Source organism: Pectinophora gossypiella, chromosome 17, assembly GCF_024362695.1.
Source record: "Pectinophora gossypiella chromosome 17, ilPecGoss1.1, whole genome shotgun sequence".
NCBI lineage: Eukaryota > Metazoa > Arthropoda > Insecta > Lepidoptera > Gelechiidae > Pectinophora > Pectinophora gossypiella.
This window is the reverse complement of record NC_065420.1, coordinates 8,872,252-8,980,590: the sequence shown is the minus strand read 5'-3', so window position 1 is coordinate 8,980,590 and position 108,339 is coordinate 8,872,252. Positions and strand designations below refer to the sequence as shown.

The 108,339-nt window shown below is 37.0% G+C and overlaps 7 protein-coding genes, 1 long non-coding RNA gene and 1 other non-coding gene across 11 annotated transcripts; 3 read left to right on the top strand and 6 right to left on the bottom strand.

The window, feature by feature from the left end:
- Positions 1-28,422: 28,422 nt before the first annotated feature.
- On the bottom strand, positions 28,423-45,313 carry LOC126374581 (growth arrest-specific protein 1-like). Of its 2 annotated transcripts, none has more exons than XM_050021271.1 (3): positions 45,023-45,313; positions 34,414-34,644; positions 28,423-31,598 (listed from the first exon to the last, which is right to left on the bottom strand). In XM_050021271.1, the coding sequence occupies exons 2-3, from the start codon at positions 34,639-34,641 to the stop codon at positions 31,107-31,109; spliced, it is 720 nt and encodes a 239-aa protein (XP_049877228.1). In that variant the 5' UTR covers positions 34,642-34,644; positions 45,023-45,313; the 3' UTR covers positions 28,423-31,106. The 2 variants fall into 2 exon arrangements, with proteins under 2 accessions (XP_049877228.1, XP_049877229.1); XM_050021272.1 differs by lacking the exon at positions 45,023-45,313 and adding an exon at positions 39,705-39,813.
- Positions 45,314-47,623: 2,310 nt separating this feature from the next.
- On the bottom strand, positions 47,624-57,305 carry LOC126374557 (peroxisomal multifunctional enzyme type 2). The gene is made up of 14 exons (XM_050021221.1): positions 56,808-57,305; positions 56,220-56,365; positions 55,361-55,512; positions 54,682-54,853; positions 53,904-54,010; positions 52,987-53,116; positions 52,270-52,366; positions 51,063-51,223; positions 50,667-50,793; positions 50,130-50,313; positions 49,433-49,555; positions 48,968-49,125; positions 48,359-48,565; positions 47,624-48,119 (listed from the first exon to the last, which is right to left on the bottom strand). Exons 1-14 carry the CDS (start codon positions 56,995-56,997, stop codon positions 47,905-47,907), a joined length of 2,169 nt encoding a protein of 722 aa, XP_049877178.1. The 5' UTR covers positions 56,998-57,305; the 3' UTR covers positions 47,624-47,904.
- A 172-nt stretch (positions 57,306-57,477) lies between these two features.
- LOC126374558 (uncharacterized) lies at positions 57,478-59,966 on the top strand. Of its 2 annotated transcripts, none has more exons than XM_050021223.1 (5): positions 57,478-57,688; positions 57,770-57,978; positions 58,076-58,285; positions 58,531-58,685; positions 59,092-59,966. In XM_050021223.1, the coding sequence occupies exons 1-5, from the start codon at positions 57,607-57,609 to the stop codon at positions 59,345-59,347; spliced, it is 912 nt and encodes a 303-aa protein (XP_049877180.1). In that variant the 5' UTR covers positions 57,478-57,606; the 3' UTR covers positions 59,348-59,966. The 2 variants fall into 2 exon arrangements, with proteins under 2 accessions (XP_049877180.1, XP_049877181.1); XM_050021224.1 differs by having other exon boundaries at positions 57,484-57,590.
- Positions 59,586-67,351, bottom strand: LOC126374559 (ras-related protein Rab-2A). The gene is made up of 6 exons (XM_050021225.1): positions 67,142-67,351; positions 66,545-66,704; positions 63,498-63,653; positions 62,179-62,359; positions 61,546-61,689; positions 59,586-61,159 (listed from the first exon to the last, which is right to left on the bottom strand). Exons 1-5 carry the CDS (start codon positions 67,185-67,187, stop codon positions 61,591-61,593), a joined length of 642 nt encoding a protein of 213 aa, XP_049877182.1. The 5' UTR covers positions 67,188-67,351; the 3' UTR covers positions 59,586-61,159; positions 61,546-61,590.
- Positions 67,352-67,638: 287 nt separating this feature from the next.
- On the top strand, positions 67,639-75,378 carry LOC126374582 (uncharacterized). The gene is made up of 7 exons (XM_050021273.1): positions 67,639-69,066; positions 69,298-69,467; positions 70,528-70,716; positions 71,804-71,889; positions 72,081-72,238; positions 73,006-73,284; positions 73,719-75,378. The coding sequence occupies exons 1-7, from the start codon at positions 67,842-67,844 to the stop codon at positions 73,895-73,897; spliced, it is 2,286 nt and encodes a 761-aa protein (XP_049877230.1). The 5' UTR covers positions 67,639-67,841; the 3' UTR covers positions 73,898-75,378.
- On the bottom strand, positions 70,359-72,277 carry LOC126374583 (uncharacterized). The gene is made up of 2 exons (XR_007567466.1): positions 72,187-72,277; positions 70,359-70,696 (listed from the first exon to the last, which is right to left on the bottom strand). It is a non-coding gene; the product is annotated as an uncharacterized LOC126374583 (long non-coding RNA).
- LOC126374753 (U6 spliceosomal RNA) lies at positions 72,512-72,618 on the top strand. Its single transcript, XR_007567486.1, has one exon. It is a non-coding gene; the product is annotated as a U6 spliceosomal RNA (small nuclear RNA).
- Positions 75,379-75,518: 140 nt separating the features above from the next.
- Positions 75,519-77,113, bottom strand: LOC126374625 (farnesyl pyrophosphate synthase-like). Its single transcript, XM_050021315.1, has 5 exons — positions 76,877-77,113; positions 76,546-76,686; positions 76,308-76,481; positions 75,939-76,172; positions 75,519-75,866 (listed from the first exon to the last, which is right to left on the bottom strand). The coding sequence occupies exons 1-5, from the start codon at positions 77,033-77,035 to the stop codon at positions 75,519-75,521; spliced, it is 1,056 nt and encodes a 351-aa protein (XP_049877272.1). The 5' UTR covers positions 77,036-77,113.
- A 749-nt stretch (positions 77,114-77,862) lies between these two features.
- LOC126374264 (uncharacterized) lies at positions 77,863-94,700 on the bottom strand. The gene is made up of 11 exons (XM_050020783.1): positions 94,356-94,700; positions 92,965-93,133; positions 89,509-89,649; positions 87,361-87,564; positions 84,808-85,047; positions 84,239-84,541; positions 82,220-82,357; positions 81,830-81,970; positions 81,036-81,239; positions 80,236-80,475; positions 77,863-79,993 (listed from the first exon to the last, which is right to left on the bottom strand). The coding sequence occupies exons 1-11, from the start codon at positions 94,547-94,549 to the stop codon at positions 79,655-79,657; spliced, it is 2,313 nt and encodes a 770-aa protein (XP_049876740.1). The 5' UTR covers positions 94,550-94,700; the 3' UTR covers positions 77,863-79,654.
- Positions 94,701-108,339: the final 13,639 nt, after the last annotated feature.

Below are 108,339 nucleotides of genomic sequence, written 5' to 3'. Positions count from 1 at the left end.
TGTCACTCTATACATGTTAACGTTTTACAGGTAATGTAATTCTTTCAAAATTTTACTTTTGACGAAAATGCTTGAGTTGTAGGTAACGTAAAAACGTGAACCGGTACAAAAGAGCATTAAATATGGTACATGTACCATATATTTGATGATACGTGTAGATTAAATATGAAATTTTGACATAATAGATATGAAATAATATTCCCTCTATATAGAAGAGAGATTGGTCCGTTTTATTCAAGTCAGAATAACACTATGCTGGCTGTGTTCCACTCAGACCGTAGTAGCAGCATCTGTAGACGTCTTGATATAGCTTGCGCTGGTGGACAACAATTGGTTCAACTTCTTTGTATAGATACTTACCTACATGTTTGCCTGCCGTTTCAGTCTAGAAAGTTAGTGTCCCTTCTGTAAACACGCGCCATTTTAAGCCACGTCATTACATTACTCAGAGATTGTAGTCAAAGGCGAATATAGTATAAGTAAGTAAGTACATCTCTTAAAGCAAGTCGATAACGTATCTTGCAGTGCATAGAAAAAGTCGTCGACGCGATTAAACTGATTAATTAACTGTTCAGCTTGTTTAATTATTTATATTTAAATCAACCTGTAAATAAGTCAATGTCAATAACTTGAAAGACTTGAAAGATGCTGCTACCAGCAGATAGGCACCTACTAATTTTATTTTAAGTTAAACCTGTCACTTTCTTATCCTTAACACTTAAAATAAAATTAGGAGGCGTGTCTTGGAATCACCTATATCTTAAATTTGACATAAAAATAAAACGAATTTTTTATCATTATTATAAACAAGTAAATGTCTACGCTCCCCTGTCTCTGATCCTCTCGCATCCAGCTGCGATATCTTCATTTGGCGGCCGGCAGGTGTCACGTGGTACCATATCTTGCGTGCCTTTCTTACCCATAAGAATCCCTATCTCTGTCCCTCTCCCTTTTGTGCTCCGCTCTGTAGGATGGCTTAGCAGGGCTTACTTTTATTTTTTTAACTTGAAGGCTTTATTTATTTCTTTCGAGTTCGTGCGGTGTACAAATAAATATGTTTATAAAGTTGGCTAGAGGGTTAAACCTTGAGTAGGTGTAGGTACTTCGGAGCAAATAACAAGTTCTCGTTATGTAGTTCACTTTCAAAGGAATTTCTCTTGAACTTTAACGGTTTTGATCTTTTAAGTTGTAACTTTGTGTTTGGAACGAATTTTGTGATAATAGAAGTAACGGCTTTTTACTCCATTTTCAGTAACGCGAAGATAAAATGTTTCAATAATTGTTTGTTTATAATAATCTCACGTTTTAACCGTCTAAAAGAAAAACCTTCTGAAATAAATGTATTAATAAGCACATTTTATTCAACATAGAACGTAAATGGGAACATCAGCAGTCGGGAATCGAACCCCAAACCGCAGCGCGTGCGGCTGTCGGACATGACAGCCACTTTCATGCGCCGATGAACAAACTAACGTAATAACTCCGACGGTGACGGCTTAATGAGATATCACCGTCAGGATACCAATAATGTTTCAAACTGCTTGTTAAAGAGAGATATGTTGCTCTAAGGTTGTGTAGTGACTGACTGTTATGAAGATATATCTACTTAGGAAAGAAAACATTAAGTACTCTTCAAATATACTAAACCAGAAATTTAAGTATCCTTTGGCGGCTCAACAATAACCCTGACACTAGGGTTGATGAGGTTGGTCATACACCTCACAACCCACACGATAGAAGATATTTATATATTTTTTCACCTTCTAATGAAATAAATAAATCAACTAACATTATCCGTAATTGTAGTTAAGTTTCGTCTGAAAAAGAAAACAATAGTTATTATTCGTTTACCACATAGAAAACTAAAAAAACCCTAATAATACACAATTTCATACTGTCAGTATAAGTACAAATGTACAAAAATAATCTAAAAAGAAAAAAGTCCTTCCAACCTACCATACAAAAGACATCAACGCGCTCTGTTATTTAAATGAAATTATTTTTATTATAACAACTGTTTGTATCACTACTATTATATAAACAAACCACCATAAAATAATGACAAAACATTACGCCTATGTTCTCAAAGGGGTAGCCAGAGGTATATAGTATATACTCGCAGCCCTCGTCAGCTATGTAAAAAATAAAAATATGTAAATTAATGTTAGTGTTGTAGGAAAGCTAGAAGGAAAGAGAGGAAGGGGAAGACCAAGAAGAGCTTACATGGAACAGATTAAAGAAAAGGTTAACGTCGTGTCTTTTAGGGAAGTTAAGGAATTGGCCTTTGATAGACTGGAATGGAAAATGCTACACCGGCAAGAGCGTGGCTCTTAAATTGATGATGATGATGATGAAATAAATGTTACATTTTCTATAGTAAAAAGCTTATTTTACTGTCACTGTTGCTCTGTACACATAGCGACAGTTATGTTAGCACTTTAAAAACCTTTACGATCTTAAATTTTGCTGAGTCATTAAAAGCGTTTAAAATATTGCTGACTTGACTTGACGAAGAAAAAATAGGGAAGATAAAATGGATTGATAATTTACTTAACAAAGAGGTTTTATGTGAGGGTCGTAAAACTTTTGGCAGACGTTTATTGCCAGAAGGTATTGGAACAGTTAATTGGGTTCTGTGGTCTGTGCTGTATACCTACATAAGTGAGTTATGTTAGTCAGTTAGGTATGTAAAAGACTTTTGTACTGTCACCAATGCAATATAACATAAGCTAGTCAGAGGTGCACACATCACAAGATAAATTGAGTACCTACTCATGCTTCCTGAGCTCTCTGTTAGACTAACGTAATAGGTAGTGAGCCGTATTGACTGTGTAATATTTATTTATTTAACAATCGCTAGTACTCTCGCTTTAACAACCGCTAGGCGTGGTTTTATGTACGTATGTGTATGTACGTAATAATATATTAGTCTTTTAAAGCTTTATGAATTATTTTTATAATCTGTCATTAAATAATTAAAAAAGTCTGGATTAATAAAATGAAATTGCTGTTTAATACTATTAATATAAACTATATAATATATAAAGTAGTTTGTTTTAATTTATAATCAAAGTAATACTGTAAATGTTTAAAAAAATATGCACACACATTATATATATGTATTGTATGTGAATAAACTTACAACTGGCATTTGTATCTTCAAATTGTATAGAATTAAAAGTAAATTGTGTAAAATAAACTACTTAATAAGGACTAAGCAATATTTTTCTATACGGCACCGTTCGTGGAATCTAGAGGCAATTTATTCAGAGGCGACTAACAAGCTTCTATGGCCGTATCATAAATGGTGATTGCGTGCTTTATGTAGCACGTTGGCAGCTTAAAACTTCACAGCAGCTTATTATAAATAACTAAAAAAAAAGTTAATGTAGCATGGACAATGCTACACCGATCGTGGCTCTTAAATTAGTGATGTGATTATAAATAACTATAATAATTGGAATAAATAATAATAATAATAATAATAAAACACTTTATTGCACACAAATAATAATAGTTCTTGGTAAAGTCGACATTTTATTACAGCTATTAGAATGGTCAGAGCTTTAAAGTAAGTAAAGATAATTTTGTTTTAGTGTCTTAGAAATATACACTAAAGAAATAATGCAACACAAAACACTTTATTGAACATAAACACAACATATAAAGGACAATTAGAATAATACGAGTAGTAGTAAATACGTAGGTAATGTTAATTTCTGCATATGTCATTTATGGCATACAGTACTGGTGGCCAACTGGCTTATATAGTAGGTATAAAAATAGGCAGAAAAATAGTACGGATAATATGCTTAAAATAAATGTACCATTATGTAGTGTAGATACAGAAAATATGTACTTATAAGCTTTGAGCGTTTAATGTTTTTTTTTGCTCTGGCAACCCTACGGTTAAGTTGTAAACAAATTAGCTCTCGTAGTTTTTAATTATTTAAATTAATTTATCGTATATAAATTCATAAAAAACCAATTTCGTCATAATATTCTTATCATATTTTAACAATATTGTATAAATTTGTGTGGTAATAGGTGCTATAAGGCGTTTAAATTGTGATAAGTGTCTTTGTGTCAGTTAAACCGTTACAAACTCAAAAGTGCGTAATCTTTTCGGAATCTATAGTGCATTTTAAATACTTATTAAAGAATAACGATTATCAAAATTGTAAGTAACTACCACTCTTTCTTTGGTGGCTTCTCACTGACACGTTTTCTTTTCTTTTTGTTGCCTCTAAAACACTATGAGTACTATGTCTTCTATGACTACTCGCAGTGTGGCAGCTCGTAAGCTAGAAGATCAATTAAAGCTGACTTTACTAGAACTTAAGAATTCTAAAGCGTTATGTGAGCAGCTACTATCAGAGAGAGAGGATAGCGAGAAGGAGGTATTAGTCATACTAGAACAAAATAAACAATTAAAGAGTGAGATGGCGGCTTTACATCAGCGTTTAAATGATGTGGAAGACCAAAATGACCAGCTACAAAGAACGGTGCATGTGTTTGACCGGAGCTGCGATGAGTTTGAGACCGCCCTCAAGCGCACCGTTGTTCTGGAACGCGAGCTGCGCGACGCGCATAAACAAATATCGGACTTTGAACTCGCGGACAGTACTTCTAAAACGTCTCGGACACAATCGCTGTTTGACGAGCTGATCACAGACTCACCTGACTTGGTCCCTGCCGCCACCCCATCTCACGAGGTGTTGTGTTCAAAGAGTAACCTCACTTGTGACTCACCACAAGCATCAACTTCACACCACCACTTGTTTAATACGGGGCAACATCTATTGAACGAAATTAATACTTGTACCGTAACGTTAGAAAACCAAACAAAAAAATATGAGTGTGAAATTGATCAGCTCCAGGCACAGATAAAAAAACTGACAAAATCCTTAGAAAATATGACACTGGACTACGAAGTAGCTCAGAAAACTATTCGAAAGCACGAGCTGGCCGCTGATAAGTTAGTGAATTTGAGTTTTCACAACGCGGAACGCTTCGATTCACTAATTAATCGTCAGTATAGTTGCAATCATTCATCCTCGCAGACTGAGCGGCCTGCTCGTGTTTCCGAGTCCTCCCCGCTGTCCGCGCCCGCGCCGGCCCATCAGCTGGTACCGGCGGCGCAGGACTTGCTCCTCACACCAATTGTTAATGACAATAATACGTCCTTCTCGTCGGCGACCGGGCAGGCGGCGCCCGCGCCGGTAAACAAAGCGCAAAATATTATTATGTTTAGTGACGAAATTGGCAAAACAATGGGTTTACAACTTAGCCATTTCTTGAGGCGGGCAGTAATTAATAATTGTATGCCGGGTGCCTCCTATTTAGACATTTTAAAAAGAATAATTTCTTATAATTTCTCGAAAAATAGTACAATCATAATCTTGGCCGGTAGGAGAGGTAACGCGAACAAAGAACTACTTTCCCATTATATTTCCTTACTTAACAGCCTACCGAATGTAGAACAAGTGATTTTGTTTGCATTGCCTTTCAGCCAAAGTCAGCTTAATTCCGAAAATAAGTTTAGGCATGATCTAAACCTGACATTGCATACTTTAGTATGCGATTATTATAATAAATTTCAGTTCATTGATACGAATTCCTATGTTAGGAATTTTTATTTGACCAAAGGTAGATATTACTATCTATCTAACTTTTACAAAAGACAAATAGCGAAGTCGCTATCCTTTTTTTTTACAATAGAATCAGCCAATTCGTTGGCTTTTAACGCGTCTGCTCCTATTGAGCAGCCTATTTTTATTTCTGACATTTGTAATTTAAATTAAATTTAATGACAACAGAGAAGAACTTTGGCTGTAGTAAGTTAAATGAGGACATATTAAATATAAAATGCAATAAGAAAAATACAAATGTAATCAACCTGGTACACCAAAACATACAAGGAATATTGGGCAAGGAACTTGAAATTGAACTTTTTTTAAACAGTAATTGTGTTGATATTATGTGCGTAACTGAACATTGGCTAAAAAAACATGAGTTCGTTTGCTTCAATAATCACCAGGTTGCCAGCTCGTACAGCAGGGAGACGGCTATCCGTGGCGGTTCATTAATATTAGTACGTAATTGTTTAAAATATAAGGAACGAACGGATATTGTAAGTCTCTCAGTTGAGCGAACTGTTGAGCTAGCCTGTATTGAACTCAGCCTGTAAAGAACATACAATCATAGCGTAGCTTTTCACGACTATGTAAAACAGTATTCAAAAGTTTTCAAACGTGTTTGCGTTACCGCGAAGGCAATGTTTGTTAGCAGTAAAATTAAAGGTAGCTCAGATATTATTAAAATGACTTGGAAAGTTATTAATAGCGAAACTGGGAAAGTCAAAGCACGCGATCTCGAGTATCAATTACAAATTGACGGTAAACTACTCACAAATGATAAGCAAGTTGCTGAAGCTTTTGAAAAATTCTTTACTGACATTCCATTTTCGACTACCAAGGACTTGAAGTCATCTCCTGCACTCGCTCAATCACTTGTAAGGGAGCACATAGATACGTCCAAAGTAGATAAACTAACATTTACACACGTGAGTCCTAGGGACGTCTTAAGAGCTTTTAAATCTTTAGAAATCAAAAAGACTGCAGATCTTCATGGTCTCTCTGTTAAAGTCATTAACTCCGTGATTGATTGCATAGCTCCCTATCTATCATGTATATTTAATAAATGTGTAGACAATGGTGTGTTTCCAGATTTAATGAAGCACAGTAAAGTCATTCCATTGTTTAAAGCTGGTAGTACTTCTGACCCTACTAATTTTAGACCAATATCTATACTACCCACGCTTAGTAAAATATTTGAAAAAATTTTATTACTGCAATTACTTCAACATTTCAATTTAAACAATTTAATGTCTAATAAACAATTTGGTTTCACAAAGGGTCGCTCAACAACCGATGCTGGTGTTGAGTTAATAAATCATGTTTTTCAGGCTTGGGAGGAGTCCAAAGATGCTATTGGTGTCTTTTGCGACCTTTCCAAAGCCTTCGATTGCGTTTGTCATGATATCTTGATCGCGAAACTTCGTCACTATGGAATAACTGATAATGCCATCTGTGCACGCAAACTATACTCATGGCTGAAATTTGAATCTGCCGCCTCGACTTACGCGAGCCGCGGCATTCCACGCTATTGGTCGAAACCAATATGGCGTCACTCTGTTCGCGCCGACCACGGGGTTCACCACGGATAATTTGTTTGCTGTGAATTTATTGTGAAGAAACTGTTTAATCTATCGGAAATTGTGTTATTAATGTTGGACAATACCTAATTCAACTCAGCTGAGTGTTAAGTTGGTGAATACAACAAGGAACTGTCGGCGGTATAGGTATCTCGGCCCCGTGGTTTGGAGCCCGGCGCAGCAGCAGTCAGGTTGGTGGCCTTCTTATTTCATGCTGTGATTATGTATAGATTTGTGTTGCACTGACCACCTTACCAGCCATGGATTTAGTCTCTAGCTCTGGTTATCGAAGGAATTAACGAACATATTTTGGTCCTTTGTCGCTCGGATGGTAGGTCACGTGACATTCGGTCGGTCGGTTTTATTTATCGGTATTTACCTATTAAAAACAGTTTTCTTAGTGTTTTTTCGGTTAAAATAGTAATATTTCGGGTTTATTTTAGCTTATTTTGGTTGTACTTATAGGTACATATACGTATTTTCGGCGTATTTCGGTTTTTTCGGTTTCGGTCACTGACCTCTGCTCGGTTCGGTTCTAAACAGTTTTCTCGGTGTTATTTCGGTTAAAATAACAATATTTTGGGTTTATTTTATCTTATTTCGGTTGTACTTATAGGTGCAGATTTGTATTTTCGGTGTATTTCGGTTTTTTCGGTTTCGGTCAATGACCTCTGCTCGGTTCGGTTCTAAACAGTTTTCTCGGTGTTATTTCGATTAAAATAACAATATTTCGGATTTATTTTATCTTATTTCGGTTGTACTTATAGGTACAGATTTGTATTTTCGGCGTATTTCGGTTTTTTTCGGTTGTGTATTTCGTTGTTGAATAAAATAGGTAATTCAACATGGCGAAAAAGTTTGAAGTAAAATTCAAAATAGAATGCGATTGGTTTTTAAATACAATTGATATGATTGATTCATCGGAGTTTAGCTCAAGTGTAAAATTAGCGCGGTTACGTAAGTTAACTTCTCATTTTGATAACTTAACGGAGGCCTATGAATGTTTATTGGAGGTTGTAACCGATTCGGAAGTAGTTGCAAAGTACGACGAACAATATAAATGCGCGACTTTACAATATGACAAGTTGGAAGCCAAGGCTACGGAGCATCCACACTCACAGGGTACTTACATACCTACCACTAGTGCGCCGTTTGCTCGCCTACCGCAAATTAATTTGCAAACGTTTGATGGTGACTTATTTACATGGTGCAGTTTTATAAGTTTGTATAATTCGCTAGTGTCGTCTCGTACAGACATTTCAAAAACCGAGAAGTTTCATTACCTGTTCTCTCATTTGCAAAAGGAACCAAGGTCAATGTTACAACACTTGCCAATGGTGGATTCATCTCTTGATACGGCTTTGGAGCTTCTGAAAGCACGGTATGACAACAAACGCTTGCTCGCGGACACGCATATATCGCGTATTTTGAATATTCCGGTATTGAAAAAGGTTAATACGTTGCGTACGAGTATTTTGAACCCGTTACTGGAGTCAACTCGGGCTTTGAAAGGATTAGGTCTACCTGTGGACAGCTGGTGTTATATGCTTGTGCATATCAGTTTGTCTAAATTGCCTATTGACATTAGGACTCGGTTCGAACAAAAGTACGGCGGATTAAGGTGTGATTTACCAACATTTGAAAATTTAACGACATTTTTACAAAATGAGTGTAGTTTGCTTGAAACAACGACTTCAGGTTGCAATAATTCTGAGGTTCCCAAAACAAAAAATATTAATTCGGTTTCGGTAGCTCCGTACAGCACGGACGCTAAACATAGGTGCGCGTTTTGCTCAATCGCGGGTCATGATATTGACATTTGTTATAAATTTAAAAACGGCTCTTCTGGTGAGCGTAGAATGTGGATACGCAATAATGGGCTTTGCTTCAAATGCTTCGGCCAACACTCGGCGTCTTCTTGTAACCGTCATGTTCCTTGCGGGCGGTGTGGTAACCTCGGTCACCATACATTAATATGTACGTTAGATATGCAGCCTAGTGCTCGGACGGCAAAAGGTGCACACGTTCAAAATAATAATTCATATAATAAAAACTTTAATCAGAGCACCCGTAACGAGCGTATGGTGCATACTGTGATGTCTGGCCACCCCGGTCAGGCGCACGACGTGAGGCCGGGCGGTTTCGCTTGTTGTTCGGACGCGGATAGCGCGGCAGTTGTCGGTCACGCGCTGCCGTCGGGTTATTCTGTTCAATCGGAATAGCAATTAGCGCAGAGTAATGTTTCTTCTATGCCTACTTTACAAGATAATGTTATTTTACCTACAGTTATTGTTAATGTTTTATCGGGTAATGGGGAGCTTGTTAAGGCAAGGGCATTATTAGATTTCGGTTCACAGGTTTCGGTTGTTCGTAGCGATTTTGTTAATTCACTCGGTTTGAAAAAACATTACTCTGTGACTCCTTTGTTGGGTGTAGGTGGCACTCACGCTTCGAATAGTAATTATATTGTTACTATTAATTTTCGGTCGGAAAGAAATAATATTTTTTTATCGGTTAATGCGGTTGTTTTGAAAACTCCTACCACTTATGTGGCTAGTCGGCTCGGTATTTCGGATAATTTACGTATTTCGGATGATGGTTTCGGACATTTATCGAAGGTCGATATTATTTTCGGTTGTGATATTCTCGGTGAAATTGTAGAAGGGAATAAGGTCACTTTACGGCCGGGTGGACCTTATGCCATTGATACAATATTTGATTTTGCTATTTTCGGGCCATTACGGGGCAATTATAATAATAATAATGTTGTTTGTCGGAATCGGAATATTGATGTTTTTTCGGGTGTCTCATTGGTGGACGCGGTTGAGCGGTTCTGGAAGTCGGAGGAGCCGCCCAGGGTTAAAATTAGGGATCCTTGCGATGTTGATTGTGAGCGGTTATTTTCGGGTTCGGTTATTCGGTGTTCGGATGGTAAATATATGGTTCGGTTGCCATTGATACCTAATCACGCGGAGTTGGGTGATTCCGCGCAGGTTGCTATTCGGCGGTTTATGGCTTTGGAAAGGCGAATGCGGGTTCAGCCTAAGTTCAAAGAAAAATATGTTCAATTTATTCGGGAATATATTCATTTAAAACATATGCAACTTTCGGAGTTTGATATTAATTCGGAACAGGAACATTACTTTTTAGCGCACCATGGTGTTTTTAAAACGTCTGGTGACACGGATAAGATTCGGGTTGTTTTCGACGGTAGTGTTAAGACAACTACTGGGGTTAGTCTTAATGATTGTTTGTATTCGGGAGAAAGGTTACAAAATGATATAACTAAAATTATTTTAAATTTCCGTTTACCTCGGGTGGTGTTTACCACTGATGTAAAGATGATGTTTCGGATGACCTGGATCCATCCCCAGGATCGTAGGTATCAATTGATTTTATGGCGGGAAAGTCCAGCTGATCCCATTCAGATTTTTGAACTTACTACAAATACTTACGGTCTTAAGTCGAGTCCCTTTGTAGCGATACGTTGCTTGCACCAGTTGGCTGCTGATGAGCAGGAACGTTTTCCCAGGGCTGCGAAGTTACTGATAAATAATTCTTATGTTGATGATCTTAATGGAGGCGCAGACACGGTTGAGGAAGCACAGGAAATTAGAGACGAGTTGATACAGCTGATGAAGACGGCAGGTTATGAGCTGCGAAAGTGGTCGTCGAATGAACCTCGGCTCCTCGCTGATTTTCCTGAGGATTTCTGCGAGACACCTCGTTGTTTTGAGGATAAAGACACTTGCGGTTTTATTAAGGTCTTAGGAATTCAGTGGAACCCTTCATCGGATGCGTTTACGTACAGGGTAAATAATTTACCTTCGGAACAGTCGCCAGTTACTCGGCGCAGCATACTTTCTTCCTTGGCTAGACTTTTTGATCCGTTGGGTTGGATATGTCCGGTGGTTTTTCGAGCCAAACTGTTATTACAAGAGCTGCTCAGTGACGGAGCTAAGAGTGTGGAGTGGGACGCTCCAGCCCCTGAACACTTGGTTAAGAAGTGGAATGATCTTGTTTCGGATCTACCGAATTTACAGAGAATTTCAATTCCACGGTGCTTGAAGTCTGCTAATGACGTCAGTTATTCCTTGCATGGTTTTTGCGATGGGTCGTCGTTGGGATACGCGGCTGCAGTTTACTTACGGTCGGAGAATATTCACGGAGAAGTTTCGGTTCGGTTAGTGATAGCTAAGTCTCGGGTTGCCCCCCTAAAAAGCAAAATGACTATACCACAGTTAGAACTCAGTGGCGCAGTACTTCTTGTTTCTCTCCTACATCACGTTTTCTCTGCGTTGAGTGAGCTTTCTATTGAATTTTCGGAAGTTATTGGTTGGTGTGATAGTACCATCGTGTTGGCGTGGTTAAAGACACCCCCACACAAATTAGAAGTTTTTCAAGGCAACAGAGTTTCTCAGATTAAAAATGCCAACTTACCAATTCAGTGGAGACATGTTTCAAGTGGGTTGAACTGTGCAGATATTGGATCTAGGGGAGCCTCCGCGGCTCAACTTGTGGAGCACCCTCTATGGTGGGGTTCGGAGTGGCTTTGTCAACCACGTGAGCTTTGGCCTAGTGATAAGACTGAAGTTCCTATGGATTTACCTGGACTACGTGCGAAACACGTTACCAATATCGTTGTCGGTAATGAAACTTTAGATTTGTTATTCGGTCGGTATAGCTCGTTCGACAAGTTAGTTAATGTCACGGCATATGTTTTTCGGTTTATTAAAAATTGTCGGCAAAGGTGTCGTCGTAATTTCGGTAAAAATATTTCGGTTTCGGAACGTCGTAGTGCGTTAAATTATTTAATTCGGTCGGTCCAAGATTCAGATTTTAATGAACATATCTCGGCATTAAGGTTAGGGAAACCTATACGAGATTCTTTAAGGAAATTAAACTTGTTTTTGGATAGTGACGGAGTGATTCGTGTTGGAGGGCGTATTCGACATTCGGGTTTACCCTATTCAGCTCGTCATCCTATTTTACTTTCAAGTAAACATAGATTTACTTTACTTTTGGTGGAATATTACCACAAAACTTATTGTCACGTCGGTTCCAACGCGTTATCGGCCATTTTATCTCGGACTTACTGGATACTTTCTGTTCGTCGGTTGACACGGACTGTCACGTTTCGGTGCGTGCAATGCTTTAAGGCTAAGCCTCGTTTAGACCAGCCTTTTATGGCGGACTTGCCTCCTGATCGTGTTAGGTGTTCTCGTGCATTTGAAGGTGTCGGTACTGATTTTGCCGGACCGTTTATGATAAAAAGCAGTTCTTTACGAAATGCTCGGTTATTAAAATGCTATCTCTGTATTTTTGTTTGCCTGAGCACTAAGGCAGTGCATTTAGAAGTGGTCTCGGAGTTGTCGGTTGAGGCATTTGTTGCGGCTTTTACTCGGTTTACATCGCGGAGAGGAATACCGTCTTTGATGCGATCCGATTGTGGAACAAACTACGTCGGGACAAATAAATATCTAAAAGATCTTTATGTATATTTAAAGGGTCATCATGCGGATTTAGAACGTGAGTTAGTAAAAAGTAATATTACTTGGCTTTTTAACCCACCAAGTAGTCCAAATATGGGTGGACTATTTGAAGCGGCAGTTAAGTCTGCAAAGACGCACATGAATAGAGTTCTAGGTGAGAGACGGCTCACTTTTGAAGAGTTAACCACATTTTTTACCAAGGTGGAAGCGGTTTTGAATTCTCGCCCGCTTTGCCCTTTGAGTGCGGATCCTTCGGATTTGGAAGTATTAACACCCGGACATTTTATTATCGGTCAACCTCTGGTAGCACTGCCTGAACGTCCGTTCGAGGAAGTAAATATTTGTCGGTTGTCACGGTTTCACCAAGTTCAAAAACTTACTCAGCATTTTTGGTCTAGGTGGCGTGATGAATACTTACATACGTTGCAACAACGTACAAAATGGACTTCGCATTCTGAAGCTCCTAAGGTCGGTGATTTAGTTTTGATTAAGGAGGACAACTATCCTCCTCTAAAGTGGAAACGCGCTCGTATTTTGCGTCTTTTACCTGGTTCGGATTCGGTTACGCGCGTAGCAGAAGTTAGGACAGGGAACGGAATTCTGCTTCGGCCCGTGTCGAAGCTTTGTAGGTTACCATAGGTTTGGTTGGTTGATAACCAAGGCAGGCCTTGGTTCGGGGGGGAGGATTATGTGCACGCAAACTATACTCATGGCTGAAATTTGAATCTGCCGCCTCGACTTACGCGAGCCGCGGCATTCCACGCTATTGGTCGAAACCAATATGGCGTCACTCTGTTCGCGCCGACCACGGGGTTCACCACGGATAATTTGTTTGCTGTGAATTTATTGTGAAGAAACTGTTTAATCTATCGGAAATTGTGTTATTAATGTTGGACAATACCTAATTCAACTCAGCTGAGTGTTAAGTTGGTGAATACAACAAGGAACTGTCGGCGGTATAGGTATCTCGGCCCCGTGGTTTGGAGCCCGGCGCAGCAGCAGTCAGGTTGGTGGCCTTCTTATTTCATGCTGTGATTATGTATAGATTTGTGTTGCACTGACCACCTTACCAGCCATGGATTTAGTCTCTAGCTCTGGTTATCGAAGGAATTAACGAACACCATCGCTCTTTTGGAGTCATACCTTAGTGGCCGCGTTCAGAGGGTTGATGTGCATGGCTCCAGATCGTGTGGATCTAACGTCACTATAGGCGTCCCGCAGGGCTCAATTCTAGGTCCATTTCTATTCCTAGTTTACATAAACGACCTACCTAGTCTTGTAAAACATGAGGTGGTGCTGTTTGCAGATGATACCTCCTTACTTTTTAAAGTAAAGAGACGACAAGATTCCTTTGACGATGTAAACAACGCCATTTCAGAGGTAGTGGATTGGTTTACTGTAAACAACCTGCTACTTAATGAAAATAAAACAAAATATGTTTATTTTACGTTATCGAATGTTAGTAGGCCCCTCGATTCTATTATTGTAAAAAATAAGGAATTGGACCTCACGGATACTGCTGTATTTTTGGGAATTACTTTGGACGCTAAGTTGCAATGGAGTCCTCATATTGATAAGTTGTCCAAAAGGCTCAGCTCAGCAGCATTCGCGGTCAAAAAAATTCGTTTAATAACCGATGTAGAAACCGCGCGATTAGTTTATTTTGCCTACTTCCACAGTCTAATGTCGTACGGCATCTTGCTGTGGGGTCATGCTGCAGATATGAACAGCATTTTTGTTCTGCAAAAGCGAGCCATTCGGGCGATTTACAAATTGGGACCCAAGATGTCACTTAGAAATAAATTTAAAGAAATTAATATTTTAACTTTGGCATCACAATATATCTTTGAAAACTTAATATATGTAAAAAAACATATAGGATTATTTGCAAAAAATAGCGATCGGCACATTGTTAATACCAGGAACAAAAATAAACTTGCTTTACAAGTCAGTCGATTACATAAGATTACTAAATCTTTTAAGGGGCAATGTATACGTTTTTACAATAAGATTCCCATTGACATTCAGAATTTGCCTTTCAACTGTTTTAAGACAGTAGTTAAACAAAAACTTTACAAAAAAGGTTATTATAAAGTTAGTGATTATTTAGAAGATATGAATGCATGGGATTAACTGTCTGAGAACTGATATTAGGCAGCTAAATTACTCAATTGTATATCAATATTTTATGTTTATTTTTATTTTTTTAAAGAACGTCTAGGGCCCTGTGCCGAGGTTTTTCTTGCAGCTTCTTTTCCCCGGCTATACAGGTTGTGAGAAGCTGCAGTAGTTTTAGGCGGATGAGACGTTCGTTATGTAAAATTGACGATTCAAAGTGTAACTATGTTACCTACTGAATAAAGATATTTTTGAATTTGAATTTGAATTTGAATGGTAAATCTCTCATACACCGGCCATCACGTTGGTCTAACAAAAAGCTCTGTGAGGTGTGGGTACCTAGTTTAACTTGTGATGGACGTATGTACCTTTGACTACCCCAATTACGATATAGTCGTGAACTTATGTGATGTGATATATAAATAAAATACGGCCTTTCGTCTCAAGTAATGGTACACAAGAATCAAGCACATACTTAATATCATACATTTTGTCATTTTCGTATAAGACTCAATATGTAGAGACCATTTTACTTCCGCCATTTTTTAAATACTGTATTGCAAAAACGTTCACATTCAACTTTTAATATATCTACTTGAACTTTGTCGAATATTTTCAACAGGTAAAAAAAAGAAAATACCTACTTACCTCTTTCTTTTGAACCGGTTTATCGAAAATTAATCGACTGCATCATTACACGAACATTATAGCGTTCGTGTTATTAAGTGCGCATATTTTCTGTGCAATTTTGAACACAAAACTACAATGTAGTGGCCAGGCAGTTGCTGTAAATTGTTGGATAGTTTATTTATTATTCTTTGTAGTCATTACTGCGGAAAGTGCCACAGATAATAATAATAAAGTATTTAATTTAAAACTTAACTACACTATCATGGAACATACTTACTACACATAATACACCACAACATAATGCCATGATATTGGACACAAACTAATCAACCGGACGCTATATATTGTAAGTCCAAAAAAGTAAAAGAAAGGCATAAATAATCTGAAATCGTATTCCAAATTGTACAAATTTCTGCAATCTTTATTCACTTTGCCAGATTATATTATATCCAGAAGCAAGCATGCATAAATCCACTTGTACTTTTGTCCTTACCGTCATCAACTTGACAAGCAGTTACAAGTTTATTTAAAAAATGTAACTTAATATAAACTTAATATTATTCTCAATAAAATGTTTTAAATTGCAGCCGTCACTGTACTTTAAAATTTGAGTAAAAGGAAGTTAGGTACTTTAAATACTTATCATTATTACAAATACAACTTAATAAAGCTCTTCATTCCTAATCTAATATTGTTTTATGACATCTGTTTTTTGCCGTGTTTGCCTGCAAATGAAAATATTTCATTTTATTACATTTCTTAAAAACGATTCGATATCAAGCGGTTCCGTTCGAAACTTTGCGATAAAGAGTTTTATTTGATAAAATATTTATTAAAATTGGATATTGTCACACCGAAGCGTTTTATTATCTAATTTTTTCTTTGATTTTTGTACAAACCGGCTAAGTGCGTATAATGGGGCGTCGTGTCTCCGGCCGGTTCGCACTCGTTAGCGAGATGAAGTTGTTCCACACACACCTTCGCGCCATTTTGTTGCCCCACCACCTTTTATTCACACCACCTTACTACATTATTGAGATTGCGTGTTGCTTCACATCTAAAGGAAGAAAAAAGGTATTTCAGAGGACATTTTAAGCTTGCACAAGTTGGCTCCTCATTATCTCGAACATTGTATCATTATGGAATATTGCTTGCTGACCGAGAAGTTTTTAATGATGTTCTATATATTAAAAGACTTCGGTCTTCCAATTCCGATGGAAGGACAGATACCAGACACAACCTTACAAGGTGCATAAGTTTATCGTATTAAATACCGGCCTTTTTCAACCTGTAAACTTAACAACTCACAACCTAGTGAGACCTTACGATAGTTCTATGAACATTATAAAGAAAAAGGCCTGTGTGAACTGTGTGTAAACTATAATATATAAACCTGGCATCGTGTGGGTCTCTAAGCCACAAATCCGTAGTTACTGGTATCTACATCCGGGCACGTGTAGGTTGTACTCCCACATACTGAGCCCTCGCGATTGTATTGTAATTACACTAAGGAACACTGTGTCATTTCCTCTCCTTTAATAAACGTATCCGCACTGGGTAAGGCTGTTGGTTTCATAGAGAAGAAATTAATACTACTTATGATTACTAATCTGAATTTTATAGAACATCTAAAACATCTAAAAAGGATTTGTGACGCAGGATTCAACTATGTAGCGCTGTGCAATCGACCTGTGGTGTACCTACACCTTGTGGTTTGCCAATATGCATCCGCATTCGAAGATTTCAAAGCTTTATTCCATGTAGGTTTGACTTTATCGCTAGCGATGTCATTCCCTTATTGATCGATAGAGCTTATCGCTTCCAAATGATGCTTTACAGAACCAGGAATATAAGGCTGTATTGAGACGAGTACTGCATACGTTATACATAGGATTGAACAGTACCTGGTCTACGTAATCAGCAGTAAACACTCCAAAAATGGTAACAACAGAATCAACCGGGCTTACTTAAGGACTTTCACGGAAGGAATCTAATTTACCCTTATTAGGTGCTAAGTAGTAGTTATAGCTAGCTGACTTTGTATTTACGACTTAGCTACTTAAGGTAAATAAATGAGAAAAGAACGTGCACAATTTTATGTGCACTCGTTCTTAGGATAAAAAAGAAATAAAATTTTGTTATACCTTCGGCGAAAGTTAATTAAAAAGAAACCTTTTTAATAGTTGCTTGTGCAGATAAGTAGATGTAGAAGATGTAAAACTTCTCCAAACGTATCATCAAAATAGTTCCACTAGAATTTCAGCAACGACAAGGACCTACAGTGAAACTTACGTACTTATAGATTTACTTATGAACATTTATGATTCAAATTCTAATCGACAAATCTTCACACAAAAATATAGGCTACAATTATCCTAATGATTTACGGCATCAAACATCAATGTAAGATGTAAAACAACTACACAACCACTTAGTTCAACACCCTGGTCGGCGTTCGTAGAGAGCGAGCGGAAACGTAAAAAAGTCAAGAAAAAGCAGTAAGAAAATGATTGTATAATATTATGGTTTGGTCGCGTCCTCCCCCGCGCGCCGCGCCGGCGCCCGCGCCGCTCTCGACGAGTTAATCAGCCATCGGGGCAGAGACGCTCAAACTTTATATTCTTGGATTTTATAATAAAGCTTTTATAACATTCATATAGATTTTATAACATAATATACGACTTTATTATCTCTGTTCAGTGACTTGTAATATAAGGTAAAGCATACCCAAAAGAAAGCTAATTGAAAACGATTTGAAAACTTGCTTACAGTTGCATTTTGATAAGTAGTGTCTGTCCTGGTCAAACTTCTCTGGTGTGAGTTTTGAGGTCAACGACCGACCTCATCAACCCTAGTGTCAGGGTTAAAATTGAGCCGCCAAATGCTCATTTGTGTATTGACTTATTAGTGTCAAATATAGTATATTAATGTCTTCTCATATCCTGTCTGTAGAAGCGTTAAGCTAAACACTACGCAAGATCTTCACTCTCAAACTTTGGGTAGCAGTGATCAATAATGGAACATAATGACTCTATCGTCGGGCGGCGGCGCGGCGGGCTTGCGGGGCCAGCCGGCACCTGCGCCCGCGCGGCCAAATCCTCACAATTTCCACGCAGGATTGCTTCATTATCCCCGCTTTAGTCTACAGGATACTAAACTTGAAACTGGAAATAATTATTACGATTATACTATTGCTTTAGTTTAGTTCGTAGAGGTTTACTTTTAAAAAGTAAGTAAGTATAATGCATGCAATACGATACCTACGTTTATGTAAAATATTAAGGAGTTTTTAATAAGTACATAATATGTTATGTTATATTTTCAGTGCCTAGATCTGTCGCGTTTCATACAGAGAAATCAAACGTATGAAAATAAAAGTAGATAGGTAGATTGGGACTAGGTTTATTTCTTCTTTACTTTGTCGTACCTAAACGGAACAAAAGGGGCAAATAGTTTTAAAAGGAAAAAGCACCTATAACCGTTATGTACTAAAGCTGCTGTTATTACGAGAAACAATTAAATGGAAACAATTCTAACCAATCATTCCATGTAGCGAATGACAGATCAAAGCTCGCTTTTTAATGAAGTCTTCATAGGCGCGCGCTGGCGGCACTACAAAGGCGCTTTACCTTTGATGTAGCCGCACCGCCGCCCGGTGACAGTGCGGAGGCGATGATGCCTTTATAAAAACTCAATGATTTATTCCAAGACCATTTCGGTTCGATCGTTTTACAAGTCTATCAGCGAGGTTACCATTATGTTGTGAAACCGCTCGAACCGTACATCTTCTCTGAAATATTTTAATGATACTTACCTACTTACTTAATTATTTCTGATGCCCTTTTTCTAATTATCTTCTATAGATACCTACCCTACTAAGTAAATTCTTTGATTCTACTTCCGATTGTTTGTGGTTCTGCCCACCCTAATAATTAATTACGGGCGTAAGTTTCTAAATAGTACATAAATCATTTGTATATGTGCTTAGATCACGTAAGATAATCAAATTATCTTGCTTTTGCGTGTTTACTTTCCTCCCTGCCTATTTCGGCAAAAGGGCCATGACTATTTACTACAACGTTACTATCAAGTATTCCTTAATACTTCCTGCCACTTCTTCTACGCGTATATTAGAGGCCATAAACGCGCTTGCCATCACCTGCGCTATAAATAATCCTTATAAGAAGCAGCTTACGGCGGCAACTTCGCAATTTACGAGCGAGCTTTTGAAAAAAAGCTTTTGTTCGACAGAACGGCGCGTTAAAGCTCACACTGCACACTGCAACTTTTGTGATAGAGTGGCGAAGGCTTCACGTTCGGTCAAAACGTCAGGTAGAGGTTGGTATAGAAGTTTATAGGTAGAAAATTGAGTTATAAATTAGGGTAGGGAACAGAATATTATGTCGGTTCCCATTTAAGCGGCTAAGTAGAGAATGCCGTCTAAGGCAAATCAACAATAGTTAGGTACGTCGAAAAAGATTTAGTAAACAGATAGGACATGCGACGAGAAAGGATAAGTACTCGTAAGTACTTATAGTTTATTTCGATAAAAGGAAAACGATAATGTGCCAAAGAACTTATAAAACAAGTACTTATTCTTGAAATCGTGCGTGAAGTGTATATTGTATTCAAATATTATAAATTTTGAATGACACGATTCAGTAAAAAACCTATGGAATCCTCAACATTTATGTTTTGTCGAACCATTGTTTGTTTTCTTTTGTTGTTTATGATTCTCAGAAGCCGAAGAGTGGTGGCACGGGTTGGAACTCGCAACATTGTAGACTAAAATACACTTCGAAAACATTTTTTGAAGGGGCTAACATTGCGCTTAATCTTGAAAAACACCGCAAGTAAAATATGTTATTAGCCGCCAAGAACGCTTAAAGCAGGAAATCTTACAATACTAAATAAGTATTAGTGACAATGAAGGTAACTACAGTAGCCGGATTAGAGGGAGAGAAAGGTAAAATGCTTGAGGTAGAATAAGTTTATGGGTAATTATAGGTTAGAGGTTTATAAAAAATATGTAAAAATAATCTCTTTGTCGGTTTAAAGATCATAGAACAAAATAAAGCTACATTATTTTGTTAATACAAGGAATAAGAAGGTATGTACACAAGCTCATGGTGTAAAAATTAACAGGGAACTATTATCTTAGTAATTATAATAGTACTTACAAATAGTACGATGTAGTCTAGTATCATAGCCTAGGGCGGTAGACGCTTTATGACACGTTCAGCTTAGGAACCGTCACAAACGTCACTGTGACCCCGGCTACATCCGCTTAGTGAGAAGGGCACATTGACCATTTTCAGTCGACCGACTCAAACCGTTACATACGTACTATATTTATATTTTTAGAATACTAGTCTGCTGTAGTGGGGTACAACCCGGACACTCCATGAAAAACAGTCTGCGTGCATTTCTTTACTCCTTAATGGCTTGCTAAACTACCCCCATTTTGGGCGTATTTATTTAAACCAAGCTTGCTTCAAGCTCGTATTATTGCGGAGCGGAGTGTCCCTTCTATATGTAGTAAGTATAGTTATTTACTCTATGACTGGAAAAGAAACAATATAGGAATGTTCGGCTGCTTATCATCTCGGATATCCCGTTTTCTTGAATAAATTACAGTAAGTAAATAATAGTTTTCATTTGGTCACTTAGTTTTTACATTGTGTTTTAAATTGATCCAGGTTACCTACTGCATGTACAGTGTTTACGAACCCACCTCATGGAGCTTGTAGCACTAGACGCTTCATCACTCTATACCGTTACGAATGTCGGCGCGTGATCGCCGGGAACCGGGAACACGGCTCGTGATAGCCGCCTGTGAGAGCCATGGACACTTTATGGCTATATTGAGTGAACTAGAACAAACTATAACAGTACACGACGTGCCTTCATAATTTAAATGCCACTTCACCTTAACAACTTAGGTGGGTACCTACCCTACTGTAAATTGAATCTGGATAAGCTTAAAATAAATTATCAATTAATTTTCCATGTTTTAAAATAAGCAGTTACCGAATATTTGTTAATTTAAGATTATATATTTTTATCAGGTATACTAGTTGTATGTACGTTTTTAAAGCTTTCGTTACAATTAATTTATTTAATTATTTAATGGATCGTTTAAAGCTTTGCACATTTCCTTGTATGCATAATTAAACTAAGTAAGTAAAAAAGTACTAATGTATAAGTCAATTACAAGTAACCACAACATTCATCATAAAAAACATCTAGTCTGTTGAGAATAACTTCTCAGCAGCTAGAATCTCACTATTAATAACAGTATTTATATCATAATATATAATTATTGCACAAGTTGCTTAAAAAAACAAAGAAACTCTACTAATAAAACGAATTTTAAATGGAGATAGCGTTTTGTCAGCTTGCTCTTGAGAATCCGCTGCGAAATATTAAAGATACTACAAGTATTTATAGGTTTTCGTAAAACATGATACCTATCAATTTAAAGTATTATTTCAAGATATTGTAAAAGTGGTTATGTGACACTTTTGAATGAGTGTCCGTATTTTTTATATTGTAACCGGAGATATGATAGTAGGTATGTGGTTATAATTCATAGCCGCAGCGTCTTACGCGTACCTACTGCGTGTCATAGCGTATGTATAAATCTCGGATTTCTTAAAATAAATGTGTAGGAGATATTATGCTCGCTGAGTAAATAAATCTCTTATTCTGAATGTCGTCAAATTTACGAAAATTTTCAATTTATTTTGGTAACATAATTTAGAAGATCATCAAGAAATACTATATTTAAAATGAAAATAGACACTTGCCTTCTCCGCAGTGGAGTTTATACATCTATTTAGAGTACTCAACTTATCCCAAGTATATAAACCATCATAGGACAACTAGCTACCTACCAGCACAATTTTACTTGCAAACGGTAGTTGTTTATTGCCCGCGTATAAAATATAGGACGTCGTTTGCTGACAAGATTAATTCGTAATAAACTGTACACAGCACCGGCCGAGATTAACAAACTGACAGACACAGCATGCGGCTATCACGTTATAGCCCTCGGTATTCACGCTACACGTTATAATAATTTAATACATTTGCCTACATGCTACAAACCAAAGAAAATATAATTCATAAAGAAAATATAATATAAATCGTAGTTTCTATAAACTACTTGCACACCAAGGAGTTTAACTAAGTAATACTAAAACAAAAAAGGTTTACTTAAATAAAAAATATAAAGCAAAGAGATTGTAATATTCCTTTCATTATTTTTCAGAAAATGACTGGCTGTCACGGGTAATAAAATAATTCGGTACTTAGCTATAAAATCGATAAAAAGAAAATGTGTTTTTTTCTTTAATGGTCTTCGTTAATATTTCTTCAAGGGAAACAGCCAGTGATAACGTTTTGATTGAGTTTAAAGTGTAATTAATAACATCTCTTTTTCTGAAAATATTTTTTGGACGTTGATTAGTTCATGCCTTATGTGAGTAACCTAGGTAAAAAATACGTAAATTATAGAATTCTAATTACAAAATAAAGACAACTAACAAAAAACATTATCTATTTAACTTAAAAGTATGAATTTTAATTTTAATGAAGAAATATTTCGACTTTCGAATAAAAGTACGACTTTTTATTAAAAGTATCTTAATGACGTCACAGTATGCTTTTCATACAAATTCTACAGTAATTTCGAGTTTTGAATTTCAGTAAAAAGTAATTAACTTAACTAGTTGGAAACTACCCTATTCTTCAATTACTTTAACAAATTAATTTAATAAAAATAAAGAAATGACTAAGAATCCAATACTTAATAATTTATTGTTGCTGGCAATGGATATTACATAATATCTACCTAAGTATGAAACATTCAATGTAATTATGTTACTTAATTTTTGTTGTATCGCTGGCTTTAGAAGCAAATCGCCGGCATATTTCGGCATATTACCGCCACACACGGTGCATCCAAGATGGCGCAACAATGATGAAACTATTTGGTTTTGAGGCGTAATTACCGAGAACATCACCGTCAGCGGTGGTGACGCGACCACCCACCACCACCTACCATCTACCGTCTACCATCCGCCTCTGTTAAAATGCAGCACTTACCTAATGTCCGATGGACTATTTCGTTCATTGCCCAAATTGCTCGCTTTGATGTCGATGAGATGGGGCAACGAAAAGTCTTATCGAATATGTTCAGAAGCCAAAAAGAAGTCGAGGCATTTGGAAATATTAAGTACTTATATTACGTATTATAGATCTTTATGTACGTATGTAAATCTGTTGTCTGTAAAAAAAGTGAACGGGACGGACATAAGTAGACTAAAGGCTCATCAAATACTTACGATAAAAATGCGATAGGCGATGAGTTAGTAACTTTGTCACTTTATCATACAGTTTCATTTAAGTCATTCGTATGGCTACCGAAATAAGTCTTTATAAAACGTCAGAAACAACTGTATCTTATTAAAATAATGTGAAAAAAGCTCACAAATAGGCATAAACCGAAATGTCCAAGGAAAGCTCTGTTCTATTATTATTTTATCTACTTATTTTAGTAATAAATTACGGTATTACATTACCAATAACCCACTAGCGTCGACCTACGCTGATGTACTCGTAAATAAGTTTTTACTGCCAAGAGGAGATAATATAGTCGCTATGGAACATTGATATTACGAAATATGCCATAAACAGCCTATACGCGTCCCACTAAGGGGTCATGTAACTCTTGCATCTCTTGTCACCCGAAGGAGTAAACCTTGATACAACATGCTTACTCCACTAGGTTACGTGCGAGTTTTGTGAATATGACTAATCCAGAATTGCAGAGCTTTAAGCTACTCGGAGGCATCTTACATTTACTTAGGTTATGAAATGGCACACAAATAGTTCGCAGGATCACAATAGAGAGCAATGCAAACTCAAAACCTCAAGCACATGTTTCCGAATTAAAATCTGGGTAAGTACTTAAATCTAAGATTTCCTGCATTTAGCTTGCGTTTGCGGTTTTGAGTTCGTTCAGCAACACGGAAGAGAGCAATGCAAACTCAAAACCTCAAGCATTGCTCTCTACCGTGCTCCTGAAAGTGTAGCAATACAAGACTCCATGCAAAGATTTAGCAATAGCAATCAAGATAGTCTTACGCATCACAGTCGTTAACACAGTATTCAAATGCCCATCAATCTCGAAAGAAGTGCGGTTTAGTATCTAGTTTACTGTATGACGTATAGCACAATTCAGTTCATGTCTTAATCTAGACTGTAGTGCAATAAACTCCACTCCCAAGCAACTAGTCGTTAGGTGTACCCGCCGGCGATTTACGAGCAAGTAAAGCTAAATACACATGTAAGTGGTACGGAGAGCTTGCCGTCCTGTGATACGTAAGTATAATATCAGACCCGCGGATTTCTATGTTAAAAGGTAGGCTCCAGTTCATACAAAGGTAGGTAGGTACTTACTGCATAAATTTTGTGACATTGTGTACCTACATTCTGCAACATAGCACATGAAAAACTCACGTTTCTGGTAGTGCCTCTTTGTGTCTTAAGCTTAAGGAACAGACTGTTCCCAAGTATTTGCAAGTATGGGAACCAGTAAAGTCGAAGAAAGAGTTCTTTGATGGCATAGGTGTTGCGGGAAAGTACTGGACAGGATTGACGTTATAATTATAGGAAATAACATAACAGTTCACGACCATATCCCAATTGGGGTAGTCGGGAGGTACATCCATCGCAAGATAGAGTGTACTTACTAAGCTTGTATTGTGTGTTTAACATTTTCATTGTATCGACATTGCATTATATCTTCTGACGAAAAATCAATTCACTATAAACATTATGTACTTATGACCAAAACAGGGTTTTGTAAAAATTTTTACTATTCACAATTAATTTATGTGCATGTGATGGTATTCCTAAACCATCGTCCGATATCGATAACTATACAACTAGTTCCTTATAATATCTACCGGTAAAACCTTAGTAAGTATAATATGATATTTCATTGCTGAGCATATTTTTTGCTAAACAAGATTATCACTGCAAAGTGGTACATATTAGGCACATACTATCTGTAGCTATGCATTCCTTATACGGCTCAGTGATAATTATGATTTAAATAAGCTAACTACGATTTGTTTAAAGATTTAAGAAAGCTGCGACAGAGCACTCGGAGCCTTAGGGAAAGTATTTCAACAGTTTCCTAAATAAAGCCATCTTCATAAAGGTTGCAGAGTAGCGACGTGCGCTCGCGCAGCGCATTATAGGCGTGTAGATCGTGCCTCCGCCGCGGCTGCGCGCTGGTGGTCTCCTCAAACATTAGCTGACGCTGGAGACGGAGAAACGAATAATCATCAGTAACGCATAATGCAACCACTCGTTTGTTATACACAAACTACTTACCGTTTCTGGGAGCCTGGTACTTCTGGGAATGAGGTAAGTAATGGCAATAGACCTCGACGAGAATGTCACTGTTAGATTTTCCTAGGTAACATCTCAAGGTAAGAAGATAGGTACTGAGGGCATGATTTACTTACAGGTGTTGTTATAGAATTCCTTGGCGCGAATGTGTGAAGCATACGATGGATGTTGGTATAATGAAGTGATAAAGAATCGCAACGCCTGCAGATTGGTAGTTTCCGCTTATCTCGCTTGAGAGGACTTGTGTAAGTACTATGTATGATCTAGTTATGATCTAGTCTTCTAGAGAACTATTCTAGATACTTTTGTACGTAAGTACATAAATAGGTCGCTTTTCATTGAAGTGACCCAAAAGATGTTGTTTAAAGATGTACACATCGTACTTAGATGAAGGATCCGATGATAATCGCATGAAAGGTTTTATGGTGTCCTTTAATCTGAATGTACCTACAGTGACGTAAGCACCACCATTATATTGTATAAATAAGCGAGTTCCGTGACTCATAAAAATTATTTCAAAGCAATTTAGGAATTCCGCTGTCCAAATCTTTGTTCCGTATCTAAGAACGCCTTTAATTTCGTTTGGTTTTTTGTCTATCGCTCACTCGTACCGGCTAATGGTCATCTTTACTTGAAGTGGTAATAATTAGGGTTACGTAAGATATACGAGAGACAGGCAACATGTAATTGGGACCACCCGCGGTGTACCATAGTACCCATCATGCGAATCCGGGCTATATTTTCGTAATCTGTATTCAATAATGTTAGAACTGGCAAAAACTTTAGTGAAGAAATCGTGCAAAAATAGATATAAGAATAGATATGTAGTAGATATACCTAGTCGCTTAGTTTGTATGTACTATTCTAAGTATATTTCCTACAATGTAATTTATTGCTGGTATGAATTAAAACTAAACTATTTTAGAAAACAGACAATTTATTACAGGAAAACGTTTCCTTACTTATATTTAATAGCATATTTAGCATTCATCGCACCATCCTCATTTGCAATTAGCTGCCAATACTATGAGCTGCATTTGCAATTACTGACATATGAACTGCTAATATTTCCACTGTAACTAATCGGTAACCAGATATGATAGCTTTGATTTTAGTTACTAACTAGCTGATTATTTTCCAATACAATAACAAAAGCGATTATTTATTGTATTATACATATAAGATGCTTTTTTGTTTACTTGACTTAATGTAGATTTGAATTTTGTCAAGAGCAAACAGTAAGAATGTACCTAATCCGAGACATAGCTTTTTCATTATCTAAAATTGGAAATAGGTACCTTGTAATGTTTGGTAGATAGTACCTACCTATAGTAGAGAACTAGATACGTACATAATATGTATAGACATTACAGTTTATAATTTGTATTTTTTTTGTAATGACAAATCTACCTACACTAAAAAAGTACAAAGCATCTCATGTAAATCCCCATAATGTTGCAATTTATTTCAACTTACCTCTCGACTCAGTCCTTCTCATCAGCAACTTTCTCACGATCAGGAAGCGTTCCCTCAGGATGTGCCCTATTGTATCCTCACGCCAAGTACTAAATTGAGCACCTCTCAACTCTAAGCATCCTTTAAAATCCTCTCGAAAAATCTAAAAACTAGAGGCTATTTAGCTCAGAGCATACTTTATTAGGCGAACGTGATTATTTTGGCAAAACTAGGCTTGGAGTGTCTGCGAACCTTGGGAACGGATGTGAAGACTTGTATCTCACACGGGGGGGTATTCTGGCAAAAAACTCTTTTAAATGTCGAGATCGTTTTTAAATGCCATTCTCTTTCTTACATTATGTACTTACTTAATATGCTGTATGTGTATAATGTTCTTTGTTACTCTTTTCGTAAGACGGAAAACTTTTCCGTGGGAATTAAATAAGGAAATGAAACTACTTCTTCGAAATGCTCTTAAAATTGTACGTAGGTACCTACTTGCTTTTTAAAATTTACTTTTTGTAGATGTGCCTCGGAATGCGTTCACTACTTGGCCTGACAAAAAGGGGAGCACTGATCACATCAGGAAACTTATCTATTAGCACTTATAATGGTATATTTATACCATAGCATATTGGAATTCTGTTCTAAATTCTGGTGTTTTAATCTGTATACTTACGACCCCGGAAATCGTATTTAATATGATTTATTGAAGGTATGCCTGCCCTTCTATCTTTATTATATTTTATCTGGTCCTTCATACGTAACAATAAGTTATAAAGTAACCCAATATCAATCAATATGTAAGTAAATAGCTCAGACGTAACAGTAGTGAATAAGTAGGTAGGTACACTTATTTTAAAATACTTGAAATGATTGCCATGATAAAGTACTCCTACGTTGTTTACTTTTCCAGTGTTGTTAAATCTTACTATCTTTATGACTCGCCCGATATATCGCTTTTTAAATACAGCGACATCGCCTTGACCAACTTTCTTTCAGATATAAAAGGGTTTTAAAAAGGTATGAATTAAAACTAAACTATTTTAGAAAACAGACAATTTATTACAATTTTGTATAATAAATACAACTAAAATTCCCTAAAATATTTATTTTACAAAAAACGAAACAAGTACAACAATGTTTACAAACTAAATCCGTAAATTATTTCAATAAATTATTAAATTTTAATTCTAAAATACTTTGTACGAATTTCCATATAAAATAAAGTAAGACATTAAACATACAAACTATAGAATTAAATTTTATTTACAATGTTCACTATTCTAATAATCTCACTTTGGTAAACTGTGGTTAAATGAGTTTCAATAACTTTTGTGTAGGTACTTATATTTACCTTATATATTACTTAATTTAGACTACTTTCTATAATCAAACTCAGACGCAATGAAAAATATATCTTAGTAAATTATCCGTTTTATAACTGTACTATGACAACACACACACACACACAGAGACACACACAATCTTACATACTGCATTTCAATATACCTAATTCTACACAGAATGACGATATAATAATTGTAAATGGGGAAAATTAAAACCTCACTGAAATGCAATGTTATAACTAATAAATAAATACACCTAAGTTGATTGTTAGAAAATATTAAGATATAAGTACTATTATAATTTATAATATTTATTCTCTTACAAGTTTGTATGCTATTTTTACTAGAAACTCAATTTCCTATTTTAAATTTTAAATATGTATCTACCAACCAACGATTTAACAAAATTGGCAGCATTGATTACATAGCACAAGGCCTCTATCAAAACACCATTGCATTTACAGATTACCATTCTTGTAATTTATTACAGTCTTGGTCAATTTTGTGAGCGTGCATTTTTTCTCAATAACAGTGGTTACTCAGACCCGTTCATTCATATTCCGCACATTATCGTGAGTATGAATAATGTATAGAGACATGATTCGGCGACGAAACATTAGTAAGCAATTGTCTGCGACGAGCATACCAAGCGATGCATTGCGGAGTAATATGATTTACTGACGCACGCCTACTTCTACTGACATAGGTTTGCATAGCTAACAGCAATGTTAGAATGGAACCAGTAAAGTCCTACATACTATTGTTGCTTCAATGCTTACAACAGACAAATAAAAAACTGGAAAAAGACGATAAAATATACTAAAGGACTATACTAAAGGATGATGATATGTAATTAGCCTGAATTCTGTGAAGTAAATGTTGTAAAGACAGGCACATAGCCTTAAAAGCCAAGCCTAGTACGGCTTTTTAATTCCGAAAATAGTCACATACTTACTGATTATAAACTCACATTCACATTGAAGCATCAAAAGGACATATCAACAATCATACCTGCCAAACAAACTAGTTTCCTTACATTTCATGTTCATAGCAAACAACACTCCTTGCTATTTACTTACCATTAGCAGTAAATAAAACTACAATATTACAGTTACTCGTACGTTTGCTTACAGAATGTGCTCTGGATCCGTCGGCAGTTTATGCAGGAACCGGTTTCTACTTCATTACGAGGTGCTTGTACCAAAACCGCAACCCGCCATTCACTGGCTTTGCCAACCAAACACTTATTACAGGAATATTGAGAGTAAAAGTTAATTAAACAGTCGTTTATGACACTTGCAAAGTCGTAAGAAATTGAGACGTTATGAAACCAATCGTACTTGAGAAATGGGTTAATGGTTATTGTAGAGACGTAAGATGAAACTGAATCGTTATTCATTTTCTGAATAACTTGCTTAATTATGTATTAAACAAATTCAAGAAACACTTAATGGTCCAGAAGTCGCACATTAATTTGCCTACAAAACATAAATCTCTCACGTACTCCGAAGTCCAATTAACAGCGCAACTTGGCAATGCGAGCTATTTGTTAATGAGTCTTCGGAAATACTTTTTAGTCCGATGTTTCAAACGGATGTAGGTGAGAAGGAATGAGTGAGTCGTCGGCGCGGCGCGAGTGACAGGAACAGGCAGGGTTGATGTTCCCGAGCCCTACATCAGCGGCGATTAGTGTCGCGCCACCAGAATTAGCCACGACTGTGTCATTAGAACATCCACTTCCTGAACCACTATGGCGCTATTAACTCTTCCGATACTCTTTTACGCGAGACAGCTATCGTATTTCGTGGCTATTAGTTTATGAACTCTAAGATTTATTAACCGTTTGGTCCCGATTTGTAATATTTATATGGAAATAGAACTAGTATAATAAAAAGTTTGTTTAAGAAGGAGTTTAACGAAAAGTTTCTGGAGATTCAAAAAGTGGAAAAAGCTCCAACTACCTAATATAAGGTAAAATAGGCCCCGTTCCCTGATTGTTAACGCAGACAAATTAGCCGTGGCATAAGCAAATTTGTCAGTGCATTGTTGCGATAGTGGGCAGTCGTTACATCAATCAGCGTGGCGCCACATCAGGAACGGACCAGCATTTGTCACCGGACCACCGGCGCCGCCGTATTTATAGCAACGCCTGCGCCGCGCTGCGCTGCGCCCGCGCACCCGTGCCGTGGGCGGCAAACTGTTCACTATTCGCTGTATCACGACAGCTTCGGAACTTGCATACATTTCAACACTCGTGTCTCTATAAACTAACATTAAACACACAACCATTTACCCTTGCATGCCCTCACTTATATTTACCTTAGAATACTGATCGTATTGTACATATTTACACAAAGTATTGTACTTCGCTGCTTATAGTAAACTTACAATATATCTGAGGTAGACCTCTTCAAACTCCTGTCACGAATTGAGCATTAAACTACGGAGTATACACGTCGTAACTATTAACGCAGATACGGAAACTATATTAGCCGCTGATGCGGTTTCTTGAACGGCAATTTTCTTTTCTTTCTCTTTGTGGTGTTTCCTGTCTTTGCCAGGATGAGTTTTCTTATGGAAACATAGTCGCTGAAGGTTTCTCTGCATACGAGGGCAGTCGAAGTCTTCGTTGCCGTCGCAGCGGCAGGCGGCGAGCGCGGCCGCTTTCTCTTGTTTCCTGAGGATGTCTATGGAGTTGAGGCACTTGTTGGAGCACTTCCTGCCTCGCCGGTACATGGAGCGACAGAGCTCGTCGTAGTAGCGTAGCGCGGTGGCGCACTGCGCGTCAGCGAGGCAGATAAGTTGCGACAACCGGCATGATGCCGTGGCGTTGGCGGCGCCCTGCAGCACCTGCGGCCGACACACCTCGATCCTCTCCTTAGCCTCCACGCAGTACTCGTCCTCACACTGACACTGCAACAAAAACACAACGCTCAAATCTAACCAGCCACCAATTCATATCTCACAACTTTCATGAAAAATCATAAATTCTCTAGCATCGCAACACATAATAAATGACGTTGGTTCGTAAAACTTTTTTACGATACCAGAAACATTCCTGCCGCTATCAAAACACGTCGTGATTTCTGAAATCTCAATAAATACTTACTACACGGGTATAAACATTCGGATACATTTCATTCAGCTAGACGGTCGTTTGGAGAACGATAAATTGGTGCTCATCCATACATTATTAACTTAAACTTTGATTATTGGGATTTGCATAAGCGAATAGCAGATTAACGCAGTAAGATATTTAAATTTACATTCCGGTATGTGAATTTATAGCGATCGTGGGACTAATTTATTCTAATAAGTGGTATTAAGCAAAAGTTAAGCACAATTTACGGGTCATCGGGCTCAATACACGTAAATGAAGACACAGCAGCCGTCTTACGCTTGTTTTTTGTGTGAGCGCAACACCTGCGCGAGCCCGCGGCCGCGCGGCGCGGCGCTGCGGTAGGTCCCGATCAAGACGTCAAATCTCAAGGCTGAACGCGGCCGCTCCTTTGCCTTGCCTTTCGATACACATTGCCCAACGATCGTACGACATAATTAAAGGGTTTGACCGGTTTAAAACTAAAATAATGGCTTATCTATGCGCGGCGAATAGCTTACGTTGAACTTGTGCTTGTTTACGAATTTGTATGTACTTAAGTAGAGTCATCGATACAGCTGTACGTAATTTTATTTATGCAAATATTTTATAGGAAATTAATGGATATATAATCGATTGTAAATTTCTTGGAATTTGGCATGGGTTACCACATGTAAGCGGGTTTAAATGCGAAGTAAGTAAATAAGGTGGTTTCTGTAATTTAGCGCGGAAAGCAGCTGCGCCCGCGTCGGGGAGGTCCGTGTCATGCAGGGCTCCGGTTTTTGTTGATACAAATGCAATTGTCTTTCATATAGGTTAGGATATGTTAAGTACGTAGTAGTGAACTATCATAGAAAGGAACTTATGAAACACTACGTCATTTTTATTTCCTTATCCGGCTCGAAGGACAAAAAGTGGGTACCCTTAATTGCCATAATCTAGTCTTCACAACATAAATCCGCATGACAGATTCGGCAAACGTAAATCGTATTTATAATTTGTATCATTAGTTTACTTAAAACGCGTTCACCGTCGTTAAAAGTTCTAAAGGTCTTTGCTAAAACTAAAATTTGCTGCAGCTTCAAAGTGATAGCAGTTAAATAAAGCTAGTCTTAACTGAAGAAAATGCGTTCTGTCTAGTTATAAGTAACTAGATCTCATTAAAACATGCAACAGGTTGTTTAGCTTTTTTTCCAAATACACACACACCTCAATCACATGAATGTATTATCTAAAGTGTTTGTATCAGCAAATAGAATCTCTGTAAGTATTTAATGTATCCTTTCTTGTGCACAACATTGTAATTTCACCCATATCCGTGTAGTTGTCAACGTGACGAGAGGTCGTCAACCGCAACCCTCGTGCAGCCGCAGCATGTCCGACAAATCTGCCGTCGATGTCTAAATTAGATTTTATTGCGGGGCGTCTGCGTACGCACACCTCTTCGCTATACCAACTCAGCCAGACCTCCCTTATTGACCATTTTAGGAACAAAAGCTACAGATAATAAGAGCAATGAGGGGCCACATTACCTTGGTGTTGAATCTCAATTGAAACGGACATAAACAACTCTCGCGATGAGAAGTAATTTTGACAAGCTTGATCTTTGCTCGGTCGCTGTGTGTTCACTTCGCAAATGTGAATGAAACGCGTTTATTAACATGTGATTACTAGTTATTGACTACTACGCGACCTCAGATAAAGCTTGTAACCTTCAATTCAACACTGACGTGATCTCTGACCGTAACATCGATTTGCGTTTATTGCAAGAAGATTTCTACTTCTTTATTCAGGTATACAAAATTTATATTTTCATATATTAAACTCTTTTATGTAAGTATGAATAAGTTAGCGTTATTTAAAATTATTTATAATCTAAAAGACATGGAAGTCAAATATATGGCCTTATGTATGAATCTTATGTACTTAATAATAACGTTCCTAAATTTGTATAAGCCACCACTGTTAGAATTCTCATTTTTTATGAGATTACGCCATGACGACATAAACTTTTTACGATGCATTTTATATGGACACGTGGCCTACACACGGATTTTAGATACACACAAATATCGTACCACCGTTTTCGTAGGGTATTATGAAAATATAATTATCATCTAGTCTTTTTTAATTAAATCCATATATCGGAGAGAAATTGACTAACTTTGTGTATTTACCCGTTGACTTCCTTAACCTTGTACTAAATATGTGCGTAAGTTTTGTATTGCGATAGCGTAGGTATGACTACCAGAATCAAGTATCAACTATTCTATGTAGTACAAGTCCTACAACTTGGCACAGGCACGTGACTCTACCTACATTAGTAGGGAAGGAGTGTATTCCACCGTAGTCTACAACAATTTTTGACATAATTAGGTACATAATTAAGATCTGTATAAATATTTTCCACTAAGTAACTACATAACATTTAACACGCTACGTGACTGACACCACGTATCATTAACCTTTCGTTCATAATAGTTATGACTTTTGGACAGTTAGTATAGGCATATTGGTATATTAATAAAAAAAATCTATCCTATTTTGTCAAAATCTGCGTTTTTCTTTTCTCGTCTTAATCTCATATGGACTTTGTGTTCCGAAACGTGTTAAGAACGTCCAGATACTCACGTTCATAAGCTCCTTCCCCTCTTCAGTAGATGTTAAAGCTATCAAGGCATGTTCACAGGCTTTAGGACAGTTGGTGGTGGGTTCCGCCAGGACATCGTTGCATAGCAACATGTAGTTATTGAGTGCGGCGCCGCAGCCCGTGCGGTATGCACAGCGTATGCGCGCCTTTTCGCATGGCGTCGCCGCCGCCGCCGCCACCGCTGCCACTATGGCTGCTAGTACCCACATTACCTGACGAAGAAAAAATAACATATTATTAGAAATTGAAAACATCATTTGGTAGCGGCATTTTGATGACAAGGATCAAAGAAATCGAGGCGTCACCATAGAGAGTTATCAGTGGATTACAAACAGACGAAGATGATGATGATGAGATTATACGTATACCTAGGTAAAAAAAAACTATCTCAAAAGAAAGTGAGACTTTTGAAAACCGAACATCCAAACAATTAAATTACTGATAATAATATGTAAAAACTTCTCCCAAAAAGGCTACGTATAAAACTACAATGGGATTTAAGTGTTTGGTGAAAGTTGTTAAAAATGAAGTATCATTGTCACTCGTAGGTATCTCGTGTATAAAAGATTACGACGAAATTCTCGTAATGTTTACATATTGTCCTGTAGTTACTCCCCGGCTATTACGAGTGGTACGACAATGAGGGCCAAATCTTCGAGATCGCTGCGCCCGCGCTCGGCTCTGTTCTCGGAAGGTTGCGCGCGCACGAAAACAAACAGAATCGCGGCACGTCACGTCGCTACTAACTTACACGTTTACCGTAACACTGAGCTAGGGGTGGCACCAGATCCCCAGATGCTAGGCCAGTCCTTTTGTATTAAATACCATGAAATCAATGCCTGCAAATGCAAATCTTTATGAGAAACAATATGCATGCACGCATAAAGAAAAACCATTAGTGCTGCTATGCTGTTCAAACGATAATTTATGACAATAATTATACTAACTACCTACTTATATAATAAAATATAGAGAAACTAAGCGCAAGAAAAAAATATTTCTTTGCATTATCGTCTAGAGAATACATACATACATACATTTATAAACAGAGCAGTAAGCAGAGACCATGGAATTCCTGTGCTTCGATCCTGACACACATATCTTGCTTCCTCCTCATTCATCAATCGTTTCATACTCGCACGCTGGTTCAACGTACTTAGATCGTATTGAACCATTTCTAAGGATATCTCCAATTTGATCAATGTACGAATGTGTCTAGAGAATATTTTTTTAATTCAACACAACATTTTTAATTGTTTAAATTAAACAGCCACGAAACCTCTACCATCTTTCTACAAATTAGAATATCCCACAAACGATTCCAAATAGGAACCTACCATACCTACAAAAAATATTTTCGTTTTTGAATAAGCAGCCCTAAAGAAATAGAGACACGAGCTAGGGTCGTCGCCCGTAGAAGAGTACCGCAAAAAGAAAACATAGTGACAAGTCAAGATGTCCACCACTCGAGTGTTACATTACAATAACAACAGCAGTGTGCAGCAGGGGCCTTTATTTGTATAACAATAAGGCTGACAAATCAGCAGGACCGAGGTTCGTTAATTAAATTACAATGAACATTGTGTGTAAATATTCTACTCGGATTTCTTAGAATACTGAAGATGGGTCTTGGATTAACAAAAATATTTTAATGATTGTAAAAGGCATCATAACATTTTCAAGTAAAAAACGTATTTGGACTTTAAGGTTTACTAAAAGTAGATGAAGGCACTGACCCGTGAATCGATAAAACAAGAAAAGTTACTCCATTTGTCATAATTCTTGTATGGCCACTTGTCAATATTCCTACCGGCATTTTGTATTTCCAAGCTGGTCTCAATGGGTATCGACCAAATCTGTTTTTGCCCAAAAAAATAAAGAATTAGACGTCAAATACCTCCTTTAGCCAACGACAAGTACAAATGGACGGCTCGTGTAAAGATAAAATCAAATGTCAATATTTCAGAGAAGCAAACGTGACCGACCACGAAAATGTTTAAGCCACGATTTTGTTTGACACCAAAAATGGAGTGCAAGTTGTCGTATATCTGTTAGAAATTGTGGTCCGAGAATTCCCTGCGACATTTCCCTCCATAATCCACCAGTTAGCGGGTCGGTGTCAAAAGCCTACGTAATTGCTCTCACAGAGTCAACAGTCCCTGACATAGAGCAAGGGACACGTTAGGCGCAGAGGTGACTACATTTTTATACCCCGAAAATTTTTAAAAACATGTAAGTAAATACAACTGTTGAATAGAAAGCTGCCAAACCAGTGTATAATTAATATCTTTATTAACATGTCTCTGGGAACGTAAAGGTGATTAATTAACACAAAGGTAGTAGCTCGCATCGTATCGTTTTTCTACAGGTTTTTGTAAACTATTGAGAAAGGGAAAGTGTTACTAAAATCTTGGTGTACAGATTTCCAAACACGAAAATTCGTTGCGCTAAATGAAAGTTATACAAGAAATGTTATAAATCATAATATAAAAATTCCATCGATGATGCTCTTCACTTCTGCGAAATAGATCTACATTTGAACCGAAGAAAAGGAAAAATATTTCGCTACGAATCCTACGTGGCTCGTAAGGTGCGCATGCGACTCTAACTAGTAAGACAAACATGGCGCGCTGCACACCTCATTATTACGTGTCGTTACGCGCCAACTGATTGGACAAACAGCTACTGTAAATGTGGATACTACAGTTGAGGAATCCCTGACTGAAGAGGAATTTGGAAAAGAAGTGCACTAAAGCGAGACGAAAGAATTTGAACGGTAACAGTAACTAGTCACCTGCACTACCTATTTAAAAAGCATTTACCTACTTTATAAAAGTCACTCAAGAAAGGTAATGAACATATTTTCTTTATTTAGAGTGTTAAAAACTAGAGAAAACTACAAATGCTTCAGAAACATCTTGTACTTAGTTCAAATGAAGGATCTCAAAATAAACATTTCGTGTAATATAGGTAATAGACGTCTTCGCATACCTATTCCCGCTATATTTTCACTCATCTGAAGTAGAACCAAGCCTACGAACTCCATCACACTATTCTATCTAATACTTATTCTAAACCTCAACTAAAAATTAGGTATCAATCACCCTTATAGTTACCGTATTTATTGTTTATGTACTCGTATTCTACAAATAAAAACTATTTTTACTTTTCCATAATAGAATAGTTTCAATCACTGTTTGATTTATAGTCAATGGCTAACAATCGCGGGGCTACTTGTTTAAATTGATCTACAGTCTTGCATGTAGAGCGGTGTCGGTCCCTCGAATATAAATGGTCTTATTAAACCACTTTCTAAAGTTATAGTGGATATAGGACATAGTTAAAACAAGGTTGCAAATACAAGGAATAACTAGAACTTTCATAGAATTGTACACACTGAGATTCTATGTGAAGCTTTCATAATATAAAATATGCAAACGACTAAATGTACCTACATAAAAGATAGACCTGTTGGGTTTCTTGGTGTAGGTAGGTACCTAAATTGAATTGTTATTTCTTTATGTTAAAAACTGCGTCTACATACCTACTTACATTATTTTTTTATCAATTCTTCACGCTACTTCTCGTGCAACATTGTACTAATCAGTTACGTGTCCTAAATAGAACTACAAATAAAAACCTAAGTAAGTATTACTGTCTACACTGATAAAACTAATTACTTCAAAGAACCATTTTTATTGACTTGGATAAGTACATTGTAATTATTACTAGAGTTTATAACTCAAATAATACATAGATAAATACTTCTACTCGTCAAAAAATCTTCAGACGAGTTGGCTACCATTCAAATACGTAATCAAAATTATATCCATGCCAAATAAATAAGCCTCATAAAAACGATCGTACATTATTGAAAGCTTGTGAAATCAAAAGTGTACCAAACACTTCACGATATAGTATGCAATAATATTTTTAATGTAAGTAGGTAATCAGTACGTACAGGGAAGTGTCGATCCTAATCAATATTTATTACTTAATATGTTCGATGTCAAGAATTAGGTCATTAGTCATTACCTTACACTGATAACTGTAAATATTTAAAGGTAGGTAATACTTTTTCAGCATATTTATACCTATTTGAAATGTTATATTATGGTAGTGGGCTCTATTTTCCGCAATAAGTTTCCCCACTTAATGTTCATGTTAGGTAGAAAACAAAAAATAGAAAAAAAAAATTGAAAACAATGCAAGATGTTCTACGCTTGTCAATCAATCTCCGAAACTCATAAATATGAAGAAAAGTAAAAACTGTAACCAATCATTGTTCGGTAGTAAATGTCCATGATTTACCTACTTGAGTACTTAGATTACCAGGATGTTAAATAAGCACATACGTATTCTTACGACACCAGTTCATAATTACATGAAAACAAGCGATTTAGATAACTCTTATCACACTCAGATACACCGCATTGCGCTTAATGAAAAAATATGAAATGTTATTACTTAAGTACTTAGGAAATATACTAGCCATAATAAAAAATGAAAATATACCGAGTGTTTTCACTAGCAAAGTTACTTTGTTTCATAATAGAATAACAGATAATGTTTATAAGATGGGCTCTTGGAGCTTTGGTAGCCATTTTTTTGCAATAAGTAGATCTTTCAATATTTTGATTGACTATTAAATAAGTTTTACCATAAGTTAAATTTATAAGTAAGTACCTAAATATATCTTAAGTAAGAATATTTTGGTTTACTTAAATAAAAAATATTGCTAAAAATAATAGGGAACACTACGAAATTTCTCCCTACAAGATCTATTTTCTGCATCAGAAGCATCATGATTTAATTTCAGTTTGGTTATCGTTTCGATGGCATTCAGATTTTCCAGCCCAGTATTTTACCACCTGGACAGCACCCGGAATTCATAAGCTCAATGCTCAATGGGGCGCACGATAGGAGCCTCCCCGAGAGACGTACTGATCCCTTCCTACGTCCGGTGCACCCTGGGAAATCCGGGAACAATTCCGCGCGAGTTGGCTAATCCTCTCACCAATTCAGACAATTCAGAATCACCCTGCACAGAGCAACACGGCCCTCACCCTGTCAGTCCCCTCTCGTGCATTATTTCGATTAACAAATACTTATTTATTAATTTTATCAAGACTGTAACTGTTATCTCACTGTAAAACCCAACCAAAGAAAATTTTGTAATTCAACCCGTCACATTTGACATTTCTCTTCAGCTTGCGTATCAAAAATGCGCCCTTGTTGACCTGCACAGTGCACACACAATTATGCGACTCACATGATCCACTAGCTGTCGTCAGTGTCATCTTCCTGCCCAAGTACGGAGTAAAGTAACAAGTTATACAGTAACGTTTGCAGTTAGGTTTGCGCGCGACGAGATTAGCCCGCGAAGTGTATGAATGTGTCTCGTAGTGCGCATGCCTAGGTTTTACTTGAATGTTGTAACGGTTTTTAATGAGGTTATCGTGCGACTTGTTTATCTTGCCTGATTAAGTCTATAGCCCTGCAAGGGCTGACCCAACGGTATTAACTGTGAGCACTTTTCTAAAAAAAGGTTAGGTATACTTACCTAATACCATATTATTGTACCTATTTTATCACTTGTTCATTACGCGTTGTAGTCGTGAACTGGTAACAGACAGTTCTACTTATAAACTGCCTATATACGTCCCACTGCTGGGCACAGGCCTCCCCTCAATCAACCGGAGGAGGTTCTACTTATTAAGCATCTGTTGTCTCCGTAGCTGACAGTTAAGCAACAGTAAAACTTCTTGATTTGCCTCCTAGAGTATTCTAAGAATACATAATAAAGCCCAAGGTATTGGGTTCTTCCACTTGTATTGTATGAGATGAGATAGATCTCAGGCATCTCAGTGCCTGATACGATAGTCTAATCTTCAGCCAAACTAAACATCACCGCATAGCATAAATAAATAAACTGTAAAAGCTATTTCCACGATCAGTAAGATGCCTAGGTATTTATATTTACATCTTAATAACTCTGTAGATCTCAGACGTGGTATCCTAGCCTAGCGTACCTACCTAGACTTTAAAATAAAGTGTCACCTGTTCATTTTATTTTTGAGTTCGCAAACATTTCATTCATTTGTATGATTGATGATTTTCATTTGAATGTTTCACAAACTTCCAGTCTCATTTACATAACTCACAAATATGTATGCCAATAATATTTTACGGAATAAAAACTAAATGTCTAAAATTAATCGTGATGAGGAGTAAGTACTTATAATTCCTCATGAAGCGACTAATGCACTGGGACAGAATCAAGATATTTTAATGTGTGCAAAAAGCAAAATGAAAGTTATAGCCAGCCCTAATACATTCCATTTCCGAGTACTACGGCGAGATAACATTCGTCCATGACACCTGAATGCGTTGTATCCGATTCAGGGAACCGCTGCATAGCAACAGGACACTTCGTGCTAACAGCACTTAGCACTGAAGACTGCAATGCATCGCTACTATACGTTTACTGCCTGTAAACAGATTCCGCGAGGAGACATGCAGATGAAGGCTATTATATTTAAATAGAATAAGTACCCAGAAATATAAAATGCAAGGACTTTACTCGGAATTGTAAGCGGATATCTGACTAGACTGACTTCTGTAAGCTAATTTAAACATGACATATGTTTTAAGTAGGTAGGTACTTACTTATTTATATTTAAAATAGAGCATTATACTTAGTATGTCTAGACAAATCGAGTATCACTGTGACAAATTCAAACAAGCAACAAGAAGAATGTTCATTATTTGGAATGGAATAGGTACCTAATATTATCTCGCGCAAAATTAGGTAAGTATTTTATTGTTAATAAAAAACCATTTTTATTACAAAATCTTGCTGAATAATGGTGGAGTGAATGAATAATGGCTGAGCAAATGGTGGAGTAACTTGGACGACAGTCGAGAGTACTTATGCACTTGAAGCGAAGGCGCATGCGGGTGTCTGTATATTCACACGAGGTTCATATTTCTCATAGTAACTATAATATGCTAGCTTTCATAACTAAGAACGGTAACCAAAACAATTCTATTAATGAAATGAATATAGCGCCTAGTTATGAGAAATATAATAAGCTTACATTTTGTGCCGTCATGATGTATTATCATCTAGAAGTATGAACTGTAGTACTTACATAATCGATATTCATAATTAGCATAGCTTACCTATCTACGTATCTATAATAGCATCAAACGCGTCGAAAATTTACCCTTAAGAAATATTGCTCTTATACCTAACGATAGCTTTCTTTACTATTACATTTTTACCATAATACTTAGTAAAATATGCATTAACTTCATAACAAGCATTGTAATGAATGAAAACATAACAGATTTATACTAAACGAGGAACATCCTGCGTCAAATGTTGTTAGTTCTCATTTAATTACATTTATCGAATTTATTCGTGAGTTTATAAAATAGTTTCAATCTTTATTTGATACTTATGACGAATCTCTTTGAACATCTGGATAATATTTGTGAAGCATTTTTTATCCGTTTCATCGCAGCTTCCTTGAATGTCAACTAGATTGCACAATACAAGAAGTACGTGTAAAAAAAAGAATCGCATATTACTTAAATGTTACTGACAATATGCAGGACAGCTTAATCTCTTCTGCAAACTTGAATAGTTGAGAGTTCAAAAAAATCATAGACTGAAAAAAAATGTTAGCAAAGGGCCGCAGGTAGCTACCGGGTGTAATTCTCCAGCAGAGCGTTCAAACGAGACACATTAACTGCTATTTAGAATCTTTAAACAAAGCAAAAACGTATTGTACCGACATAAGAAGTTTGAAAAAAGCTCAACCTTTTCCTTTTTAGCCAGTTGCAATCACAAATTACAAGTGGTAAAGATTACCAGCATACGGGTGTTTTTGAAAAGCAAAAAAGTTTACTTAATGTAGATTGTAGACGTCGTAAAATGCTGTCGGAGCTAAAAATATACTATTATTTTGCCATGGATCGTTGATATATGAACGCGTTTAGTACAATAGGTAGGATTGATTGCTATTGCTAACTCATGGCCTTTTCCTATTTGTCTGTATAATGACAACAAGATGTTGCCGTAATAATAAATCACCAGAAAAAGTTCATTTTTCTGAAGACTAATCTCGTGACATGTGGTGTGCAGCTGCAAGTCTACTCACCAAGCCAATTCATTATTTTTGACAACTAACAGCTTTATTAACATTTTCTGTGAACAAAAAACAAAACGGTCTGGCTTCTGAGAAATACGGTTTCTCACTAACCGAACTGGAGCAGGAAAGAAGTGGTCTGCACGCGTGACCAAAACAAAAACAAGGACCAAATATATCGCGATCAGTTTTGGTAGCACTCTCGATAAATCGGTCATAAAACGCAAAAAACCATATTGGCGTTACGGAGTGCGACACCTCGTAAAGAACGCCTTTTGATTGCACAGCCACTAGAGGAAATGTTCCTGCAACCTGAGCGCGGGGAAGAAAAAAATGTTAAGTACTTACTCCACTGGAGCCCGAGTGCACTTATACACTTTCAATAGGTCTACCTACCTACCTGCATACGTTATGTACGTTGTGTATTAAAGTACAATATCAATCTTGATATAAATATGTGCAATGTGCTTTCTTGGTCCTGTTTTTTTGTCAACCGCGTAAATCAAAGTTTAAATTAAACTCGTATTTCATTCCAACACATGTGCGCGCATGTCTCATGTCATATTATGACACTATCACATCACATGGAAGCTTTGAACAAACAACCTTATAAAGAGCAGTACGGTGCACTTATAATCCTGAAGATAATGCACGTCGTAACGTAATATCCTTGACTAGTCCACAGTTAATTATGTGAGTAAACAGAGATTAGGGACATCGGATGCTGCTCAAGTTATCCGATTTCTCCTAACGCTTCGTGCAAACAAACACCTAGCCCACGCAGCGCAGGCGACGCTCTATAAAATGATGAAAATAAAAATAGTGACTTGACCGCGCCTCGACTTAAGTGCAGTGAAGATTTCAATTGGGTAATAGTATACCTACATAGAGATTGCGCGTCGAATCGAGTGATGGCTTTAATTGCACGTAACGTACGACTTCAAGCAAAGATCGGCATGTAGCTGAATGGAGCTTAATTCTAACACGACAGCTGTCTGGAGTTTAAAATAGGCGATACCCAGACCTTGAGCAACAAAGCTAGTGTTTAAAATACGCCATACAACATCTGTCATCCTTTACCCTCGACAATGGAAATTAGCATAATTTTCCGCTCAACAGATTCTGCGAAGGTGTTTCAGCCATTAAAATAGCGTTACAACACTTACAACCGAGAATGGTTGCTCCGGTATCGGTATTGTTTTCTTAATTGGTTGTCGTCTGAAATTGGCATTTCAAATCTTGTTAAACTAAATGTTTGCTGCAAGGATGCTTAAGGTTGAAATTCTACAAGAATGAATCATGGAGCCACTTTGGTCCGTAGTTAGAGTATCTACATTTGCAAGCGATAGTCGGGTAAAGTGGTGAGCATCATTATTATGGGCAGTGCGGTATAATAAATCTTTCGGCGCCGATGACTGCTTCTTTATGGATAGAGCGTGCGCGTGAGTCTAGCCGCTTTAACAATTGCTCGGACATAACATAAACTACGCATGTAATGAATATTGTATGTTGTACTTACATATTAACGTGATCAATAAATAAGCATATGACAGTTCTATGGAACACATTTAATGAATATTGAAGTGTTGTCATTCGACTTCCAAGTTATGAATAAGTGTCTCTAGATTTAGACTAATACCTACTTAGGTACTTCCCATTTTACTTATTACTTGGTAGTGCTTCTATAACAACCAGATTTATAAAGTAGAACGTTAGTGTTTGTACTAAAATATGCAACTCCCTACATGTGCAACTGGAACTGTTGAAAATGTCTGGGATCGTGAATCTTGACAATTGTGTATGAAATAAACCGACCTATTTAAAATTCGCCATAAGTATGTTGTGCCGCTAATATATTACAAACAGTTATAAGAACATCTAATTATTTCTTAGCACGTCTGAGCAGACTAAGGACGCGGGACAGGTGAGGACAACAATATTCCAGCGAACTTCATCAATTGCGATATTTCAATGCTCTCGTCGTATGCAAATGTGTTTTACATTGCAACGCATCGTAAGTCCTTACTCGTATTAAACATTCGCAATCATTGTTATTTGCTTCTCCGTACGTCTAATGAATTATGTTTCCGTTGGCCTTAATATTTTCCTGGTAATATCTATCTCTGACTCTTCATTCATGATGTTTTGTTTTGCAGCGTCACCTTATCGGTATATGATTCAATCAGAATTACAATAAGCATCTATATTTATATGCAGTTGCAATAAGACAAAGTGATACCAAATGGTATAAAAGCGACTTAATTTCGCTAACACGAGAAGAATTGAAATTGCGGTTAGAGGTTTCGCAGAACTCAAATCTCTAAATGAATGTCGTGGACGTCTGAAACTGTACACTGCAAGTGGAATGCAATCGTGCACCCTTCCTCTATTATTAGCTAATACAATAAAGTTAAAATAAGATAAATGAACGTACAACTCTTTTACTTCGCCGGTCCCGTGGTCACATGGCTCGCGTTCATTGGAAAGTTTAGAACTCCTGTTTTTGTTAACTTTTACGATCTTCCACAAATATATCACTGTGTTCCAACGTCACAAAATGAATATCACTGTCTTTTGTCTTCAATGTTTTGTTCAGACATTTGGTTTTATGTCAGTGTTTATTCAAAAACAATGCACAAGGTGTTATTTTGTTATTGTTTTGGTGGCGGAGTGCAGTCGGTGCGTCCGCTCAGTCCGCGCGCGCGCCTTGGATTGAGTTGTGTTGTGTTCGCGTCGCTCCGCCCCAGATGACAGCTTCAATATCTTCTCCTTCCCTTCCCGTCCCACCTCGTGGTCAGGCACGTAGCCGCGGGGGGTCAACCTCGCGCGGTCGTGACTCTCGGACCCCCTCTGAATCCTTTCAAATTATCCACTTTTTACAGCAAAATTATAAGTTAAATCAGTGTACAACTTTTAGTAACAGAGTTTTTGGACCCCCTCGCCTGGTTTCTCGCCTGTAATAAGACATGCATAGTCCAACGGAATATGCGTGTTGTGGTTTTATTTTGTTTTATTAGATTTACCAACCGGTCGGAATGAACTGTCTTCGGCTACAGAACATGTTGGACGAAGATAAATTATGCTATCTGTTGAACTGATTCATGAGCTTCTGATTATGAATAATTACTTAAGTTTGCAGAGGGAATGGAGACTGTAGTCGTAGCAGTCACTGCGTATTTTGGAACACTTAATTTCATTTTTTCAATGTAAGTAGGTATCTATTTATTTATCTAGGTTTTTAATATTTACTTACCTGCCAAAAATATTTTTAAGTTTGTTACCACTTACACCACCTGTTTGTTAGGTACCTATTTCCCTCATAAAATTATTTTCCAACCTAATACCTAATACGGTATTTGAAGAAGTAAGTACATACCTAAAACGTCACTTTATCTCTTATTTTCCTAAGGAAGTATACCTATTACCTATCCAAGAAACAGCAGCGGTTGAAACATGTAGGTATTAAGTAGTTAAAGCGGGCCCGGTTCTCGAGAAAGTCATTATCGAGACCTTCGCTGGCGTATTTTTTGTTCGCCGCGACGGCCTGTGTTGTTTAAAAAAGGTTTATTTTAAAATTGCGTTGATTGAGTTGTTACGGATGGAGCGGGTAGCGAGTGCACGGAACGATTTCATGCTCGCGGCTAAGTTTGTAAACAGTAGGGCCGGGCGGTGGTACTGTTGCGACTATTTACTGCAAACTTAACTATGTTCGGCTACCTTCACCAAAACAATATAGATGGCGTTGTTCAGTTGAAACGTGATAATTACCTATTTTGTCATTACTCGGGTAAATACATAATTATTCCAAAATACTTACAATGTAATGGCAGCATATTATTATATAAAAATCATTGTTGCTTGATATTTGGATGACATTATGTAAAGAATTATGTTGCTATATTATGTACTTAAAGAATTATGTTGTATATTGCTTCTCTTTATTTTGATCAGAATAATAATGGGTGGAAGATGTAATTGTGCCTGGGTGTAATAAAAAGGGTCATCATTTATACCCAAAAGCAAAGATGAAAGATGCATATGTCTGGTATCCATGAATTGGAAAGTTAAAGGAAGAAAAAACTGCGCCATCTATGTTGATTTTGAGGAACGTACCCTGGAATGTATTTATAAAATCATAAATATAGGTATAATAAAATGTAGTTACCATATTTTTTTTGAAGACAAGAGGATAAAAACGACCCGCAGTATATATGTGATTATGCTAAGCCATCCTTTTACAAGAGCTATTTATTTACAAAAATGAGTCAAGGCTGTACGGAGAAATAGCCCTTTGCCACTTCCATTGAATGGAACCATCGAATGGCGAATGGAATCCATTCGCCATTCGATGGTTTTCAAACTGTCATATTGAGTTTGACGTATGTTGAAACTAGAACCGGTCAATCCTTAAATACATCTTATATTCTGTATAAAGTAAGTAATAAATTGAATTAAAAATGTCTTTTAACCCGCATAAATACTTGGTAAAAGATATACTGAATACTACGCCGCCGATTGACGTCTGGTTACAAGGAACTATTGAACAAACCGTTGGCACCGATATTCTCATAATTTCCGACACTTCTGGAAGAGCTAAAATAACAAAATGTGATTCAGCTGACGGTATCATTGACAAGAATTCTCTACGTAAAGGTAAGTCTTTTGCCAAAAGTTCAGATACCTTCGCGCAATTTTATAACCTCAAAACATTGCTACTTGTAAAGTTGCATACTTTTGTTATAGCTGAAAGCATTTAATTCTTATATTTCGCTTTGTAACAAGCTTACGCTTTGGACTAATTTTTCAATAAAAAAATGCAGTGTTCAGTAGAATATGAGATTTTTGTTTTTAGGGACCTACTGTTGTATCATAGGTACAGCGGTGAAAACAAAAGGTCTACCTGAAGTGCAGGCCTGTAAATTCTTGGATCTTAATTCAACACCACACATGAAAAACGCTTGGGAAAGTGAAGTAATGGAAGCCCATCTTCTAATGAATGGAAAAATTCTCCCTTTGATATAAAAAAAAACATAAGTTTAAAAAAGTGTTATATTTTCCTTCACCATTACAAAAATAACGGTTTAACCTTATATCTAATGGAATTGGTAACAATTATAAAATTTGAATATTGTAAATACAATTTTAAATACATAATTATGCATAAGATTGAAGAGCATTAATCTCTCAATACATAATAAATCATAATAATCAGTTCTAACAATGATATACAGCCTTAATCTTCTTTTACCTTTACTTCACAAATACTCGGGTCTTTATTGCTAAATATAACTTGAATCCCATAAACCCTATACATATTTACAACTTAGCTTCAGACTTGAGCAAAGGTCCTAGTTTCTGGGCGAGCATAATGTTGCCAGCAATCTTGAGTTTTCCCTTCAGATACGCAACTTGCGGGCTGAGCGTTCCCGCGGCGATTTCAATCATATCTCCGTCGGACACTGACAGGGTCGTATCAGCTTTGCCTGATTTCGGTGCGCCTTCGTAGACAGCTGGGGTCTTTAGGTCCAAGGCTAAAGAAGAGAAAGAAAAAACGAATTTAGCATAATATTTAAAAAAATATCAATTGTAACAAGAATTGACATTGAGAACAAGCTAACTAAAATGTTGGAGAAAATAAACTACCGATATTAACTACCCTGATTATCTCTTAATTTTGGCTGACTGATCCTCCAATTGGTTGACTTAACAAAAAATACTATCTAGGCATTCTTCACACACAATAAAAACAATTGTAAACTAAATAACTTACTCCACTGTTTGATAGTCTTTCCGTTCTCGGTGAGGTTGTAAAGGAAGATCCCTCCGACACTCTTGGCCATGGCTTGGTTCTTGTCGACCTCCTGCTTGATCTTGGCGAAAAGGCCGTCACTCTTCAGCGGGCCTGATGAGCTGGCAGACTGCGCAGGCGCGCTAGACGCACCGCCTGATACTACGTTCTTGAGGTCGATGTAAGCGCCTGAAACGGAAAACTTTCGGTTTAGTAAACTCTAGTATAAAGGGATTAAAGAGGTCATTAAAAGAACTAAACTTAGCTATGGATATTGTTCTTGTTCTAACTGGTCTTAAATTGCAATCCAGACAAACAGAAAAGTTCATGAAGATCTTCGAAGTGAATATACATTGTCATTTCAAATTTTAGGAGTGAGAACCAACTCTTTTATCTTCAGTTTCATCTTGATGCCATTTTAAGCATTTTATGTTTATTCTTTCGTCTTTTATTTTATTTAATTGTACGGGGTAGTTATTAGGTAATCAAAAAGGTAGGGGGTTCGCGATAAGATTTACATAATGTTGGTTGACTCTCTATTTTTTTTTATTCGATAAATGAACCTGGATTAATTTGAAAGCTAATCTTTACCTGCAATAACTACATTGCCAGTCTCCTTGGTCTTGGTCTGGAAGAAGACTCGTTTGCCTTCGAGCCACATCTCCGTGACGAGCGTCTGTCCGGGAACCACGGGCTTCACGAAGCGCGCCTTCAGAGCTTTAACGTTCGCAGGGTCGTTGCCACCATACCTATAGGCAGCAGGTTGTGGTATGAAGTTACATCACTATTGTCTTATCATTATCATTAAACAATTCAATGAACGGGGAAATTGAATAGTGGAAGATGAAATTACCTTTGGTGGTCTTTGCTTTTGCAGAGTACTTATCATTAATAATTTAATAATGAAATGAAGAATTAACTCAATCGCCAATAACATCGTAATTTCTCGTTTTAAACTACATTTTATTATCTTGTAACGTATAAGAGAACTTTGCATTGAACTCTAACAATTCAGCTTCATCTTTTCAAAAGCGTCACCAGAAACACACCACTTACTTAGCCAAAACGTGTCTTGCAGAGAATCCCAGAGAAGCAAGGCCGTGGAGGATGGGCTTAGAGTGACCGCTGATGGACGCTACATTCGGGTCGATGTGGAGAGGGTTCAGGTCGCCAGATAGCCTGCAACAATAATTGGTAATTACTAAATGTGTAGCGATGCGACGGTTTTGGACCCAGTAAGAAACTTTTATACCTATCTCCAAGTGTCTGTCCCCGCACTGTCTCTGACACCACTAATATGAGACTTGTCTAAAATATAGTTCTCTTCATTTGATACGAGTTGCAATCGAGATTTTTACAGACTCTTGGTAAATTTTCGCTTTCTGGATATATCGCATGAATTAATCATGATCGTATACAAATCGGTAGCCACTTGTAGCTGGCGCTTGCTATCTACGTAAACGCGACAAATACCGCGGGCTTCGACCAATAAACTAAACGCCGCGTCATGCCCCGAGAGCTTCAAGATTATTTCATTCAATTCATTACATTCGTCCGAATTATTAAAAACAGAAAATACAATAAAATATCAATTTCACTAACAATAATATGTATTACAACAGAGTTCATTTTAGTGAGTGACAAATAAACGCACTTTGTCGTAACAAAGATCCTTAGCACGCAAAGCACGCAAATGTCAAGAAATAACTATTCTCTCCGTTTCTCTCTCTTCTATATGCAAAAGACAAGTTACCTGTAAAGAGCGGCCTGGTCCTCAGCAGTGCGTTGTTCAGCAACAGCATCGGGCGCTCGCTTGGGCGCAGGCGCCACTTCCGTGGCCTTGGCAGAGTTGCGCGGTCCGCCGAACCCGCCCTGCCCCAACACGAAGATGTGCTGCTGCGTGCGATACAACAGCTCCTTGTTTTGGTAGATCTCGCCTGACGAAAAAAGTAGGCATTACACTTACAAAATTTCTCGAATGTTCCGTTCTGTAAAGAAGTATGCTCCTTACTTTATCCGGTTGGTTGAAGGGACGCCTGTGCCTAGCAGTGGCAGGTAAAAAGGTTTGTTATGTTACGTAAATGCAGAAATTGTTAGCACACCCCAGACACTCGGGGAGGTTAACGCACCTCGACGTTAGCATAGCGCATCTAACAATGGACAGTATAATATCGAATTTGGCAACTTTTAAGTTTGACATTTATACGAATAAACACTGTATTACTATTGATAAGGTGGTTAAGGTTGCGTGTGCCGTATATCCAATATCAGGGGCGTATCAATGACTTACTGTTGACGACGGCAACAGCACTGGACCCCTTGTCGAGCACATCGACGACGTAGGAGCGCGTCGTGAACTCTCCCTCAGTGCCGGGGAGGTCGCCCACGAACTCGATGTACTGTTCGCCGTGAAGGATCTTAAAGGGAAACGTTGAAATGATCATTAGGTATACCAATTCGTCAGACAAAAAGCATAATCTGATTCTTTTGTTTAGTAGATTTACCGTCCGTTTTGCCATACAAGGCTTCGTTAGCCAGTAATATTTTGTTATTATTTTTATATGATCAGATAAAGAATATGTTGCTATATGACTCCACTGAAGTGGACACGTAGTGATTGAGAGAAGGCCTTGCCTAGCAGGGCGATGCTGTTTATGACTTAAGTTTTTCAATAGCACCCTCTCACGTTAGTAAAGTCTGCGTGTTTCCCGGGCGGCATAGCTTGCCCGACGAGCGGCGATTCCATGGCCATGCCGGGCAGGATGAAGTACGTCGGCAGCGCCGCGAAGTTCTCGTGCGACTCGTACAGGAACTTCAGGTCGCTTTCGTTTGTTGTAGATGCGCCCACTGCAGAGTAAACATGTTTTATAACTTCTCTGTCGGACCAGATGTAAACATAAACAAACACAAGTGAAACCGGGAAATGCAGTATAATCTGAAGCAACAACGATTTTTTTTATCATAATTTTTGCTTATTGTAATTAATTTACACATAGCTGCTATATGAAGTCTACGTGCATTAATGTTTGAGAAATATTTTTTATCATGTTACGTGTTACATTCGCATCAAGTCATTTTATTTAATTAAGTTTTGAAGTACTGAAAATTATGTGGCTTTTATCTCTATAATACGACGATGATTGTGCGAGTACAGAACTATAAAGCGTAATTATTATTATCATAATTATCACTATACGAACAACAGTTATATCATAATAACCAGTATCGCAATAACAAATGTTTTGTTTAAATCAAATATCCGAAGATGTTTTGGGGTGGATGCTAATTGCCTCATAAAAAAAACTAGAGTTACTTTATATTTATACTTCTTTACTATTCGGCACAGATCTGATATGTATGAATGATGACATTCATTATACACTGTAATGGATTTGGGAAAAGATGAGAATATTTTACTCAAAACTTAAAAACTTGCAACCAAATGGAACTTTAAACATCACATCAATAAAACCGTGCTCATGAATGTTGTTGTCGATTTTATCGCGCCGCGCCGCCACAATATCAAATGTGCGATGACCCTTAGTACGTACGTACTATCGCATAGATTAGACGCATACAATACAAAGGTGAAAGATCATGTTCCATGTGAGCATAACAAACCAACGTCTTTATACATATCGTGGCATTTTTAGTTCTGATTGGACTTATTTACTTGACAGTTTAGATGATTATGATGATTAATCAATCTAGTAGTTACTATAGTATTTTTAGGTACTATTTTTCTCGTATGATTCATATTTGCTCCCGTTGATAAAAATATACGTATGTAACATTAAGATGATTGACATTGACTCAGGTCCGAAAGAACAATTAAATCTCGAATGCCTTCTAAACGAGACATAAAGTATATTAGAAAAAACTTATATAATTACCTCCAATAGCGTAGAGGGTGAGGTCTTTAGCGTTATAGCTGTAGTTGGACCAGTAGGATTCGCGGTCACCATCCAATTTGCTGCGTTCCTCGAAGTCCTATAGAACAATACATCATAGTTTGGAATCGCTGTATTTTTTTGACGTGACTTATTGTAGATTTGCATTAACTACTTGGCCGGGCAAATGGGCCGGGCTGAGGGCTCTCACCCGGTACAAAATTTAAGACTACAGGCCTGAGGGTGCCCAGTTGGGCGCGAACCTCGGCTCAGGGCGTCGTCTGAGAGGAAGAATATTTGAATGAATTAATCGACCCTAGTTGGTCGATAGCTATAAGCGCTGATTGAGGGAAATCGTCGACCACGCGCCGGAGGGGTCAGTATCGGGGTTCTGTAGTGTTTGGTGTCGCGAGCTGATTGGAATCGCTGTAAAGTCGCGACATATCTATGGAATAACATTACAATTTGTTGTAATACATTACTATTATTTAATTAATATGGCTAGATGTACTTTATTTCAGTGCTTACAATGATGTAGTCTATTAAAAGCCTTAGCCTAGGCTTCGGGTCGCATAGAAAAGGCTAGCGGGCCACATATTAAATATGACTGGTATAGTTCATCATATCAGGACATATTGTTAAAACAGGCTGCAAGTTGTGGTCGGGTACTTGTTCCTAGGTCGACCTCGTGTCACGTTTACCTACGTAATGATAACGTACCTGGAGTTTCTCAACCAAATCCAGAGTGACTTCAGATATCTGTTTGGTGTGTTTGGCATTCTTCATGTTGACTACCTTCGACCAGTTCTCCTTAACCGACTCGATGGTCACTGGGTCTGTAGGCTTCTTCCTGCAAGGTTAATGTTACAATGACAGACATGGCTGCATCAAATGCTTATTGTATGTTGTTCCTTTTCAAGTCATTTTTTTTTTCATTTGGATAGATGAGCATTTCATCATCATCACACTTGATGGCTAGTAAGGTGTGGTCTCAAGAAACGCTATCTTTTTGATACATAATCACTCTAGTCTTAAAAGACACTCAGTTAACTACGAAGTCAACAAACAAAGAACTGAATAACGATTTTATCTACCTATCTGTCGCGTTATTATAAAATTATAAGCATTATCCGATGGAAGTAACCACGAGCATTTTAAAGGTAATAAACAATCAAGTTTGCAGTTGCATGAAATTTTAGCATGTAAAATAATTATTCTCAGTCGCGATAAACGAAAGGCTTGGTTGCGTAACATTTATCGCCTACTTTACTTTCCAACAATAATTATCGAAACGAGTTGTTTAAAAAGTTGCCGCATGTAAAATTTTGGCCCAGTGTAGTTTGAAAAAGATAACGATCCCGAGGGTTGACAGACGAAAGATGACGTTTGACCACAGGGTTTGACCTTTTGCCTCCTGATTCAAAATGTAACTACTGAAAAGTTAACTTTGACTGATTCCCATTTATTTGTCGTTGGCAGTCTAAATTATGCGATACTAAGTCTGCCAAATCTTGGTCACGTCTAGTAGTAAAGTCAAGATTATTGAGATCTTACTTTAGATGTAAAGCAAAGACTAGACGTTTCATTCTCTCAAAGAAATATGATAAACACTGTACTGATTTCATGTCTAAACTTACCTAAGAGGAGCACCCTCGCTTCTGACGAAGTGTGCTTTGATACCAAAGCCAAGTGTAGAGTCAATGATGGCTCCCGTGTCGGGGAACGATTCGTGCACCATGTATGCCTGTAAATAAATACCTACTTAACATTTCTACTGGAAATAAATATCTAAACAAGTCAAACTCTCCTCATATAACATAACATAGCGTCAAACCTGTATCATCCATCGTATATGTTGTATTGATTTATCAGAAAAAAATAAGGTTTTTAAAATAACAAATTGTTCATGCATTTAAGTACAACATTATTGTATATCTATTTTTAGTAATATTACACGGAACAATATGTTTTAAACTTTAGCCGGCCACAATCGTAAAAGACTTCTTGAGGAACTTTTTAATAATGGTGTTTTAAAATTGCAATCTGAGCCTAAAAAAGGCGCCAAAAACGAGGATATTAAAACTTTAGAAGTATCTAGTTATTTACACTTATAATTGCTACTATTTCTTATAAAATACAGCTTGATTAGACTGATAGCCGTGAGAACAGTACTTTTCCTGATATGTCTCTTGCACACTAGGCTGTACGTATACTATATCTGTCATGCTATCATAGTAATTTACAACATAGGTGATATAAGCTCACAACAATATCCCAACTGAAGTAGTCAGAGGTACATCCATCGCAAGATGAACTAAGTACACTTCATTGAGCTTTCAGTTAAGACCAACGTGATAGTCACATTGTAATCTAGCTTATATTGAATGAAGAATTTATAAATCCAGTAATCCTTACAACAACAGGCGCGATGAGGTCGGGCTTCATGGCCTTGAACATGTCTGGGGGCAGGATGTCCTCGGTGAGGCGCGACGCGGCTGTGGGCACGATCGTGTTCACCTTAATGTCGTACTTGGCGCCCTCGATTGCCAGCGTGTTCGCTAGACCAATCAGACCCAGTTTCGCAGCACTATGGGAAAAAAATATTATTTACACTACAACCTATAAACGGCTACCTGTACGTACTTATACGGGGCGTAATTGACACCGTACCAAATACTGAGGGAGATGATTCTGAGTGAATATCAAGTGGAATTTTCTGTCGCAAAATTCATAAATTCAATTATTTTACTGTATATTGCAACTCTGGGCACATGTCTCCCTTGAAATGAAAGTACCCTAAAGGGAGTATGGAGCATATTACATTATACTGCTTCACTTAAAAGTCGATGGATGAGACAATACATAATTACTTGTCCTAGTCACGAGGAAATATGCAATACCTGAACAACAGGTAAATTGTGACTTAATAGATACTTTACCTACCTCAAATATAAATAAATATGTTGCATGCAATTACATATTCCATTCCTCCTCACACATTTATCAAATCAAATTTTATATTTTATTGGACAGAACTAAATAAATCAAGAACGAAATTATTCAAGGTGAATCCGAAAATTAAATGCATAACAACCTGTAGTTGGCCTGTCCAAAGTTGCCAAAGATGCCTGCATTGCTGGAGGTCATGATGATGCGGCCATACTTCTGCTTTCGGAAGATTTCCCACGCAGCTTGAGTGGTCTTGTAGGCGCCCTTCAAGTGCACTGCGTAGATCAAGTCCCAATCCTACAGAGCAATATTTATTTAATACGCAAAAATCCATGTTGGTAACACAGAATTATTTTAGTGTGCATGCTCAATATACACAGAAGAGGGTACTGGGGTAATAATGTTCGAGATTTTACTAACATATTAATCCATCCCCATTGACACATAAATCCGCAGCATAGTTTTGTGTAAACTACCGCTTCCCGCTCTGGAATGCTTACAGAACCGTGCATTACGCTGCATATCCTTACTTATTGCTATACAGTTGATATCTAAAAATGCCGTACACTGACAATGGTTGTAAGTGCTGATGTTTAATGATCTGTGGTTCTGTTGACCGCAAAACCTGGCAGCCACTAAGGGATACTATTTTAAAATATTAATGTACATGCAATGCAGTTATTTGTCCTTATCATCATAATAACACATATACCACACAGGGTGATAAAATAGGTTTGAATCCAATGACTTGCATTGATTGTGTCAAGTCATACATGGCTCATATGATCCTAGTATTTGTCACAAAGATTATTACTTATACCAAATCAGATATACCACTATGGATGATGTAATAAGATTAAAACTGGATATTACCAAATCATAATCAGTATGCAATAGATTGCAATTGTACTATTTATATATTATTATTATGTTAATTGTTTGAATGTTCCATCATAGAATGTGTATTAGTTCTGGAGCATTTACAATAAGGGAAAACAAAGTACCTGTTCAGTCATCTTCCCGAAGCTCTTATCTCGCAGAATACCAGCATTGTTGATGAGAATGTCCACTCGTCCAAAGTTATCCAAAGCTGTTTTGATAATTTTCTCACCCTCAACAACAGAGTTGTAATCGGCAACAGCTTGCCCACCTATGATATTAAATTACTATACATATTTTCTTTCACATAAAAGGTAAAGACAAAATACAAACTTTAAAATATCTTCAAATTGAAACAAATTGTAAAGTAGAATCAAGGTTTTTGCAAGAAGAATAAATAATACCTTTAACTTTATGCTAAAGATTTGATCACAAAAATGTTTGTCATACCTATTACTGTATGATTTTAATTTCAGAAGAATAAATTATTTACATCTAAAAACAATACAACTACCATCACGCTAACAAAAAATGTAATATTAATGAGACAAATATTTCCAAACCTAAAATAAATGTGCAGTTCAAGTTCAAAGTTTAGGATTCATTAAAATTATGTAGGTATATAATATATAACGTATTGTTTAACTTTTTGAATTTAAAAACTAATGGATATTCATATTCCTTTGCATGATAGGTATGTAAATGTAAGTTACCATTGTCTTTGATTTGCTTGACTACAGCGTCGGCGAAGGTAGATTTGCCGGAGCCGTCGCGGCCGCCGCCCAGGTCATTGACAACCACTTTAGCGCCCCTGGAGGCCAGCAGCAGAGCGTACTCCTTGCCTAGACCACCCCCGGCACCGGTCACCACCGCCACACGACCATCAAACCTAAGTTGATCCATTCTGCTCGACAGACGACACCGAAATGATTCGCCAACGGTACTCAGGGCAATAATTTATCGGAGTCAAAGTCCGACCTCACTTTCAATAAACAAGTTTTGAGATAACTACGAATTGGTTACTGGGACGAAAATACTCAAATTTTACGCGTACCTATAAAATATAAGCGGATTAATAAGATAGATAAGAATGTATTGTTATCAACACTATCACGTTGCAATTCTCTCTTTTTCTTTATTCGAATATAATTTATTAGAAATGTATGAAAAATTATCTATCACCCCACTTTGTATTTTTCGAATGAATGACGCACGAATGACGGACGTATTCATTCTTAAAATGTTTTACTTTACTAGCTTTGGAATATTGCTATTTTGAGCCAACCAACGCAGAACAAAATGAGGAACATGAATGGGCATCCTTTACACAAGTCTACCAACATTACCTTAATATTATTTATTTTAATATGGCAACATTTTTCAACCGTCATGAAGTTTTGATTTCGTTTCGTGGGTCTGTTTATTTATAAATAACAAAGATAAATAATAATTCAATATTTCTGAAGATTTTCCATTAGGGAAAGTATTTGTTATAGGTAAGAATTTTACATAATGGCTCACTTTCGTTCAGAACCTTCATGGCAGCGAGAACAGGGCACTAAAAACAATGTTATCGTCACTGATCCTCTTGCAAGTAAGTAGCTGATCAAATGATATTATTACAAATATTTTGTATACCTGAAAACGTTAATTTATCTTTTTATTTATCCCACAGTAATTTATAATGAAGGACAATGGAAAGTGAGCAAAGTTTCGCCTATGTACAACTTACAATACGACGCAGTGAGACTCAAGCAATATGCGTCGAAAATTCGTCAAACTATTGTCAGCACCATAGCGGCGAACTCTTCACTGAAGTATACAGTGAAATTGGAGTCAGAGCCGCATCTGAAGTATTCTGAAGACGATCCTCATGGTTTAACAGTGAGTATTATCTGTATGTTAAATATTTAACTTTTAAGGATATTCTGTTATATCTTATCTATCGTTAGAGCCAATTACACATTACACGCTTTCACAGATATCAGTGAATTCAACTCAAGACAACAACAATAAGACTAAACTTGCATACTCAGCAATCCTGTTGTCCTGGGGAGTGTGTACCAAGCTGAGTGATGCCACACACCTCCCATACTTGTTAGAGCGAGGGGAACAAAAAATTGGCACAGCTGTTAAATCTATTCTACAAACAATATTTGACTGCAGCATAAAACAGTTTAGTTTTACTCAGGTATGTTTTTTTTATTGAAGTAGGTACTAACTAAGCTATTGTAAAGATTGTTTTTCGTTTTCTTAAATAAATATAGGTAAATAGGCTATTATAGATAATCACTATGGCATCCCTTGCTTTTATCAACTGGAGAACATATGTTATGAAACTTACTTTTATCCACTGTATTAGGTAATCAAATTGCCAAATCTTTTAGACAAATAACTGAAAATATTGTTTTCTTATTATTTTCTGTTACTTTTCAGCATCAGCTGCTGCATTTTGGCTTTAATTTCCTGGAGCATGATACTTCTAAAGACACAGAACATTTTGTAATGATATACAAAACACCACAAGTCAATCTCAAAGACAAACTGACATTCTCCTTTGATATTGGAGATGTAAGAATTATTTGGAGTGGGTAAGTTAATAGTGTTGCAGTTAATATATTATTTTAGCTGTTGTTTCATGTTTCAAGTTAGTTATGTGGATGAAGCAAGAGTTACATGTCAGAATAAAAGAAAATGGAATTTCATAGTCTCTGCCTACCCCGGTTGGCAATAAGCATGAGTTTATGAATGTATGTATCAAATTAGTTTACAGTAAATTTCAAATGTCCTATTGTGGAGTATCTATTACATTAACTTTGGACTTGAATATGTTCAATAATATGATAAACAATGTTGAAGCAAGCTGGCAAGAAATGGATGTATATTATATTATACACCTCTGCATACTCCTTCAGGGATGCAGGTGTGATGCTAAGTTATGTTAAGGTGAAGCCAGTGTTGATAAACGTTTTCCTAAGTGAGCTTTATCATTTCCAGTTCCAAAGAAGAAGCATCCAAGCCATCAGAAGTGGTAAATATTGCTTACCAGATGATACAGAACCAAATCTTCTACATGGTAACGTTAGACATCACAGTATTTGACCTCTGTGAGGTTCTCTTACCCAAAGCTGAGGTGAAGAGCAGTGGCATAGTCAAGATGAAGACTCCAGAAATCATTAACTGTGTCTTCACACTACTAAATGAGATATGTGATGTTCACGCAGTAAAGGAAATAATGAACAGTTCTACTTAGTTGTAATAAATTAGATTAATTCTAGGAATTATGTTTCCATGAATGTCAAGTTATGAATTTTCAGGTACTAATTTTACTTGTACAATCAGCAACAAAAGTCTAAATATTCCATACATTACATAATATTTCAGTATGATTTAAATATTTTAAGCTGAGATTTAAGATCAATTCTTCACTACATATGTAGCTGGCTGCACAAGCATGGAGGAATGAAGTGGGTAGATTTAAAACGCGCAACTGTATTTTTCAACATTTACTCATCATGAATTACACCTTACAAATGTGTTTGCATATTGTAACCTTACAAAATATTTTCATCATATCATTACAATGTGCTAAACTTAAAAATAACCTATTTTGTAATCATGTCTTTCATTACCTTGCAAGCAGTCCTTTTTACAAGATCATCCTGAGACTGTCAGGATGGAAATTCACTGTTCTGGATTTTCTTGTGCAAACCTTATCTTACTAGGCCACCACCCCTAAAATTTGGATAATACCCATACAGGCAATCTAATTGTTTACATTAACGTGATTTAGTGGATGAACCCGACTGGTCTTACAAAATTATACAATGCAAGGTACAAAAGGTTACGAAATTAATCACAATTTGATTAGACGGTCATCAAAAAAGTATAAAATATACACATACTTGGCTAACACAAGATAAAATTTTCCGTTTTGTACAGAGATCTTTAATAAAATAATGAAATATAACAACATAAATAAAAATATAATTGTAATGCATCAAAAAATAGGTTTTAAGAAATTAATTGTAATAACTGATTACAGTTATTACAATTTAGAAATTACCTCTCAGGCCAGCCGATGATAGAAGCGGGCGCCCGCGCGTGTGATTGGTAATACCTATATGTTTGAAGTTGTATTGTATGTTTCAAGCGAGGACCAGTCAAATATGGTTCCATACAAAATCTTATAAAACAGTCCTGCATATGGGCGCCCGCATTATACAAGCGGCTGGATTTACAGTAGGCATGCAGTCAGATGTGAGTTATATCCGTCTCAAATTCAACTAAGTATCAATAGTCATACAGTTAATGAATAAATATATCCTCCTAACCCACATGTTCTATATTTTCACACAAAATAACCATATGAAAATTATACTACTTTACAACATACACGATTTAGGTTAGAATATTATGTAAAACATGTTTCATGAATAAATGCCAGATGAGAGATATTGTGGAACCATTACACTAACATATCGGCAAATTAAATTTACACAAATTTACATACACACAAAAGTACATAAAAGCTTCATTAACTTATGAAGGATCTAGTATAGTGCCTAATGTTGTCCTGTGTCTGGTCCTTCAGTAATCAATTTTGACGCTAAAAGACGTAGGTTAGAATCGAAAATGTACTATTTATACGCGTAGCATAATGCCTAAAATAGATGAGATTAGATAAACTTTACTGCCACTTCAAACAAAATATTTATTAAAATAGGTACACAAGAGGCTTTAGGTAAAATCGGAAAATAGAAAATAATTTTGGGTCAATACTGTCAATTGAATGATTTAATAATGGAAGCCAATAAACTTACTATATTGGTAAATAACTGTACGCTACAAAAATTAGCACCTCCGAAATTTTGTTTTTTATTTAATATTTTTTGATGGCAGATTGATTTATGAAGAAAATATGATACTTTGTGAACTGATTAGAAAATGCCTAGTGGCACTATAATATTGTTCAGACTCAAGCTATTCTGCAGCATATAAAATAATCTAATAATCCGGCATGCAGTAAGTTTCGTACCAAGGTTCGTTGCACACAGCTGCATCCCTGCAACAGATGAAAGATAGCCAATATAAGCATCAGCATGTAATAGTTGTATGATATAATTGAATCTGGCAAAATAGATGAATAATGAATAAACAGACGATCAGTACTAACCAATCAACAACATTATGCTACGTCAGTCGCGATCGAGTGGGGATAACTGTACAATAGCTTTCATTTCGACCTCCCTGATTTGGATAGCGTCAGTATCAGCTTGACATATTCCACTAAGGTTCAGTTGGCTTTCAAGCAAATGGGTTATCTGAACCTGAACACCACCAACCCACAATCCACAAAACAGGAGTGCAGTGGAATTTGCTCCATAACATTAATATAAACGTATCTTAGAATGACTGAGATGGTAGTTGTACAGCTAGTCCGCGACGCACCTCAGTTGCCCGCGGGCCCCGCGTTCAGTGTGTGCAGTGCAGCACCTAACAGCAGCCGCCGCCCGCCGCGCCGCCCGCGCCCGCGCCGCCGGCCCCCGCGCCGCCGCCCGCCGAGTGCTGCGGACCGATCTTGATGCCGTTCGCCTAACACAACACATTATCCTGATTAATGACACAACTTTACTCTTTTTTTAAGCTTGGTGAGGTGTGGTGCTTAGATCTCTTGCGATAGATGTTCGAACTCAAAAATATTACATGTCATCTGATCACCCACATACTTGTAAGTCGTTACTTGTAGTCCAGCAAAAAAGAAATATATTTCGTGTACAAATATTATTTTTTGACGTGATTTATTGACAGGATATGGCATGCACTGAAAACCCTCGGTACAAACTTTAATATAACAAGCCTGAAGGGGACGTAATCGGAGAGGATCATGTTTGAGAGAACTGGTCCATAGTAAGCCGATAGCGATATTCGGTAAAAGAAGAAAAACGTCGACCATGTCGTTGGTGTATGTCCACAATGACATTGTAGCTATCAAAGACTTCCCTCCACCTTCTCATGTCGTACTTGCAACCCATCCGACAGTTGAAGCTTCTAGAAGACCATCATTAATGGCATATTTTATACCTCATTGTTGATATCAAAGACTCCCTCCTGGATCTTCTCGTAGATCTCCTTGGCGGTGTTGATGAAAGCCTCCTCGACGTTGGCGGCTGTCTTGGCCGATGTCTCCATGAACACTAGTCCGTGTTCACGTGCGAACGCTTCACCCTCTTCCTTCTTCACCTCACGTCGGGACTCCAGGTCACTGTGCCGGATTGGAGTTGTTAGAAATACTGGTATGTTAATATCATTTAACAAGATAACAACGTGGCTCTTAAGTTCTTAAGTGGTCTAACAGGAAACTGTTAGGTGTGGGTACTTAGATCATCTTGCGATGGATGTACCTGCCTACCCCGATAGGGAAATAGTCGTGAACTTAGGTTTCATGTGGCTATATAAAGAAGAAGATGAACTACCATAGTGGAGAGTCGCAAATGACTGCGCATTCTATTTAAAAGTCTACTACCAATATCCGTAAATCTACTATCAATATTTTCTGTTACGTGTTCGAGAAGTCAAATATATTCTGTATTTTATTACGCTTGTGACGAAAGTCGATTGGCTTCGATATTTTGTTGGATTCAACAGAATATCGATATCTCAATTAAACAGATAGATAAATTGTTATTATGCTGGGCTGTTTCCAAAAATAAGAGTAAGCAATAGATTTGATACTAGACATCTTCAGTTTTTAATAAAATGGAAATATCTACACTCCTCTCTAGTTATTCGGTTTTGTATGTACATCATACATTACTGTACAATACTATAACCAAATGATTCATTTGTAAATCATAGCAGTAAAGACTTGTAGTGGCACAAAACATTAGCGATGAATCATTATCCTAGGAACAAAGCCGTGAGTATCGGCCTTTTGAGAGACTGTTGTAATCTGCTGAGCAATAACAAAGAAATTTAATTAACTAGAGGTAACATGCGATAAGATTGTTGACATCAATCAGGCTCCAAGTCACATCATACGACATGATCGGCAGTATAGATTAGAGAAACTTATCATTATAATTCTAGGTCAAATTGTAAGAAAGCGCGCGCGGTGCTATACTGGGAGTCGGCGAACTCGGGGTTTCACATCGTTAGAAATTCTCTCAGATATTGAAATGCTGATTTATAAAAAATAATATAAGAAATATTGACAGTCTATTTTCTGCACACTTTTGCCATAATAGACCAAGAAGACCGTTGATAAGGAGAACCTATTTCACCCCTCTTTGGTAGAAATATCTGATGAGAGTCAATGAGAAACTTTCAGCAACAACCTTTGGTGAAACAGTCTTTAGTAATCATCAAAGGCAATATCAAAATCAAACAAAACATTAACCAACCTCTTGTTTCCAATGAGCATGATGACCATATTAGAGTTGGAGTGCTGGCGCGCGTCCTCGAGCCACGTGGTGAGGTGGTTGAAGGTGTCCCGCCGCGTGATGTCGTACACGAGCAACGCGCCCGCCGCGCCGCGGTAGTACGACCGCGTAATTGACCTGCAGGACATTGGCATAGAATAATTCATATGTACATACTACATTCTCCACACGTGGCTGAGCTAGGTTTACCTCACCCCCGTTCTGTCTTACTTAGTCAACTTCCTGACCTAGATGATAAGACTACGGCCCATTCATTACAAACCAGTTTTGAATTATTTTTGTTGTCATTAGAGCAACATATTGAAAATCAAATTAATTAGTTCTTTTTTGTTCTAATTAGATTTATCGTGTCTTTACATGTCTGCTAGCAGATCCCTGCTAGAAATAAGTTTGAAGCTGAGTATTTTTTTTGTATTGTGCATAATCTATTTTTATTTATTGTTTTGTAACTTATGAATTAAAAAGATTAAATAACTAAATAAATAAGATCCAGTCAAACTTAAATGAGAAATGTTAACAGTCAACCACTACAAACAACACTAAAAAAGTTGGAAAGGAAGTTAGTCATGAGTACAATCACTGGCAGATTAAAGTGAGTCATTGATATAAATCACAAAACACCTATTGGTCTGAAGTTTCACAGTTTATACAGTCTGGTCATTTGTTGATATCCAGGTCAAAAAAAACATCATCTGCTGTTTTATTGAAGTTTCAACAGCCAATTTGTGAAATTAATTATCTTGACATATGAAAAGCCTTGAAAACAAAGATAATACATTTTACTTCTAATTTAAAGTTACAATATACACTTCTCATCAAAAAAATCGAAACACTTCCGTTTTCATTGTTTCTGTCCGAATTTGACACAAAAAAGAATTCATACGATGAAAAAAAAATACATAAATGTATAGCTGGCAGTTTGGCCATTACAGTAATAAGCGAAAATTCTAAATTCAAAATTAGAATTTCATTTGTTTATCTTATAAACGAAATGAATCACTGTTTTGAGACAAATGTGTGTTTAGGGTTGGAGTACATTTAGCGTTTAAAAACTAAAAATTGGCGCCTATCCTTAAACTTTTTGTTTTTTATTTCAATACTGTGACTTTGGGACGTCTGAAAAAAGGTTTTTTTCTAAAACGTATGGATACTTCGCCCACAGAAGCCGCCCAAGTTGTGGCATTGCTGGATTCTGGCCTTAGTCAGCGTGTTGTGGCTGCAAGACTGCATCTAAGCCTGTCATCTGTTCATAGAGTCTATAAACGTTATCGGGAGACTGGTTTGTTCACGCGCCGTTCAGGATCTGGCAGGAATCGGGTCACTTCTGAGCGAGATGATCGATTTATTGTAACAACTTCTTTAAGAAATCGACGCCTTAACGCTTTTCAACTGCAGCAGCGGCTTCGTGTTGTACGAAGGGTGGCTGTAAGTGACTCTACAATTAGAAGAAGGTTGAAGGATCGTGGACTGGTACCGCATAAGCCAGTAAATGGGCCGAAATTAACTGCAGACCATCGAAGAGCGCGCCTTAACTTTGCACGTGAGCACCTAAATTGGTCATACCTACAGAACCGCCACCATAGCTGACCTTTTCTTCAATGCAGCATTGTGCATAGCGTTCTCCGTCTCTTCTGTAGACCTTGTTCCTTCCGTCGTTACCATACAGCATAATTTTACACTCATCAGAAAAGAGAACTTTGCTCCACTGTAGGTATGACCAATTTAGGTGCTCACGTGCAAAGTTAAGGCGCGCTCTTCGATGGTCTGCAGTTAATTTCGGCCCATTTGCTGGCTTATGCGGTACCAGTCCACGATCCTTCAACCTTCTTCTAATTGTAGAGTCACTTACAGCCACCCTTCGTACAACACGAAGCCGCTGCTGCAGTTGAAAAGCGTAAAGGCGTCGATTTCTTAAAGAAGTTGTTACAATAAATCGATCATCTCGCTCAGAAGTGACCCGATTCCTGCCAGATCCTGAACGGCGCGTGAACAAACCAGTCTCCCGATAACGTTTATAGACTCTATGAACAGATGACAGGCTTAGATGCAGTCTTGCAGCCACAACACGCTGACTAAGGCCAGAATCCAGCAATGCCACAACTTGGGCGGCTTCTGTGGGCGAAGTATCCATACGTTTTAGAAAAAAAACCTTTTTTCAGACGTCCCAAAGTCACAGTATTGAAATAAAAAACAAAAAGTTTAAGGATAGGCGCCAATTTTTAGTTTTTAAACGCTAAATGTACTCCAACCCTAAACACACATTTGTCTCAAAACAGTGATTCATTTCGTTTATAAGATAAACAAATGAAATTCTAATTTTGAATTTAGAATTTTCGCTTATTACTGTAATGGCCAAACTGCCAGCTATACATTTATGTATTTTTTTTCATCGTATGAATTCTTTTTTGTGTTAAATTCGGACAGAAACAATGAAAACGGAAGTGTTTCGATTTTTTTGATGAGAAGTGTATTTAACAAAAAAATATAATGAAACCAACAAAAAAAAGATTGATACCCTGTTTGTATTTTGTACCATTATTAATTTAGTTAAAAATCTTAAATTATTCTTTAAGACATTTTTTCTTAATTTATTAGATTAAAGCTGACCAATGGAATAAAATTAAATTTACTAACAACAAAGCAATTGAATCCACTTCTCCTTGACTAAAATGGTAGTGGTATTTCATTGGCATTTTATTGCACAAATGTAGCTTTCTGAGTTTGTACATGCATTACACATGTTAGAAACATTTGTACTCAATAATTAGCATAATTAGTTTACTTTTTAATTTTTTAGTATTGGAATCAATGCTTCTCCAATAAAGAAAAAACATATTGAATTTGTTAAAGGTGTTGACTTTTAGAATATAATCCAATTAGAATCACTTGTTATGAAACATCAAGGTCAAAAAAAAAAAGAAATACAGTTAAATTTCTCCTTGACCTTCAGATAATGTAAAAAAAATGTTTTTATAATGTAAAAGTTTGAACAGGTAAGTGCACATTACCTGAATGCCTCCTGTCCAGCAGTATCCCATATCTGCAGTTTGATCTGCTTGCCGTCAATAGTGATCATGCGGGCCCCAAACTCCACTCCGATTGTGAGGTCATGAACCGGCTGGAACCTTTTATCCGTGAACTGTAGCAGCAGGCATGATTTACCCACACCTGTAGAAAACTCAACAATTTGAAACCAAAATACTGATATGAAGAAATTTACGACACAAAGAGAAGTAAACACTTTGCAAATCTAATGTGACAAAAAATAACAAAGAAAATCCTTGACATAATAAATTGAATTTGTGTATTGATACTGATAACTAACAACATGTTTACACTACAATGAGGCAAATAGTATGCTATATGATGAGATATGCGCATTTAAATACTAATTTGACGTATAGATGAAAAAGCGTAGGCGGAAAACAAAGGCTTCAGATATAAGATAACAGAATAAGTATCCCCTTAAGAACATCAGCATTAACGGTTCCTCGACTCATTTCATTTGGGTTCCTTCATTACATGTCATGACAGTGCAACATATAAAAACAATACGCAACAACATCAAACTCGAGAGATAAATTATCAGGAAATAAAATCAATACCTGTGTCGCCAATGATGATGTATTTGAACAAGTAGGCGTATGCCATTTTTTTAGCAGTTTTTCGTAACTATAAGGGAACACGATGCAGAGTAACAGTAAACAACGATTTCTAATATAATTACAGCTAAATTAGACGCAATTTTTAGAAAATTCACAGCTGGTCGAATCAGTATGTCATTTTGTGAAAATTGACAGACCGCATAGACAAAACGGTAGCTTTTTTATTTCGAATAGGCACGATCGTTTCATTGCATTATACAACAAAGGCATTATACGATTCATATAATTTTGATTTTGTTTGATGTGGTGGCGGTATAGTTTCGAAATTTGTCCATGGTAAACTGTCATTTGGTTCGCTTTTTTGTCTTATATATTAAACGCCGTAAAGTGCGTGAAAGAATAAAATAATTCGTAGCATTTTAATCCACTTAAACTATCTCGCTTCTATATCGATGTTGTAGCAATAATTCAGTCTTTAAATGTTAATTAATGTCAATTCGTTTGTGCTATGAACTTGGTTTGTTATTAATCCAAGATACGTTTTTCATAGAATTTTGTGCTGTTTACTTTGGATGACCCATTTGAAGAAAAACTTTAATACTATTTTGATAAACGATTTGATTCTATTATTGGTTTTACGTTTTAACCTTAAAAGTTAGTGTATACAATGCCGACGATGTTCTGGTAGTCTTTTGTAGACATGGATTCTGTACCAGATACTTCTTCGGCTAAGAATCCAATAAAGAATGATCCTGACAATGAAAAGGAGAAAAAATGCAAGAGTACGCCCCGTCAGCGCGCCGCAAATGACGATGGTGAAAATGTGTTTACATCAATGTCAAATCCAAACGAATCTGGCTTAACCCCGCGAAATGAGCCTCGGACCAGAAATTTTAACTCTGTATCGAGTAACGAATCTCGTCAATCGAGTAAATTAAGTGAGAATAGCTCAGAATGTTTCAAGAACAGTGTTAGTCAACCAGAAATGTGTAACAGGTTGAGCTGCTCTAGCACTGATCCTCCAGAGACTCCGAGCAGCAGCCGAGCGGACTCCAGCACCTGTGATAACGGGGTCGAGCCCGTCTCTGACGTACAGACATGCCACAGACACAAAGTGTGCCAGGATAAAGCAGGAGTTACATATAATTTACCTTCAACAAGCAGTGCAAGCAAAACTTGTGATGGTTCAGAAAACAGTGGATTCAAAGAAAGCAGGAAGAGGCCTTCAAGTCTAAAATTGAGCAGGCCAAATCTAGAGGAAGACAGTTCAAGTGATACAGGGAATGATGACTATTCATTGGGATCAGAAGATGGCTGCATCTATACATATAGAGGAGGAGAGCATTTGGCTGACTTGCCCAGTTCATTCTTTAGTCTAGACATGGGTTTGCCACTTGACAAGCACCTGCCCATGCCTCCCAATTATCAAGTGCCACAGCAAGGAGCTGCTAATGTTCGCGAGCGGGAGTCTCGTGCTTCAAGTCCTGATATGGACTTCCTAGAAATGGATTTTGACCCAGGACCGTCTTGTGAAGTAGACACTGGTGATGAATCTACTCCGGATGCTGATTTGGAGGCTGCAAGTAATATGCCTGAAGAGAGTGAGCCTGTTATAAGGGGGACATCTCCAGAATACTTGGCAACTGCCAGACCTAATCCAGTGGTGGTGGTGCCACCTGTATCAGATGTGGACTTGTATGATGTGCCATCAACTAGTCGTGGAGTCACGTCAGGCCAAGGAGATGCTGAACCAATGAGGAGTGCTCACACCAGCCATGTGTATTATGGTCCTTACATCACACATGTGAATGCACGAGGTGAACAGCTGCTGGTCCGCAGAACTATGTCACATTGGCCACACAGTGCTCCAGTCAGTCTTCATACGTCAAGTGGTGATTTAGTATCACCAAGGGAAATATTAAATTGTAAGTGACAGTTACTTTATTCTATTTCTTCTATAAAATTTCTTCTACTAATAACTGTAATTCTGCGGTACTTATCTGTATATGTCTAGAGTTCATGTTGTGTTTGATCATGGAACAAAAGCACCAGAAGCCAGCTCATACTGACTTCGGGCTCTACCTTGCAGAACAGAGATCATGAATGTGTATTGTAAGTACTTACTTAATCTGATGTACTTTGTTGCATTGTTCTAGATGATGAAGATCACATAGAGAGGCAATTTGCACATCAGATCAATCAAGGAGAGCGGCCAACATTTGATTCAGTAAACTTATCATCAGCTCTGTATCATCTGACCATGGCCAAGAAACTTATGGTTGAAAAAACTAAATCTGACAATGAAAGCCATGATGCACCTAATATGGTAAGACATTAAATATTTTAAACATTACCAAGGTAAAAAGACCTTTACTTTATTTAGCTATCTAAGCTACTGTAGACGACAGGTCGACATGGCAATTCTCTAGTGACGTGACGTTTTCAATATCGATATATTTTTATTATGTATGTAACAAAATGTGAATAAAATAATACCACGTTTTCATTTAAGTTAATATTTATTCATCTGAATCATCTAACGTTAATTTTATTTCTAAAATATTATTCTTAGTTTTCAATAATTTCTTTGATTAATTTAATTTTGATTGACCATAAATATTTAGATTAGATTTCTTTTAAATCTATTGTTTTTCTTTTGTGTTAATGTTAATTTCTAATTCAATAAATTATGTAAGCGAGATTATAATCGATAAACGCGGTCGATACGGACTCGTGCGACACTAAGACTAAGACGCCGCGGGGACTGTGCGGGTGTGCGGGGCGACCCCGCCTCCGCGGCTCACCTCATGCCCCGATTGCCATGTCGACCTGTCGTCAACAGTATCTACCTGTTGTTTTTCAGCAAATAAAAATAAAGATTATTATCTAATCTTGGATTTGTAGCAGTCTCAAGACAGGCAGAGTAAAGAACTAGAAGCTTGAAGATGAATAATTGATAATATTTTGCCTTCCTTTCCTTAGAATGTTATTTTTTATAGATTTAGTGGACATGTAATGTTTTTGCATATATTCGTCTTAGACTGGAATGCTTTGTTAGGACCCAAAACACCAAATATGGAAGACTCTACCAATGCTCTTCTACAACTACACACAGCAGATTTATTGTATGTCATATAACCTGAATCTTCAAGGCGAAGTTTGTGTTTGTGAATGTTCCCACTATGGGAACATTCCTGGCAGTAAAAAGGCGCAAAACTTATGTAAAAAAAGCTTTATTACCTAACTTTTAGGCAGATAAGACCAGAGTGCATGAAAGAACAATTTAAAAAAGAAAAAACAGCCAGTGTCTTACTATTAAAGAGTTTTTACAACAGAAATATTCCCCTTTGCGAACAACAACTAAATTGTATATCTATATTTTGTAGGCCGGTGATGCGTTATGCTCTACATCAGTGCTAACAGTGTCGGCGGGTCCGTCAACAAGCTGCACTTCAGCGGTGGGGTGTGTGGAGGCTCCGCGGTGCATGGTGTGGTCGGAGCGCGAGGCGTGCGAGCGGCAAGTCACGCAGATCGGCACCTCGGCCTGCGGCGCCACTGCTGTTGTTAATATCTTTGTAAGTTCTCGTTTACAGCAGTATATTTCAATTATAAAATGATGATGAGAGTACTCTAAACCGGCGACCGTAGACTTTGATGAGAAGAAGAGAAAGTGGTGTGTCAAGATCGTGGGAAGTGGAATTTCAGGGTTTCAGCCTACCCTAAAAGGAAATAGACGTGATGTTATGTGTGTATGTGTGTGTATAAAATGATGATCTAAATAATTATGATCTGAAAAAGTGGAAACTAAACACCCAGGACAGAGAACAGCAGTGGGACTCTATAGGCTAGGAAATAAGTAATCTGAAGTAATAGGATTTTTTTTGTAATATGATATTTGCTTTTGTGAGATATGCTATACATTTTTCAGATGATTGATGTCAGTGCACTGCCATGTCACGCGCAACTCTCTTAAAATAGAAGAGTTGAAAATTATCAGTGCAAAAAGGGTTTTTATACAGTATCCAGTAATGAGATGTATATGGATTTCAGTTATTTAATATCTATCTCTATTTAACTTATATAATATCTCTACATCTAGATTTATATGTAGCATAGAAAATACAACAAAAATGTGAATTGTTTGAACATGAATCTGATAACACTGATGGCAACTGACTTTATTTATTTGCAATAAGAAATATAATTGAACTTGACAAACAAAACTAATCAATTATTTTTATTATTCAACTGTTCCAGTTTTTAATGGCCCCGATTCCTGCAGACACCGCCTAATTTTATTTTAAGTTATATCCGTCATTTTCATATCCGTCGAAAAGGAAAGGGACGGATGATTCACAGCTCTTAATTTTAGGAAGAATGAGTAAATGAATGAATAACCCGGGCGAATCAAAAGGTACGTCGCTGGTATGCAATCCGTTTGACGTGCTGTCTACTTAACTGTGTCGGGTTATTGACTGATGTAAAATTTTTAGACGGTTGGTTTAGATTTGTGCTTAAAATTGACGTGTGTTCCATAAATTTTATGCTTGTCGATTACCCGTCCCTTTCCTTTTCGGCGGATAAGAAAATGACAGATATAACTTAAAATAAAATTAGATGGTATTTACAGGAATTAGCACCAATATCACATTATATTTTTAGATTGCTTTGGGAGTGCCGGTGAATATAGAAAAGATCAATTCAGCTGTTAGTACACGACAGAGAGCCAACAATGCACCTTTACCAAGGTAAGTATTTTTTAAATTGTTTTCATTTATGTGATTTTAGAGGATTGGGAATTTTACCATTTATTTATTTATGATATTGTATTGAGATCTACTAGATGATTTATGCTGGGAGACCAGCCACCTAATTATATTTTACAACGAAATGTATATATATTTCCTGACATAAGGCGTAATTAATCCTCATGTTACAGATACATTTTGTCACGTGCTGTAGCGGGTTGCACAGCAGCCGACTTGGTGAATGGCATACAGAGAGCGTCAGATGGACTGGTCACAGCTAGATTCTTCCCAACATACCCTGAACGCGCCGTGTCACTGTCCCATTGGCTGGCCGACTGGATTTCTCTAGGTATTTTATGTTTTCTAGACGTAACATATATTTTCTTTGTTGCATGTTGACCTTATAATTCGTTTCGCTACTGACCACTAGATGGCGTTAATCCATATGGTTTGCCTACTCATCGTTAGAGGGCGTCGAGTGTAAAGTTTATTGTAATTTCTACTAGATGGCGTTGTAACCCTTGTTCCATATATTTGTTCCAAATTGTATGGAATCCTAAAACGCGCTATCGAAGTTTTTACGCTTCGTCAGTATATATACAAAAATTGCTACTTGTTGAGTGTACTTGCTTCGGCAGTACATATACTAAAATTGGAACGATACAGAGAAGATTAGCATGGCCCCTGCGCAAGGATGACACGCAAAATCGTGAAGCGTTCCACATTTTTTGATGAATTTTGGTTTAGTTATTTATTTGCTAAAAGCAAATTTATATATTTTTTTTTAAATAAAAGTATATTGATGTTTTGCTAGTAAACCTACTTTTTCTTTTAATCATAGATCGGGAAAGCAGTCTTCGAATTCCCCCGATAATACTAGGTTCATCATCATCAATTTAAGAGCCACGCTCTTGTCGGTGCTGCATTTTCCATGCTGCCAGTTTTTAGGGAAAAATAGGGCAGTGGTTTCCCTCTTGCCTTCCAGTCCAGGGCGGAAGGCAAGAGAATACTAGGTTAGGCGGAAGGGAATACTAGGTTACCTAAAAAATACATATTTGTATATTTTCTTTATTTATTATGTTATGTTCTTTAGTTTTTATATATTATGAATTTCAGGAGCTGTACCAATCTTGACTCTGAACCTGCAAGTAGGTTGCGAAGGTGAGATTCCCGACGCATGGCACCATCAGATGGTGTTTGGGGTTTCCTCGCGAGGAGTGTACCTGTGCAACCCGGTGGAATGTGTGAGGGAGACGGTGCTCTGGCCGCGTCTGACGTCACCCTCCGTGCTGCTGATCAGAACGAGGGATATCGTCTGCAGGTTCAACACTTGCACCGACCTGACCCCTCTAATGGCCGTGCCCGACCGCCGGTTTCATACGTTTAATGTTTTCGGTGAGCATTGTTTTATGCTTCTTTTTATATAATTTAGTATTGTTGAGAGAAAGTTGATGGTGAAATAATATAAAACATGATGGGATATCTTATCACAGTCAACATTTACGACATGTAAATAATAAAGAGGCGTCATATGTACCTACTATTATATATTGTATTTATTCCAAAATCACAAACCCCTTTGTGATTTTGGAATAAATTAATTAATATGGAGATGAAACGATGGGTCCTTGGGGTCCAGAAGCAAAAATATTTCTGTCAGAGAATTAGCTTGGCGATTCAGAGGGGTAATGCTGCCAGCCTGTTGGGCACCTTGCCTCGATGTGACGCATTGGAGGAGGTGTTTTATTTATAAGATGTGTTTGTTTTGTTTTTAATTGTTTGAATAAATAAAATATATTATGGAGATTTTTAATTATCTTAATTTGCAGGTCAAGTAGTGAACGTGGTACGGGAATGGCGGGAGCACGGCTCACGGACGCGACATATTAGGATACCGGCGGCCTACCAGGCTGGGGTCACGGTGGCCGCGCTCACCGGCTCCGAGGCGCACCGCAGGCTCATGCACGCCGCACAGCTACCCATACTGGCCCCACAAACAGACCCCTGAGGTAAGTATACCGGTTGCATTGGCATTGTACCGCCGACTGACACGGTAACGACACGGTCGCAACAACAGTAAGTTCACGTGGAAGTATCCAAGATCGAAGTTATATTTATCATATTTAACAGTAGTTAATAATATACAAATGTCAAACATCTCTTTAAATGTAAGGACCGCGTGTCACGCCACCATAATAGCCGTGAAGATTCGCCTGTGATAACCCGAAGGATATTTCTTGATGTTTTGGTTGTGCTAAAATCAAGATCTTCCTTGTTTAATTGTTTGTGAACATTGTGTTGTATTGTTGCATCACTGATCAAATTTTTATATTGTAACTCTTATCGTTATTGTATACACTCTTTGGCCCGAGTTAGTTTGAATGGAGGCGATTTTGAGATGAAATGTAACACATGTAATCACAAGTACCACCGAGCTATCAACATGTTTAGATGTAACTTACGCGAAGTAATATCATAGGGTAACTAAGACATTTTATTCAATGTTGTATATCAGGATATGCCTGCACAAAATAACTGTAAATACGAAAAGACAAAACATACTAATTCTTATATTATCCGTAATTGTAAACGTGTATCACCTATTCATTACGTCATATCGCTCAAACATCATTATTTTATTGTACCTATCGTGGTTTAAATTTTAGTTTGTAACCTTTTTGTGTAACAGAAATGTGATTGGCTAAATTTTATTAGCCACATTTAAATGTAAATAATATTAGCAAGATACATAAGTATATATTTAGTCAATTGGTGCTTACTAGTCAAAATTATATTACCTAGCACATGCAGTGTACTCGTAATCGTTCAACACAGTGTAATGTAGTAATATACAGCTGTTGGTAAATTATTAATATATGTTGTTTGCCAAGTTCGCGGTAGCATCCACTGCAACATTATTTTGTCTCTCTCTGTCTCTTTGTCATTTAATTACGTCGCATAACTTAATAAATCTATCTGTCTTACTTACGCACATTTGTAAGTGTTTTGGTCCATTGATTTCTCTTTGAAATACTACAAAACCGCGAGCTAGACCAATAACATATCTGTATAAGAAAGCTAGCATCTTTTTAAATTAATTTACCAATATCTCGTATGTATTGGCACGTTGTTGTTATTCTTTGTACCTATTTATTCTCTTATGCATATCGCTCAGTGAGGATCATTTTAAAGCTGTAAAATATTAGCCCCCACAAGTATTTATTTCAACCATACGAATAATTTGAAGGATTTATGACTTACATTAGACATTCTAATTACTAAAACTAATGTGTATTTTCTATCTATAGCACCTTACTGAGCGTAAACATACCTATTGTATGTGTGCCTAGTGTCGATAAATTTGTTAAGTTGAAGTCACTTTACTCGTAAGCACTGTGTATAAAGGACAGTTTTACTGTAACCTATAGACATAAAAGCAATGTTATGTATAACATTATATTTTTGGAATATACTATGATAGAATACGTATGATTTCGTTTTACTAATGTACCCTTAGATGTTATAATATTTTGTATCTTGTTGTAGGTACTTGATAAGTTTCCAAACACTGTGTATAATACTAAAAATGAAAACATTTTCTATTAGCTGGTTGGTAAAATATTTACAATTTATTTTTGATTAATCGCATCAAGAACATCTAAAAACAATTTCGGTGACAATGCAGTCCCACTCAATCTCTCCTTCTTGCATTTGCTCAAAATTGTTTCTGTAATCTTTGTCTTTTCTTCTTTGTATATTTTCGGAAGGCCTATTTGATCGTATAGAAACTTCACACGTTCAATGTGTGCCGGTTGGCTGCTTCCGTAGCAAGAAGTGAACACCACACGTTGTGCTGGAGTGAACCGCTGCAACGCGGCGACTGCGGGCCAACAGAACTTGCCTTGGCGAATGTCCCCACTGAAGTTAGGTATTCCCAAATCGTCGTACTCTTCGCCGTAGACGTCTAGAAAGTCCGCCTGCAAAGAAGGGTTTTTATTTCAAGTCGATTTCAACATTGATTTTATTATCTATTGACTATAATAGCTCACCTGTATTTGATACAGTCTTCCTAAATCCGAGCATATATTGGTCACTTGCTGGTGTGAGAATTTGTCGTCCATATTAAGCATTCTCATGCTCAGAAGTATAGGCAATTTGAAGCAATGAAATGTGGTCTTGTACTCGATGATTCTATTGTATTGCTCCATATTAAAGTGGTTGTATGTTTTGCTTTTCATACTCGCACGGTCTAAATATTGTCCATACGCAATATTCAGAAATGCCTGCATATAAATAAAAAAAATATACTTTTATACAAATGGTTGGGTCATGCTCTATCTAGGCCCAGACTAACACGACTAGTCATACGTTTTACGGATTAGGAATTTCTGTGTTAAGAGAATAATCACTTGTCTTACCTTATCGAAAAGTGGTACGAAATCCACATACAATTTGTCCGCAAAATTAGCTTTGATGACTTCATATATGCAGCTTCTACATAAACTAGCATCGTAGGCGTGCCAACAAGAGTTACCTTGATTCCTAAGTCCATACATTTCTATGTCTTCTAAAATCTTGGAATATGAATGGACCTGGAAATAAATAATTACACTTGTATTAATTGTCTGTAATATCATATTATTTTGAATAACTTACCAACTCAACACTCCAAGCTAAAGTTTTAATCTCCTTGGATGTCTTTTCTGTGTGAGTTTCAGGTTTTATTAGAGTTTCATATGCAAATATTGTGAATATTCCACTGAGTTTCCGCTTATCATTTGCACTATGTTCTGTAATCTGGAAACGTTTACCAAATTCATACATAACAATTCATGGACTAGTGTGAAATATTATTATTTTAAATATTTTTAATTGAAATATACTAGGATTATGATTTATATTGATTTCGAATTTATGTAGCTCTGTGACTACTAGAATATAAACATATTGTGTGATCACCTTCAAATACAAGAAATCGCTTACCTACCTTTTTAACAGTCTCCATCATTTTTGAAGTAGCGTCGTCGTTAGGGACACTATTTAATACATTTGGTAACCATTTCTCGAAATTTAAGTGTGTCTTTTGAGAGAGCAAGTTTGATTCTTTTCTTCGAGATTCCTGGAACACCCTGTAACTAGACAACATAATATGTGTATAGATAGTTAGGTACTGTACCTACATATGGATTGAGTTTGGTATCTCCTCCGTCACCCGACTAGTCGATTCTTGAAGCGTAAACTTCTCCCAAGGTAAGTCCAGACACTGGAAAAAACGAAACTACTTACAAGTTACGATTCTTCGTTAAGTTCTTGATATTAAACTTAGAATATATATTTGTGTACATTATGAACAGAAAGCTTGACGTCTGTTTACTCCAAAAACATTTACAGTTTAAAACGAATACCTACAGGTCTCGAATAACTTATTTTTAGTTACAAATTCAAAAGAATTAACTGAATACAAAATTATGCACTTGGTACATATCAGACAAGCAGCAAGCAACTACTATAAAGATCTTGGAATAATTAAGATTTTCTCCGATAAGGTTCATATTTAAATTGTAAGTACTGTGACTCTAAATATATTTTTTCAATAGGAGTACATCCTGTGCAAAGATGCAAGAGATTATCAGAAATATTATGCAGGAGGAGTCTATTCTGCGTGATAATTATCGGTCTAAGGTTTGAACCATATTTAGCAACAAGGAACCCCATGCGCGCGCCAGCGGCCCGCCGCTTTGTGCGCATTCCCGCTTTAACAAATGACAGTTCTGAATGACAAAAAGTGATAGAAGTAAGGAAAATGCGACGCGATGCCAACCAGATGTAGTAACAAAGTCTGCCTCAACCCATTTTTATTTACTCTGGGTTGCTATTGCAACCACTTCTGGATAGTTCTCCTAGTATAAACTGGTTCTCTTGCCATATGTGGGTAAGGGTTAATATGCAACTAATGAAATAGACATCTATACATCAGTTTGATAATATTGTATTTTAATTAAGTATAAATATTACAACAGTTCCAAATAAAACTAGAGTCATAAACTTAAAGTTAGATACCGTCAAGGAAAGAAAGAATCGCTGGGAAGAATCAAGTTAATGTAATATAATAAATAACAGCATTATAATAAAAATTAATGTTCTTTATCGCCAAAGGTCCGTGTTGCTCTATGTTTATCGCCTCTTAATAGACAATTATAAAAATGGGTACTATTTATTTAAGACTTATACAGGTCCGTTTTCATCGATACATTGTATACTATCACATCTATATACACAGGCTTGATCCTAGGTGAAGGTACTCAGTATATTCTTCTTCTATCGTGTGGGTTATGAGGTGGATTACCAAGCTCCGCAACCCTGGTGTCAGGGTCATTATTGAGCCGCCAAAGGCCCCTGACATGGCTCATGTAACGATTAATAACGTCAGTAAGTAGTAACCGGGACCAACGGCTCAGCTTACTTTCGGACAATCAGGTGATCAGCCTGTAATGTCCTAACTAAACTAGGGATCACAAAGTTTTTGTGATAAGTCCCCACCGGGATTCGAAGATGAATATTATGCAAGTGCTATTATATCGCCCGGGGTAGCTTTCATACAAATGTATACATGGTGACGCAGTGAGTTATGTCGTAGGGCCCTTAGACTTATTTGTTATTCGACCTGTAGGCTCTGCACGACAACCGCGCCGCGCGCGGTGCGAATTGTATCGAAGCCATCTCGATAACCACAATAGCCGTTTGACGTCCATCTGCGTAGATAGCATTCGTATCGTTTATTGGTCGAAGCGCTCCATATAATTCGCGCCGCGCACGGCGCGGTTATCATGCAGGCCCGGCTGGATATTCAGTATGAGACAATAATGTCGGCTGTAACCATAGACAACACAGGCCTCCTGCGATTGTAACTTAACTAGTCTATGACTAATCGTGAGGTATAAAACGACTTGAGACTCAGTCCTTGGATATTAAACATAGCAGCTTGTTGATAAAACACGTAGATATGACCTGAATCTCTTGAAAAAATGAACTATCCTAATATTAATGGTTAGGCTTATTAGAATCTCAGAAGCAGGCCCTAAGTAATGAGGGGCTTTCCAGGTTAAGTTCCCCACAGAAAATATAGATCGCGCTGCATAGCTGCCTTCGTTTTTCTAATTTCATGGACAACAACAGACGTATGCATCTTTTATCCTTGTTTTTGGGTATAAACGATGACCCTTGTATTAACTTGTTACACCCAGACACAACATTTCTTCCATCCATTATTACTCTGATCAAAATAAAGAAAAGCAATGTAGGTAGCAACAATTCTATACCATATCTGATCCAAATATCAAGCAGCAGTTATTTTTATGTTATGCCTCTGCCATTACACTATATTTTTTAATAATTATATCCCTGAGTAATGAGAAAATTACTTTTATATTGTTGTTGGGAACTTAGCCTGGAAAATCACTTACTTGATATATCATATAAATCGGCCCAGATACCAAGTTCTTAAGGCACCTGAGTTTTATCAACAACACGATGTCTATAAATTCCAATAACTTATTTTACTTATAATACAAATTTATACAAGTTTATCCCTTTAAATATATGCTTTTTATTTATTTATTTTTCAATATGTATAAAATCCCACTTTTTATAATTGTTTTTATTTATTAACTATTAAAATAAAATTCAGAGCACCTACACCCAAGGGTGATAATTAAGATATTTCTTCAAATATTTGAGCAGTTTTCAATTGGTAACATTAGATACGTTAGTGTTTCCTTTTGTATATCATATCGACAAGCCTGTAAAATAGTTTTGTCAGGTTTGTATCGCGGCCAAGTTCTTGTGTTTTGCGTATGATGTCGTCATATAGCGCACGCTCTTGTTTCGCGTATATTTCTGGTAAGCGCAGTTCTTCGTAGAGCGCTTTGATTTTAGCGATGTGTTCGGGCTCCTTGCTAGCATAGCACTCCTCGAAGAGAGTTCTCTGCGCTGGGGTGCAGAGTTGGAGCGCGGTCACGGCGGGCCAACAACACTTCCCCTCTTGGATATCTGTGCCCTTTTTCCCTGTCGCCGATTCGTCGCAGAAGTTGTCGATGTAATCGTCCTGAAAATTAAACAAATTAAGTTTTTTTTTTAATCCAGCTAATATTATACAGGTTACGCAAATTAAACCTTTCCTTACTCCCTGTACTGTATAAGAGCATAACATAGAAAGAACTAAGTACCCAGGCTTCACAATTTTGTTAGACCAATGCGTCAATTTGCGTGTTGTGTGTCATGTGTGAATGTTTGTGTAATGTGATTGTCACTCTTCTAGTTAAATTAAAAATGGTGAAGTAAACATACCTGTATTTGGAAAAGTTTCCCAATATCAAGGCAGATGTCGTCTGCCTTCTTTCGTGTCGTTTTATCCGTGATGTTGGCTAGAAGCAGTCCGAGGGACACCGGCAGACGGATCGTGTAGAACGCAGTCTTGTACTTGACGATAGATTCGTATCTTTCTACCGTGAATAGACTGTAGTTTTTCTTGTTGCCAGTTGCGGTCCATAGGTCTAGATGCTGACCGGCTGACGTTAACAGCGTAGCCTGGAAATAAAAAAATAATAATATTATAACTATAACTCAAAACTGCGTGGCAGGCAGAATTCTGGTCGTATTAAATGGTCGGAATAGTTATTACCCAGTTAGGTGAGACATAAACATATTCTGCGATTGAATAAGAATAAGAATAAAATAAATTGACGGCTTTTTATATGGACACCTCAATATTCAATTGCATTTTCCCCTGCCAGTCAGTTGAGTATAGTCCACAGACATAAATACATCCATAACTACTTTTAACATCATCATCAGCCGTACGACGCCCACTGCTGGGCATAGGCCTCCCTCAAGGATCTCCACGGCGATCGGTCCTGCGCTGCCCGCATCCAGCGGCTACTTTTAACATTGACATTTAAATTGTAAGTACGCACGCACGCACGCCCGCACACACACTAAGGGTCGAACCACATGTTGCTGCACCTCACAGCTATCCTTTTTCGTTACACAGAACCGTTATTTGTTAGAACGAGAGAGACCAACCGCACGCGGCAGAATCGACGAGGTGATAGCGTTTACCCCTAACTCTCACTGAAGCTCATACTTACTTCTTGGAAAATATTCACGAGGCTAGTATAATGCGGGTGCTGTAGAAAGTGGACCCGTAGCACCTCATACATGGAGCAGTAGACTAGGATAGAGTCGTTGATGGCGTTGAGTCCGATGTCGGGCAACCGGTACCAGCACGGCACCCCGCGCCGTGTCGAAGACCCGTCTATTATGTCGTCCATCATCAAGAAGTAAGCCTGCAACTGGTTACCATAATAGTGAAATTATTTGGTAAAATAGAAATGAATCTGCTGCACCGTTCAATTCATTTCAAAACAACTTTATTGCACATAGATAAACATACCAGATAGGACAAATACATAAGAGAAAGAAGAGGTAGTTTCCAACTAGTCAAATCAGTTACTTTTTATTAAACGTCAAAACACGAAATTACTATGGAATTTGTATGAAAAAGCACAGTGTGACATCATAGAAAAACGTGATGAAATGTCGGACTTATTATTGCGTTTTTCTTGATTGAAATTCATAAATAAAAAGAAAATGTTTTTTGTTAGTCTTAGATCTGTTTTTATATAGTAATCAGAATTTCATAATTTATCTTGCATCTAGTACACAACCCAATTATTCGCAAAATGGCTCTAAACATTTTCGAAAACCAATACAGGAATGTGTATGAATAATGGTATTAATCAACCTTAATGCACTATAGACAAGTGACTTGCTAACTAAGCCTATTATTAACAGGACTTGTTAATCGTGTTTGACTGTCTTCATGGAACATTTTCTTTTTAAAACAAGCCACAAGTCACTAACAAAATTCAATTTTCCTTACCATTTCTACACACCAACCAAGAATTCTGGCTGATCGCAGGGACTCCTCTGTAATGTTTTCAGGTTTTTCTGACATTTCATATGCAAATACTGTTGCCACGCCTCTGTTTTTCTTCCCTCCAGCCAAATTGTAATCCAATATCTAGAAAATATGGAAAATAAATATTTAAGGTCAAGTAGAAGTCATGTGTTGTAAGATCATTGATCACTCTCAACAACTGAATTTAATCTTGCGCCACCCAAAGGCTGCTAACACAAGTACGGTAGTGGGATCTGAAAAATGACTGTAATTTTGTATGAAGCAGGCCATTCTGTAGGTAAGTGACTTCAATTTTGTTGGGAATATTACAAGATATTAACATTACAAAAGGTACATTGGAGCATGTATTACCTTCTTTATCCAAGTAGCCACCTCTGGTACCTCTGCAAATTTCTCATTGGAAGAAAGTGTGTTGATTATAATGGGCAGCACATCTTGAAATGTTTCCTTTTCTTTTGTCTCTGACACAGATACATTTGTGGACAGCATGTTGCAACCCAATGGTTTTACAATCCTGGAAAAATGTATTTAAGTAAAATGTTTCTTTATTGTATTTTATCATAAATAAGCATTTTTCTTCATGAGATATAATTATATTATCATAGTAAAGTGTATTAGGCAAAAATTTAATCCATTTAATAGACAAATTCTTTTACTGAGCACAACAATGAGAATCAATATGTATCTATATGTATGATTGAATACCTTTTTGACAAAACTAGGGTATATGTACTTAACATGCGATTAAAAGTGTTTAATAGCATTATTAACTTTTTACTGAGTGATGAACTAGCACACTTATTAAAGTGTACCCTACAACCATTCCATGATGACATAAAAAGAAGTTAGTTTAGACTCATATTCATATTCAAATAGGTATATTTGAGTTTCAATAAGAATTACTACAAAAGATTTATCTGATCCAAGAAATATTTATCTTCGGGTCACACAGTCATAATTGTATTCAACACATTATGTTGCATTGAGAATAACAATGGCAGTTATGAATATTTAGTGAATAAGTAACAAACTTTTTTTATTAATTAAAATTAACTTTAAATGACTATGGCAAAGGAAAAAGTAAGTTTTATAGAATAAAGAAAAATATTAGGTATAATTTTGATGTTATGTAGATATTATATCTCATTCTAATAATAAGTTTAATATAATATTTGCAAGTTTTAAGATTTGCATTTTAAAAAGAAATTAGAACTTACCTTGGATTGTGAAGATATTTAGTACATGACATAAATCTAGTACTTTTATTCATAAAACGTAAAAAATTTGGGCTATTCATGTTGGAATTCTTATGCTTGTCCTAACAAAACTTTCACTGACCGAAATGATGTCCAAAATTTTGAATATAAAATTCAACTTTCACGGCACTTTAACCACTACACAACGATAACCTGTTGACAACGATATTACTTTCAGTCGAACTGTTAGAATACAAATTTATTAATGAATCATTAAATAATCGTATGTTGCATATAGGTAAAATTGCAAATTTTTCGGTCCACAAACCACTAATCCGCCAGCTGAATGTCAAATGATGCGTTTATGCTTTTCGCAGCGAGTACTCGTTGATGCAGTAGTAAGAAAAAGATAACAATGGCAAGATATGCCGTTTACCTATATCGTCAAGCACTATAATTATAAGAAAAATAAAACGCAATCTTAGTATTTCTATTCCCTACTAGATGGCAAATTCCGAAACCAGGATGAGTTAGAGGTTCTACTACTCATTACTAGATGGCGGTAAATTAACCATGTTAGTCATTTTTAGTTTTTCATAAAGACATCCCGAGTCCCGAATGGAACCGAATTTATAAACAAAAAATTCTGTACATTTTGTTTTTTTTTTGATTTCCTAAAGTGTTTTTCAATTCTTATATTTTAGGTATTAAAATAATAATTGATTTAAATAATTAACTTTTTTATTTACACAATTTAGTACTTACATATATTTCAATAACAAAATGTCAAATACTTATATTTTTGTCTAGACTAGATTATCGTCCTGCGAATACGTAGCTAGGTATGTATATTTTTGCGTTTCCCTTTTACTTTTGCAGTAAGTACAATAACATTACATATTATAGATATTATAATCGATACAGTTTTAGCCACAATTAATCTAATTGCTAATAAATAAGTAATGATAAAAACTTATTACACAAAGAATTTCATTGTCGCAATTATTTCCAGACTAACAAAAATGTATTTTAAATTGATTTTAGGTTTTTCCTTCTAATTATTTCTAAAATTTATTACAAATGCTATATTAATCGTAACATAAGTATAAATAATGAAGATCTATAACTGATAGGTACGAATCTAGACACTTCGTCGGAAGATATTGTCAAGGATTTTGAAGAAAAGGTCGTGTGGTAGTCCACGGGTGACTTGTTGGATTTGTGTCCTAAGGAGATCGTATGTGGCTTCTTCGTAGACTGAGAAAGTGTGTGGTAGTTGTAGGTCTTCGTAGAGATCCTTTATCTTGGCGACGTCTGCGGGGTTGGCGCTGGCGTAGTGCGCCTCCATGATCTCCTTCTGGGCCGGTGTCGCCCGCTGCAGAGCTACTACTGCTAGCCACGTGCACTTTCCGTCTTGGATGTCGGTTCCGTTCTTGCCTGTGACGGTGGGGTCTCCGAAGCAATCTAAGAAATCGTCCTGTAAAGAAAGTAAGTAGATCGGACTAAGTATTTTGCTTTTGAAATTAAAGGCGTAGGTTGATATCAATAGTTTCAAAAACTTCGGGAGCATACATTAGACATTTATTTATTTATTTATTTAGACATTGTGCAGCTTGGTATATAATTATGTTTACGTGCAAGAGGCGTCTACGTCGAGTTCCTGTTATATACTTTTCATTAAGTGCCTGCAAATTTTAAGTCACTTCATTTGCTAAAATCTTTCCTAATGATCTTAAAACTTACTTGGATCTGGAAGAACTCTCCCATCTCTAGAAGAATAGTCTTGGCCTGTCTGTGTGTCTCTGGGTCTTCAACTCCGGCCATCAGAAGCGCCAGGCTGACCGGCATTTGGAAGGTGTAGTAGGCTGTCTTATACTTCGTGATCGCTTCATAGTTCTCCATCGTGAACTGTGATAGGTCCGGCTTCTCCGTGCGATTGATAGATTTCTCTAAGTAGTGGCCTACTGAGCATTTCACTAGCATCTGCGGACAATGATAAGTATATGAATTTACTGTTTAAACACAAGACAAAACAAGTACGTACTTGTTTGATACGTATCAGAGACATTCTGCAGTCTTGGTTTGATAAGGTCACTATATCTATTAGATCACTATGATCTTCTTCTATCGTATGGGTTGTGAGATGGAGTACCAACCCCATCAACCCTGGTGTCAGGGTTAGTATTGAGCCGCCAAAGGTCCTTGACATGGCTCATGAAGCGACTACTAAACTTGCATCAGTAAGTAGAAACCAGGACCAACGGCTTAACGTGCCTTCCGAAGCACGGATCATCTTACTTTCGGACAATCTGGTGATCAGCCGGGATTTGAACCCGGGACCTCCGGATCGTGAGCCGAACGCTCAAACCACTACACCACGGAGGCCGTTGATGATCACTATGATGAACTGCTAGTGCTTATGATTATGTCAAAACCATCATGTTTTAAATACTTAAGTACCCTTAATTGTATAGGTAAGTTATGTACGCCGTAATTATCATATATATATTAGTCACAATACCGTAACCTTATAAATGTAAAATGTTTTAATATATGTGATGTGGTTGTACTTTATAAATAAAAAAAATATCATAGAACACCAAAATATTTTCGTCTTTGTTTCCTTCTCGGAGCTCAAACAGGCATCAGAAAACATTTGATTGACTCGATGCTGGCCTTTAAACGGTCCATACGGAGTGTTTCCTCCTGTTCCAATTGATGAGGGCAACTACGTAGGTACTTCAAGTCCTAATACCTACCATCAATCAATATTAATGTTGTCGTTATCTATTATGAATTCTGATTGTATTTAATCATAAGTCACGTTTTTGAAAGCGCGCGTGCAAACGGTCGGTTAATTTATTTGCAATAACAAGTTTTAAATAAGTCGAATCAATTTTTTTTTTTGTAATTTATTAGCTATCTACACTACACTGAAACCGCTTTGGACACCGCCAGTTTGAGATAGCAGCACCGAAGGTACTTATTGAGAAAAAAGCTGCGGATACAATTAGTTCGCCATCAATTCCTGGCCGTTATGAAAGTAGCAATTACGGTCGAATAACTTCGCTTAAGTATGCCGATAACTATATTAGTTCTTGAAAAATTTGTTAGCTAGGTTTAGATGTCCTTAGCTCAGATTTCAATCTTTTAGGGGTACCAGCTGACTCGTAGTAAATATGCCACAGCCTGAAACTACATATTTGTAGATGTGAACTAATATTGTCATATACTTATATATATTTAGGGTTATACAAAACCTAATCTTCAAAAATGACCCGTTTGATAGGCTTTCGGCTGCAATTTTACCACTTTTTACAGGTTTTATATAGTTTTCTAATTTCTTGTTGTTGGCTGCAAGTTGGCTGCAGAGTATGCCAGTGAACTTTTTATCATTGCAGAGGACCTATTAGCTTTCGTCTCACTGATTGTTATTTTATTAGTTTTTGAATACTTACTTAGATTAAATTAATAGGTAGGGAGCATAATACTGCATTTTAATATCCTAATTTATTAAGTACGTCATGAGAAACAAACGCGTCAATACTAACTGAAGAAGGATTCAAGGTCTAAGAAGACGATAGTCTGATACACTTGGCATAATTTATTATTATAAGTAAGTAAGTAGATAATTTAATGGCGGCAGTATTTTATATGTGATAATTTAATAGGCGATAGAATAAAAAGCTGATGTTCTTTGTAAACACTACAATTACCAATAAACATTCGATTTATAGACAAATAAGTCCTTCCTGTACCTATAGTAATAATAATAAATTTCAATGAATTATTAATGTTTTGCTTGTTCCATTTTATGGCTTTCGTATTCAGAAACTAAATGCTTAAAAATACCTAATAAAATTAAATAAATATAGAAGCATTGTTTACTAATAACGTCATTTTCTCTATACTTCAAAGGAGTAGTTTTTACCGAGTTAGGTACCTACATACCTACGTACAATTTACAGTATGCCTATGGAACGGCCTCTGTAATCCATTGGTTGAGCGTCGTATGATCCGGATCTTCCGGTTTCGAATCCCGGTGGGGACATAATACAAAAATCACAATGTGGTCCCTAGTTTGGTTTAGACATTACAGACTTACCACCCGGTTATCCGAAAGTAAGATGATCCGTGCTTCAGAACATGAAGCTATCGGTCCCGGCTACTATTGACCTAAGTCTGCAGTCGTTACATGCTCAATAGTAAGCCTGACACCAGGGTCGATGAAGTCGGTTATTGGCCCCACAACCCACACACCACTTTTATTGCACTTTGACTTTTTTTACTGCTTACCTCGTTAAACATCTCAAGCACGTTCTTGTAGTAGGGCTTAGCGCCGAAGTGTCGTTTCAACGTGGAGTACATAGCGGACTGCACCAACGCTGCGTCGTTGACGCCGCTGAGGCCGACCTCAGGCCGCGTGTGCCAGCACGGCGTGTCGCGGCGCATCGCTGTACCCTCCATTATGTCGTTCAACAACATCTGTTGGGTGTGGAACTGGAAACAAAGATATTAGCGTAAATAAAGATAAGTGTGATTTAAAATGTTAGAGAATTATTAGAAGAAACGCCCCATACGACTTTTAAAATCCAAAACTCATTGTTTAAAACTATTGTACTTATCTGGAAAACTGGGCTTTACAAGTCTATGGAAAACAGATCACGAGTTTGCCTATGCGCAGCAGAGGTAGGTACGGTAGTTAGTAGTTAATAACTTATTTTAGCTCGGAGGAGCTCGGTGGCGCAACGGTAAACACGCTCGGTCTGCGATTGTTGAAGTTAAGCAACGTTCGCAAAGGCCGGTCATAGGTGACCACAAAAAAAATCATCTCGAGCTCCTCCATGCTTCGGAAGGCACCTTAAGCCGTTGGTCCCGGCTGCTTTAGCAGTCGTTAATAACCACCAATTCGCACTGTGCCCCCGTGGTGGTTTAAGGCCCAATCTCCCTATCCATCCATAGGGAAGGCCCGTGCCCCAGCAGTGGGGACGTTAATCGGATGATGATGATGAACTTATTTTAGAGTATGTAGGATAAAACAACAAATTTAAGATTTGTAGGCACGTATCTACAATACAGAGATGAGATAGTCTAAACCTAAATAGGTTGGTAACTTTGTATGTTAATAATACTACGGTAAATCTATAATAAGTCACGTATAAAAATGTCTTCTGCCTACTTTGTAACTATGCTTCTTTGTTTTATAAAGATTCCGGCATATTGCGTTGCCGATTGTATAATTGATTAGCACCTGTAACTGCGTGTTTCGCGGAGTTTTGGACAATTAGAACGGATGAACTAAGTGGTATAGGTAGGTAGACCATATATGTACTTACTTATATTATAAAGGAATATTTAGGAATGGTCTTAACTAAACGTGATGCTAATATTTAAATAAGTACCATTTTAATACATTTGCTCTTTTCTATAGGTACTTACGTTATCAATGTATGGGATTTATTGATAAAATAGCAACTGTTTTTTATATCAGTGGGTTTGGAAGTGCTTAAGTTTCAAGGTCAGTGACTGCGAATGTGATAAAAGTCTTCATGCTGGCTAACTTTATATTTTATGGACGTGTATAATAATAAGCAAACCGGTTTTGTTTTTTTCTATAAAATGTTACGCAATAGACTAGGTTGATACGCAATAAGTTGAAGCTGTTGAAGTTAGTAGTTAGTGTTAGGTATTTATTATACTTATTTCTTTTATTGTTTAAGAGGTGGTTTCTATATTATATATTTAAATACAAGATTTTATTTAATTTTAATAGTTTTAAACATGTTCTCATGGAACTAGTTTTGCAACAAAATCCTTTTATAGCCAATAAATAGCTTTTCGTTTTGGATAACATAAGATGGACTTTGTCAGCGGTCTTCATTTTTTATCGGGCACAATTATTATATTTTATTGTTTATTATTGTCGGTTACAAATACGTGCAGATTAAGAAACTGCACTTTGGATTATTCTAAATTTAATCTTATGTTGTGAACCACGAGCAAAACACATGGAAATCGAGTTTCTACTTTTTCATTAAAGTGACTGATTCATAAAATTCAATTTATATTAACTACTATTTATATAAAGCCCATATTATTCAAGTATCTATTCTTCTTATTCATTACATTTTCAAGTACCTATTTAATAAAATATCAACAAAATATTTATATTTACGTTATCGTGAAGAACAAGAGATCTCGTTGATGTCTTTTGTATGCACTAAAGTTCAATTTGTAACGTATTTTTAAATAATTTCGAGTTTTAAAAGCTAAAATATAGTTTTAGGTTGAGTATGATTTTGTATACTTAGTGTCATCACCCTCCCTATTGCCGAAAAATGTCATTGATGAAGATTTCACCTAAGTACATCGATTACCTGGGATCTAACAATGGGGTTTGGATTTTAAAAGGACATTCGGCCTTACGACTTACTCAGTACTTACCATCTCAACACACCACCCCATGATGTTAGCAAGGTGGACATTCTCAGGGGTCATATTCTCCGGTTTCTCCAACATCTTGTAAGCGAGGACTGTGGCCAGTCCGCGGTTCTTCTTGCCATTCGGGACGTTGTATTGTAACAGCTGTAAGAATAACGGCTTGTTAATCAAGTTGGTAATTTTATTTGAGACACCCGTGATGTGGACACTGGCGCATTATGGATATGAGGATGGACTGTTTAAAAAACTTTGTCTCTTTTCATGCGGATTTAACCCATCGAGCCGATAATGTGTTTGTGTTCTGCATGCATGAATTAAGTAAATTATATTTCGGCATAAAAGAATCCGTACTAGTACACGTAGGTACTTTGAAGCAAAAGATTATAGATAAATAGTATGAAGATTATCTTCTGGGAATGAAGGAAAACGACATTGTTGTTGAATTCCTATTTAATTGGAAAATATCAGAACTATTTTATCCTCCCTGCATTACTTTATAAAATCACTTGGGAAAATACTGTAATAATTAGTTCAATTGTCCGCTATACTAGCTGTGTACTATAAAACCAACTGCAAAGCACATTCAATATCGTGGGATAAAATTTACCTAGTACCTATATAATTTAAATTAACTATGTAGAACATCACCGGTACAAAGACAATAATTTGTAAATATACATATAACATAACAAATACTTTAATGCACTAAAACAGGAAAATATAAAACATATATTATGGTCTTTGTAAAAAATGTGTTTGCAGGTGTTTTCTTTGTTTTGAATTGAGGATGTACAGTCATGTCAACTGGCGCCCGCCGCACGCGCATACATGTAGCATGGAATGATGTCATCAAAACAACACTAAAATCGAAGGCATGCTGTACATACATAAAGCACATGTATAAGAACACGCAATTGCGATTAGAACCGCGAAACGTTACCGCGAATATGTATTTACTTATTACGCGATTAGTTTTTTGACTTGACTTATTAGATTTGCCGCCTGGGAAATTAACTACTTGGCCGGAATTACGCCTTTTTCAAGTTTTCCCTTAAAAAGTACTTTCAAGTATGTTTGTATCTTTAGGTCTTAGAAAAGAAATAAATAATTCTTCAATAACAGTTCAATAGATAGATAACGTGACCTCAAAGCCTAGCTTATCAGTTTTATGATAAGCACTTTAAAAAAATTGATCCTTTTGTACACAGATTTATCGACTGTTTTTCTATTTTTACTCATTCCAATGTTTTTAGTAAACACCTAGATATTTCTATGCTATTTTTAACTTTGAATATGTTGTAATCTACTAAAGGACTACGACCAGCATAATGTAATGGACTTATTATTTTATAACCGATGCTCTGTACGTCTTGTAGGTGGTATTCTTGGGTCTATGCGGCACCACCATGGCTGCAGTTCGTCATATTTCACCTTAAAATACAAAAACCAAAAGTATTTGCAAGTAGTCTTGACTTGAGGATCTGTACACCCCAAAAAGATGCATGCGTGGTTAAGTTCGTGTGGGTGCAATATTTTTATATATTAGTCCTAATGCTAAAGTTATCAGCCCACACGTTGGTGGCTGAAAACAACGTTATCAAACAATTCTAACATTTCTTATCAAATTGTTACCACGCATCGGGTGCACTCGTAATTGCGAACATGTGTTCGGTAAAGGCCATGTCTAAAAATAGAATTCTAGTCTTCAACCTGGCGATATCCTAACTGGTTTTCTAACTAGGTATAGATTGGCTGTAGCCTGAATTGAGAAGTTTTTACTGCGGTTCAGCTATATCTGGCTTTATACATCATGTGCTAGAATTGAAATTTAATTGTCCGTTGTTTTACGACCTAGATTATTGATGCGAAGCACTAGCGGGAAGGCCTAATACAATTAAAAAAGAATTTATTTTAAGAATTTATGAATGAAATAGCTACCTATAGCTGTTTTCAGAATTCTACTAGTGTCAATACCAGGGGTCATTTTAGGTGGCTCAAAATTATGTAATTGTGTGAGTAACACACTACCAAAGTCAAAACGATTCTATCCAAAAAATATTTAAGTAATTTATTTGTTTTATAAAAAAAACTTAGTGATTTTATGGCCGTAATGGTTAAAATAAGTAATTCTGATTGTAAATTACTTATATGTATGTGTAGTTTGGAGTCCAGAAATCGGAATCCGTCGCGTCGTTTGCGCAGTGTTATAAGTATGTTCTGATGATTGTAAACAGGAAGTTGTCTATGGTGTTATTAAACAAATCCACGGTTAAGTATACAGAAATATTTGTTCTATTTGTCTTGACACAAAAAGGGCAAAGATCATTTATACCAATTACTAAATAAACGACTAAAAACAAAATAACTACCTACTTTATTATTTTGAACTAAATAAGTAATTAATAACTACTTACATACTTTTTTATTATACTTACCTGCCTGCCTTTCAGAAAAAAGAAATACAAATTGGAGATGTCCTTAGAAAAGGTTTAATACGATCTACTTTGAACCGGCGTGCGTGGATGAAACGATTGATGAATGTGGAGGAAGCAAGAAGGTCAGGATCGACACAAATGGAATTCCATAGTCCTGCTTACCCCGGTGGGAAAGAGCCGTGAATTTAAGTATATATGTATGTAGAAAGAAATAGGTATGTAATAATAACACCCGATGTTTGTGAAGATTTATTATGACGTAAAATAAATACGAAAACGACGTTTTATTTAGTTTAGATATCATACAACATTTGCTATTCACGATTGTAGACCGTATCTGTTAAAGCGAATAATATATTAGTGGATAAATATGTAACTAATAGGGCACGTCAGGTGCTAATGAGCTCTAATCTAATTTACTTATTTATATAGAGGTAGTTACTTAGGAATTCGTAAATATTTTCGTTTAGAAGTACCTGTTTGGAGGTGTGTCTCCATGAAAGCTGCCGTAATGTGACTTGCCTATTAGCAACAAGGTTTCTTCAGGTACTCAAGTAATTAGATGTAACGTTTCTACTAATTATTTATTCAGACTAGATTGAAAAATAGTTGAACTGATAAGACCAGCAAAGAAAAACAAAATCCCCGATTTATATATGTTCGAGGATTAGAACGCTTTGTAACGGATAACGTACGAAGTGTTTAAAGGCAATCTCACAAATTTATATCACCTTTATACCTATTTAAAATCACTCGCTAAATATTGATAGAATTGTTATTAGCTATTACCTACTTTTTATGTTTTAAACATTGATGTTTAAGGGCTGCTGCTAGATTCATATGTACGCTACCATGACTTACTACGAGTACCTCATAAGCAGTACCAACAAAGTCACATAGTGACAAACACAGAAAACTTCAAGTTGACTTGCAGTAACAAACAAAATGAACCCTCATGACAAATGGACACGATCAAGCATTCCCAAAAGATAATCAAAAGAGCACTAACACAGCAATAACGTACCTTAGCCAGCCATTGGGCCGCATGAGGCACGTCATTGTGCTTGCCGGACTCCGTGAGGTCCCGGATGATGTCCGGGAAGCAAGCCATGAACTCCCGAGACTGGTCCTTGGACACCGCCAGCCCGCGGGCCGCCAGCGGCATCTGCTGCCCAGTCAGGGTGGACAGGTATCTGCAGTGCCAAACTTGGCGTCAGCACTCAATAGGACACTTTTATTTACAAACTAAATTCATCTTTGTCTCCAGCGATATACATTGTACTTATACCTTTCCGGCTTTTAGGCAGTTGTGTTAGTGGCATCTTAAGTCTTTGGGTAGATAGCGTATCATATCTGAGTACTTATTTTTTCAAATATATCACCTGCTACTGGTGTGACAAAATCATGGTAAGAATTATTTTAGCAAACCATATTTGGGTAAGTACTATGAGACTTTGTCAAACCGATAGAATGCGATATATTTCAGACTCTTAAGCGCATCATTTATTTGTTACTAGATAATTGAGCAGTAATCATCAGTGAGACAATTTTCTTTTCTACCTACTGTTGCATCCGATGTTTTACATTATTACCAACGTTTTTAACATACACGGGTCTGGAAAGTACATGTTAGGTACGTCTATTTGTAATCCAACAATTCCTGTTTCCTACATTTTATTTGATACAAATATAGATTGAATATCAGCCTTAGGTAGGCCATGAAATCAACAAAATATTTGGTAGATGGTCATCTTCTATACGAAATTTATTTTAAAATGAAACTTATCCAGGTAGGAGCTGTAACAGATCTTTTTTTAACAAACTGTCTTTAAAAATATCAAGTTGTTGAAACTATGTCAACAAGTGTTGCTCAATCTGTTGATGTAGCAACAACAGGCTGATAATTACTTCAGAGGAACGAACAATTGCCTGATAACATACCTATTTCCGTAATTGTCGTTAAGTACCTACTTCATTGATTCAATATTACCTATAAGCAATAATACATAAGCTATTAATTAAGACATTTTATCAGTTAGCGAAATATTGAGTGAGATAAAACAAAACCACGCATCTGAAACGTGCGTTTAGTATAATGATGGAAGGCGACTCGACCGGCAACTTTTTATGTTTTTTCTTATCCTTATTTATACAACTGACGACAAGACTACAAGAGCCATCGGCATGTATAGTCGATCAAATCACGCACCGGTCGCGTGGATTCAGTAGGTACCTAGGTAGTTGAAAGTCAGGTGTGGAGAATTTGTAATGTTAATTCTGTAGTAGAGTTACATTACGGTGAATATTAGCATAAGCAGGGACACGTCTAAAGCTAAAAGTCTATAGATACGTAGCGAATGTTGTATACGGCTTCGGTTACGCAAACTCGCACTCCGGTTACTGGAGTTCACTGACCTGTGATATTTCTGCAACTTCAGCAGCTTCTTGGTGCCGATGGCCTCGTCGGCCTGCTGGGCGCTGCCGGCCTGGTCGAGCCGCGGCACCATCGCGTCCGAGTTGGTCACGCTCGTAGTCTTGCTGATTTGCCGGCGGATCTCATTCTTGTAAATTTGCAGGATCTTGTCCAAGCTCTTCTTCGTTGAGAACATTTTTCAATTCAGTAATTCGCTAATGCGTAAGTTCGATACAAAAACTGAGACGCTTAAATGGGGCGTCAAAGTTTTAATTGATGGGAGTGGGAGAAGTTTCCGTAGCAAAGTGTCGTGTGGTCGCGGCGAGTACGTCGGACTGACTGATTCTTTGTTATGTTTTGCTGCCTCCTCCTTGCCGGTTTCACTCCACTCAAAATAAGCTATAGAGTCGTCTGTAATGTTTACATCTGTTTTATCTATATCGATATTTTTATCAGTTGATGTTGAATATTTTTTGTGCAGTTTTTTCTTTGCATTTATATTTTGCTCATCTATATTGTACTTGACGTTATCGGCTGTAGTGTTTATAGTTTTTGTCATAGCTGTATAGAACTTAGATATTTGTGATGTGTTTTAGTTCAGTAAGTGGTGCTATACTTACCTACCTATATCTTACGTATATATTAGACAACATGTTAGTGTATATTAGTGTTCAGATATAATACCTACTTATTATATCCTCTTGAGGTCCATATTTCTAGACACAACAGTCAAAAAGATTTAAAAAGAATTACCTAATTATGGGTAATTTACTACGAATCTAGCATTTTCTTTCTTTTAATCTTTGTTGCTCTTCATTATCATCTTTTTTGACGATTTTAAAATAGGTTACTTATAAAGCTTCGAACAAACCATCGATATTCTCTCGCGCAGCTCTATTCGTGCGCGCGCAACACAGTAAGCGGCGCCCCCCCCTCCCCAGCCGAGCCACGCGGGCGACGTCACGTAGGCACCGGCACCCGGCTCGGCCTGCTTGCAATGCTACCCGTGACCCGAAAACAACATATGATCAAACATATCTTTTTGACGAGAATACACGTCTCAAAGACAGAATAATGGAGGAAAAAACTCAAGACAAGCGCCTGCAAGTTACTTGGCTGTTGGTACAGAAAGTCTGATTGGAAAACAATTGGTTGTTATGCTTTGTTATGATTGCCAACGATTCCAGCATAATTACTGGTAATACGGGGTAAAATATACGAAGTTACGAACAAATATTTTGTGGAAATATTACTGATGTTACAAACGTAAAGCAAAACTTTGAAACAGAGTCTTGGACACATTGATCTTTTGTTGCACACAACTTCGTTTGTTTCATATTTTAACTCAATTAAGGAGTATTTTATTGGAAAAGAATGCAAACCGTGCGTGACCTCAAAACAACAGGTTTACCCGGGGAAGGGTACTAACTACTAAAGGGATTCTCAAGAGAATACCTGTCTCAAACAAGACCGAATTTCAAAACAAAATCTGATTACAATACAAACCTCCAGTGACTTGAATACACCATGCCTGGGAAAGGCATCTGATGGATCATTAACAAGGGCGTACCTGAAGATGGACATGATAAAAACAATAACGTGAATTAAAACATGCATTGCAAACTCGAGTTTCCAAAGTAAAAGGTACCTATCTAATGCACTGGCTAGAGAAAGTGTAATGTCTTGATACTAAAAATAATAAAAACATTTTTGTTGATTATAAGGGTAAGAAAGTATAAGTACAAAGATGATGTGGTGGTTAATTTCTTGACAATTACGAATTCAATAAAAAATCGCATTCTGTAAATACATATATCTATATGTACATGGGCCATCGTCTCATAGGTTCTCTTTGGAAGTTCTAATTTACATTTACAAAGCTTATATTATGGTTGCTTATCTTGCTGATTCATTTTATTTTTGAAATCAAAACAAACGCAATTTCTTGAATCCAAATACAACTTCAGTAAGATAAGGCTATTTTGGAGTAAGTTGTTATCGATTATCGTGACCCACTTTAGTGCCCTATCAATAAGAAAACGGTGATCTGTCAAGATATTATAATTGAGTATACTGAGTGAAAACATTATTTTCCAGAATATTTGTTTTATTTTATGCGCCGTTTGCGTACTTAAATATTAAACAATAAATTATCAAGGGTAGATAGAGTCTTAGATTGGCGTCCCCTTTTTAGCATCTGTATCTAAAGGTCTTCTTTCTATTCTTAAAGTATCTACATTATACGACAATATTATAGAAGTATTACAGGTTAACCAATTAGGTGATGATATAATTGTCCTATGCCCATCATATAGACTAAAATATGAATGGATGACATAATCAGCGTTAACAAAATCACCGGAAGGTAATTACCTAACCTAATAATTAGTAGATTCAATGTAAATAGTTACCTACTTATTGTAAAATGACTCACTTTGACGATGCAGGTTAATTCGGATCGCAATAATAGAACTTAATTATTAGTAAGTACCTAATAAGTTCAGGATAGTAGTGCCAAAAACTACACTTATACTTTATCATTTGCATTACGGCGTGAGAACGCGATGAAAATGATTAAGGTCATCTTCAAAAAGGGTTGGCAGCCCTGAATAAAGGACAACGCGAAAGATACAGACCCACCAAGACTTGCATACCAACACAAGTAAAAACTCGTCTCAAGGTACGTAAAGAACGGTGGAATTTCGTTCACATTACTCGACTACTAAACAGCAATAAGTACTTGAAAAGAAAACAAAACATGTCGAAACGGACTTTTGAAAAAATTGGAAATTTAAACTTTGGCAATAGGTTTGTGCAACACGTTTATGTAACCAACCGTTTCATTCAGTGAAACCATAGAACGGGACAAGTTAATAGTGTTTCGAAACCGTTTTTACAGCAGAGATTGATTTGAATTTAATTTGAAATACAAAATAAATATCGGAGCTTATTTTCAAAATGAGTTATAAGCCAAACAATACACATAAGGTATCTTGACATTCGTGGCGAGACATATGATATGATTCGCGTACGCACGTATGGCAGATACATAGAATTACTGGTAAATCAATGGGCAAATAGTTTGGCGTGCGGCTTACGGTTTGCGGGGCATATGCCAAACATATTCTTTAATTTATTCATTGCAACACAAATATGTAACGAGTGTAGTATAGATAACTCTACACTCTTCTGCTTTAAGCACTGTAAATAATTTAGAGCTAGGCAAATTGATTATGCGTAGGAGCTCATTCTGTCGGAATATTTTTTTCATTCTATTAGGTTCCACTATCTTACCTTCACAATTCATAGATACGCATAATAAGTCCCATAATAACTCAATGGTTCAGGTTCTGTAGATTGAACCGATCAACTGAATTTTTAAATCATTTCTGCAATCAGCTAAGTTTACTTATTCGCAACGCTGCTGCGTGCAAAATCTGAACATATACCTACGAGCGAGGTCGTGGAACAAGATCAAGGTGCCAGAGTCGACGGAATGTCAACATTATCACAGGAAACAGGTTCCTATACTACATTTCTTTGAGGAATAACATCCATTGCTTTTTATAGCATTATTTTCCTGGCATACTATGATTTCTAAGTCGGAATAGGTTAGGAATAGTCGCTAGATTACAATCTGTTTGGTACTCGTTACCTCGTAACTTGGTACTGGTAAGGATAACAACGGTAGCAAAGTATATTTAATAGCTCGCTATCTTGAAAATTACTTCGTCCATGGTTACATAATGATATACAGCAACAGCTATTTGTACACACTCAGTATATAAATATATACAAATGTTTACTTTTTATATACATTTTGCTTTACAGTTCTTTTTGTGAATACGCGCGTTAAGTTTTTGGTGTTATTTTAATTGTAGGAACCTATTTAGTTTTTGCGTTAGGTGCTCTGACAAACATAGATTTAATAAAAAGTCACATTATCAGTTTTGATTGTCCCAATTAAGTAAGTAAGTAAAATCTTTATTTCCTCCACAAAAATACATGGTAATATTTATAGAGGCTGGAGCCTAAACTGGGATACCTTGTGTTTTAGAAAGTCATGGTAATTAACCGCTACCTTACTTAGATAGGTACTAAATTAAATAGTCCCCATTTGCTGGCCTAGACGGATATTAAAAGTAACTAGATATGCCTACCGTAATATTATAAGTAATGAAATACCTGAGCGTTTTATTATTCGTTTAGAATACATTCTACAATAACATGCGGAACAAAAACTTTGATAAAAAATCCGAATCGACGAGTAATAAATACAGCATAATACCTATAAGAGTTAGTACTGAAATAGTATTTAAATTGAAGTAAATGATTCTGTTTTCCTCGACACGAGAAGTATTTTTAGCCCTGTATTGTTGCAGCCGTAATTGTTAAGCACCAAACACTTAAAAAACCTGACAATAGAACGTAATGTGATACAGATCACGCAATAAAGTACTAGAACTGGCTGAACTACACTCGATACATGCGTGTCTGGTAACTTTGTGAATGCATAATATTCTTACTCACGTGGCTATATCAGTATTATCTTTACAGGTTTTTTTTTCTTTCTATTAAATTTTAGTATCAAGGTGACTTTTAGTATCAGTTGAACAATATACAGTATCACAAACATATTTTACTTAGACTAATTAATTCTCTACTATATCTGAACATAAGTAATTCGAGTATGTAGTAGTAGTGGTAGAAGTCATTATATTTATGTATATAAAAAAAAATTGCAAAACGATGCATCAAAACTTTCGTATGGAGTGAAACCTCTCTATGGATGTGAAACTTGGACACTGACACACAAAGACAGAGAGAGACTCGAGGCCTTTGAAATGTAGTTTTGGAGGAGCATGGAGAGAATAAGTTGGACACAAAGGGTCACTAATGAGGAAGTGCCAGTAAGAGGTAAGGAAAAGAGGCAAATATTGAGAGTTATTGAGGACAGAAGATGCAAGATTTTTTTTATTATTATTATTATAAACAATTGCAAAGTACATTATCATGTTTACATTACATACATACATTTATTATGTGTACATTATTATGATGATTGGACATTTAATAAGACACGACGAATTTCTTATAAACATCATAGAAGTTAAGCTAAAAGGAAAGAGAGGAAGGAGAAGGCCAAGAAGAGCTTACATGGAACAGATTAAAGAGAAGACGAACGTCGTGTCTTATAAGGAAGTGAAGGAATTGTCCTTTGATAGGCAAGAATGGAGAATGCTACACCGACAAGAGCGTGGTCCTTAAATTAATGATGATGAAAGAAATTTGGTTTTTATTATTTACCACTTATCGCGTAGGTAGCAACTAGTATGTTTGCACTTGCAGCTCAAGGCCCCATTTGTAAGATCGAAAAAATCCATGTAACTAATATTGAAAGACGAATTTGCAGGAATAGTTGTTTAGTTGATAATAATAAACAGGTAATCGAGATCGTGAAAATATACCTATTTTAGTCTGGACTTGTACACTCACCATCCTATTAGATAGACAGAACTGAATGCCTACAAAATAATTAGGAATTGTACCTACCTACATACACTCTTTGACCCGTTCAACGAAGAACAACTTGTCTCGCCTGCTGCCCAATTCTAGAAGACAACGGTAACATATATTTTTTGAGCGTTATTATTGAGCTGCCAAAGGCCCCTAACATGGCTCGTGTTACGACTACGTACTTACTTCAGTAGGTAAGTATAGTAACCGGGACCAACGGCCTTCCGAAGCACGAATCATCTTACTTTCGGACAGTTGAATTATTAGCCTGCAATGTCCTAAGCAAACCAAGGCTCACAAAGTGTTTCTTGTGATTGTCCCCACCGGGATTCGAACCCGGGACCTCCGGATCGTGAGCCTAACGTTCAACCACGGGACCACGGGGCCGGTATTCCCTTACTTACCTACTTGCCTACGCCACTATATACCTACATGCACCTTCTTTCGCTTCACATGGCATCACTGATAGCTATTAGCAAGGAAACTGCATCATCCGCTTCCCGCATGCGCGTTGTGCAAATGAGTACCTACACTTGACCTTAGATTCCTCGAGCACTACTGTAATCATTGGTTTTCCTATTTATACGTAGCCACTTCAACTTTCTCCTGCTTGAAGTTACATAAATGAGTAATAATCGCTTAGGTACCTACGGAGCAATGAGCGACCACTTCAAGATACTTACCTAAAATGTAAATCTGTTTTATCACAAATTGTTCTGAGAGCGAACCGACGTCACTGGTCATGGTGGTAAGGTAGCTAATATTACATAATAGAATGAAAATTAATACCGACTCTACCAAAAAATACTGTCAGCAAAAGACGCTACAATGTGTATCCACATTGTTAGATACCAGTTGGAAAATATTCCCATTGGCTGCTACCACTACAATACAATTCGTCAACTTTCGACTCGGGAACATAATATACGGTTGGCTACGAAAGTTGACACTGTTTACGATACTAAAGAACTCAAGTAATAATGAGTAAAACACTATTAACCGCATGAACGTGAACTCGACCTTTTTGATGGTTTTAGAGACCTGAAGCCGGAAATGTGTGTTGCTGTAGTTCATACTTATAAGATACCATTTTACATATCGTCGTCTTATAGAAAACCAATCACATTGTGATGTTGATTTTTCCATTCCGAGTAAAAAATTGAGAGAGTTTTATTTGTATTGAAACTAACTTGTCTTTTGCGAGGTTTTGGGATCAAAAATCACATCCGAATGCGAGATCCGAAAGGCGTAAGTAGGTACTAGGTTGTTAATATAAGGCGACTGTATAATAAGTACTATCTAATAACGGAATTCGTGGTTCTGTGGTATTAAAAGCGTCACCAAATTCAGGAATACCACCACCTATATTACGTGCTTTGAAAGATGAATTGCGATTATCTACATTAGGTAATTTAGGATAATCTAATGAACCTATTTTTAGACGATAAATAAAAATAAAACATTATCTCTATAAAAGAAATAACATAAAGGCAATAAATACCTGAAGAGAATGATGTAAGCAATCGTTTTAATATAACGATGGACTTTACCCTCGTAACATGGCACTCGACGGCACCTCATAGTCAGTCACTACTCACATGGGTTACTTTATCTTTGAACCACTATGACTGACATTAGTACCTCCACGCGACGTATTCATGATAACGGGCAGTTTAACTATTACGTACCTACACTACACGCGCTTGTGTTTTGACACGAGTCGCCCGTTCTTTTTTTCTGATTGTGGATTTGCCACAGATGGCAATAAATACAAGTGGGAAACGCTAATATTTTTTTTAAGGAAACAGGCCTGTTCCTTTTCGCGGGTTGGAAGGTCAGACAGGCAGTCGCTTCTGTAAAAACCATACCTGTCAAATCTTCACGTAAGGTATGCCGCTCCTGTGATAAGGGCTAACTCTATGGAGATCCCGAAATCCCTATCAGGATGGGCAGGACCAAATGTTACTAGAAGTTATTTTACGCGGTTTTGAAAGTCTGGTTATGATGAACCATTGGTAATAGGTTACCAGGATTCTTTTGGCACTATGTATGAATTATGTACCTTTTTTCGGATGATATTTAGGTACTTATACATTATTTGAGGTTTACGCGGTTATTATCATAATTAAAACACTCTTTATTACCGTTATTACCGATCATTGTGGGTGGGAGTTTCATATCCCTGATTTTAACGAGGTAAAAACCCGGTATTATGTTTTAATTGTGATATTTGGTAACTCACGGCCTCCTTGGTCCAGTGGTTGAGCGTTGAGTTTACGATCCGGAGGTCCTGGGTTTGAATCCCGGTTGGGACATAGGTATCACGAAAAGTTTGGTTAGGACATTACAGGCTGATCACCTGATTGTCCGAAAGTAAGACGATCCGTGCTTCGGTGGTCCCGGTTACTACTTACTGATGTACGTAGTCGTTACATGAGTCATGTCAGGGGCCTTTAGCGGCTCAATAGTAACCTTGACATCAGGGTTGATGAGGTTGGTAATCCACCTCACAACCCACACGGTAGAAGAAGAAGAAGAAGAAGGTATTTCATTTCCAACCAACTAGTTAATGCCATTTGAGTCTAAAAAATCTATAAAAAGTATTTTATTACAAGGCCGAGTGTGCCGTCAGTTCCGTGTACATAAAGGAATGTTTAAAAATATATTTGTGGAATTGCTACTATTTTAAGATTCGAACCACAAACTCTGTCTTATAGATACTAAACGCTTGATATTATTGAACGTTGTATATGAATGGCCCCTAATACCTAAGAAACATTTAATAAAACCAGCTGGGGGCAATCGTTTCTGATAGCTATTGTCTTTGTTTATTACTCATTCACAAATACCTAGTATGTAACCCACGTATTAATTACTCATTTACTTATTATCTGAACTCTGACGTTCAGTTTATACACTAAATTAAAATTATTAAGTTACTTAGTAAAACTTGTAATTGTTTAGCTTGTAGTGTAGAGGGTATTTTTTTTAACGTGACTTATTGTAGGTTTGCCACAAATGGCATTAACTACTTGGCCGGACAAATGTGGAGCGCTGAGTGCTCTCATCCGATACAAAATTTAAGACAACAGGCCTTTTACAGATAAACCTTCTCTCGTGTGGGTTATGAGATGGATTACAGACCTCATAAACCCTGATGTCAGGGTTACTATTGAGCTGTCAAGCCCCTGACATGGGGTCATCTAATTACTCAAGTAAATATTAGTAGGGATATGTTCTTATACTTACTTAATATCATATTAATTATTTCTGGTATTGATAATCAGCAGTGTAATAAATAAGATAGACATGATATACTTCCTCTAATTGATAAGGGAAGGCTAGTATCCAGTTATTGGATGTAAATATACTTAAGTGGTATTGTGTAATAATGATGTAAGTAGTATAGTATCTAACCGTATAAATATCGATATTTACTCGTAAATACATTTATAGATTAGTACAACATGTTGAAAGTACAACATGTAGTACAAATTGTTGAAAAGAGGAGACAGCTAGGGATAATAAGCTAGCGAAACCCGCTATGAAAGATTTCATCACACCTGAGACGGCCCAAATCATCCTTCAGAGACGTGATCTAAAGGAGAACGGTATATGTTCTACTGAAGATCATCAGCGGTATTCAGAACTAAGCCGCCAAGTTCAACTATGCTGTCGGAAAGACTACGATAACCACATCAACCAAATCTGTCTTGAAGTTGAACAGCACTCGCTGAAAAACGAGTCCAGATATCTTTTTCAAAAAGTAAAAGAATTGACGGGAACACGTAAACCGAGAACATGCACCATTGAAGACAAGGACGGATGTCTACTTACAAATGTGGCGGACGTGTTGGAACGCTGGAAGAACTATTGCGCGGAGTTATATGACACGGGACAGCCCGCTAGCGCTATTATTACATGGTCAACAGACGAACCTGATATCCTGCCATCGGAAGTTGATTATGCCATCAAAATTCTTAAGTGCAAAAAGTCTCCGGGTAAAGACGCTATTACAGCCGAAGTACTAAAAAACCTAGGACCACGAGGCACAAAGGCTATTACCGAAATCTGTAACACCATCTGGAAGACCGGAAGATGGCCAAAAGACTGGACAGAATCGGTGTTTATACCATTGCATAAAAAAGGCTCTTCAAAAGACTGTGGGAATTATAGAACTATAGCGTTAATATCGCATGCGAGTAAGATCCTCCTCCATGTAATTAATCGACGTCTTAACTACTTTTTAAACCGACAGATACCCGAAGAGCAGGCAGGTTTCGTCAGGGGCAAAGGGACGCGGGAACAAATACTGAACGTTCGCCAAGTCATCGAGAAGAGCAGGGAATTCAATAGCCCTGTGGTCCTTTGCTTTATTGACTATACAAAAGCCTTTGACTGCGTGCAATGGGATAAACTGTGGAGTGTGCTACTTGAAATGGGAGCTCCTGAACACCTCGTTGCCTTAATACAGAGTCTGTACACGGGGAACCGTTCTTTCATAAGAATAGGCACCGAATGCTCTAATATGTTCCAGACGAAGAAAGGAGTGAGACAAGGCTGCATTTTGTCTCCTGCACTTTTTAACATATATGGAGAATACATTATTCGGAAAACTATAGAAAACTGGGAAAAGGGTTTCCCCATAGGGGGGAAGAGACTATCGAATCTCCGGTATGCCGACGACACCGTTCTCTTGGCAACGTCCATTGAAGAGATGAGTGAGCTATTTCAAAGACTCGAGCTGGAGAGTGGCAACATTGGTCTCGAGGTGAACAGAAGAAAAACAAAGGTGATGATAGTGGATCGAGCCGGAAAGCTAACAAATATCACCTGCAACATTCCTGGTATTAGCATCGTCGACCGCTACGTTTACCTGGGCTCCCAAATTTGCAATGATGGCAGCTGTGTCCCGGAGATAAAAAGGCGCATCGGGATGGCAAAGGATGCTATGACCCGTTTAAACAACGTATGGAAGAAACGAGGAATCGGTATCAAAACCAAGATGAGATTGATACGAGCCCTGGTATTCCCTATCTTCCTGTACGGAGTAGAAACGTGGACAATCCTGGCCCGAGAAAGACAAAGGATTGATGCACTGGAGATGTGGTGTTGGAGGCGAATGCTAAGAATACCTTGGACTGCGAAGCGCACTAATGCATCGATCATGACCCAGCTCCAAATAAAAACTCGTCTATCCACTATATGCCAACAACGCATACTTTCTTATTTCGGCCACACGATGCGCAGAGGTGATGACAGTTTGGAGAAGCTGATTGTGGTTGGGAACACTGAAGGCAAAAGATCGCGTGGTCGTTCACCGACTAGATGGACTGACCAAGTGAAAGACGCGTCGTCATCCAAGTTCTACACAATAGTAAGGGAAGCGCTGGACAGGAACCGGTGGAGGCAGATCATACGCTCCAGGTGCAACCCTGATGCTGACCACGATCCTCAGATATGAGGGACCGACCAAGAGAGAGAGAGACAACATGTTGATTTCTAAAACCTTGGTCTCAATTTGTTCTCAAGGTTCAACTGAAATTGAAAGATAATATAGAACGTTCAAGGCCAATCTCATAGTCCATAGACCGAATTCAATTGTAAGAACTAGCATTTAAAGTTTTTATTTATCTAACCGATTGCGCGGTAATAATAGTTTTCTATTTATTATTTATTCCTCCGTGCTTCGGAAGGCACGTTAAGCCGTTGGTCCCGGCTGCATTAGCAGTCGTTAATAACCATCAATCCGCACTGGGCCCGCGTGATGGTTTAAGTGAGGTCCATAGGGAAGGCCGGCGCCCCAGCAGTGGGGACGATAATGGGCTGATGGTGATGAATAGTTTTCTATTTCCATATAATATACCTACTTGTATCAACATTCCCGATAAATGCGTTTCGGAGGTATGTGACTTAACCTGTACTGGGCTGGTATTTCCTTCGCGGGTTGGAAAGTTAGACAGGCACTCGCTTCTGTAAAAACCCGGTCCGGTCAACTCTTAGGGTTAGGTAAGCGGACCCTGTGAAAAACGGGATAACGCTAGGGAGTTGATGATGGTGATACATGGTAGGTACTAATACTAACAGCAATAGATTGGTACTGGTTCTTATAGTGTTGCTGAACTGTGAGTTGAAAATAATAAAAAAAATCACTAAAATTTCCATGATTTTTCCGACAGGAAAATCCACTTGATATCAACTCAGAATCATGGTCGGAATCATCCCTCTTAGTATTTGTTACGCTGTCACTAACACCACTAACTGTAGTTGTATGGGGTGTTAGTGACATCGTAACGAATACTGAGCAGAATGATTGAAATCATTATTCTGAGTTAATATCAAGTGGAATTTTCCATCGCATGTCTGTCTTAGTGTAATGTACGAGTATCTTTATGTTCTGTCCTGGGTACAAGAAACTGTTAAACAAATAAATGTATAATAGGTCAAAAAAATTGAGCTCTAAGTAATTGGAGATGATGCCATAGTACAACATATTTCTTATATTCCTTAGACTGTGACTGTCTTCTAGAAGACGATGAAACGAATGATGTAAAAAATATATACTTACTTACTATATCCTAGGTTTTTTCATTTACGTGCACGGTACCTCTAAAGTGCCTATTTCCCTTGAACTTACTACCAGATCCAGCTAATCCTGTATATATTTGGCGATTGACAGATGATAAAAGCGACACGACGGCAAATCCGCCCCCTATTGTTTAGCGCTAAAAGCATCTATTTAGCAAATCCTCTGAACCGACGTGACGACCGCCAATCATCATTTTGGATCAGCGATGATGATGCGAGATGTGACCGTGTGATGTAACCTCTACCAAGGTCATGGTGTTAGACAATATCGTAATTAATTCATCGACAATCACGGACCACTCCATGTTATGCCAGTTCCAAAGAGTTCTCATTAATTTCAATAATATTTCCACTGATTGTTATGGATATCGACTGTAAGTCAAGTGTAAAATTATGCGTTTTACGGATCAATAACTGAAAATAAGTTTCACTGCGCGAGAAAAATATGACAGTAAGAATTCTTGCATTTTGTCAGTGCTTAGGATGTATTTGCAAAAATATAATTTACAAAGGTAGTCGAAGTTATCAGAAAAAAGAAGATCATTGAATAATTTAGTAAAATCACATTGACTTGTTAAACACATTAGAATTAAGTAGGTAGGTAGGTACCTACTGTTACGTTTTGTAAATGTGGCATGTTATATTTAGCCTATCTCATACTCAAATTCACATAAATTATAGTATTTTTTTTAAGGAGAGGAAATGTTATTTAATGAAATATAGGTACTACACAAGTTTAGTTTTTTTCGTATTTGCAGCTTTCTGTGGTCGGTACTGTCAGGGAATGGGAAACCAAGTCTCCTCTTGGGGGTTAAAATGCCACTTCGAAGCTATTAATCTAATTTGCGCAGATAAAAGTGAGTGCGCAATGCAAACAAATTTCAAATAATATTGCTTTTTTACATGAATTGCTTCGATGTGGCGTTTTTAAACTCCCTTGTCTCTATTTAAAACTAACCTACTTATAATTTTAATGAAACGAGACTTGAATTGGTGTGAATGAGAGCAACCCACGTGATATCAATCGTTCACAGAGTGCGTTCGCGCGACGACCGCAACATGGCAGCCGCGGCACTGGCGTCGCGCCGCCATATTGCCGGTGGTAATGGTGAGCGCGCGAACTCGACGCCATTGTGTGCTGCTTCCGGAAAAGCGCGCGGTTTGGGGTCACTGAATGCTCGCCTTCTGCTTGCCAGATTACTTAGTTGATTGGCAAAATGTATGAAATTTATCAATTTTAATGGTAAGCATGAGTATTATAAGTTATATGTATATATAAGTTAATAATAAGTAGTAGTAGTATACGTAGGTAATAACTTGTGTTATCAATCAGACAACAAGAAGATGCAGAAACCTTACTTTTGCTAAATTAAGTAAGTATTAGAACAGTAAGTGAGAAAGAACAACGCTGAAACGAAAGAATAAGAAAATCAACTTAGTCGCATAACATGCTGCAATATTACCTATTTATTGGCGTAATGTTTTGCAATACCTAAGTATGTTAAAATACTTGTGGATTGACGAGAGTTTTGTGTATTACAGAAATGGGACGTACCTACCTATGTTTATAGTTAAGTACCTGTAATGTTGCTTATGAATGTTTGAAAGAAACAAAACCTAATAGGATGTGGGTATTTCGATGAAAGTGCATGACTTGTACCTACCTGTGCGTAACTTGCAACTTATTCAAAATACTTGTGCAGTTCAGACAGTATACAGTAGTCAGAGGACATAGAAGACGTAGTAGGTAGACATATTAGTACCTATTTTAACCCAGTTAACTGTAGGTTAAGTTAAAATAAGCATCTAAGTAGAGATGGTGACCACAGTCGCGTAGGTATGCAAAGTTCATTAAAACCACCAGTATCAGATAAAGTACTA

Excerpts from the sequence above, each read along its gene's own strand:
- LOC126374582 (XM_050021273.1), top strand. The coding sequence starts at position 67,842 with ATGGATTCTGTACCAGATACTTCTTCGGCTAAGAATCCAATAAAGAAT. Across the intron at positions 69,468-70,527 it reads GCCATGATGCACCTAATATG|GCCGGTGATGCGTTATGCTC; the intron begins GTAAGACATTAA and ends TATATTTTGTAG. Across the intron at positions 71,890-72,080 it reads AACAATGCACCTTTACCAAG|ATACATTTTGTCACGTGCTG; the intron begins GTAAGTATTTTT and ends CTCATGTTACAG.
- LOC126374264 (XM_050020783.1), bottom strand. The coding sequence starts at position 94,549 with ATGTTCTCAACGAAGAAGAGCTTGGACAAGATCCTGCAAATTTACAAG. Across the intron at positions 85,048-87,360 it reads TGCTTGAGATGTTTAACGAG|ATGCTAGTGAAATGCTCAGT; the intron begins GTAAGCAGTAAA and ends CATTGTCCGCAG. Across the intron at positions 79,994-80,235 it reads GGAAACTTTTCCAAATACAG|GACGATTACATCGACAACTT; the intron begins GTATGTTTACTT and ends TTTAATTTTCAG.
- LOC126374581 (XM_050021271.1), bottom strand. The coding sequence starts at position 34,641 with ATGTGGGTACTAGCAGCCATAGTGGCAGCGGTGGCGGCGGCGGCGGCG. Across the intron at positions 31,599-34,413 it reads AGGGGAAGGAGCTTATGAAC|TGTCAGTGTGAGGACGAGTA; the intron begins GTGAGTATCTGG and ends TTTTTGTTGCAG.
- LOC126374557 (XM_050021221.1), bottom strand. The coding sequence starts at position 56,997 with ATGGATCAACTTAGGTTTGATGGTCGTGTGGCGGTGGTGACCGGTGCC. Across the intron at positions 54,854-55,360 it reads TTTGGACAGGCCAACTACAG|TGCTGCGAAACTGGGTCTGA; the intron begins GTTGTTATGCAT and ends TTTTTCCCATAG. Across the intron at positions 49,556-50,129 it reads GACCAGGCCGCTCTTTACAG|GCTATCTGGCGACCTGAACC; the intron begins GTAACTTGTCTT and ends TTATTGTTGCAG.
- LOC126374558 (XM_050021223.1), top strand. The coding sequence starts at position 57,607 with ATGGCTCACTTTCGTTCAGAACCTTCATGGCAGCGAGAACAGGGCACT. Across the intron at positions 57,689-57,769 it reads CGTCACTGATCCTCTTGCAA|TAATTTATAATGAAGGACAA; the intron begins GTAAGTAGCTGA and ends TTTATCCCACAG. Across the intron at positions 57,979-58,075 it reads ACGATCCTCATGGTTTAACA|ATATCAGTGAATTCAACTCA; the intron begins GTGAGTATTATC and ends ACGCTTTCACAG.
- LOC126374625 (XM_050021315.1), bottom strand. The coding sequence starts at position 77,035 with ATGTTGTCTAGTTACAGGGTGTTCCAGGAATCTCGAAGAAAAGAATCA. Across the intron at positions 76,687-76,876 it reads TGATGGAGACTGTTAAAAAG|ATTACAGAACATAGTGCAAA; the intron begins GTAGGTAAGCGA and ends AAACGTTTCCAG. Across the intron at positions 75,867-75,938 it reads GAAGACTGTATCAAATACAG|GCGGACTTTCTAGACGTCTA; the intron begins GTGAGCTATTAT and ends CCTTCTTTGCAG.
- LOC126374559 (XM_050021225.1), bottom strand. The coding sequence starts at position 67,187 with ATGGCATACGCCTACTTGTTCAAATACATCATCATTGGCGACACAG. Across the intron at positions 66,705-67,141 it reads CATCATCATTGGCGACACAG|GTGTGGGTAAATCATGCCTG; the intron begins GTATTGATTTTA and ends AGTTTTCTACAG. Across the intron at positions 62,360-63,497 it reads ATGCTCATTGGAAACAAGAG|TGACCTGGAGTCCCGACGTG; the intron begins GTTGGTTAATGT and ends AATCCGGCACAG.